The 144,179-nt window shown below is 39.0% G+C and overlaps 2 protein-coding genes across 2 annotated transcripts; one reads left to right on the forward strand and one right to left on the reverse strand.

Moving 5' to 3' along the window:
• Window positions 1–10,854: 10,854 nt before the first annotated feature.
• Window positions 10,855–102,351, forward strand: LOC124788489 (integrin beta-PS-like). The gene is made up of 11 exons (XM_047255758.1): window positions 10,855–10,969; window positions 23,622–23,847; window positions 24,288–24,384; window positions 24,467–24,637; window positions 33,939–34,202; window positions 45,952–46,224; window positions 61,368–61,580; window positions 79,846–79,966; window positions 80,052–80,195; window positions 85,724–85,863; window positions 102,001–102,351. Exons 1-11 carry the CDS (start codon window positions 10,855–10,857, stop codon window positions 102,349–102,351), a joined length of 2,115 nt encoding a protein of 704 aa, XP_047111714.1.
• A 3,140-nt stretch (window positions 102,352–105,491) lies between these two features.
• LOC124788238 (NECAP-like protein CG9132) lies at window positions 105,492–136,296 on the reverse strand. The gene is made up of 5 exons (XM_047255421.1): window positions 136,122–136,296; window positions 135,631–135,836; window positions 135,357–135,547; window positions 120,680–120,963; window positions 105,492–109,665 (listed from the first exon to the last, which is right to left on the reverse strand). Exons 1-5 carry the CDS (start codon window positions 136,205–136,207, stop codon window positions 109,623–109,625), a joined length of 810 nt encoding a protein of 269 aa, XP_047111377.1. The 5' UTR covers window positions 136,208–136,296; the 3' UTR covers window positions 105,492–109,622.
• Between the last annotated feature and the right edge of the window lie 7,883 nt (window positions 136,297–144,179).

The following is a 144,179-nucleotide window of genomic DNA, read 5'->3' on the forward strand; positions in this document are numbered from 1 at the left end:
CTGACATTGTAAGAACAATAAAGAAAAGGAAATTGGCCTGGCTTTGACATGTCCTTATGATGGATAATGGAGAAACAACTAAAAAGGTTTTTGAATGGAGGCCAGCTGGAAGAAGACAGAGAGGAAGACCTTGAAAGTGGTGGATAGATGATGTGGAAGAAGAAATAAAATAAATCAGAATTAGAGGATGGAGGAGAACTGTGCTGGAGAGGGCAGAATGGAGGAAACTTGTTGAAGATACTAAGACCCATACAGGGTTGAAACACCATGAGAAGAAGAAGAAGAAGAAGAAGAAGAAGAAGAGCTTACAGTTTGGACCCTAGTAGAGGACGTTACATGTAAAAATATGTTTGTTGCATTTTACAGACAACAATGTTGTTTTTGCACACACTGAAACTGAACCTTGTTGTGTGTTCTTAGCAATGGTCAATGATTTCTCCAATCTTGAAAGTCTGTTCACATTGATGCAATATGTAGCTCTGTGATGATTCTTCCAAGTCTTTTGAAGAACAGCTGCTCTCTTGGCAATTTCTTTGTGTACTGAAGTCAGTAAGACACAAATGCTGCACACAGAAACTTAAAAGGGTGTCATAGAAAACAACTATTGCCATCAATTAGTGTTTGTTTAGATATATTTGTTACTGATAAAGTAAGTTCTTTCATACCTCCAGACCACTTTTTACGCTAATTACCTATCGTAATGCCATGTATGATAAATTACACTTTTTTTCTTTTTGTGAAGTAATTGATCACAGGAGTGACATCCAAGAAGTTAAAAACAAAGTATTAAATTGCCTACTGGCCAATTTGCTCTGAGGTCTTGACTCGTAGTTCTGTATATTTCTCAGCTGTGTCAATCTCCTTACGAGATGAAGCAGTCACATATCATTAGAAATAAAACAGTCATTAAATGTTGCATTTTAGCCCTTAGTTCACTGGTGAGATCAAGCTGTACCTGCCCTTACATCCACAAATAATGTTTTGTTCTGATGAGCTCTCATGGAAAATTGATTTACAGTCGAACTCAGCTCATTGGAGTTTGTAACTATCTGTGCCATTTGCAGTAAATAGCCATCTAAAACAGCTTTCAGCAGCAAAATTTACTGCAATCACTTAAAAAAACATGGTTTGAGTTATTGGTATCCATAATGAATGACTACAACAGATTAAGTTATACTGAATTTTGGAAAAAAAGAAATACACCTAATTTCGCAAATTCACAGCTTCCCTAAGGTGGCCATCTGCTATGGTGATCAGCGACAGAAAAAAATGAACTTAGGTTTCGTCATGCAGCCAGCGGTTTAATCTACATAATTTTAAATTAATTTTATTTGTTACAGGTCATTATTTATATCGTATAATTCTTAAACGTGTGGGCAGCATTATGTTGATGGTACATGTGGATGTCTCAACTGACATTGTACAGGGGATAGGCAAAATAATGTGAACACCTGTACTTACTTGGGAATGGTTTATTAATAAGGGGTTGGACCCCCATTTGCCCATAATACAGCTGCAATTCTTCTTGGAATACTGGCAAATAATGATTTTATATTCTTCAGTGGAATGTTATACCACTCTTCAATCAGGACCTCTTCTAACTCCTGTAGTGATGAGGGAGGCGGAAACATGCTCCAGAGTCTGCACTCCAATACTGCCCACAAGGGTTCAATAATGTTCAAGTCTGGGGACTGTGTTGGGCAGAGAAGAGGCTGCAGTTCAGTTGCATGCTCCTCGTACCACGATTGTGCTTTCCTGGCTGTGTGAATTGGTGCATTATCATCCTGAAATATGAGATCATTGTTGGGGAATAACATTTGAATCATGGGGTGCACCTGATCAGTTAAAATGATCACATAATCGTTGGCCGTAACATGCCCTTTGAGAGAAATTATGGGATGAACAGAAGACCACACCATCAAACTTCCACTTCCATGCTTAACCGTTGGAAACGAGCAATCAGGATTGTAGGCTTCTTTTCGCATTCTCCAGACATAAACCCAGCCCAATGTTGGAAATATCGGAAGCATTGACTTGTTGGACCATATATGTGTTGCCACTGATCACCCATCCAGAATTTATGTTCCTGACACCACATTTTACACTTCTTTGCATTGATTGTCGTCAGTAAAGGTTTTGGTATAGCAGCTTGTCCATGAATATCCACTGTGTGGAGTTCTTGGCAGTGTCTATAGATACCGGGTCTTAAATACGGCTATTGAACTCTGCAGTCACTTAAGCCACTGTAGTTTAGTGTTGTTTTGACACAATTTGTGTTAGTGTGTTGTTTAGTTTTGATTCACACCCTCTATTACATTTACACGATGATGTCTTTCCATGGTTTATGTAGGCTGTCATGATTGCTGAAACAATTGCTCTTGAAACATTCAATAAGTTGGCTGTTTCGATTACTGATGCTCCAGTTAATCGGGCCCCCACAATCTGTCCTCTGTGTAACTGTATTAAATCTTTCACTGCATGTCGACCTCAGCCTCTGAAAGCAAATACAAAGTGTGCACTACTCATAAGCAACCTGCACTTCTACATAGTCCATACTGAACATGCACAGTCCAGCACAAAATGCGACATGTCGCTTACCTGCATTGTTGACTGTCAAACACAACCATCCCATTACTACCACTGCTCACATTATTTTTCCTACCCCTCTATCTCAAGGGTGCATCACTAGAGCGTATAGAGCGTGGGCAGGGAGGGCAACTGGCCCTTACCCCATACCCTCCTCCTCACAGAAAGTCATTTTCGCAAATTGAATTTGCATCCTGCTCTGAAACATAGGCAGATATATCAATTCTATATCAGTTCGACAAAAGCGAGTACGCACAACGGATATTTGGTAGATACTAATGTGCCTATACCTATTAGTCTGTTTCCCTGCTACTGCTTGCTAATGGTAGCCGTTGCATGCTATTACTATTGAACACTTGCCTGACAGAAGTTGCATTATAGCACAAATGTGGCAACATCATAATAACAAATAACATTTATTAAGAGTGTACGTCCAAATGGTACTTTGATACAATTTGATGCATGGCAGTTGATGTCCTAAGCCTAATACATTATATGTAAATAACTTTGCTGTCTTTTGGCAGTCTATGATATATATCAGATAGTAATGTTGCAGATACTCTTAACAGTCCAAGTTCTCTGTAAATAGCAACTGCTATGTCGAGAGGTAGTTTTCAGAGTACTGTGCTGAGTGGGCTGCAAGCACTAAACAAAATCTTCACCTGAGCCCACACTACATCTGAAACCTAACTGATTCCTCAACAGCCGATCATTGTTTTCAGGTCACTTTACTAAACTATTTTATATCATTTGCTCGAGTACATTTTGAAGTGACAGTGGCCGGCAATATTGCCACATTGTCTTTCATGAATTGAGTGTTGGTGATACTGGTGCTGTAATTATTGTGTTAAATTTGATACTTCATTCATTAAAAGCTGTTGTATAAGTGATGCCGCTAGTTAATCAGAACTTTAGTTTTAATGTGTCTCTTGAAGGGTTAGCATATGTGTGTTTAAGTAAATGAGAATCAAACAGTGGCAGTAGTCAGAGTACTGAGAACAACAACCATTAAGTACCGTACGAGTAGCATTGTAGTACTGGTATCTTTTTGAAAGCCTTAAATATATGTATAAAGCAGTTGTGATGGTATTCATCAATTTAGAGAACAAAAATTGCGATTTGCTGTACTATATTTTACTAACAAGTTCGTTCACTTTATACTTGTGTAGCGAACACTACGTAACTCGATATTCTCTGCTGTGGTGGCAATTAAGTCATTTTTTTTTAATGTAAGAGATATCATATTTCGTGGAGAACATTTAACTAACTGAGTAAGGTCAATTTGTCACATACATGCATCTCTTCCATTTTTAAACCCTCGTCGCCAGTTTTGTGGAGGTTGAGTTGCCACTATTGTTAAGGTAGGCCAAGTTTGTGAGTTCATAAAATGGTTTCTGGTGCAGTACATCTCTAAGATAGTTTCTCCCTGCTACTATTACACATCTATACCTCAAGTTCAGGTAACAAGATAGGAGAGCGAAGGTTCTACAACACTCCAACAAATTAGTAAAAAATTCATACAAATGAGTTAAAAGGTGTACTTATCTTTGTGACTAGTTGAAACATGAAGTCTGCAACACTGCTTGTAATGTAATAGCCAGCTGCTGTTACGGTCGCAGTTTTGAATCCTGCCTTGAGCACGGATATGTGTGATGTCCTTAGGTTCATTAGGTTTAAGTAGTTTCTAAGTCTAGGGGACTGATGACCTCAGATGTTAAGTCCCATAGTGCTTAGAGCCATTTGAACCATTAGTAACATAACAAAGAAAAAGGCCCTGAATGGCTAAGTGCAAATAATCGTAGGTTAACTTCACAGTACATAGCAAATTATATTTACAACAACTATCTGTTCACGTCCAAGAGTTCACTAACGACCTCCTCTGTCTAAGTCATCCCTGGATGATGATCTATAACCAATTGGGCGAGAGCTGCTCTTCTATCTTCCGAGGAGGCTTCTGTCCATTGTCGTCCAGTCATTGGTGGATTGTACTCGGCCAGCAATTGGCCAGGGCAAAGTCGATATCTTCATCCACAGTGCCACCTGTGGTGCTGGTGGAACTTATACCAAGTGGCAAGTCTGTATGGCACTGGCACCATTTCACATCTTTGTGCCTGCGGTGCTTTTTCCCTGGCTGTGTCTTTCTCAGACGACACAACATACAATAAATTATGTATGGGTATTTGACGCCATAAAACTCTAAAAACTTCCATACTGGTATTCACAATGTTTCATTGAGCAGCTATGGTACCACTAAATAATCTTTCTAGTTAAAAACTCATTACCGTGAAGAAGAATGGAAACAGCCATAGGGCAGTGGGAAATGGCCGACAGTATTACAACTGTCTACACTTTTTCTTGTTGACACTGAAAGGCAATCAGTTTTGGATAGAAGTGAAGCTAGCCTTTGGTACTATAGGAATTGTGTGTGTATAGTGCCCCATGATTATGGAGAAAGAGCAGCCATTCATAACACTCAATGCTGAGCTGACAATAACCCAGGGAGAATTAGCATGTGTGTGATCTATGGCGGGCAGTGCAGCAAAGTTAAGAATAGGGTAGATGACTGAATTATGATTAAACCTGCCACATCAGGCAAGAGGTTCAAGAGATGTTGCAAGTGTGCTAGATGTAGTCTAGATGTCTCACACAGCTTCACTGCTCCGGAGATTGTAGATGAAAATTTTCAGACAAGCCAAGCACTTCAGGAACATATAAGGCAGATAAAAAAATACAAGCTAACATTAGTAGTAGGTAGAGGGATAAAAAGACCAAGAAAGTCCTGCTAGTTAGTAATCATGAGAAAGGAATGTCTGAACTAGTACAGAACTCCCTGGGTAATGAACATCAGGAACTAGTATTTTTAAGTCAGATGGAGGGCTCAGCAGTGTCTCCTGTGATTTAGGCTCTCTGAGGAAAGATCTTGATAAAGACCATTTAGTGTTATTAAAGTTGCTGGGAATGCAGAGAGATTGAAAAACATGTCGTAGCAAGCTGAGATTTTTTCTAGTTTTTTATTTAAAATCTGGTGATAGGTTTGGTAGGTGATAGGAGAACCCAGTTACAAGTTTTCCCTTACCGTAGATACTGTCTCTTGTCCAAACAGTGTTGTATGTGGCTTCACTTTCTATCTCGGTGAATGTGAGTTTCTTATCTACTGTGACAAACGCATCACCTCCATTTCCCATTAACTTTTCCTTCTGATTTACTCTTAGATTTACCCAAAAAATCTCATTGCTTTCTCTTTTGCATCTTAGCTAGCTTTCTGTTACTTAGTAATATGTGAGCTCAACTGATTTGTAGACTGCTTCAAAATCTGTGGCTTTGTTTTGATTGCTTCAGTAGTTTTAATCTTTTCATCTATCATAGGGGTCATTTCTTTGGGTGTTACAGTAATACTTAAGGAATTTCTACATGTGTTATTTTCTGGCTTCAGTGGACATTCACTTAAGCTGAAAAAAGACCTGGATGTAATCTGTACACAGTCAGCCTCCTGTGTGTAGCAGTGGAGGGTATTAACAGTGTTTTTGGAAGGTTCTTTACAGTGACAGTATACCATGGATGGTCCCTCTCATTATAAACTATTTTACTACCTACATAGCTTCCCAATGCACTCTTCACCCATTTAAGGGGACCTTTATCTGGATTTATTCATTCACTCATTCAGTTATTCATTCTGTTTATAGATTCCATCCAAAAGGAGAACCTCTAGTGATATGAAATGAATGACAGTCTAGATTAAAAAAGGGAACACCTCTTAAAATTTACTCTGTAAATGGCATTGACAGTAAACTATATGTGGTGTCACCGCCAGACACCACACTTGCTAGGTGGTAGCTTAAATCGGCCGCGATCTATTTAGTACATGTCGGACCCGCGTGTCGTCACTGTGTGATCGCAGACCGAGCGCCACCACAAGGCAGGTCTCGAGATACGATATAGCACTCGCACCAGTTGTACGACGACTTTGCTAGCGACTACACTGATGAAGCCTTTCTCTCATTTGCCGAGAGACAGTTAGAATAGCCTTCAGCTAAGTCCATGGCTATGACCTAGCAAGGCGCCATTAACCGTATCTGAAGATAGTCTTAATTGTGTTATCAACAGCGATGTACCACAACATGGAATAAAGTTAAGTATTTGAGGAGCTGCATACTTTTCTTATTAGAATTCACTACTTATCCTGTTCCAGAATTCACGCCCGTCTGCGTTAGATAGCTTCCATTTAGGCCGCCTCTATCTACAAGGTGTTGGCACATTTACCAACACATCACTATAACTATACTACTTGATAATGTTTGTGCTTCTATGTGCTAAAGGAACCCTAGTAAATTAGCCCAAAACTGCTGCACCCTTCATGTATTAAATAGCTGCTGTTAATCACCTATTGGTAACTTGATATTTCCTTAGTTATTGAGAGGAAGTAGTTACCTACACTGTTGTAACTGTGATAGGAATGGTCGCAGGGTTGCCGCTAACGAAAACGCAGCGGGACTGAACGGGAGCGGCCCGCGAACAAACAAGATGGACGAACAGGAATGGAAGGACAAGCACGATGACAGACAACCAAGCCAAACACCAAGATCAACAACAAAGAATTAAACAATGGGATTACAAGAGATAACCTAACAAAATCAAAACAACGCCCACTCGTAAACGGGAAGTAAGCACACACAACGTAAACACGATGTCTGTAAGCGAGATATCAACCAAACACGAATACCAGACTGCCTCGCTGAGTGAGAGGCAGCCGCCTAAATACATGACAGGGTATGTCACTATTGGCCACTGGGACCATGTGCTCCGCAGAGGCACCCTCATGTTAGACTCGGGGCCAAGAGCTTGCGCAGCCATGGCTTATGGCACAACTGTAGCAGAGACCTCTAGTGGTCATTGAGTTCCATGTCACCTGGCACAGATTTGAAACCCGTGGCACTCTGTACCACATACATCTGCACAACATAGGCTTGTTTACAATACATTACTATTTACCATGTACAATGTACACCTATTATCATATGGATGAGTCAGGAAGAGAGGTAAATGCTTTGAGGGGTGATAGTATTAGTGATCCTTAACAAAAACTGTCACACGGTCATATGTCATATTCCGAATGGTTTCCGAGATAGAAAACATTTAATTTAGATCGTTATTTATTTTCTGTATTATTAAAACACTGTCATTGTTTACGATGTACCACAGAGGTGTAGAGGAAGTTGTGACAAACAATTTGATACAGGACACTTGAGAGCTATCATGTTCGAAAACTGCCTGAAATTGACCAACAAAAACTACCTAAGCTACAGCACACGTGCATCTTGTGAGATTTTCAGTATTCTCATGATCTCTTTGTTCAAACTATTAGTTGTAGAGAAAAATGAATAGGACCTTTTTTTCTAGAAACTTAAATGTAGTTTAATTTTGTATCACAATGTGTTTTCACTGGAGGGTTGAGTTTTTGAGTTATTTAGGAAAAACATACAAAAGTGATATTCAATTAGTTCTATCTTGGAAATAATTTGGAATAAGGTGCATGTCCATATGAAGTTTTTTGTCAGAATCACTGATACTGTCATCCTTCAAAGTGTATATCTTTCCTCCTGACTCATCCTGCATAGCTTTAACTTAGATAATCAGAAAATTTATGGAAGCACTGCCTAATGCAGGCACAAGAAGAATGAAATAAGAAAAAATGTATTGGAATGTGGTGACTGGCGGCAGTTATTTTTTGACATCACCTTTGAATGAATATTAGGCTCTTTTTTCCATAAGCTATGTGGTGTATGTACAATGGGTGGTGTAATTTTTTATTGTGTGTGACAAGTATTTCTTTTGTGCAAATTGACAATGTGTATTGAAAGTAGTAATAAAAGTTTGTATTTACAAAAATATTTTGTATAAAGCAAAAAAAAAAATCAAGAAATATGTGATTTGTTTTTTCTTGCTTCTACAATTTTTCTCTGGCAGTTAACTAGACATTTAGCTCTCATTCTTAAGGAAAAAAATGAACCTGCATCATTGCTCAAAACTCACATTAAACTGTAGGTTTCCTTATGACTGGCTGCTTGGTGTTCTCAGGTGGTATGAAAGCAGAAGCAAATTCATCAGTAGATATAATGCTAAGGTAATAGTAGTAATAATTTACAGCACATTCCATAAATACTTCATAATGACACCAATGAACATCAATCTACACTGTCTGACAAAAATAATGAAGCATCCAGAAGATATGGTTGGCTGTCAAAATAACTTCATACACATACATAACATTGGCAAGTCTGTAAATGATTTGGATTGTAATTCTCTGTGACAGGTAGCGTAACAATCAGACTGTATTATTACTGTTCGTGTTTATTGTTATCAGGCCTAGTAGGCTATGTAAGAGGCATTAATAATGTCAGACATTGAGTGATCACTGTGAAAGACATGGAGATGCAGCATCATCATGTGAAACTTTGTTATTAGCATGTGACAGAGTTTGAAGGATCTCCACTGTGTGTCTCTGTTTAATATCAGAGTAACGGGGTGTCTGGATGTAACAGTGGTTTGGTGCTGGATGGAATGGGAATGTGAGGGCAGGAATACTCATCGTTGAGGTTCTGGTCAACCACATCTGACTATTTCATGGTAGGATTACTGTATTATGTAGCAAGTACATCATAACACTTTCACATCTGCACCTACCATCTGAGAACAAGTAATAGACTCTCTGTAATATTGTGTGTTGTCCTGCACCTTTAGTTGGAAACTAGCTCCAGCTGGACTAGGGAATTACTCCCCCTTGCATAGGCTGCCATTAACCCTAACACTAATGATGGACTGCTAGCTTGTGTTCAGTGATTTATCATGGTTCTGCACTACCAAAGATGACCATTGTCGATGAGTAAGGTCGTGACCTCATTGGAAGTTCCATTCTTCCACTTTTTTGGAGAGACATAGTAGTCATAGTGTGGGGAGCCATCAGGTATGATTGCAGATTGTGGCTGGTACTGATTGAGAACTCCAATAGCACAACATTACGTCATGGACATTCTCTGTCCTCGTGTGGTACGTCTCATGCGACATTACCATGGTGCCATTTTTCAACAGAACACTGCTCATCCACACATGGCATGTGTGTCTATGAACTGTCTGCATGATGATGAGGCAATCCTTTGGTCAGCAATATTCTCAGATCTCTCCTTGATAGAATGTGATCAACCTGGACATCAACTTCATTCCAGTGTCAGTACCTGGGATATTAAGGACCAGGTACAACAGTTGTGGTGTCATCTTGCCTCAGGAGAGGATAAATGGTGTTATGACACTCTTCCCAATTGAATCAGTGCATATACATATAGGCCAGGGATGGTGCAATGTCATACTGATAAGTGGGGGTCACATTGCCAAGTTCTTTGTATGTTTAATTCAATTTTGTAATCTCTGAAATAAAATCACATACCTTACCGGCCCATGAAGTTTCATTACATTTTGTCCTCCCTTTCTGGGTTCTTCACTTTTTTTTCAGGCAGTCTAATCTCCTATATCATTTATAGTTTTTAGCTAACGAGATAGGCCACAAATGAAGCAGTGCTTGACACTGTGAGATGTTATACATCCTTTCACTAGAGCTATTAATTATTACTTCTGTAATGTATTTAGATAAAGATATATAATTCTGGAATACACTGCTCATGCAAGAATATGTCATATTTCTCAGCAACATTTTACTATTTACACATCAGACATGTATGTCAAGCAGCAGTAGATAGTAACATGATATTTGTCTCTTTACAGAATATACAAAGTTTCTTACTTACACATGAATTGTAAGATACTTTTCACTCAGACGTGGGCATGGTTTTTTTCTTAGATTTCATTTATTTGCTAGAATTGTTTGATTTAAAATAGGCCTATTTTCATGTAACAGTAAATACTTACAATGTACTACTTAGGAGTTACAACTCCAGGAAAGTGTTACTTCATATTCAATATGAAATCTATCTCAGTGGGTCAGATTTGCAGTAAATACATTGTATTGTAGTGTAATTTCATTGTACTGTATTTTTTAAGATCCTTATTGCATGTGAAATATGCAAGAAAATCATTATAGTGATGTAACAACTTTTCCTGGTACATTTGAAAATTGAATGTCCTTTTCACTTTCAAGTTTCTCTTTAAGTGCTTTAGTAATTTTGTGTCTAAATATATTCATATATGCATACTACAGTACTGGTTGCACCCTTATAGACGCTCAATGGAACCCACCGATGTTTCAACAGTTCTGTTGGCATGGAGATATGTGCAGATGATTTCATCTTCAACCCACAAAATAAAATTGTAGTAACATCAGGAGAAGTTCTGAGCAGTTTCTCACCACAAAGGATCTCTGCAGAGCTTAGAGCAAGTAAGTGTTAGTTATTATCTGCTTTGAATTGAAAATGATATGTAAAGCTTTGTGACAGTTTCACAGCAGAATGTTATGAAAGGCAATGAATCTTGTTTGTTTTCTTTTACTCAAATTTAATTTCATTGTGAAATAAAGTTCTATTATGCCCTCACTTACAGAATGTAAAGAAAATTACGATGATAGCAACATTAGTTTTCTATGTGTAGTAGTGGTAGTTAAGTTTACTGCCTGACCAAAAAAAGTGAAGCCTCAAGAGTAGTAGGAGAAAACAGATTTGTAGTTCATGGAGTGAGAGAGTATGTGGAGTTATTTCAGTGATTACAAAACTGAGGCATATTCACAAAGAACTTGTGAACATGTGCCCACTTATCAATGTGAGGCTGCACACTCTCTGCCTGGGTGCATGGTCTGATTTGATTGGGAAGTGTGTCACAAAGCCATTGTATCCTCTCATGAGGCAATCTGGCCCACAACTGTTGCAAATGGTCAGTGATATACTGGCACTGGGATGGAGTAGATGTCTGAGCTGGTCACACATGTTCTATCAGAGGCAGATCTGGGCATCTTACCAGCCATGTGAACACCTCAACATCATGCAAGCAGTTCACAGACAAGACACACCATGTGTGTATGAGTATAGCCCTGTCACATGTGAGGTGACACAGGAGGATGGAGGATTTCCGTGAAGGAGCATATGGTTATGCTGTCAGAATTACTTCAATCACTACCAGCCATGACCTCAAGTTATACCCAATGGTTCCCCTCACTACGACACCGGGAGTGGCACCACTGTGTCCGCCCGAAACATTAGAAGAATGTGACCTCTTCCCATGTTGCCACCATACTCATTAATGATGGTTATACAGAGTAGTGCAGAGTCATGATGCACCGCTGCATCAGCAGTCCATGCTTCCCAGTCACAGCAGCACTTCAAATGCGGCCAGTTGTGTTGTGGTGTTGATGGCAATTATGAATGTGATGGTAATTCCCTAGTTCAGTTGCTGCTCGTCCCTGATCAATGGTGTGTGATGATACAGAATGTTGCAAGGAGTCCACTACTTGTTCTTGGATGGCAGGCACAGGTGTGAAGGGGTTATGGTATGCTTGGTGCACAATAGAGTGATCCTCCCTGCAGTGGTTAGATGTGGTTGACTAGAACCCACATTCTGTTTTAGTCCAACATTGAATTTCTGACAAATCCAAATGACGCACAAATCTGAATGTTGCACAAGTTGATCAACTGACCAAATGGACACCTAGAATAAGGCCCCTGTCAGTCTCTGTCAAGTGCTTATAACACAGTCTCACATGAATATGTGGCCTCTTCAACAGCCTTCACAGTGATCACTCAACATGTGATGTCATTCACACACCTTATATACTCTACCAAGCCTGGTGACAATACTAAATGTGAACAAAACTAATGCACTCTAGTGGCCATTCTAGATGTAACAGAGGAGTGCAGTTCTAATCATTTATATACCTGCTAATGATATGTGTTTGTATGAAGCTATATTGACATCCAGACATGTCTTCTGGGTGGCTAACTTATTGTATCAGGCAGTGTATTTTATTTCACATACTGTTGATATGAAACCATCCATGTCAGCATGTGTGAACTAGTGTCCTTTCAGTCTGTCACACTGCTAAATCATCAGTTTGTCAGCGAAGCCTGAATTTGTATATCAGTCAGCTACTTTCTTTTGTTTCTTTTTTCTCTTCTAAAGGTTTTTTTCTAGCTCTTTGTTTCCACATATGTTTATCTTTGACATACCATAGAGTTTACATACTTGTTTGAGGGCTTTTTTCAGCATTGGAAGCACTTCTGGAGCTCACTTTTCATTAAGGTGCTCACTACACATAACACAAAAATGTCTTCATTCATAAACTCTGAATAATAACAGAAATAAGTCTCTCATGACTCCACACACAACAAGACAAAATAATCACACATGTGAGTGGTACAAACTAAAGAACACAGTGAGGGTGAGTCAGCACTGCTCCGCACATATATAGGCAAGAGTCACTGGCAGACATTGCAGTGGAGACTGTGCCATATGCATGCTTCTTACTGTTGGCCTCTAATGGTCGACCCATGCTGCTACAGTTGGCAGTTGACTTAAATACACACAGTTGGCAACACTACTCTAGATGCCCTCAATCACACACACTGGTAGTCGTATACAGGACACTTCTCCCTCATGCAAAGAGGGGGTGTCTATGTGACAGAGGAAATGTCAGAAGCCTGATGAGAGACACATCCATCAGACCCGGAGCGGTGGCAGCAAGTGCCGACGGTGAGGGCGGGATGATGTGCCAGGTGGGCATCAGAGCATAGAGCTGGAATGCACAGAGACATGGGCATGCCTGAGAGTTGTAAGACTACACAGTGCCCGATGACAGCACCAGGGAGGAAGGTGTCATTGCCATCTCTGCACAATCAGCAGCAGGCAGGTCCCAGTGTGGAGGACACAGGGCTGGACCCACCAGTGACAATGGCTGAGGCGATGATGGCAAGGAGGCCGGTGGACGTGGCCTGACCAGAACAGCAGGCTGCAGCAGTGGACCCAAGGCCAGTGATGGACTTGCACCATGAAGCTGGAACTCCAGGATGCCACACATGGAGGAGGCAGCCAATGGGACAATGTTGCCTCCACAGCAGGCAACAGTGGACACGAGGCAGATGGTGGCAGGACGGCCTATGGAGAGGGGGACCACACTCACAACCCAGTAGCTTCTGGTGTCTGATGGGGCCACAACTGATCAAAGTGGCACACCACCAGCCCAATGGGCATATGGACGTCACAACAATGGCGTCCCTGGTGGTGGACAACAGCGGCTGGTATACACTTAGGCCAGTGACCAAACTCACACCGGAAATCCTGGTGCGAAGCAGCTGGACATACGCAACTGTGGCAGGTGTGGTGCAGGCTACAGAGAGTAGAGGAGAGTGCATAGCTGCTGGCTGTGAAGCAACTCAGTTGGGCTCTGCTCCCCCATAGGTGTGAAGCAATAGGTGCTCAGAAAATAGAGAAGGGTGTTGTCTGGTGAAGAATCCACAACAAACTTTTCATTTGGGATGTTCACACAAATCATTCTGCCTTGTCCTTTGATTGAGGGTGGAATGGTGGAGACCTAACATTATGAATACTGTTATGGGAACAAAACAATTTAAATGTGTGAGAAACCAACTGGTGAGGTCCTCCATGGACAACAGCAAAACACTGCCAAAAACCGAGAGGCAATACTAAGGTGAAACTTGGAGGCATACAAAAAACATGAAATTTCTGGAGAGCATAGACTATGGCAAGATCCTCTTTGTCCACCTGACAGTGATGCTGCTGGGCTATAGGGGGAGAGATTCAGAGGCAAAAGCAACAGGTTGTTCAGAGCCGTCAGCATATATGTGCACTAGGACCAAGCAAAGGCCATACTGAGAGTCGTGAGTTACCAAAATTATGTGCTGGTCCAGAGAGAATGCAGCAAAACAAGGGGCTGAGAACAGTATGGATTTCAACATTTGAAAAGCAGTTTTGCAATCTTGGCTCCAACAAAAAAGTACATTCTTGTGTAACAAGGCATGCACATACACTGTGAGCTATGTGACAACATGTTATATTGGCCTGCTGGTACAAGCCATTGTGATGAGGAAAGACAAACAGTACATAGGTGTGGAAATGGTCTCCAAGGATAGCTGCATAGTTGTGTTGATCTATTGTGCTTTCTAGAACAACAAGATCGCCCAGGGAATGCCAGAAATACATTCCCCAGCCCAGAATTGTTGCACGTGTTAGCTTTCAAACATGTAATGCGGTACACGACAGTGGCCATCTGTCCGATGGGCATAAAATGTGAGTCATGTGAAAAGGCACCATGTTTTTACTTAGTGGACAACCAGTTGTGGTACTGGCATGCAATTTCTAGCATTCATCGCCTATGAACAGCAGTGAGTATGGATGCTTGAACCAGGCACCCACTGTGGAGGACCATATCAGCAAAGTTGACCGAATAGTCATTGAGGAGACATTGTCAGTAGCCCCTTGGTTCTTCTGGCTGGTTAATTGCTCAGCAGTTGCAGGTCTATTTTCTCATATGTATCTCCACAGCTGTCATTCCTCCTTGTCATCTATGGCCCATGGTGCAACACAAGTGCCTGGGCACCAGTTTTGAATAGCACCATTTTCATTCATAGTATCCTTTAACCACAGCATCATGCAAATGGTTTACAAACTTAGCAATTTCAGAAATGCTCCAACCCTCAGCCCAAAAGCAAACAGTCATGCCCTTCTGGATGTCAGATAAATTGCTCAGTGATGCTACCTGTTGCCTGTGAGTGGTTATTGCACATTGACATCAAATATAGGCTGTGGTCACATTAATGTGACTGGACCTTGTATTTGTCATTCAAGCTGCCTCTCTTCTAGACTTCTTACCAAATATTCCCTAGGTAGGTTGTAACTGCCTGCATTGCAGCCTAATCCATAGGTCTGTATCCTTTGTTTACCAGTTCAGGAGTTGAGTTTACTATGATTCCTTTCAATACTGACATTGATATGACATGCCATTACTAATTTTTCTCACAGTGTAAGAACAATGTGGGAAGATGTTATCTATGACTGTGTTCCTGTTTTTCTCTGCTCTATTTTAAGTGCAATGTGTGTCTCAAGCAAATCTTTTACTGTCCTCTTTTCCAGAGAGTCAATCAGAAAGTTCATATTGAAGTGACCACATGAAATCAGCTTGGTATTTCACTTAATGATTGGGCTTAGCAGAGTTGCATGCCACTTCTAAGTTTGCTTTTGGTGGTTGAGAGTAAATATCTCTTTATCTGCTTAGCTACTTTTCTTTCAATGAGTCTCATTGAGTTTAGAATTTTTGTAATTGCAAGTTTTGTTGTATGCCAAACTTTTTCTTATCAAGCTTTATCTTGTTTTGCAACTCTTCCCAACATTTTTTTCAGAAAATCGCCCTCATTTCTTGATTCTTCCTAACTTTTGGGTACTAGTACATTTTAGAGAACAGATATTATAAATAATATATCCCTATCCCCCCCCCCCCCCTCATGAACCACGGACCTTGGCGTTGGTGGGGAGGCTTGCGTGCCTCAACGATACAGATAGCCGTACCGTAGGTGCAACCACAACAGAGGGGTATCTGTTGAGAGGCCAGACAAACATGTGGTTCCTGAAGAGAAGCAGCAGCCTTTTCAGTAGTTGCAGGGGCAACAGTCTGGATGATTGACTGATCTGGCCTTGTAACACTAACCAAAATAGCCTTGCTGTTCTGGTACTGCGAACGGCTGAAAGCAAGGGGAAACTACAGCCGTAATTTTTCCCGAGGGCATGCAACTTTACTGTATGATTAAATGATGATGGCGTCCTCTTGGGTAAAATATTCTGGAGGTAAAATAGTCCCCCATTCGGATCTCCGGGCGGGGACTTCTCAAGAGGACATCGTTATCAGGAGAAAGAAAACTGGCGTTCTATGGATCGGAGCATGGAATGTCACATCCCTTAATTGGGCAGGTAGGTTAGAAACTTTAAAAAGGGAAATGGATAGGTTAAAGTTAGATATAGTGGGAATTAGTGAAGTTCGGTGGCAGGAGGAACAAGACTTTTGGTCAGGTGAATACAGGGTTATAAATACAAAATCAAATAGGGGTAATGCAGGAGTAGGTTTAATAATGAATAAAAAAAATAAGAGTACGGGTAAGCTACTACAAACAGCATAGCAAACGCATTATTGTGGCCAAGATAGACACGAAGCCCACACCTACTACAGTAGTACAAGTTTATATGCCAACTGGCTCTGCAGATGATGAAGAAATTGATGAAATGTATGAGGAGATAAAAGAAATTATTCAAATAGTGAAGGGAGACGAAAATTTAATAGTCATGGGTGACTGGAATTCAAGCATAGGAAAAGGGATAGAAGGAAACATAGTAGGTGAATATGGATTGGGGCTAAGAAATGAAAGAGGAAGCCGTCTGGTAGAATTTTGCACAGAGCATAACTTAATTGTAGCTAACACTTGGTTTAAGAATCATGAAAGAAGGTTGTATACATGGAAGAACCCTGGAGATTCTAAAAGGTATCAGATAGATTATATAATGGTAAGACAGAGATTTAGGAACCAGGTTTTAAATTGTAAGACATTTCCAGGGGCAGATGTGGACTCTGACCACAATCTATTGGTTATGAACTGTAGATTAAAACTGAAGAAACTGCAAAAAAGTGGGAATTTAAGGAGATGGGACCTGGATAAACCGAAAGAACCAGAGGTTGTACAGAGTTTCAGGGAGAGCATACAGGAACAACTGACAGGAATGGGGGAAAGAAATACGGTAAAAGAAGAATGGGTAACTTTGAGGGATGAAATAGTGAAGGCAGCAGAGGACCAAATAGGTAAAAAGACGATGGCTAGTAGAAACCCTTGGGTAACAGAAGAAATATTGAATTTAATTGATGAAAGGAGAAAATATAAAAATGCAGTAAATGAAGCAGGCAAAAAGGAATACAAATGTCTCAAAAATGAGATCGACAGGAAGTGCAAAATGGCTAAGCAGGCATGGCTAGAGGACAAATGTAAGGATGTAGAGGCTTATCTCACTAGGGGTAAGATAGATACTGTGTATAGGAAAATTAAAGAGACCTTTGGAGAAAGGAGAACCACTTGCATGAATATCAAGAGGTTTGATGGAAACCCAGTTCTAAGCAAAGAAGGGAAAGCAGAAAGGTGGAAGGAGTATATAGAGGGTCTATACAAGGGCGATGTACTTGACGACAATATGGAAATGGAAGAGGATGTAGATGAAGATGAAATGGGAGATATGATACTGCGTGAAGAGTTTGACAGAGCACTGAAAGACGTGAGTCAAAACAAGGCCCCCGGAGTAGACAACATTCCATTAGAACTATTGACAGCCTTGGGAGAGCCAGTCCTGACAAAACTCTACCATCTGGTGAGCAAGATGTATGAGACAGGTGAAATACCCTCAGACTTCAAGAAGAATATAATTATTCCAATCCCAAAGAAAGCAGGTGTTGACAGATGTGAAAATTACCGAACTATCAGTTTAATACGTCACAGCTGCAAAATACTAACGCAAATTCTTTACAGATGAATGGAAAAACTGATAGAAGCCAACCTTGGGGAAGATCAGTTTGGATTCCGTAGAAATGTTGGAACACGTGAGGCATTATTGACCCTACGACTTTTCTTAGAAGAAAGATTAAGGAAAGGCAAACCTACGTTTCTAGCATTTGTAGACTTAGAGAAAGCGTTTGAAAATGTTGATTGGAATACTCTCTTTCAAATTCTGAAGGTGGCAGGGTTAAAATACAGGGAGCGAAAGGCTATTTACAACTTGTACAGAAAGCAGATGGCAGTTGTAAGAGTTGAGGGGTATGAAAGGGAAGCAGTGGTTGGGAAGGGAGTGAGACAGGGTTGTTGCCTATACCCAATGTTATTCAATCTGTATATTGAGCAAGCAATAAAGGAAACAAAAGAAAAGTTCAGAGTAGGAATTAAAATCCATGGAGAAGAAATAAAAACTTTGAGGTTCGCCGATGATATTGTAATTCTGTCAGAGACAGCAAAGGACTTGGAAGAGCAGTTGAACAGAATGGACAGTATCTTGAAAGGAGGATACAAGATGAAGATCAAAAAAAGCAAAACTAGGATAATGGAATGTAGTCGAATTAAGTTGGTTGATGCTGAGGGAATTAGATTAGAAAATGAGACACTTAAAGTAGTAAAGGAGTTTTGCTATTTGGGGAGCAAAATAACTGATGATGGTCGAAGTAGAGAGGATATAAAAAGTAGACTGGCAATGGCAAGGAAAGCGTTTCTGAAGAAGAAAAATTTGTTAACATCGAGTGTAGATTTAAGTGTCAGGAAGTCGTTTCTGAAAGTATTTGTATGGAGTGTAGCCATGTATGGAAGTGAAACATGGACGATAAATAGTTTAGACACGAAGGGAATAGAAGCTTTTGAAATGTGGTGCTACAGAAGAATGCTGTAGATTAGATAGGTAGACCACATAACTAATGAGGAGGTATTCAATAGAATTGGGGAGAAGAGGAGCTTGTGGCACAACTTGACTAGAAGAAGGGATCGGTTTTATAGGACATGTTCTGAGACATCGAGGGATCACCAATTTAGTATTGGAGGGCAGCGTGGAGGGTAAAAATCGTAGAGGGAGACCAAGAGATGAATACATTAAGCAGATTCAGAAGGATGTAGGCTGCAGTAGGTACTGGGAGATGAAGAAGCTTGCACAGGATAGAGTAGCATGGAGAGCTGCATCAAACCAGTCTCAGGACTAAAGACCACAACAACAACAACATCCCTATACATCTTTTTATTTAAAAGAAAGGTCTTGGTTCAAATTAACAGCTCTTTTCATTGAAACAATAATCAGAGGAGGAATTATACACAAAAATACTTTAGTGCAGAAAAGTGTATTCCAGAGCACACCTAGTCAACAACTTGCCAACAACTACAAAAAGCTACTACAGGTAAAGTACAGTTTGTGTGGGGTACAAATGATTTATTAGTAGCCAAAAATTCTAAATTTTTGATGTTTTCAACAAAGTCAGTCTTTGTACACATTTTTTAAAGTTTCGCATAATGATAGTACTTTGGCACATTCACAGTGCATTAATGGGATCTATGTACATAAGCACTGTAAGCCAATAATATTATGAAAAGATTAGATCGCTACTCACCCTAAAGATGACTACATTGAGTTGCAGACTGACACTACAAAAAGACTGTGACACATTGAGCTTTTAGTCAAAGCCTTCTTCAGAAAGGAAAAGAAAACCTTACACCATTCAGCAAACACATCTCACACACACGACTACTGTCTCCAGCTGTTCCATTCAGAATGCAGCAGTGCAGCATTGGACAGAAGCAATAAACTGGAATGAGGCAGGGAAAGGGCAGTTGTAGCAGGGTACAACTGGGGGAGAAAAGTCACTACTGCCTTGCGGAACATACAGGGACTACACGGTGGCAGGACAAGGCTGACAGGAACAGCAACAGGAGGCAGTGGAGAGAGGCAGGTGGAGGGAGATGGGGAGCAGAAAAAGAGAGGAACAGTAAGGGGAAAAGACTATTGAGTGCATTGGCAGGGAGTTGCACACAATGAGGGTGAGGGAACATGAATTGAAAGGAAAAGATGATTTGAGGAGTGGTGAATGTATTGTAAGGATAACTCCAATCTGTACAGTCCAGAAAAGGTAGCGGTGGAATGGAGGATACCGATGGCCAAGGTTGTGCTGGATGCCATGCCACAGTGTGGTCCACTTTGCTCGGGGCCTTAGTTTGGCAGTGGCCATTCATTCTGGTGGACAGCTGGTTGATAGTCATGCCGATATCAAAAGCTGTACAATGATTGCAGCAGAGCTGGTACATGACATGGCTGCTTTCACAGGTGGAATGAGGGAGGAGGGCATCTCTTGTCATGGGAAATATGCTGCCATCAGTTTGCAGGTCATGATCTAAAGAGAATCTCCAATACACTGGCAGACCAACAACATTAAAGATGTTATATAAGGAATCATTTGTGTTTCACATTGCTACTTACAGCGTGTAGTCTCGAGTGAGGATGGTTACAAGCTGTCAGTTGAGTGATTTTGATGAAGGGCAGTTGACTGATCTGTGCCAGGTAAAAAGGTCACCACTGCAACAGAAGTGGATCAAAGTGACTGAAGAAAGCCCATTAAATGCAATGAGCAGTTTGAAGACACCACTTAATAAGGAGGGAATGAGATGTACTGGAAAATGACAGTTATGCTAAATGTGGATTAATGTTTGAGGCATGTATCACTACCAGTCCAAGAACATAAATGAACATGTGCGTGGTATAGTCAGTTTCTGGGGGAATGGTATTGTGCTAAAATGATGATGATGTTTGGTTTGTGGGGCACTCAACTGCACGGTCATCAGTGCCTGAACAAAGTCCCAATTTTTACTGAGTCCAATCTTTACACAGTACAAACTAGCCACTGTCACGAATAATGATCATGATGATGATGATGATGATGAAATTATGAAATACAAACACCCAGTCCCCAGGCAGAGAAAATCCCCAACTTGGCCAGGAATCAAACCTGAGGCCCTGTGTTCCAGAGGTAGCAATGCTAGCTGCTAGACCACGAGCTGTGGACATTGTGCTGAAATACTGGTTTATCTACTATGCAATGGGCCCTGGCTTCATTTTCAAATTTTGCACATTGTTGAGACACAGCAGGAAGGCATTACATGAATGAACTGGCTTGTGAATTCAGGAGATCTGAATCCTGTAGAACATGTGTAGGTTTCCCATGAGAAACTTGTTAGGTGTGAGATACTATCCTTCAGATGCTACAAGATGCAGAAGTCGTACTTAAGGAAAATAGGGAATCAGACAAATACAAAATTTGGAAATGCCCTGTGGAGAATGAGACCTACTCTTAACCTCTCTCTCTCTCTCTCTCTCTCTCTCTCTCTCTCTCTCTCTCTCTCTCTTCCATGTGGAAGAAACCCTTATGTGTGAGTAGAAACAGAGATACACTAATGTGTCACCATTTTTTTGCATGTGCTTTTGTAACTGCAAGGGAGGCTTTAGCCATGGACAGAAATCTATTCCTCTAATTATACAGTATATTTCACAAAAGGTTTGGTAGTCATGTCAGTGTGCCCAACCTAGAATTTCAGCACAGCTATTTTCATATAGTAATGCTGTATGCCAACCATTGCAACAAAAAACATAAGTATCAAAAATTTTGTGGATTTTCAGAACAGTATCTTAGGTTTAATAACAACTAATTTGAGAACTGGTTTTACCTGTTTATGTGCCAGCCGGCCAAAAGGAGAAAGAAATGTGAGAGAAAACTGATTGATTTGATTGTAAAAGCATAAGGTGAGGTACTGAAGGAATATCTTTGTCATTGTACGCACATCAAAAAAATTTTGTATCATCTCGGTTCCAAGATTCTGGAATCTGTATGGAAAATTGGAATAGAAATCAACATAAACATCATTTCCTCCCTTTTTACTGCTCATGAAAACCACACGTTGTATGTTATACTACCATGCAGTGAGACCTTCAGAGTTGCTGGTCCATATTGCTGTATACACCAGTACCTCTAATACCCAGTAGTACATCCTCTTGCATTGATGCGTACTTGTGGCATACTATCCACAAGTTCATCAAGGCACTGTTCGTCCAGATTGTCTCACTCCTCAACGGCGATTCGGTGTAGATCCCTCATAGTGGTTGGTGGGTCATGTCATCCATAAACAGCCCTATTCAATCTGTCCCAGACATGTTTGATAGATTTCATGTCTGGAGTACATGCTGGCCAATCTAGTCAAGCTATGTTGTTATCATAAAGGAAGTCATTCACAAGTTGTGCATGATGGGGGCATGAATTGTTGTCCATGAAGATGAATGCCTTGCTACCACGCTGCCAATATGGTTGCACTATTGGTTGAAGGATGGCATCCACATATACAGCTGTTACGGCACATTCCATGACCACCAGCAGTGTACATCTGCCCCAAGTAATGCCACACCAAAACAGCAGGAAACCTCTACCTTGCTGCACTCACTGGACAGTGTGTCTAAGGCGTTCAGCCTAACTGGGTTGCCTCCAAACACATCTCTGACAATTGTCTGTTTGAAGGCATATGCAACATTCATCGGTGAAGAGAACATGATGTCAATCCTGAGCCGTGCATTCAGCAAGTTGTTGGGCCCATGTGTACTGAACTGCATGGTGAGGTGGTTGCAAAAGTGGACCTCCCTTGGGCATCAGGAGTGAAGTTGCACATCATGCAGCCTATTGCGCACAGTTTGAGTAGTAACACGACGTCCTGTGGCTGCACGAAAAGCATTATTCAACATGGTGGCATTGCTGTCAGGGTTCCTCTGAGCTGTAATCCATAGGTAGTGGTCTTGGGCAGCCGGAGCGAGGCATGTCATTGGCAGTTCCTGTCTCTCTGTATCTCCTCCACGCCCGAACAACAACACTTTGGTTCACTACGAGGTGCCTGGACACTTACCTTGTTGAGAGCCCTTCCTATCACAAAGTAACAAAGCAGACATGATTGAACCATGGTATTGACCATCTAGGCACGGTTGAACTACAGACAACACAAGCCGTGTACCTCCTTCCTGGTGGAATGACTGGAACTGATTGGCTATTGGACCCCCTCCATGTAATAGGCACTGCTCATGCATGGTTGTTTACATCTTTGGGTGGGTTTAATGACATCTCTGAACAATCAAAGGGACTGTGTCTGTGATACAATATCCACAGTCAACATCTATCATCAGGACTTCTGGGAACTGGGGTGATGTGTGTATATCATGGCAAGAAGAATAAAGTCATGAGCAATTAACTGGGCTACGGTTATTGATATCAATCACCTGCTCATCCTCCATGACCACACACCCTACCACAGCTCATACTGAATGAAATCACTTGTACATTTGTAATTGGTCCAATTTTATGTTAAATCCTCAAGTGCTAGCATTATCAAACCCTGGTTTCTTACAGTGAGAAGTGCAGAAATTAACTTTTGCACTTTATACAGTATGTGTAATGAACAACATCTACAACACTTCTTGCCTCATTTTTATCTTTTACATTGCAGATCAGAAGCATTACATAAATTTTACCTACGAAGTGCAGAATTTGCCACTAGATCTCTATGTACTGATGGATCTGTCTGGCTCAATGACTGATGATAAAGATAAATTATCCAGCCTTCAGCAATCACTAGAAGAATTTATGAACAACATTACATCAGATTACAGAATTGGATTTGGCGCCTTTGTGGATAAACCCACAGCACCATACATCAGGACGCACGAGGACTGGTAAGAATATAGAAGTAGTGTATGAGAAGCTTGGTGAATAGACTGGTATCTAAATGGCAATGATTGTGGCTTGGCTACATCACAAGATTGAAAAACAAGTGGCTGATGGAGAAATCATAGAATTGTAACAGAAAAGTGATATAGAGAAGCTGAGGAAATCTCAAGTGAAACTGACTTGCAGTCTCACAAGTATTTACTGAAATTGGATTGCAACTATTCCAGCCAGGTAATCTTGGAAGCATTTAGTGGTCTCTCTGCCAGAGAGAACCAAAATTCATGAACAGTAGAGGTGTTAGCAATGAGAGATTTGTATTTTATTTCATTTTACTCTTAAGAATAAAGAACAGAAATTTAAATCTTCAATATGTTCTTCATAACATTCAGAATTCCCATTAGCTTTGCATGCACTGCTAAGTGTGTTATTTTTCATTACTTTTAAGGATAAAACATCCATGCAGAAATCGAAGTGTCCCTTGTGATCCAGCTTATGAATTCAGAAACCACTTGAGCCTACAAAAAAATATCACGTTGTTCACTGTAAGTTGTTCTAAACATTTTACTTTCTGTACAGTGTGTAAATAAATCTGCATCTTTACCCATTGTTAAATACATTTTACAGGAAACAGTTCGAAAAGTGAACATGTCTGGGAACTTTGATGCTCCAGAAGGAACTTTAGATGCAGTCCTCCAGGCTGTCACATGCACAGAACGCATCAACTGGCGCAACAACTCTCGCAAGGTGGTGTTGGTAGCCACAGACAATGGATTTCACATAGCTGGTGATGGCAAGGTCTGAAACATGTTTTCATTTTGTGAAAGTTGTTCTTGAGCAGTAATCTGTACTAATGACCATAAAACAAAGGTTCTTCAAGATCTGTTGTGCAAACCAAATAAGTTTTATATTCAACATACAGGTGGCAGGAAGAGAAACACCTACCACAGAAAATAGTGGCTCTTATTCAACTAGCTTTCTAAGCACATAGCAACTAATCAGCTCTGTCAAAGAGCAAATTGGAACTGTGACAAAATAGCATTGGCAGCATAGATAAGTGACAGTTAACAATAATTTATTAAAATAACTTTACTTAAATATGATGATGTTGACTGTCCCTCACAAGGTTGTTAAAATTCAATAACTATGAAACTGGTTTATTCTTGAAACCAGTGAATAATGACTGATTAAACTAGTAAAATATCCAGTCTTGCTCTGCTGGCAGTGAAAGTAGAAGTGTCTGGCACTATCTTCTGATACACGCACACTGCAGGACTTAGCAGGTACTGTGACACTGCAAGAGACTGACAGAGTGGAGCTGTGCACACACTCAACCCTCGCAATAACAAGGCGAGGGGGACTTTACATCCACCTTTTGAAAATATTGCAATCTATTCAGTACTTTACTTTTTAAAATTTTCTAAAAAATATTTACTGTCTTTAATGAAGTCTTCTTCCAGATTCTATGATGGTTTTACATTTTTCGTTTAAGCTTAATCAGAAAATTTGAGTTTAAGGGAGGTGGTCATAATGTCTCTCCTCCTTGTTAGTTGATGTGACTTGCCACAACGGCCTTCTTACTCCACAAATAATAGCATTATGTGACTTTAGAACACATGGACATTATATTTATCTGGGTTGGCAGCAACATTGGTCTCGACAATGATTCATTTTTCTTTGGTTTTTTATTGTTTCCTGTTTACTGACACTTAGTCCAGTGTTAGAAACAACTGGGATTGAAAATCTATTGACAGTCCCTTACTGACAGAGAAATATCGCAGATTTTGGAAGACTCTGCAGATTCTCAAATTGAATTTGATGAAACTGATGACTTAGTGAATGAACCTGAAGAGGAATGTGTTGTGCATGAGGATGTGAGCAGTGATAGAGCACCTACAGACACTGAAGATGAACTCTGGGCACCTGAAACTGGTGCAAGGTTAGTGACAAGTATATTATGAGTACTGGAAAAATTTATAGCTCCAAACCTCCTCACATTAGAAGATGAGTAGCAAAAAACATAGTGACAGAAAGAGAAGGCATAAGAGATGAAGATAAAGTAGGAACAATAAGAGAAACATTCAAAAGCTTTTGTCTCCAGAAATTTTCAACATCATAATAAAGCATACCAATGAAGAGCCCTTGAGGCAGAAAATATCTAAGACAGACAGACTTGAACCCATGGTATATATAGAGCTACTTATTATTATGGGGAAGGAAAGTGGCAGTAAGTCATCTGTTAAAGATTTATGGTCCTACACCTCAGGAAGGTTTGTTTATACCATGAGCCAAACCAGATTCCAGCAGCTTACTGAAATAGTAAGATGTGATGACAGAGAGTTGCAAAGCAACTGCAGGAAATATGATAAGTTTGCTGCAAAATGAGAAGTTTTTGACAAAATGAATGAATTACTGTCAAAATATTAATCTGTTGGAATGCACACTGTTATTGATGAAGTGTTGTCATTGTTCCATGGCAGGTATCCCTTCAAGGTCTTCATGAAGGTAAAACCTGGTATATAAGGTGTACTTACATGCATGCTCACAAACGCTAAAACTAGATATGTTATCAGCATGGAGCCTTATTCTGGAAAAAGAAATGATGATACACAACAATCTAATTCTGCTGCAGCTGTGGTCAAACACCTGGTGGTTCCTACACTTAATTCAGGGCAAAATGTCACCCCAGACAGATATTACACTTCAATTGATTTGGCTGAAGATATATGGAGGAATCACAAGCTAACTCTTGTGGGAATATTACAAACTAATAGGAAACATATACCTCAAGAACTGAAAGACATCTCAAGATGACAATTATGTTCTAGTAAATTTGCTTTCACTGAAACTAGTACTGGGAATATTCCAGTCACAATTGTTTCTTATATATGCTGTGAAAAACCCAAAATAAATCTTCTGTTTGTATCATCTCAACAGTAGGACACTGCAGCTGGTTCACCTACTGACACTAAGAAGAAAACAGTTATAAATTTATATTATAATGAGACTAAAGGTGGCATTCACATGATAGATCAAATGGTGATGAAATATTCAACTAAAAGGGCTACAAGAAGGTGGCCGCTGTCTGTTTTCTATACTCTTGTGGACATAGCAGCGGTGAATAGTTATACACTATTTTTGTTGATCTTCTTGGACTGGAATAAGAAAAAACTTAATAAGCGACAACTTTTTCTTCAAAAACTGGGGCTACAGCTCATGATACCATACATTGAAGAAAGGGCTACAAATATTGCAGGCCTGATAAAGCCTGTAGTTTCAAGTGCAGAGGGTATTCTTGGATGGAAAATCAGGCAGAAATTTGGTGTAAAGGAAGCTCATGGAGGTAAAGGTAGATGTCATTTATGCATTAGGGAAAGCCGTTCAAAAGCAGAAAAGTGCAACAAAGTGAACAAAACAACCACAATCTGCAATAATTGTAAGAGATACACATGTGGTAAACACAGCAAAAAAACTGTTGTAATGTTCCAAGTCTGAGGTAGATTCTGAAGAAAGTGGTGAATAATTCTTCTCACAAAACTATGTTATGTACCTAAGCTATTTGTATGTTACCTCAAGTTTTTGTAATATTTTTAATTATAGTAAAGTGTACTTCAGTAGTACTATGAAGACTTTTACTACAACTCTTTCTCAAGATAATTAGACTCAGTAAACTTAAATGCTGAAGTAAGTGAAAGATATAAAATGAATTTTTTAAAACAGTTTTAAAAGTAATATTCAGGTTCTGGATCCTGATTATGCATCAATAGATCTTTCAAAAGTATGTTATTAATATAATTCAAGAACAATTAATAAACTTTATTTATTTTAAAATTTTTCCTTTATGGTAGGCACAAAGTACCCCCCGCCATCCCCCTTGGTAACAAACATTACTGAAAATGGCTTGGTACATCGAGGATTAAATCTGCAGTTTGAAAATGAATGTTCATTTGCAAACTATTTTATTTTGACTAAAGTTCAGTCTTGATCACACCATTTATGTTTCAATGACATAGGTAACCAGTTTCGGTTATTTTTACATAACCATCATCAGACCCATGGCTCCCTTAGGATGATAGGCGGAGCTCTCCTCAGCTGCTACGAAGTCAACTGTTGACTTCGTAGCAGCTGAGGAGAGCTCTGCCTACCATCCTAAGGGAGCCATGGGTCTGATGATGGTTATGTAAAAATAATCGAAACCGGTTACCTATGTCATTGAAACATAAATGGTGTGATCAAGACTGAACTTTAGTCAAAATATAATAATCTATTGATCACTGTATTCCAAAAATGTTTACCAAAATTGCAAACTATTTGCCCAACGTCAGGTGGAAGCAGGATATAGTCCCTGGTACGTGCGCCCTTTGTGATGTCAGACCATAATTATGTCAGATAGACAGGACTATGAATTATGTATGGCAGACGCATAATATGGTCTGTTATGTACATCTTCTGTGGCATCTGACCAAAATTATGTGAGATCAAGCTGAAGAATGGCCTTACCTTGTGGTTCCCTCGATGTGTATGGCTGCATACTGTATCTACCAAGGGACACAGGAAGATTAATGAAGAAAGACTGTGCCTTAGTGATGTGTTACAGACTGAATAGTAAAAAGGGAAGACAGGAACAATTTATATGCTTGGCACACCAGGATGTGTCTGTTTAATCTGCCTGAGATAATCTTTGTGAGCACACTTGCAGAATTTATTTATCCAGACTATCTACTAAGTTTATGTGACACACAGCAGTCATATCATAGCGAAGGAGGATGTCACAGCAAACACACTCACCAGATGCATTTTCTTCACACAATACTCACTGCTCAATGAAAGTAATATCTTGATCATTGTGAGTGAACCCACTAGCAGTGGGATAACTTCCTGCTTGCAAATGACTCACAGTTTAGCCTGCAGTGTGATTCTGTCCATTTTTTGATCTGAAGTGCCTGTGGAACAGGATACAAAAATCAGCTGGCATTCAGAGAGGGACTGACGTGATGGTGACACACATGAAGTATGTTAGGGCGTGAATGACGTCACATGGTCTGATTTTCTTTCTTTGCACCAGTATCACTTTGAAACATGTCATACTGGTGCCAGGGCATCTTTTAGTACACACTTTATTACCATGTTCAACATTTTGCACACATTTTGTAGGTTCTTTAACTTACGGGCTTCCGAGTACCTTATAATCATGGGAAGGTTCATTGACATTTCATTGTATAAATGTTGACTTAAACTGCATGATTACTTACTCATATCTCAGCATTTATGGATGTTGAATGTCAAGTGACACTTTCAGAATCTACCTCTAGTACCAACATTACTTAACTTTTTTTACACAGTTATCTTCAACTCTCAACTGTCATAGGTCATACATGACTTCATCCAACCACTGCTTCTGGAGTCTGTCAAATTGGCATGTTCCATTAGATCCACTGGCCATCACAGATTCTACTCAAAAGTTTTCAGGCTTGAGAGAGACACATCATCGAGAATGAATTTTCACTCTGCAGCAGAGAGTGCGCTGATTTGAAACTTCCTGGCAGATTAAAACTGTGCGCCAAGCCAGGACTTGAACCTGGGACCTTTTTCTCTCACAGAGCTGTGAGGATGGTCATGAGTCATGCTCAGGGAGCTTTGTTTGTAGAGAACTTGCCCATGAAAGGCAAAGGTCTCAGGTTTGAGTCCCTGTGTGGCACACAGTTTTAATCTGCCAGAAGTTTTATGTCAGTGCACACTCTGCTGCAGGGTGACTATTCATTCTGGAAACAGTCTCACAGGCTCTGGCTAAGCCAAGTCTGAGGTATATCCTTTCTTTCAGAAGTGATAATCCTGCAAGTTTTGCAGGAGAATGTCTGTGAAGCCTGGAATGCAGGAAATGTGGTACTGGCGGAAGTAAAGCTGTCAGAACGGGTTGTGAGTCATGCTTAAGATAGCTTAGTTGGTAGGCCACTTGCCCATGAAAGGCAAAGTTCTCAGATTCAAGTTGCAGTCCAACATACAGTTTTAATCTACCAGGAAGTTTCACATCAGTGTGTTTTCTGCTGCAGAATGAAAATTCTTTCTGGAAACAGTTCTCCAGATTGTGGCTAAGTCTTGTCTCCACAGTCTCCTGTCTTCCAGCAGTGCTAGTCCCACAAGTTTCACAGAACGTCTGTGAAGTTTGGAAGATAGGAGACAAGGTACTGGAGGATGGAGAGCTTTGAGAACAGCTTATGACTTGTGCTTGGGTAGCTCAGTTAATAGAGTACTGGCCTACAAAAGGTAAGGGTGCCAGGTTCAAGTCACATTCTCGCATACAATTTTAAGCTTCCAGACCTGTTAATATAACCTTGGAAAAGAAGTGGCTACATGATAATTTTGCGAGTGACTCATCCCAGCAGGGCAAAGGATATGTATCTATCCCAGACTGTGCATCAATCGTGTGACACTAAAGACACCACAGAGACGAAGCTTACCTATCAGCTTCTCAACAATGACCAGTGGTGTAGCCCCACAACTGGAAGAAATAGGCTGAATGACATTGAGTGATGTCAAATGAATGGATTTGGCCTCAACAGAGTTGCACAATGTGACAGACACCTGCTCATCTGACAAAAATGACGGCGAATGGACTCTTTCATGGTAATATGGGCCTAAAATCAGGTAGCACAACATAAATAAGGGGAAAACAGAGATCAAAACTTAGACCAGCGGGCCTCCAGTTGCTGATATGGAATTGATCTGACACTAAATTTACCTCCTCAATGGAGAAACCAAAAGCGTTAAATGGATCCAACAAGAACATGTCTGTAGTATGGGAATGATCCACTACAAGGAAGGTAAGACAGCGAACAACAGATTTATAAGAGACAGGAGTGTAGCTAACTGACTTCTGTGAAACCTATGTGAGGGGAGGGAAACCCAAGTCCATATATATTTATGTGTTTACTAAAGTCACTGCAACTCCTGTGTCCACTTGCATTTTTAGTGGTTTATTAAATACAAATTGTTAATAAATAATTTGTTCAGGGAGATAGTCACTGTTGAGATACAGTTTATGTCCATCAATACTTCTGCACCCACCATGTTTGAAGAGGAGTTACACACCAATTCAGTGTGGGCTTTCTTTCAACACTTGTTGCAGTGCTTTTTCGTGGACTTCCCTATCTGGTGCTAGATGAAAAATAACATCACATACCATATGATCAGCATAGGATTCATGATGGATAGTATGACAAATTTACAACTTCTCAACCCTTGAAATTCCGCAGCCCAGGCTTTGCAAGATTAGTTTGGGCATTTCCGACAACAGTAAAATTCTACATGCATTGCAATGAGATCTGTTCTGTAACAGTAATAGGTTGAGAGAGGCTTGCACATTTCATCAAATGATAAGCTGGCTGGGTCTTGCAAAGATGCAAGTTGGCACAACAACTGATAAACACATGGCAAAATCCAGGAAAGAAAGAAAGCCCTACACAGGTTTGCATTGTCCATGGGAGGAACCTGAAAATGTGTCTTGTAGGAGTGCCAACTATCAGTCGATTCATCATATGCTGGAAAGGGTGACGGTTGTATTGACAGGAGAGTAACCTTCTGTGAACATGCAGAGGCCACGTGACTGAGAGCAGTGGTGAGAGCCTGTTGTTCCACCAAGCTTGCTTCTGGGCAATGATATGTTGGAGTATTTCTTCCTCCGAGATGTTTGTCAGAAGACCTAGTACTGACACTAACATGCAGAGAAAACATAACCCTTATTCGTCACCAAGTTTTCTACAGCAAGAACAAACACAATTTATGGAACATAGTACTTTATAGAACAACAAGTAAGATACGGGTTGTGCATAGCACTCAACACATTGACTGGGCAACAGTAACATAGGGTACAGAATAGTCTCAGTACTCATTTGCAATCGCTTAAATAATATTGTTTCCTCAGCAGCTCACCAGAGCACACCAGGGGGCCAACTCAAGTGGCCACTATACATGAGCCTGTGAATTGTATGGATGCACGATCTCTGAAAGGGCGTGTGTCAAGAGTGAAGGTACATCAGTTTTAAATGGTAGGTGCTCAAAAACATTTTGGTCTCCACTCTATACAATTAAGAAACCAGAGGTTGCTATGTACTGCTCTGGGCACTCCCATGTATAATGCCATCATTTTCATCTTCTTAGTATTAATTTACAGGCCAGTTTTGCTTTCGTTTTAAGTGCTCTTTGCCTTGCATAGTTGCTGCTTTTTTAAAATCAAAACTTCTCTGTAAATACTCTTTTCACTAAAGTAAATCACTATGCACAAGCATATCTTAAAGGAAGCACAGTAAATATGCATTCTGAGTGCAGTTCAGTAGAGTTTGGAGGCTCCAGTTGTGTACAGAACAATCTTGTTTGAGTAATGTAACTTACCACTCACTTTCCACAGACAATCACTTAAGAACAAATTTAAAGTAAAATTTGTACATATCTAAAGGCAGAAGCACTGAGTTGTCAATAGGTACACAAATAAAAGGTACATATCTTGGGTAGCTTTTCAAATGCACTTCCTTTTTCTAGCTGTATGAAAAACATGCACACAAACACACAGTCGACTGAGCACAATGTAGAGACGTACATGTGCATGTGAGTGACTGTGGGTGTGCTTTTGTGCATGTTTTTCCTACAGCTAGAACACAGAAGTGCATTCCAAAATCTAACCAAACTCTGTACATTTTGTTTGTGTACCTATCGACAATGCAGCACTTCTGCCTTTCAGTCAGTCGACTACTTTAATTCCTAAATAATTTGTAATTTTCAACCAGAACTTTCTGTACATTATCTGTACTTATCTAATTCATTTGCAACTTTGTAATCCTTGTCAGAATTCTCATTTCCAGGCATTCATGTGGTTCACATGATCTAAGGCAGTGAGCTCAACTGCCATGTAGAAAATTGTTCACATTGTATGCATTTTTGATTTGTTAAATTTGTTGGGACACCATCTATTATTTGCAAAACTTTTTAAATCAGACATCACAGTACTATTATCAAACACAATCATTCCAGGATGTTTCACTATGTACACTACGGTATGAGCTCCCCCAAAGAACATCCACAAACAGCTCGATCTTAGAACTCGCTTGTATGATGACGTGCTTGAGTTGAGCAGTATCAAGACAGGCTTCTCTGACCTGTTTTTCACCCTTACAGTCAACATTTTGGTGACAGGTTCATCTGTCAAGGCTATTAGCACCACCCAGGGAGCAATTGTAGCTTAGTAATGCAATGGAGATGGTGAGTATTACTTTCGAGTAAAGTAGAGCCTTCTGGTGAGTAAGATTGGATAGTCTCTTGTTAAGCTTTTAATTAATGTAGGGTTATAAGAATTTATGACTCTTTTGACATTACCTGACTTTATTTTAGTTTCTGAGTTTGCCTAAACTGCATTTAATTTGTTTTATTTGCTTCTGAGTGTAAACTGTCCCTTTCTGATCAAAAATGTATTTGCCTCACTGAGAAGGTAACTGTTGGTCACAAACATGCACTTCCATTATCAGCTCCAGTGTATAACCTGTGAAAGTGATACATAGCACTATGTAGTGCATTGATTTATTTATGGAAATTAGAAATAATATGGATACCACAGGAATATGTCTTGCACTGATTTACTCATGAAAACTGATTAGAATGTTGATAACAGAGCCACACTTGAAAAACATTTATTATGCAATGTAATGGTTTAGTAAACATAAAACACACATTATCTTAGCACAATGAAACATCACATTTGCTGGCTTAGTTGTATTTTCATTTTTAAGAAACATTTTACTGGGAAATGTTTCACTCTAGCACAAATTCTGTTTTCAGTGAATTGTAAAGTCCCAATTTGCAGTTACCTGTTACTGATTTTCTTTTTTTACATACTAAATTGGACCTCCATGCAAATAACACAGAATAATCATAATGTAGACACCAATTACAGTAAGAAAACAAAATAGAATAATAAAACACAGAACTGTGAAAAAATAAAATAAAAAAAAAGAACAACACTAAACATGCAATACAATAATCTATTCATTTTACAAGTTTTAATAGTAGGCAAGATAATGTGTTCAAATTATAACATGATATTTTGTTACAGTTAGGGGGCATCATAATTCCAAATGACGGTGACTGTCATTTAGATAGTGAAGGCTACTATTCTATGTCAGTATCGCAGGACTATCCTTCAATATCTCTAATTACTCAGAGAGTTCAAGAAGAATCTGCTCATGTAATTTTTGCTGTGACAAGCAATAGAATTGAAGTGTATCAAGAACTGGAGAAATTATTACTGGGATCAAGAGTTGAAGTTTTATTGGAGGATTCTTCCAACATAGTTACACTATTGCAAAATCAATACAATGTAAGTAATGACAAATTAATAAGAAATAAAGAAGTCAGTAATATTATTTCATCAGGTCTGTAAACAAAATGTCCATGTCATCATGTGATTCTGTCTTTACAAGTATTTAAGTACAGTTTTGCCGTGTGTCCATTTTGTGTTACTCTTAAACAATTTTAAATATGTATAAATACATTTGTTATGTTTCATCTTAAACTCTACTTTTGGGAAAGAAAAATTAAATTCCATGGAGAAAAGTGTCTAAATACATCACTGTTCATGCTGTGTGTGGTATCAGGCTCTGCACTCAATGTGCAGAAACAATGTATCAGCACCGTAGTCATGTTTTCTGTCAAAATGAGTCAATGTAGAGAACTAAATGAGTTCATACAGATCAGGACTGAAGGTGCCTTTAAATCTGGCCAATCTTTCAGAGGCATTTCTCAGAAATGATGTGTATGCAGACTCACTGTTAGCAGTATTACTATAAAATGCTGAAAGGACAGAAGCACTATATCTGATTGTCACTCTTGTAGTGCAAACACATTGATAGTTTCATGGATAAGAACACATTACTACCACAATTACTACAGAAATGACGCTGAAGAAGTCAGTTTACAGCTACATATGCATGATACGTCAACATTTGTGACTGCTTTAAGCCTATTTACTTGCACTGAAATAGCACAATGACTTAAATTTAATGAAATAGGACATATTAGTCTTTGACATTAATTGTGTTGCTAGTGAAATATTTTTAAACTCTACATCAAAAGTAAACATCTTTGTCTTCTATATTACACATAATAACAGTTGTTAGCTGAAAATTTATCTGCAGATAAGAATGAAATATTCAGAAGATTCTTGTTTCCATTTCATATTGGTTGGCTGCCTGTTACATATTTTATGATCACTGGACAAGTGATTAAAAATATTTGTAGTTATTATTGCAACATACCACAATGTCTCAGCAACAGTCATTTAAGTGATTAAGACTTCATCAACAGTTTAATTTTTCTAAACTAAATATATATCAGGAAGATATAAACATAAAATATCTACTTACATGCTTCAACCGCAATTTTGTAGTCTATGCCAAAATCTTGTCTCCTTAACTCCAAAAATATCAAGAAAACATATGAATCTTATGGAACATGTTCACAGTCTTGTGTCAAAAATTGTAGTTTAAATTGTACAATCTTCCATTTATTACATTCACCAGCAAACTGTCTGTTACATGCAATATATTTTTTACAGTGTCACACACTCTAAGGCTTATTCATTTTCAATTCCAACAACTCATTTTCATTATCTCATTCACTTTCAATTCCAACAACTCATTTTCATTATCTCTTCATAAGCTCAACCAAACAGTGGCGCAATGACAACACACTAAGCGGTACTGCTGTACCAACATTGTGACTGGTCATGTAGGCAGAAAAACAAATAAAATTAAAATGTTGTAGCAACTGACATTTCATGTTACAAGTTTTTGTAATACTTTTCAGTAATTTACAGTTACACTGTATATACAGGATTTTACAATGCTTTTGCACTGTAAAATTCTGTATATACGGTGTAACTGGTGTTAAGTGCAGATATTTCTATTGGTGGCTGAAGACAGTGTAGCGAAAAACATTACATCAGGATTTGCTTCACTTGAAAACTAATTATTATAGCTATTAGGAGTAGCATGCCTTTAGGTTGGAAAAGAACTTCAAGTACATGTGGCAAGGCCAAGACATTAATGCTTATTTTCCCCTGGGCGGGAGGCCAGGTATTGAAGTGTGGACACAAGGATGCAAAATGGGTAATTTATACTAACAAGTGTAGTCCATTTAATGGTGCAGTTACAAACATGCAGAAAGCATCAGGTCACAAAGTTTATGATGTGTTTGTGGGAAGACTATTTGACACAGAGAAAAAACAACCAACATACTGATGTATGTACATATTAAGATACCACATATAAAAATATAAGTAATATCTGCACTTATATCTTCACACCCTGTATGTGTGTGTGTGTGTGTGTGTGTGTGTGTGTGTGTGTGTGTGTGTGTGTGTGTGTGTCCAGTCACAACCACCACCTATGTCTGACATCAGCATCCAGTAACATATTAGCAACAGAGGCTATATAAGACATGTTGCAGGCCATGGAAAACAGTGTAATTGTTGTTGTAACACAGAAATGGTATGATTTAACTGACGTCCAAAAGGACATAATCTTGGCTTTCAGGCCAAGGGTGAAAGCATTTCTGAAATAGTCAAGTTTGTGAACTGTCTGCATGCCACCATGGTTACAGTAGAAGGTGTGTTCAAAAAGTAAAGGTGACTATATTTTTATGAAAAAATATTTATTTATTCAAAATATTCATGTTGTCCCTTTGAAAGTAATCCCCCTCAGATACAGTACACTTGTGTCAACACTTCTTCCAATCCTCGAAGCACTTCTCATAAGCACTTTTTGGTACAGCCTTGAGTACTTCCAGTGATGCACTTTTTATTTCCTCAATCGTTGAGAATCTTCATCCTTTCATACGTCTCTCTAGTTTTGGGAACAGGAAAAAGTTGCAGGGAGCCAAATCCTGTGAGTATGGTGGCTGAGGCATGATTGTCATGTTGTCTTTGGCCAAAAAATCTCTCACAAACAACAATAAATCAGCAGGTGGATTGTCATGATGCAAAAGCCATGAATTGTTTTTCTACAATTCCTGACGTTTTTTGCATATTGCTTGTTGCAAACAGTGCATACCATCAAGGTAAGACTCCTTATTAACTGTACAACCTTGAGGCAAAAATTCATGATGCCATGGTAAAACAGTGAGCAAAACTTTGACATTTGATCGAACTTAGCGTGCTTTTTTCGGTCCTGGCTCTCTGAGATGCTTCCTTTGGGACAACTAGCCTTTGGTTTCGACATCATAGCTTTAAACCCATGTTTTGTCACCAGTCATGACACTTTTGAACAAATGAGGATCATCACTGATGTCATTCAAGAGCTCCTGAGCAATGTTCATTCTACGGTTCGTCTGATCTAAATTGAGAAGTTTTGGAACAAATCTGATACATGGCTCATGCCTAAAACATCCAAAAAAATTGCATGACAAAAGCTGACCAATTTATCAACATCCTCAGCAACTTCTCTTATAGTAATCCGACAATTTTCCAAAACAATTTTCTTTACAGTTTCAAAGTTATCATCTGTTGTTGATGTGGTGGGGCGTCTTGAGCAAGGTTCATCATTGGCATCTTCTCAGACATGTTAGAAGAGCTTGTACCACTTGTCAACATATTTTTTTCCTTAGAGCAGACTCACCATACACCACTGTCAACATTTCAAGTGTTTTAGAGCACTTGATTCCATTTTTCACACAAAATTTGATGCAAATGCTTAGCTCCATTTTTATAATATTTGAAAATCACTGAGCACACTAAAACATATCTAACCTTTCTATCTGTCAAAAACAAACAAAGTATGCTGTACACTTGAAACTGTGAAAAAAAAAAGATTGATAATAGAATGTACATTGCCTGTGCAATTTAAAAAGTCACCTTACTTTTAGAACATCCCTCCTATACAGTGCATGGTAAAACGGCGCTATCCAAAACTGGCACCGAGGCAACTGCAGTGCACCATGGATCATAGAAGACAGGTGGCCTGTTCAGATGAATCATTTTTATGTTCCATCAGACCGATGCCATTGGTGTGTACAGCATGAAACATCTGACAATAAAAACTATACATGAATTATGTTTTCACTGCATTCCCTGGGTAATCTTATGATTTTGGAAGGCACAGTGGATCAACACAAATATGCAGCTATCCTTGGGAGTCATGCCCATCCCTGCATGCAGTCTGTTTCTCTCCAGCTTGATGGCAACTATCAGTAGAACATTGGCACATGTCACACATCTTGCAGAGTACATGTGTGGTTCAAAGAACACCAGGATGAGTTTGCCGTACTCCCGTAGCCACTAAATGCCCCATATTAAAACCCAATCAAGATTCTGTGGGACCACCTTGATCGGGCTGTTCGTGTCATAGATCCTCACATGAGAAACCTGGAGCAGCTGGCCATGGCACTGGACTCAGCATGGCTCCACATCCCTGACTGTACTTCCCAGAAATCACTGACCCCTTCCTACACATCTTGTAATGGTCCACCGCAAAAGTTGGTTTTCAGGCTTTTGACAGGTGTTAATATTAATTGACAGGATAGTATATACTAATGGAAAAAAATTGCAACACCAAAAAATAATTAATCAAGAGTAATTAAACTTTGGGAATATGTTTGTCTAGGTAACATTTTTAAATGGTTAACATTGCAAAATCACCGGTTAATGTAAGTAAGAGATAAACCATTGCCAAAGTGAAATGGTCATACATTAATAACCAGTGCAACTGCCAGAATGTTGGCTGCAAGATTGTAATGACGCATGCATTGTGTTGTTATACTGATGCCAGATGTGAGTTTGTGGGATGGAGTTCCAGGCCCGTTGCACTTAAAAGTCAATACAAGGACGGTTAATGCTGTTTGTAGATGACACTGGAGTCATCATCCAATGATGCAGCATATGTGCTTGACTGGAGACAGATTTGGTGATGAGTTGGCCAAGGTAATATGTTGACACTGTGTAGAGCATTTTGGGTTACAACAATAGCATGTGGGTGAGCATTATCCTGTTGGAAAACACCCCTGGAATGCTATTCAGGAATGGCAGCAGAACAGGTTGAATCACCAGATTGACATACAGATTTTCTATAAGGATTCTGCTGTCATACACAATCACACCCCAGACCGTAACTTCAGGTGTAGGTGCAGTGTGTCTAACATGCAGAGAGGTTGGTTGTAGGCCCTCAACTGACCTCCTCCTAATCAACACACGACCATTATTGGCACTGAGGCAGAACCACCTTTAATCAGAAAATACAACAGATCTCCACCCTGCCTTCCAATGTGCTCTTGCTTTATGGCACTGAATTCGGAAATAGCAGTGGTTTGGGGTCAATGGGATGCACGCTACAGGGCATGTGGCTCATAGCTGTCCTTGAAGTAACCAATTTGTAACAGAATGAGATTTTCACTCTGCAGTGGAGTGTGCGCTGATATGAAACTTCCTGGCAAATTAAAACTATGTGCCAGACCGAGACTCGAACTTGGGACCTTTGCCTTTTGTGGGCAAGTGCTCTACCAACTGAGCTACCCAAGCATGACTCACACCCCGTCCTCACAGCTTTACTTCTGCCAGTACCTCGTCACCTACCTTCCAAACTTTACAGAAGCTCTCCTGCAAACCTTACAGAACTAGCACTCCTGAAAGAAAGGATATTGCAGAGACATGGCTTAGCCAGGACGTTTCATATCAGCGCACACTCCACTGCAGAATGAAAATCTCATTCTGAAAACATCCCCTAGGCTGTGGCTAAGCCATGTCTCTGCAGTATCCTTTCTTTCAGGAGTGCTAGTTCTGCAAGGTTTGCAGGAGATCTTCTGTAAAGTTTGGAAGGTAGGAGATGAGGTACTGGCAGAAGTAAAACTGTGAGGACGGGGCGTGAGTCATGCTTGGGTAGCTCAGTTGGTAGAGCACTTGCCCGCGAAAGGCAAAGGTCCCAAGTTCGAGTCTCGGTCCTGCACACAGTTTTAATCTGCCAGGAAGTCTCATATCAGTGCATACTCCGCTGCAGAATAAAATCTCATTCTGGTAACATCCCCCAGGCTGTGGCTAAGCCATGTCTCCGCAATATCCTTTCTTTCAGGAGTGCTAGTTCTTCAAGGTTCGCAGGAGAGCTTCTGTAAAGTTTGGAAGGTAGGAGACAAGGTACTGGGAGAAGTAAAGCTGTGAGAACACGGTGTGAGTCGTGCTTGGGTAGCTCCGTTGGTAGAGTACTTGCCCACAAAAGACAAAGGTCCTGAGTTCGAGTCTCGGTCTGGCACACAGTTTTAATCTGCCAGGAAGTTTCAATTTGTAACACTTTGTTGTGTCACTCTGGTGCCAACTGCTGCTCAAATTGCTGCTGCTGCTGCAGATGCAGTATAGTGCGCCAGAGCCATTTGCTGAACATGGTGGTCTTTCTTCTTTGTAGTACCATGTAGCTGCTCAGACTCTGGTCTTCTTCCAAGCATACTTTCTCTTGACACTGCTGCCAGCAATCATGTACAATGTCTACATTCCTGCCAAGTCTTTCTGCAGTATCACAGAAAGAACATCCAGCTTCTCGTAGTCCTATTACATGGCCTCATTCAAACTCAGTGAAGTGTTGATGATGGCAGCTGTGTCACCTTGAAGGGATTCTTGACTAACATCACCTCACTATGTCCAATATTAGAGGTAACTACCACTCACAACTGTTACAGCATGTATTTAAAGTAGTCTCATAGTGACACTACTAGTGCCACTCTTATGCAACCAGCATGAAATTTTGATAGGCAACATCTTTCGTAGAGACACCTAACAACTTTTGTTTATGTCTCACAACTCCTTTGTATTGCTATCTTTTATCTGTCAGTGTGTGTGTGTGTGTCTGTGTGTGTGTGTGTGTATGTGTGTGTGTGTGTGTGTGTGTGTGTGTGTGTGCATGTGTGTGTGTGTGTGTGTGTGTGTGTGTGTGTGTACATGTGCTTTGACCATTGTTGCAGTGTGTGTGTGTGTGTGTGTGTGTGTGTGTGTGTGTGTGTGTGTGTGTGTGTGTGTGTACATGTGCTTTGACCATTGTTGCTAACATAATTGCATATTTCTATATAATATGATGTGTCCCATACTGAGTGATGCACGCTATTAACTAATGAATGTGCCCAGGTAGGTAGCAAGAGAACAATGAAACATTATTAGTCTTCTGTACAAATATAGTAACAGTTTCTTAGAAGGTACAAGCCATCTTCATTATGCTAGCTGTAGTAATTGGCATTGCACTGGTCTGTCCTAGTAGGGTGTCACTAATGTACCTAGGAATGTTCATATGTGGATATAGTCCATGGTTGATTCACTCACTATGACTTGGCGGTTTGAAAACAGCATGGAACACAGCAGGCTCCAATTGGAGTGCCTCTGGCATGGCCAGCATAAGGCTTGAAGTGTACTGCATGCTTGGTGTAGGAATTATAATTGAGGAACCACTTGGTGTGGTGGACATTAAGCATAGAGAAGCATGAACTGTGAACTCCTGGTGTTGATTCCTTGAGAGTGAGCAGGTGACATTCCATAAAGCTGTTTAGTGGAAAGGTACTGTTAAACTTTGGTGATGGCACATGACTTATGGAACCTGCACTGCATACAGTGAGTGTATCACCACCGGGTACCATTGAGTCTGCCGCACTTGTATCCCACACGATTGCATTGCTGGCATAATGGACAGGCAGCAACCTACAATGCACCACTGTTGGTTGGTGGCTGGGCTGTAAGGACTGCCAAGGGAACATCATAATATATGATTTTTTGAATAAAATTATAGAATCTATAACTGCAATAAATTATAGTATAAACTGTCATAAAATGACATATACACATTAGAAATACGAAAACTAGGAAAGTTTTTCACACTAATCTGCCTTGTCAAGTGCATCTACTACTGAGAACTGTAGTGTGAAAAAATTTAATTAGATTGGCAGAACAACGACCATCTAATGACAAATTCAGTATCTCATTCCTCAGAAATCTTTAATGATATTAGAAAGAACTCTGCTTACAGCAGGTAAAATTGTTGTTTATTTAAACCCAAGTGGTTTCATAACTTCAAGCTGCATCATCAGGTGAAACTATGTGGTAGAAAGGAAAGTATGGTGTCACCACATTTTGTGGATATTAAAATTAGTAAAGGACTGTCTAAAATATACTCACAGCATTGAAAGATAATATCCATATCCATTGCTCCTAGCCAAAATTTTCTATTCAGAGAATATCATCAGTACTATGGAGAGTGAAAGGTAATGAAGATGTGTCCCATTCTTTAAAATTTTCCTGCATCTACAAAGAGAAAAGAAAATATTTTATAGTGAGCAGCTGCTAAATTTTTTTAAAGAAAAAGAGGCCAGATGGCAATAAAGAATTGTCACTGCTAACATGATTAATCGTGACACCTGTGTGAAAAGAATCAGGTAGCAGTGTCTTACCAGCGTGTTTCCTTCCACATAGAAACTTGAGGTTGCCATGACTAATCATGTTAGCAGTGACAATTCTTTATTGCCAGTCTGGCCTCTTTCTTTTTTAAAAAAATTAGCATCTGCTCACTATAAAATATTTCCTTTTTTCTTTTTAGACGCATGCAAATTTTAAAGAATAAGGCACATCTTATTTTGCTTTTTACCATGTAGGTTCACCTGATGATGTGGCTTGAAGCTGCAAAACCGATCATGTTTTAATAAACAACAATTTTACCAGTTGTAAGCAGAGTTCTTCATAATATCATGGCTTTCAGCAGCTGTGGTTGCCTGGAATATAATATAGTTTGGAATCTTTAATGACTGTTGGGCACCATAATTATATTACAGGACAGCTCCCCTCCCATCTCCCAGAATTCCATACAACATGTTGTAATTTGTATTTGTAAGTGTCATTCTGCTAGCATCCTGATGTGGTTGCAGTACTATTATAGAAAAAAAAAGAAAATGAACATAATTTTCAAGAAGTCATTATATAAGAAATGATGTGAATTGAAAGTTCATTACAATACTCTTACATATAAATTAATACTAAGCTGCTGAATATTGTCTTCCACAACTGACACAGCTACATTTGATTTGATAGTCCTTTGCAAGTTTGATCCATAAGTTTCATCTTCTTAGACATACGTTGCTTTCATTTCCTTATTTTTCGAATTTCTTCCAACAGTTCAACATCATATTAGGACAAATGTTAGCTAGCACAGTATCACAGATGTAAAAAATATTCTTAATCTTCAAATGACATACACAGGACAGTGTAACTAAATGTTTACAGTAGTTTTGAGGTTTCAAAATTGAATGTCATTTATAATTAACGCATCTTTTTTCGATAGTGTGAACAGTACAATTTTCATATACATCACCCAAATAGAAGTTCTACTTCAGCCATATAATTGCTTAAGCTATTGCTTAAGTAATAGTATTATACACAGCCTCTAGACAACAGTGACTGTGTGTGGGTGAGAGAGTTTTATATATATATATATATATATATATATATATATATATATATATATATATATGTGTGTGTGTGTGTGTGTGTGTGTGTGTGTGTGTGTGTGTGTGTGTTCATCTGTCATCTGATTGTGTCAAAAAGCTGAGTAATACTCATCAGTCTACTTTTAAACAAGCCTGTCTCACCTATGTGGTGAACAGCAATCTATCCTAATTCATGTTGTTGTCATTATGTCACTCCAGATTTTCCATTGTTTGTAATATAATAAAAAATAATCCTACTCACTACATAAAGGAGGCATTAAGTGCCAGACAGGTACACTGAAAAAAGGCTTCAATGCTTTTTAGCTGTCAGACTAAGTCCTTTATCAGATGTAAACAAGACACACACACATATCTCTCTCTCTCTCACACACACAGACACACACACAAACACAAACACAAACACAAACACAAACACACACACACACACACACACACACACACACACACACAGAGCCACGCATGGCTAATGTTGTCTCAAGGAGACAGACTAAGTATGACAATAGGCCTGAAGATTAATTAGTTTTGTTTAAATGTAATCACCTTGCCTATCTCCTTTCTTATTATGAACTTCTCACTTTCTTGTTCAAACAGAGGATGTACCCTTGTTATTTACATTGCTCTTGTCTTCAGCCTGAAGACTGATTTGTAGCAGCCCTTCACATCAATTTATGCTATGAAAGCCTCTACATCTCTGTGTAGCTGTTACAATCTGCATCCATTTTAACCTGTGTACTGTTATCATACCTTGATCTCTCTCTACAATTCTTATATTCTTCCCCCCACCCCCCACCCCCTCCACCCCCACCTTCACACACACACACACACACACACACACACACACACACACACACACACACACACGTGTGCCCACTTCCCGCCATTACCAAATTGGCTACCTTGATGCCTCAGGATGGGTCCTATCAAATAATCCTTTCTTTCAGTCAAGCTGTACCACAGATTTCTTTTTTTGTTGATTTGCTTCAGTACTTCTTCATTAGCTGTTTGCTCTACCCCCCAATTTTCTGCAGTGCTTTATAGCACCACATTTCAAAAGCTTCTATTCTCTTCTTGTCTGAACTGTTTATCATCCATGGCTCACTTCCATACATGGCCACACCCATCTCTAACACAACTGCAATATTACTGACAAACCTCCAGGTTTAGTTTCTTTCCCATTAACTTTAATTCTCTTTCCCAATATCTCCTCGGTTTCCTTTATTGCTTGGTAAATGTAGAGGCTGAGTATAATCAAGGATAGGCTGCAGTACTGTCTTACTACTTTCTCAATTACTGATTCCCTTTCACATCCTTCAACACTGTATTTTTTGAATTTAGAAGTGTGTATTCTGGTCAGAACTGTCAAAATCTTTCTCTTCATAATTTGTGTCAGTATTCTGCAACTGTTATTTTAAACTCGTGGTTCTGTAATGTTTGCTCTGGCGAGTACCTGCCTTCTTTGAAATTGGTACTACTACATTCTTTTTGCAGTATTTCCCATCTCAAATATTTTACATATTGAGGAGAATAGTTTTGTCATGAGTGGCTCTCCCACAGATCTCAATAGTTCTGAGGGAGTGTCATTGACTCTAGGTGCCTACTATTGACTTAGGTTTTTCTCTGCTTTGTCAGATTCTTCTCGCAGTATCTCATATCTTCCCTCTCATCTTCATCTACTTCCCGTTCCCATAATATTGTCTTCAGCTTTTTTACCTTGTATAGCCCTGCTATATATTTCTTTTCCCTTTTAGCCTTTCCCCATTTGCTTAGCACTTACTTAGCACATGAGCTCTTAATATTCATAAAAGTGCTTCTGTTTTCTCCAAAGATTTCTTTAATTTTCTTCTATGTGGCATATCTATTTCCTATCGTCACACATGCTTCTACAGTTCTGCATTTCACTTCTAACCATTCCTGCTTTGCCATTTTACACTTTGCCTCTAGCCATTCTTGCTTTTCAATTTTGGACTTTCTGCCAATCTCATTTTTTAGATATCTGTGTTGCCTCTTGCTTGCCTTATTTTCTGCAAGTTTATGTTTCCTTCTTTTATCAGTTAAATTCAATACCTCATGTTTTGTCAAAGGATTTCTACTGGGCTATGTCTTTTGACCTATTTGATCCTCTGATCCCCTAAATGTTTCATCTCTCGAAATTACCAATTCATTTTCTAATCTGTTCTTTTCCTCTGTTTCACTCAATTGTTGCCTAATGCTTCATTTAAAACTGTCATCTACCTCTTGTTCTACCAATTTATCAACCTTCCTCCTCCTGATTTCCTATATTACTGTAGTTTCTTCAGTGTTCTATTGATTCTTCAACAAACTGATGTACTATCAGTATGGCAATAGGAGACTAGAAAAGACTAATAATGACACTATCTGAATTATACATTATGAAAACAGGCAGGTAAAAATGCATTGGAGTTTGTTTGAGAAACTGAACACTGTATTCTGAAGTAAATTCCCGATATGTCTTAAACAGAAAGCCTACAACCAGTTTATAGTAGCAAGTAGCAACTATGTCAAAGATGACAGACATTCTCAATAAGATATTTACTAGATAACAAATAAATTAACTTATTTTTCAGTAACAATGATATTTCCATCAATTTTAGGAAATTTCTGCATCTGTTGAACTGAAAGATGATGCAGAATATGTATCTGTAACATACTACCCCAAAGGACCAGATGGAAGTGTGTCAGAAGGTAATAAAATATCAATGCTGAAGAGTGGTGATATAATCAATGTGACAGCAGAAATTATTGTGAAAGACCCACCAAATATGAATGATTTAATGTGGAAAGAAAATTTTCATATAATGGCAGTTGGTATAAGGGACAGCATTGCAGTGGATTTACAAGTGTTCACTGACTGTCCTTGCAGTAAGGTAAGTGTGACTATAAATTCTTATCGTACAGTTTTATATGCAGTGGAATAGAGTTTACATATCATGCTAGAGGAGCACATCAAGAAATTTATAACATAGTAGATAACATAGTTGGAAACAACAAGTCCATCAGTACATAACCACAAGACCATACTTAGGATCTGATTAGAAGATGGCAACTCATGTTAGTTTCATGGTGAATGATGAAATAGTTTTGACATCTCACAACAAATGCCTCTGGGTGCATTTGCTACTAGTTAGTAACAACTACACGTTCAAGTTTTCTTTTAAGTGATGCTGAACTGATATGTATTTTTGTTTGTGGGGCAGAATGCAACCCCAGATTACAAAGGTGCTTTTATCCAGAGGATGAGGAAAAGCATGGGAGGGAGGGGGGGAGGGGCAGCTGCCTTCCTCTGGCTCTCACTGAGTTATGTCCTTTTGGCCATAATCTATTATCGCTTAATCCATTTATAGAATGGTCTTTTGCAAAGATTATTAGTATCACTTCATAATTTACATGAATTGTGGTAAAAAGCTAGAAACTTGAAAATATATGTTTCATTTTTAAACAGAAAGTGATGGATCATAATGCTGTATAATAATAGTACCACTTCATAAGTGAAAAGAACAGGCAGAATGGACCATTGAACTGTCTTCCAGACATTTTTATATAACTGTGCTATAGGATTACAAAAAACATGCACTGTGGCTGTACATGTAACAATAAATCATTCATAACTGGTTGGTTGGTTGTGGGGAAGGGAACAAACGGCGAGGTCACCAGTCCCATCAGATTTGGAAGGATGGGGAAGGAATTTGGCCATATACTTTCAAAGGAACTGTCCCAGCATTTGCCTGAAGCAATTTAGGGAAGTAATGGAAAATCTAAATCAGGATGGCCGGACGCATGTTTGAACCATTGTCCTCCCAAGTGCTGAGTCCAATGGGCTAGCCACTTTGCAACCTACTCTGTCATTCATAATTAATCATTAAAATGTTGGGAACATAGATAATATCAATGTGATATCTAAAGTAACCAAGCTCATCAGTTTTTAAGACTGCAGGAAGCTACCTTTCCAGTGTTTTCCATCACTTTGTTTAAACATCATGAGCACTAGCTTAGTAGAGAATTTGTAATCAACCATTAAAAAAATTCAATGAAATTATAATGGTTTACCATTCATATTGCTTTTTCTTTCAGTGGCCCTTCTGGAAACAAGAGGGTTTGTGGCCTCCAGTATATTGTTTCTGGAAAACAAATGTTGATGGATAATTTCCCAAATGAAATGGAAAATAACCACAATGCAGCCATAAAAATGGTTAATGATTAGTCTCTCATCTTTCAAAGTTATCTAAACTGCCTGAAGAATCAAAGAGCATTACATATTTATTTCTGTAATAGACAAAGTCGAGTCATTTTGTAAGCCAAATCAGTCATTTTAATGTTTGCCACAGCATACAAATGGAATTGCAATCCTTGTAAACCTGCCAGATATATTGATAGATCAGTTGATGCAATTATAGATATATGCAGTGAGATCACTAGGTGTGGTGCAGAGTGGCACATGTGCTGACACCAGGCCAGGTTGATAAACAATAGAAGTAGATTTAAGGACTGCTGCAGACCATCTCAGTGTCAGTTGTCTCAGTTCGCTGATGAGTTCTATGTGCTCTCCAGTGAACTTATTTATCTCAACTTTGCAGTACTTGGCTATTTTCTGGACATTTGGACTTGAATATTTGGCTTGCACACAAATACGTTTATTTTCCTAACATGGTGCTGTCTCCATGTGAATGCAGGTCATGCATTCCATGAGTTAACTAATGGTGTGTGCATGCATTGACACAATGATACACTTTTGAATGGTTCCCAACTGGACTGACTTACCAGACTGACTTACAGTGTTCTCCAGCACTAACATTTTAGTTATTCAGGAATATGCAGTGTATCTAAATAACACCCAACAGGTATCTGTCTCCAAAAGTCCTCATTTCTCTTTAGTTCAAAAAGAATCAGGATCTGTTATATACTGTGGTTTATCTGTACTTCATTGGTGTTCAAAGACCTTCTGTTGAAGAAATAGAAGGCACACAATAGTTGGAGTTAGGGTTATTTGGAACTACAGTCCACTGTGTCTCAGAATAGGACTTACCAGGCCACTTTGCTGAGTGTTACAACCAAGATGGACAAGCAGTTTTCTTAGCTTTGGACACAACAGCTTAATCAATAGCACAAACTCATCCAGAAGCTGACAACTCCACCATGGTTATAATAGTACCTGGCAGTCCAGGCTTTCCAGCCTTTTAATGTAGCTCAAGAGGGCTGGGAAGTGTTTAGCACTTCATTTACAGGTCAGTGACATGAAGTGCCCTGAGAGACAGTGAAATTTTTTATTATGTACAAACCCACAGGCTTATAATCCTGTGCAAAAACTGGACCCTTTGTTTGAACTATCAATACTGCCCTTACCCACTATTAACTAACTTTTAAGTGAACATTTTGCAACAAAAATGTATATGATGGCTACTCACTTAAGAGTTCCTCCAACATTGTAAGGCAACATCAGACAGTTACATATAATGGCTCGTGGACCTTGCAGGACCTGAGTAGAAAATGAAAGTTTGTGTGTTCCTGCAAAAATGGTATGAAGAAAAATTAATATGTGAAGTACTGGTCATATTAGCAAAAGTTTTTGCGGTAGCATTAAGACAGTGATATCACTTCTTTAGCTGACGTTTTGCTTATTGCCTGGGCTCTCAAGATTTCACAAGCAGTTCAGGCTATCTTTTCCACAGAATATGATATATCAAAACTGTCATCTTAAATGGCAAATGCGACATGATCTAGTGCAAAATGCAAATGTCTCATGCAGTCCGGGTAGAAATGAAGCAGCCCTGCTTGACTGGTCAGGCAACAAGCACTGCATCATGACAGTTTTTGCACTCAGTCTCAGCAACATTTTTTGTGGACAGCCCAGTTGTCCTGATGGCTTTTCTTTACATGCTATATATAATTTCCTACATAAAAATGATGTCTATTAACGATGTTTTTGTCAGGATCACATAACAGTGTTTGTCAGAGCTGACCAAGTCATCATCAGTCAAGTGCGACGGTGAAAATAAACTTCACAAATTCAGTGGCGGGACAGTGCCACCTTACTCTGTTAGCAATGGTTTATCATATTCCAATTTTATTCCTTTTTTATGTGGGGAACTCAGTCTAAATTATTAATCAGCCTATGTGTCTCTGATTGGGGTCTCCAGCCTTAAAACAAGTAGCAGCTAAGCTGTTGAGTTATGTTCATCCTGAATTTCTGATACTAGGCTGGGTAGTTGTGGAATTAATGTAAAAGCAAGTTATCAGAATCCTTCTTTGTAGTGGCAGAACCCTCGGCAGAAAAATAGTTTTGGCTTCAATACATATATAGTTTCTGGGTTTTCTATCCAACATTTGTAGATGTGGATCCTTTGTGTCTCAAATATGCCCCCTTATTTTCTACAGGCTTTAATTTTTCTGCCCACTTTGCACTAAAACAGTCGGTAATGGTAAAATTTTTCAGAACCCAGCCAATATCTTTGGCCTTTCAGGATGAAGTCAGAGTAGAACTTATCGCTTAGAGTAGTTATAAGTGCTGTCCCAGATTCCTTATAGCAGTTGGGCATCACCTTTTACTTATTGTTCACACAGCAGGTGGTGCATTATTCTTTGTGGGCGATTATCCACTCATGTCCCCTTCCACATCCTAATGATTTATTTTCAAATTTGGCAGGGGTCAGTATTACTCTAAGATTCAGCTTTCAGAATATTATTTTCAACTGTATTTGAATGAGGCTTCTAAAGCTATTCTAGTGTTAGATACTCCTTATGACCTCCATTAATATAACAGGTAACCTTTCGGCATTCCAAGTGCACCAGCAATCTTCCTGAAGTTTCTAGAACAAACTATTGCCAACATTCCATAATGTCTCTGTTATCTGGGTAATATATTAGGTTGATACTTAAGATCATAGAATTTTTGTTTTGCATGTTGGTATCACGGTTGATATAGGTATATTTCTCAATTGTCATTTTTTATTTTTAGTTCACTTTTGCTATTTGAGTTTCCATTTTGTCATTCGGAGATAGTCAGTGGAGATGTGGACACTAGAAAATGGAAAAACAAGTGTAAAAATCAGAAAATTTCCAACATATTCTGCTGTTTGAGTTTAGTCGAGGGGTGGCAACAGTGGAGCCACTGGAATCATTTGTGTCGTTTGCAAGGATATTGTCATTAGACAGAGCATGGCAAGAAAATGGTCTTTTCATTCTGAGGAGGATCATTTTGACATTAATGACCCTCCATGTTCAGGAAGACCTTTGGGGTTTGATGACGATTGTTTAAATGCATTAATCCATAATGATCCACATCAGTGTATTCGAGAACTAGTAAAAGTGATTAACTGTGATCATTCCACCAACCATGCCTATCCTTTATTGTTACTGATGACAAGAAATGGTGCTTTTTGGTGAACATAAGGAAAAGAAAGGAATGGTTGAGCCAAAAAAAAAAGCAACTACCTGTACAAAGACACGTGTGCCACCCACCCATATTCTGCTACACTGACAAAAAACACTATACAGGAGTTGGGTTGGGAAATCATTCTGCACCCACATTATTCACCTAATCATGTGCCCCCAAGTATTTTTTTTTTTAATCAAACAAACTTCAAGGAACTTCTTTCCAGATGAAAATGCACTCCAAACATGGCTCAATGAGTTCTTTGCCTCAAAACCACGTGATTTCTACAGTCACAGAATTGAAAAGTTACCCCAATGTTGGTAGACTGTTGCAAATAGTGAAGGAGAATATATTATTAATGACTAAAGCCTCTGTTATGTGCATCTGTTGTCTTCATTAAACTTACGGAAAAATGCTATGAACTTATGCACCACCCTAATAGTAGTGACAAGAAAAAGCCAAGAGGAGTGTATATTGAATCTCCAGCAAATATTTTCAGTTCTTTTGAAAGGCAGGTTTAAGTGCTATTTATCAAAATGCTCCTTCTTTCAGCATTCTATTAATTGTGCAGGATATGACATTAGCCTGGATTGCCTTGAATCAAAGTCGGAGAATGTGGTAGGTATCTCCCATATACCATTACCAAAATATTAAAGGATTTGCTAGTTTTTATGTGTGAGGTTACATATATGCCCAATGTATTCCCCCAAAATTGTGATGATAGCCCATGCATTGAATTAACTGTGTAGGAAAGTGATCCCTTCCCAGTGGTCCACAGATTGTCAACAAGCATTTGTAAGCTGAAGCAATGTCTCAAAACTGCTCCATGCATAACCTTATATCAGCCGCATTTTCCAACTGTCAGTCACTGATGTATCACCATACATCGCAGGGGCCATCCTGTTGCATACGTACCCACATAGTTTGGAACAGCCTTTCACATTCATTTCTAAGATGTTGACCACACCCCAACAAAAACTATTCACAGATAGAGAAGGAGGAATTGGCACTTACTTTTGATATCCAGAAGTTCTGTATGGTAAAAAATGTCATATGGTCTCAGAGAATAGGTCATTGTTGTCCATATTTGGCCGAACGTCAGAGTTTCATGAGTGGATATCTCAGGGGTTACAATGGTGGGTACTTTTCTTATCAAATAACCAGTATTCAATTAATTATCATATATCAGCTTAGCACACAAATGCTAATGTGCTGTCAGGATTCCCTTTGAATCTGGATCATTAATTTGATAAGGAGGAGACTGTCTGGTTCCAGACTGATTCACAGTAAGAACAGTAGTTTCCAATCACTTCCAGAGATTCTGGATCAGCCACACATAAGGATCCACTATTCACCAATCATACAAATTGGCTGACTGCAAGCACTTCCTTCAGCAGCCTTTGTGGAATTTAGCTCTTGTTTCTTTTCTATGACAACAGGCCCTTACTCTTTCCAAATGCATCCTGTTGCTAAAACATGATGACTGCCAGGGTTGAGTAGGTGACTCAGGAGGTTCTGCACTCGGTATGTTGCAACTCCTGCAACACTTCCACTGGGACATTTCCAGAATGAAGAATATTATCTAACAATATGTGTATTGATCAAACAATGGAAAATCCAGGATGGAATGTAAAAATTTTAAGAAAAGGAAAGTTGCTATGTACTATATAGCAGAGATACTGAGTTGCAAGGAGACACAACAAAAAGACTGTCACTGTAATAGACCTAGATGCAAGACCTGTCCCATACATCTTCCCTCCACCATGTACTCCTGTCCAGTCACAAACATCACCTATCCCATGAAAAGCAGGGCTACCTGTGAAATCAGTCATTTGATCTACAAGCTAAGCTGCAACCACTCTGCTGCATTCTATGTGGGCATGACAACCAACAAGCTGTCTGTCTGGATTAATGACCACCAATAAACTGTGGCCAAGAAACAGGTGGACCACCCTGTTGCTGAGCACACTGCCCAACATGACATCCTTCATTTCAATGACTGCATTACAGCCTGTGCCATATGGATCCTTCCCACCAACACCAGCTTCTCTTAATTGCACAGTTGGGGACTTTCCCTGCAATATATCCTGTGTTCCCCTAACCCTCCTGGCCTCAAATTTCATTAGTCTTTGTTCTCACCCATCCACCCTGTTCCCTGTTCCCATTCCAGCACTACAAGCTCTCATTCCACCATCACCTACAGTCGTTTTATACTACTGGCCATTAAAATTGCTACACCACAAAGATGACATGCTACAGACATGAAATTTAACTGAAAGGAAGAAGATGCTGTGATATGCAAATGATTAGCTTTTCAGAGCATTCACACAAGGTTGGCACTGGTGGCAACACCTACAACATGCTGACATGAGGAAGGTTTCCAAGCAATTTCTCATACACAAACAGCAGTTGACAGGCATTGCCTGGTGAAACGTTGTTGTGATGCCTCGTGTAAGGAGGAGAAATGTGTACCATCACAATTCCGACTTTGATAAAGGTCAGATTGTAGCCTATCACAATTGTGGTTTATCGTATCGCGACATTGCTGCTTGCGTTGGTCAAGATCCAATGACTGTTAGCAGAATATGGAATCTGTGGGTTCAGGAGGGTAATCGGAACGCCGTACTGGATCCCAATGGCCTCTTATCGCTAGCAGTCAAGGTGACAGGCATCATGGCTGTAACAGATCATGCAGCCACGTCTCGATCCCTGAGTCAACATATGGGGACATTTGCACGACAACAACCATCTGCACGAACAGTTCGATGACGTTTGCAGCAGCATGGACTATCAGCTCAGAGACCATGACTGTGGTTACCCTTGACGCTGCATCACAGACAAGAGCGCCTGCAATGGTGTACTCAACGACGAATTTGGGTGCACGAATGGCAAAATATCATTTTTTCGGATGAATCCAGGTTCTGTTTGCAGCATCATGATGGTCGCATCCGTGTTTGGCAACATCGCGGTGAATGCACATTGGAAGTGTGTATTCATCATCACCATACTGGTGTATCACCTGGCATGATGGTATGGGGTGCCACTGTTTACACGTCTCAGTCACCTCTTGTTCTCATTGACGGCACTTTGAACAGTGGACATTACATTTCAGATGTGTTACAACCCGTAGCTCTGCCCTTCATGCAATCCCTGCGAAGCCCTACATTTCAGCAGGATAATGCACAACCGCATGTTGCAGGTCCTGTACAGGCCTTTCTGGATACAGAAAATGTTTGACTGCTACCCTGACCAGCACATTCTCCAGATTTCTCACCAATTGAAAACATCTGGTCAATGGTGTACACGCCATCCAAGCTCTGTTTGACTCAATGCCCAGGCATATCAAGGCCTTTATTACAGCCAGACGTGGTTGTTCTGGGTACTGATTTCTCAGGATCTATGCACCCAAATTGCGCGAAAATGTAATCACATGTCAGTTCTAGTGTAATATATCTGTCCAATGAATACCTGTTTATCATCTGCATTTCTTCTTGGTGTAGCAATTTTAATGGCCAGTAGTGTACTTCTCTCCTTTTCCAATTCCCCCTCCCCCCCAGCTCTCCCCTGCCCTCCGTCCAATCTCCCAACTGCACACAGCTGCTCTACTCTCTCTCCACCTCATCCCTGTGCACTCCCCAGCAGAACTTCACTGTCCCACACCTTACTATCCCACCCCCTCCCCACCCCAGCCTCCTCCTTACCCCCACACAGTCGCCACTCCCATCATGCGCTGGTGCTGCTTCTCATAGTGTGGCTTCAGTTGCCAGAGACTGCAGTAATGTGTGTGTGAGTTGCATTGTGTGTGTGTGCGCGCGTGTGTGTGTGTGTGAGTGTGAGTGTGTGGCTGAAAGCTAATTTGTGACATTCTTTTTGTTGTGCCTATCTGTAACTCAGCATCTCCACTATATGGTGAGTAGCAACTTTCCTTTTCGTAATATGTATATTGGCCAAATATAGATGAGGACATTGTGTGAGTGGCTCAAAAATGTCAGGGTTGTCAGTCACAGCACTCGGCACCAAACCTATCAGCCATACCCTATGCCTATCCAGCTTTAGGATCAGATGCATGTAGATTTTGTAGGCCCATTCCATGGAGCCATCTGGTTGATTTTGATAGATAAATATTATCATCTACATCTACATCCACACTCCATAAGCCACATGACGGTGTGTGGCGGATGGTACCCTGAGTACCTTTATCGGTTCTCCCTTCTCTTCCAGTCTCGTATTGTTCTTGGAAAGAAACATTGTCGGTATGCTTCTGTGTGGGCTCTAATCTCTCTGATTTTATCCTCATGGTCTCTTCGCAAGATATACATAGGAGGGAGCAATATACTGCTTGACTCTTCAGTGAAGGTATGTTCTCGAAACTTCAACAAAAGCCCGTACCGAGCTACTGAGCATCTCTCCTGCAGAGTCTTCCACTGGAGTTTATCTATCATCTCCGTAATGTTTTCGCAATTACTGAATGATCCTGTAACAAAGCGCGCTGCTTTCCGTTGGATCTTCTCTATCTCTTCTATCAACCCTATCTGGTACGAATCCCACACTGCTGAGCAGTATTCAAGCAGTGGGTGAACAAGCGTACTGTAACGTACTTCCTTTGTTTTCAGATTGCATTTCCTTAGGATTCTTCCAATGAATCTCAGTCTGGCATCTGCTTTACCAACAATCAACTTTATATGATCATTCCATTTTACATCACTCGTAATGCATACTCCCAGATAATTTATGGAATTAACTGCTTCCAGTTGCTGACCTGCTGTTTTGTAGCTAAATGATAAGGGATCTATCTTTCTATGTATTCACAGCACATTACACTTGTCTACATTGAGATTGAATTGCCATTCCCTGCACCATGCGTCAATTCGCTGCAGATCATCCTGCATTTCAGTACAATTTTCCGCTGTTACAACCTCTCGATATACCACAGTATCATCCGCAAAAAGCCTCAGTGAACTTCCGATGTCATCCACAAGGTCATTTATGTATATTGTGAATAGCAACAGTCCTACGACACTCCCCTGCGCCACACCTGAAATCACTCTTACTTCGGAACACTTCTCTCCATTGAGAATGACATGCTGTGTTCTGCTATCTAGGAACTCCTCAATCCAATCACAAAATTAGTCTGATAGTCCATATGCTATTACTTTGTTCATTAAACAGCTGTGGGGAACTGTATCGAACGCCTTGTGGAAGTCAAGAAACACGGCATCTACGTGTGAATCTGTGTCTATGGCCCTCTGAGTCTCGTGGACGAATAGCGCAAGCTGGGTTTCACACAACCGTCTTTTTCGAAACCCATGCTGATTCCTACAGAGTAGATTTCTAGTCTCCAGAAAAGTCATTATACTCGAACCTAATACGTATTCCAAAATTCTACAACTGATCGATGTTAGAGATATAGGTCTATAGTTCTGCACATCTGTTTGACATCCCTTCTTGAAAACGGGGATGGCCTGTGCCCTTTTCCAATCCTTTGTAACGCTACGCTCTTCTAGAGACCTACGGTACACCGCTGCAAGAAGGGGCACAAGTTCCTTCGCGTACTCTGTGTAAAATTGAACTGGTATCCCATCAGGTCCAGCGGACTTTCCTCTTTTGAGCGATTTTAATTGTTTCTCTATCCCTCTGTCGTCTATTTCAATATCTACCATTTTGTCATCTGTGTGACAATCTAGAGAAGGAACTACAGTGCAGTCTTCCTCTGTGAAACAGCTTTGGAAAAAGACATTTAGTATTTTGGCCTCTAGTCTGTCATCCTCTGTTTCAGTACCATTTTGGTTACAGAGTGTCTGGACATTTTGTTTTGATTCACCTACCGCTTTGACATAAGACCAAAATTTCTTAGGATTTTCTGCCAAGTCAGTACACAGAACTTTACTTTCAAATTCATTGAACACCTCTCGCATAGCCCTCCTCACACTACATTTCGCTTCACGTAATTTTTGTTTGTATGCAAGGCTTTGGCTATGTTTATGTTTTCTATGAAGTTCCCTTTGCTTCCGCAGCAGTTTTCTAACTCAGTTGTTGTACCACGGTGGCTCTTTTCCATCTCTTACGATCTTGCTTGGCACATACTCATCTAATGCATATTGTACGATGGTTTTGAACTTTGTCCACTGATCCTCAACACTATCTGTACTTGAGACAAAACTTTTGTGTTGAGCCATCAGGTACTCTGTAATCTGCTTTTTGTCACTTTTGCTAAACAGAAAAATCTTCCTACCTTTTTTAATATTTCTATTTACGGCTGAAATCATCGATGCAGTAACTGCTTTGTGATCGCTGATTTCCTGTTCTGCATTAACTGTTTCAAATAGTTCGGGTCTGTTTGTCACCAGAAGGTCCAATACGTAATTGCCACGAGTCGGTTCTCTGTTTAACTGCTCAAGGTAGTTTTCAGATAAAGCACTTAAAAAAATTTCACTGGATTCTTTGTCCCTGCCACCAGTTATGAACGTTTGAGTTTCCCAGTCTATATCCGGCAAATTAAAATATCCACCCAGAACTATAACATGGTGGGGAAATCTACTCGAAATATTTTCCAAACTATCCTTCAGGTGCTCAGCCACAACAGCTGCTGAGCCAGGGGGCCTATAGAGAAATCCATGTTGGAGCCTGCTTTAACCATGACCTTCACCCAAATTATTTCACATTTCGGATCTCCGTCAATTTCCTTCGATACTATTGCACTTCTTATCGCTATAAACACGCCTCCCCCTTCACTGTCCAGCCTCTCTCTGAGGTATACATTCCAATCTGAGTTGAGGATTTCATTACTGTTTATGTCTGGTTTCAGCCAACTTTCTCTCCCTAGTACTATATAGGCATTGTGACCGTTTATTAATGAGAGCAGTTCTGGGATCATTTCCTATATGTAATAAAAATGCAATAGACTATGATGGAAAATACTACTAAGGCCCTTGCAATTACTTTTTCTAATGAAGGAGCTCCATAATCTCTTTTCACAAATAATGGACTGCAGTTTACTCCCATGGGATTTTAACGGTTTTGCACCCACAATGGAATAAGCACGCTACCACATCTCCATTTTACCCTGCATGTAATGACATCGTAGAATGTTTAGTGATAATGTTTAAGATGCGGATGGAAAAATTTTGATGTCCACTCCTATCTATACTGTACTTATGTCCTTTTTATCCTTAAACTGGGCAATGCCATTCTAAGATCAAAACCCAGCAGACCTTTAAGATGGGTGCTCGCATCTTTCCTTGCCTGATTTGGTACAGCTTCATCATCACAAGAAGAAGAAGAAGAAGAAGGGGTATGCACGTTTGGACATATGCCTAGCTGTATATGTGGTTCCATCTACACTCAGCAAGGCTGCCAGCTGGTCTTGGTGAACACAGTTAAGATGTCTTATGGACTGGTGGTATAACCAGCTCTGTTTGCAACATTCAGGGCAAACTTTGGATTTGCCACACCAATGGGGACAGCCCATGTTGCCCACTCCTAGGACAGACTAAAGCAGGCACATGGACTATAGCCAACATCCCGGGATGCAGATGCCAAGCATTTATGATTCTCCAACTGCCATCCATGACTCCTAAGAATCTGGACCTTGATGACATCACAGGAGGGCCTAAATCTGTGCCCGGTCTGATGTCAGACCCACAGCCCTCTCTGGAACCAGCACCAAGGTGTGGTCTCACCTACCATTACCTCCTGCATCTCTGATGTCAGATCCAGGAACTGTTCCTCAGCCACCAGCAGGATCAACAGCCACACTCTGGCCTCTGCAGCAAGCCATGTTCATCTCATTCTCCCCCACTACAGCTCGGATGATTCTGGCCCTATGGCCCAACTCAAGGTGGGAGGAATCTTGTAATCCCACATCCATATCGATGGATCAGTTGATATAATTGTGCATGCGTAGAGTGAGGCCACTAGGGTGCCATAGAGCAATACATCCACTGGTGCCGAGTCACATGGGTAAAGGACAGTGGCAAACATAAGTACTGCCATGGCCTGTATTGGCCACATTTGGCTCAGTTCACTGATGTGTAACACATGCTCTCTGGTGGACTTATTTACATGGCCCTTGTGATATTTGATTATGTTATAGACACTGATTTGGACTTTGTTATTCTCTCCTTTGACATCTGGCTTGCACATGGACATGTCTATTTTTCTAATATATGATGATTCTCCATTTGACCGCAGATTGTGCTGTCTGTAAGAGAATTGACACTTTATGCATGCATCGAGAGAGCTATTTGTATTTGAATGCTTCTGTGTTGGACAAATGTATAGTGTTCTCCAGTATTAAAATTTGATTTATTCAGTAGATCTCCATATTATTTTAATGACTAAGAGGTATTCACCTCCAGAAGTCTTTGTTTCTGTTTAGTTCAAGAAGAGTTAGGATCTACTATATTCTGTGATTTATCTATACTTAATCAGCATAGCACCTGTGTTGTTGAAGAAGCAGACTTGCAACACTAGGTTTTATGAAAGATAAAGAATACTATGCCCACCATTCTAGTCTACTTTTCAATATTTTATTGCTTGGGAAGGTACACAAAACATACCAGAGTAACAAGTAATAGGTGTGCCGTTGTAAGCATCCTTCTTAAGCACATCCCAATAAAAGTAACTGAATATTGCAAAATTGTCACAGAAGTATCAATTCAGAAATTTCTGATCACCAACACAACTGCAGTTGATTCAGAGAGAAATGAGAGCTACAGAAATGTCAGTGGGAAAATGGATGAAACAGTCTGGTATTACCTCATGTGCAGACTAGACAAGATGCTTTGCCCCGTGTAGGCAACTAAGGCACTGCCGATAGTGAAAGCAAAGTTCTCTGAATGAAGATCCTCATCATTTCTGGTACATCCTCAAAATGAGAAGTGTGTAGCTGAGATACCACATTGACAACATAGATACAATGAAGGAAAAAGAACCAAAACAGCAACAGATTTTGTTGATCATTTTCTGAGCTCCCATAACAGGTATCACAAAACTTGTGGTGTTTTATGACCTCCCTAGGGTATGTATTTGTGTTGGTGCTGATGGGTTAAGGAAATATTAAAATGCTACAGAATTACTGCTATCGAAAGGACAAGTCACGTGATAAAACACCTAATCCCCACAATAGGTGGGACTCTCGCATCCTGAAGTCTGAGTGACATACCCCACTGTTCTAACCTTCCCCAACCCATCCCTCTTTCCTCTCCAATGAATGAGCTAATAGTTCTGAAAGTTGGGCTATATTTTGGTATTTCATGTGTTTTGAAATGATTGCAATTTCGACATGTTTATTTTCAAGCACTGTGGGATGTTGTAACTCACTCAATAATATAATGTGTGGTAATGTGTGGTGTTGTGAATTTATATGCTGTTCCATATACCATACACATTAGAAAACTTATGTGATCCAGATTTCTCCCAGGTAACTCTGACAGAATAATTTATGATACACTATTTAAACTAATCCTTATTCACTTAAAACTTCACAGATACATTCAAAATTTTCAAACTGACATCTGCGATAAAATATTATCTTTCAGATTAAATGTACAGAAACATAAATTCCTATATCTGCATACTATATAAAGTAAGCAGCAACAAATTTCATTATTAACTGATTATAGGACCAACTACAAAACTATATACAGGTTTCTGTGCCTTTACAACTACTACTCTGTCATTAAAGGTATCCAGGTGTTTGCACTACAGCCCAGGAGGAAACAAACTACAGATATTCTACTGTAGATGTATTTATTCTTTCACATATACTCTCTGACCCTTTCCAGCTAAGAGCCTTGGGTATGTCATATTTTTCTGGAAGCAAAAATTTTGTTGAATGTAAACTTATGCCTTATAAATTTCTGGCAGGGGTTTGATGCTTTAAATTACATGAGGAATTATTTACAATGAATATAAAGAATATGTACAGTAAGTACTAGATCCCATACAAAAAAAAGTATAGTAGTGGATCCACAAAAATGCGCTTTTAATATCTTAGGTTTATGTAGCTTCCTAGTAATTGCTCATGCTATGTGTGCATTTTTTTCTTGTAGATCTGTTTTATATTGTCTTCAAAGAGCATACGTTATCCTTTTATTTCCTTTAATATGTTATGTATATTATAGAACAAAACCTGCCAACTTGATTAGGAATACTCACTGACAGTTTGAGCAGGTCATCCCTTATACATTAATTCTGATACTCTTATGTTGTATGTTAGTGCAAGTACTTGTTGTACTGACACAATGGTGTCTCTCCACGAATGGCTCTTCAAGAGAAAATGATCAGCCGAAGAATTTCCTTAAACTTATAATGAAAGTATTGGTTAATGCTTTTTTTAAAAAAAATACATGAAACACTATTGTTTGTGATGTGCTTTTACATCCATTTCTAAAACTTATTTCCAATCATTTATAATGCTTTACCATTTTTCACTCTTCATATGTTAAAGGGCAGTAAAATCTTTTTTTTTTTTTTTTCCTTTTGTACGTTATGGCTAATTCTGTGGTATCTAGCAACACTAAAAATTCTTTCTTGTTTATTAATTTGAACCTACTTGTTGAATGATGTTATACCAAACTGTAAGTATTAACATATTTGTTGAATGAAACCTACAAAAAGTGATTTTCATTTTACCTTCAGGAAAAGAAGCCTAATGCCTCTGAATGCAATGAAATGGGAACTCTCGTATGTGGGAACTGTGCATGCAATTCAGGTAGATTTGGAGAAAGGTGTGAATGCAATGGTACAGATATTTTAGATGATGAAGAAGTTTGTCGTAGCAGCAACTCCTCTGAAATTTGTTCAGGACGAGGACGATGCATTTGTGGAAAGTGTTACTGTGAAGAAAAAGAGGTAATGGTCTTTCATGTACACCAAACGCTGTAAAATGTCTGTAACATAACGTTTATGCCAGTAACATATTTGACAATAATAACTCCAACAACAAATCACTGATATCTCAAATTTAATAGTTTAAACTATAATGGGTGCCATTCAGGATATCATTTAAATTTCTTTTAGTGACACACTTCATAAAAGAAGTACTTGTTCCAAAGGTTGGTTTGAACTATACAGTGGCTTACTAGACATGTCCTTTTTTATGTGGTATGCTCTTGCCTCCCAACAACATGAAAACTGATTCACCCAATCAGTTGTATAGGAATTTGCAATTTAATATGTACTCCAAACCATGATTCTTTTTCCATATATAAGGCATTGCCAATGGTGAACAAACTCCAACTGTCAGAAATATGTTAGATGTAGAGTACTGAAAATAATGTTGTGATTGAAGTGGAGGGAAGTGTATTAACATATATTAATATAAGGGGCAGGGAAATGAGACATTGGGAAAAAGTTAGTAAACTGTTTATTATTAAAAAAAGTAACCTTTATGATCATAACTACATTTATCCCACTGTGAGACAAGACTGTCAGTGCCTTCATGGAAAAACGTTTGCAGTTGCTTATGCAACCATAATTATCTGAAGCAAATTGACAGCCATGAATGTCTTTCTTCACAGCTCCAAAAATACGGAAATCACATGGGGAGAGATTGCAACTCTATGGAAGATGTTAAGGGGTTCCCAGTGAAACTTCTGCAAAGTAGTCAAAACAATTTTGACAACATGTATGGCATGAGGAAAGACATTTGTGCTCATCGATTTGCTTCAGACAAAGAGGTGCATGCTTGGGTACAATCGTCATTCAACAGGCAACTGCAAACATTTTTTCATGAAGGCACTGACCATCTTGTCTCACAGTGGGGTAAATTTATTAACAGCTATAGTGATTTCACATAATAAATGGTTTACTTAGTTTTTCTGTCTGTCTTGTTTTCAATTGACTGCAACTTATAAAAATCAATCATCCTATTATCTAGAGGTCAGCAAGTAATCATACAAACAAATAGACAATGTGACCAGATAGTTATTTACCTGGAGTTTCCATTGTTTAATAGATAAAGTGATACTTTTTTAAATCAATTGATATATTTCACATCTTAATGAGGTTTCATTTCATTACCCTCATTGGTGAATAAAAATAATTAAGTTGTTGACAGTATTAACAAGCAATAAAAAGCTTGAAACCTAAAATGTCAGCAGGATTAGATGAGGTGCCACAGTCTTATTGTAAGCAAGTCTGCTCCACAGATTGCAAGGCCCTTGCCATACATAGCCAACTTATCATTTAGTGAAGTGCAGCTTTGGGGTAGTATATCTGTGCCTTGGCACCACTACTATGGCAGAGAAAGAAAGAGAAATGTAGAGGAACTGCACATAAAACATTGTTCCTGAGTATGTGTTCCATGAGTTGTGCAGCACGTGCTCTCATGATAGTTTTCTTAAGCTTAGAGCCAACTCCAGAGTGACCTGTTTACTCTTGTAAGTGCTGTGTATAGAGGCTAGAGCATCTGTCTACAGTGTTCCTATGGAAGAGGAAGAGCTAAGATTGCTCAGATGCAGAGCTTGTGTTCTATTCTGTTAGAGAACAGTAATGCACAGAACCTACAAAAGCATAATTCTGCCATCTACTGACAATGGTAGAATACATCTTAGGCTGAGCCTTCCTTTAATGCAGTGTTGTCATCTTGCTGCAAGTTAATGATAATGCATTTGGAATCACAAACTAATGCTTAATTATATGGAACACAGAAATAATACACTTAAACTTTCTTATGAATAAAAATATATGGTTTTGAATATAATTATGCCATTAGATTTTGAAACTAAGAGGCTCCATTTCAATATTTGTGTGTTTCACAGCAGTATGGTTATTGGTACAGAACAAAAAACTAACATATTCACCATGTGTTGTGCCTATGCCATCTAGGTTACACTGGTTGAGTACAAAACCACAGTCAAGTATTCATGTTTGTGTAATATAGTTCAGTCCAAAGATGTACTTCATTGTGAGGTCAGGTAATGAAAACAGTATAGATGTGTGTAGAGTGTTTTCTTTAAGTGAAAATTCAGTTGCATGTGGAAGTTACAAACAAGAACGAGGGAAACGAGTCACTAAAAATTCAACTGAGTAACAGGATTCTCAGTGAAAAAATTCAGCTAAAAATACCAGGTAGGCCACTCCTTAATCTGCAGCAGCAAACAAAAAATTGATGCTATAATTCAGTTCAGAAATTTACCAAAAGAATAAATGAATTTGTGGCTGTGAGGAAAATGTTGCTGTTTTATGTTCTTCTTGCATATTGTTTGTGGTAGATTTTCATTGGTGTAAGACTGGAATAGCTGATATTGTGCATATATGATCTAAAATGAAAGTGCATGAAATGTTAAATTTTGTGACATGTGAACAATGTCCTGAGTCTTTCATTTCTAGGCAAAATGAAAATTCAGCAGAAATCAGATTCCCCGTATAAGTAAATGATTAACAGCTACAATAAACAATAAGGGCATTTTTTCCTGAACTATTTCAGTTTTGTGTGGAATTGGATAAAGATCCTCAGTCAAGCATTAGTACTCAAAGGCATTTCTAAAAAATGGTTCAAATGGCTCTGAGAACTATGGGACTTGATATCTGAGGTCATCAGTCCCCCAGACTTAGAACTACTTAAACCTAACTAACCTAAGAACATCACACACATCATGCCCAAGACAGAATTCAAACCTGCGGCCATAGCACCAGTGCAGTTCCGGACTGAAGTGCCTAGAACAGCTCGGGCACAACCGCTGGCAAAGCCATTTCTAAAACTCCAGAATGAACTACTGTGATACATGTTGATGGTGTACAGCAAGGAAATTCATAAGGAAATAAAACATGCAGATAATGGAATAATCATTGATGTAACCACAGATGTATCTTGTGAATTTAAATTGATTAGTGTTTTGCAATAAATTGTTAATTGAAAACCCATAAAAGGTATTGGAACTCTGTTTGACCCAGAAAGAATGCTCTTACTACCTCAGAACATATTCTGAAAGAAATTGAACTTTTAATTGGTGATGACTGAACGAAACTAATGGCTCAGAGTTATGATGGTGCAAATGTTATGTATGGCAAGTCAAATTGGGTGCAGAAATTAATAAAAGACAAATATCCTAATGCAAACTGTATCCACTGCAATGCAGACCAGTTCAACCTTGTAATGTCTGTGGCAGCCTCTATTAACTGCAAGGCCAGCATCTTTTTTGCACATATTTCAGGTATTCTTCTTTTAAAATTTGTCACGGAGATCACTGCTTATTTACAAAAGCTTGGCCCATATGTCCATCACAAGATGGAATTATCATTCACATGTAGCAAAAGATGTTTATGATAACAGGCAAGACCATATTTATTATTGTCTCGGAAGTCATTGAAACAAGTAAGAGCATAAAAATGTCATCTACTATTGACAAACCTGATTCATACAAATATAGACTGCAAGATGAGGGCTTCATTTTCTGTCTATAGTTTTTACATAACATAACACCTCATGCAGACATAATCAGTTTTAAAACATACATAACTGAACCAATTAAAGCAAAACAACAAATTTATAACTTTGAAATGGTAATGCAAAACATCAGAGATAACATTGACTCCATTGAAAACGGTGAAACAATGCCTGCCAAGAGACCACGGGCTGCTGATGATTATAAAAATGGATATGCGTTAGAGGTGTGCAGTGCCATCCTTTCTGAAATACAATTACATTTCCAGTTCACTGGATACCTCATTACAACCAATTTTTTGATGTAAATCAGTCTGACAAATAGACAGCAAACTTTCTAGACAAATACCTTGAGATTTGAAGCAGAAGTTAGCAAAAGGACACTACAGAGCAATGCAATTTACCAGTGTGTGTTGGGCTTAGTCTAGGGAATGGAGGTGCCAATGAAGTGTAAGGAAGTGCTATACAACACATGCTTTACATCCATACTGGCATATGCATTGTAGACCAGGACAATGACAAGAAGAGAGGAGAGTAGAATCCAAGCCAGTAAAATAAAACACCTAAGAAGTATGAGAAGAGAGAAAGTGAGAAATGAAGACTTTAGGAACAAAATTTGCAGTAGAGAAGCTGAATGAGAGAACTGAGAAGAACAGGTTAAAATTATTTTGACATGTAAAGAGAATGAAAGATTACCAAAATGAATGATGGAGGCCAAGTTTGAGAGCAAGAGGGAGGCCCAGAGTAAGATGGATTGACTCAATAAAGATCAGTCTAAGAAGGAATCTGGGCTGGAACAAAACTGTTCTAGATGAAGAAAGGTGGAAAGACAGGGGAAAGTGGAAAAGTACCACAGATGTCCCAACCCAGCCTGATTCTGGATAAAGGGGAAACAAAGGTGAAGATGAAATACCTTGAGGTTATGCACACACATTCATTTCTGGAGAAAAGAAAGTTGAAGGAAGACCTTCAAATTTTCTGTGTTAGGCCTGCATTGAAAGAAATTTCCAGTACAGTACTGTCTATAATGACCGCCTCGTCTCCTCCTCCTCCAGTACAATTCCACTTCTTTTACTGATTCTAGAGGTTGTGCGTAAACTGATAATCATGATACCTATCTCAACATCATTAGCTGAGTCGTACTTTTCAGTGCTCAAGAGGATGAAAATATTTCTACAACACACTATGAAAGAAGAACATCTGAGTCCCATAGGGGTACTATCTTGTGAAAAATCATTCATGTGAAAAACTGAAATTTTCAAGTAAAAATAAAAAAAAAAAGATTGATTTATTTGCCCACGAAAGGATTTTCAGTACCATTCCTACTAATTATTGCAAAGCTTGTCTCCCAAATTCATGAAGCTGCTGCTTTTGGTGATTACAATGCCTTTAGTTTTAAATGTTGGTGAGGGTAATATGAGCACACAAGTACATGCATTTGCGTGTACGAGAGAGATTTTTTGTAGTTGCTGTTACATTTTATTTTCAATGCATACATGAGAAAAAGAAACAACTTCTTTCTCCCTCTCCCCCCCCCCCCCCCCCCCCCGGCCTGCTCTCTCTCTCTCTCTCTCTCTCTCCATTTGTGAAACTGTATACACATGCTTCCCAACACAGTCTCCCAGAATATATGGAACACTTATTATGCATAAGAAGAGCACCATTGTAGTAACCATTTATTTGTGTTTCTCATACATTTTGTTTCTTTGATCCAGTATATTATGAAATATAGTAATTATTGCCGAGATTGTCTCATATGTTCGATGCTACCACATGAAGTTGCTAAACATATTATTTTTGGCACTGCCGACAGCAGCCCTCAGTGCTTGCCACTGATTGCCTGAGAAGCTGAATGTCTCTAAAGTGAATTTGTTATTTAAAAGTGACAACAAGTACAAACCAATAATCAGTATAGCTTCTAGGCAGATGTATACACAGAAAGAACAGTACTGTGTTGCACTCAACAAATAATCAAAAGACCAGGGAAAGAAACAATAGCATAGTAGAAGTAAACTTAGATTTCTCCAAAGCATTAGATACTGTCAATCATGATACCCTTTTACAAAAATTGAAAGTGTTATGTATTCGTGCAGCAGTAAGAAAGTTGTTTGAATCATACCTACAAAACCGAACACAGCTCATAGGACTGATGTCACCTCACTCCAACCATATAATCCATTCAAAAAGAACCACAAGGTAGTATTCTAAGTCACAAATTATTTCTTGTCTATATAAATTACATTCACACCTCGAATAGTGCAGCCAGTGTCATACTATTTGCTGATAGTACTGGAGTGCAAGCAATTGCTGAATACAACTACTGATCAAGTTCTTAAGTATGTTCACTTTTGTCTGAATGCAAACAGCTTGACATTAAATGTAAATAAAACAAATTACATGAAATTTGGGAAAATAAGTCGAAGGTATCTGGTATTGGGGTACAAAACCATAGCAGAGTAACATCTGTAAAATTGCTGAGGATTCATTTTAATGAAAACTTAAGTTTTAATGATTGTGCAATAAAACTTGCACACAAACTCAGTTCATCATGTTTTGCTCTTAGAAGTATGGCAAACATTTGTACCTCACAGGGTGCCACAATGGAATATTTTGGCTGTTTTCAGTCTTTTGCAACTTACAGAGTAACATTTTAGGACTCCACCACTTGCCACCTAAAACAATTTTTTTCCTTCCAGAAGAAGACCCAAATAAATATTTCATAGTCATCCACAGAGACAGGGCAGACCCATGTTGTCCTTACAATGTATTTTATATGTTGGGGTCCAACTTGCATGTTTTCAGACAAGTGCTGACTCTCATAGCCACAATATCCAAAATAGCACAGTACTCCATACTCAGCACATAAAAAAAACACACACACACAAAAAAAGGCACGTGGCCCATATTGGCATTAAACTTTACAACAAGCAGCCAATCAACATAAGTCAATTAGATGATAGAATTAAATTTAATGCATAGTTTTAAAAAAATTCTATGCTAACAATGATTTTACTTGGTAGGTGACTATGTTGGACTATAATATTTTTCTGACCAATTTTTTTAGTAAAGCAGAACCAAAAATATTGTATTTTGCCTATATACTTTTTCATTATATTTGCATATCTAATGAACAGCTGTTGTCTGGTGTAAAATTTTATTGGATCATTGTCGTGTGTAGAAGGATTTGCTGGTTAGAGAGGACAAAAGTAAAGGCCTGTGAAAAACAGACTATACAAAATAACATAAGAATATATTTATATGAATTTATCTTACTATACATTTTGTGACTCTGTATTGCTTTGTTTGTATTATTTTATCTACATATTGGTATGTTTCCCTTCCTTGAAATGATTTCACACAAATTTACAGTACATTTGAACAACATCCATACAATATTTATTGTCTCTGTATGGATAAATAAAATAAATAAATAAAGTATTTGTAATCTAATAAATAATTTTTTAGATAGATTACCTGATAATAAGTAATTTTTCTGGAATTCTCGTATTTATAACTTATGTATAACTATAGCCTTTAAATGATATTTATAGCTGAATACAAAATTTGTGTTAGTTTGAAAATCCACATCAAATTATATTTATTTGCAGGGTGTTAGTGGTGCCTATTGTGAATGTGATGACTTTTCCTGTGAGGTGGTTAATGGTAAGATATGTTCAGGCCATGGCAGTTGTAAATGTGGTACATGCATTTGTGTGTTGCCATGGACAGGAAAAGCATGCCAGTGTTACAATGACTCTGAGTTATGCAAATCACCAATAACTGGAAAAGAATGTTCAGGCAATGGTCACTGTGAGTGTGGCAAATGTGTGTGTAAGACCACAGATGGACTTCCATATTCGGGAGATTTTTGTGAAAAGGATCCCGTAAGTATGAGGAAGGATGGCAAATATATTTGGTGCTAATGTTAATGTTACTGTATGTGTTCATAGCCACTGCTCAAATTATTAATCATCTTGCTGGGGTTGGAAGCTCATGTCGCCAATTTTCCATGTTTGCAAGTTTTTTTTTTAGTTTTTTTTTCTTTAATTTTTTTAAATGTACATTCTCCAAAACACAATTCCTGTTTCCTTTTTTATTCTTTACTCAAAAATGTTTCCACACCTGTGTATCATCTTCAGTGATTCTTGTTTTACATCTGAAATAGCATTAATTTTTAAGTTAATGCAGTTTCGGAAATAAAAAAAATCTACTGAAATGGCACATAGGTTGTGATGAAGCAATCTGGGATATTTTTTACTTCCCCTCTTGTTTTTCCATCTGTTTCCTTAAAATTCATTTTTTTCAATTTTAACTAATTAGCATTAACATACGTGAATATAATCTGCATTGTCATAAAAGAGATAGTTGGCCCTCACTTTTAAAGAATATTACACCAGATCTAATTTGTGATTAGTTTTAGGCATGTGATTGACTTTCTAATTAATTTCAACCATCCCTAGTTAGTATCTTTTGTTACAGGGTGAAATCAATGATTGTTTTGTAACTTAAATTCTATTGTTGACTTATAAACAAATATAAATTCTGTACTAATTATAAACATTTGGGGGAACAACTGATAGTAATCTTAAAGGATCTATTTGGCTCTATATGAAAACATGTTACCATAGCCAGCCCTTAACTAATTCCAAAGTAATTAACAGTTTTGTCAAAAGTATTGTTTGTGTAACCATATATGTTAATTTCATGATTTAAACAAATAATTCGGCCTAACTCTTGTAGTTGAAGAAACTGTTAAAAATATGCAATTTTTCAATATATTCAGTTAATTTAATGAGTTAAGTTTTAATTGCAATTTCTGTAAATTTAACTTTAAACAATGTGTAGTTTCGGTACCTATTATTGTGATGATATGTAAGGGTCTGATTTTTGGTCATGAGACAGTCAGTCCACAGCCGAGTTTCAGATGAGGAACCTGTGTTGGTTAGAATGACAACAATGCATCAATTTAACAGTGAAATAAGTGTTACACCAGTAGGCCATGTGCTAAAGCAATGACAGTGACTGTTCAATTTATTTGAAAGACTGTGTGCTTAGGCTTTTACTGCTCGTAGATGTTCAACTGTAAACTATTGTAGCAGTATGTGGATGTTCACCTGAAAACTATTAATGAGGCTTATGGAAACTTTAAACAATAGTGCACTGGCCGTATATTAAATGTGTATATTGGGGGTTGTGAAAAATGAAAGTAAGCTGCTGTGAAACACAACAGTGCCTCTGTCGGCTACATCATTTACAGTAGACAGTGGTTGTACTTACACCCCTAATTTTTCAGCCAGTACATCGACACCGGGAACAGCCTATGAAATCAACAAAATATGCGAACCGCTGCAAGGTGTCAAAGCATGTTTTGTTGAAGAATACATAAATGAAAAACATTATATTTAGCTTAAGATGGTGTGTTTAAAAACCTGAAGCTGGAATTATCACTGTTAAAATCTATTGCTGTACTGGTACTTGCTGATTGATATAACCACTTTTGTTTTATTTTATAGAATTTATTTTTAAATAGAAAGATAATGGTCAACATAAGACTCTTAATATTATCGAATAGCATATAGTTACAAAAGTTACACTTCTTAAATAACTTAGAGTATAAAAACTGTAAATGAAAGTGACCTGATTATCAACTGCATGTCATAGTTATGATAACTGGTATTTTATCACTGAAATTTGAAGAGATATTATATTACACCAACTACACACGTCAACAGCAATATGGATATTTATTATTCCTGTAAAAACTAATACTTCATTTTCTGACATAACTGTGCTTAAAGATATGATGTGTACAGGGGAATAAAATACATGCAACTTCTCCCATGCAGACAGGCCACCAGCAACATCTGGGGTCAACATTCATCCTGCTCCCTCTAGAACACCCAGGTGTTGTGAAACATCAAGAAACCTTGGTCACAGTATAGAAAAGTAAAGATGTCAACACTGGCAAAGAAAAGGTTACAAACTTAATACAGGATAAACAAAAATTAAATGTAGGCCTTGGAACATTGTCTCACTTTATGTCCTCCAGTGCTGCGGTAGTGTTGAGTGAGGCACTAAATGTGAATGAGCTTGACACAGTAGTACTCCAAGACATAAGGCAACCAGGAGAGGAAGTGGACAAACAGAAAAACCAAGTAACTCATTCTGCAACAGAGACAGAGATGGAAAAGAACTAACATCAAGTTGGATCATAGTGCCCAGTAGAATAAGGGCCAGAATCTTGGACATTAGAACACTAAATGAGGAAATCTATATGAGACTTGAAGGAAAGCTCAAAAATAAGGATGGTATCTCATTATGCAGCAACAGACAACAAGTATGAGAATGGTAGTTTCTATACCACCACTGAATCAATAAACAAAAGAACATCTTTGAATAAAACTCAAATCTTTTTCTGGAAATTAAATGTGTAAGTAAGTTGTGAAGATTTAAGAAGGCCTTGCTTTGGACCCTACAGTCTTCATGGCAACTCAAATGGTAATGGAATGAATGCGATTAATAATTCTAGTTACGGTCAAGAATCTGAGGGTAGGCAGCACCTACTTCACATAGAAAAACACTTATAAAATTACCTAACAATGGAAAATCCAGGATGGAATGGAACAATATTATGAAAAGTATAGTTGCTACTCACTATGTAGTGGAGGCACTGTATCACAGACAGGCACAACAAAAAGACAGTCACAAAATGAGTTTTCAGCCAAGAAGTCCTTTGTCAAGAATAAACACACACACACACACACACACAGTCGTGTGTGTGTGTGTGTGTGTGTGTGTGTGTGTGTGTGTGTGTGTGTGTGTGTGTGTGTGTTTACTCTTGGCTGAAAGCTCATTTTGTGACAGTGTGTCTGTTGTACCATCTGTGACTCAGCATCCCCACTGTATGGTGACTGGTAACTATCCTTTTCATAATATTGTTATAAAATTACCTAGTAATCATGTGGCCAAACAACTCAAACCTAAATCACTTCCTGGTAGCTACCATACATAAAAGCAGAGTAGAATAAGAATATGAGGTGCAGCAGATATGAGGTGTAGTAGTAGGTTCAAATTATTTTCTGCCATCGGCACATCCAGAAGAATGGACCAATGGACTGAAGAATAAGAATACTGGATTTAATGCAAATGTTGATTTGTTGGATGAGAACGCCATTAAACAATGATTCTCAGTAAAAATCCACAATATTTTTGCTATGTAATGACTGGAATATGTGGGAAGAGGATATAACAGACTTGTGATCATACCTCAAGGAAGGAATCCTGGGAATAAGTAGTAAGCTATTAAAGCCATCAAGAAGTGAACAGAAGTCTTGAAGTTGGTCAGATGCAGAGAAGCTGTCAGAATGATGAAATAAACGAAATAGAAATAGCTTACCAGCACAGGAGGTAAAAAAAGTGAAGGAATCAATATGACACAGCTGTTAGGTATGAAAGAGGAAGACCAAGCAGACAAAGAGAAACTCCCTCGAGCAATAAAACAAGAGGAGCTGACGAAGGTAGGACAACTGGGGACATAAGAAACTTCTTCAAAATTGCCATGAACTTCAAGAAATTGTACAGTGCAAAAACTGAATTGTTTCAAGACAAAACTGGAATGCTCAAAGTACATGAAAAAGGTACTTCAAGGTTGTAAAAAATATTTCAGTAACCTGTGGAATACTAAGACAACCACCACAACTCCCAGAAAAGAAAAGAGGAGTAAATTCAGAAAAAAGTTGGTAAGGGATGAAGTTGAACCAACACTGAAGGAAATTATGAAAGTTTCGAAGAAAATGAAAAATGGAAAGACACCAGAAATTGACTGTAAGCAGACAGAGGTTGTAAAAGAAGGTGGAATATGAATGCTTGAAAAGTACATAAATGTGAAATAATTTGGGTGAAGGTCACAGTTAAAGTAGGCTCAAACATGGTAACTGGATGTCTCTACAGGCCCCCTGGCTCAGCAGCTGTTGTGACAGAGCACCTGAAGGAAAATTTGGAAAATATTTTGAGTAGATTTCTCAACCATGTTATAGTTCTGGGTGGAGATTTTAATTTGCCGGATATGGACTGGGAGACTCAACGTTTATAATGGGTGGCAGGGACAAAGAATCCAGTGAAATCTTTTTAAGTGCATTATCTGAAAACTACCTTGAGCAGTTAAACAGAGAACTGACTCGTGCGATAACATATTACACCTTTTAGTGACAAACAGACCCGAAATATTTGAAACAGTTAATGCAGAACAGGGAATTAGCTATCATAAAGCGGTTACTGCAGTGATGATTTCAGCCATAAACAGAAACATTAAAAAAAGCAGGAAGATGTTCCTGTTTAGCAAAAGTGACAAAAAGCAGATTTCAGAGTACTTGATGACTCAACACAAAAGTTTTGTCTCAAGTACAGATAGTGTTGAGGATCAGTGGACAAAGTTCAAAACTATCATACAATATGCGTTAGATGACTATGTGCCAAGCAAGATCGTAAAAGATGGAAAAGAGCACGCATGGTACAACAACTGAGTTAGAACACTGCTGCAGAAGCAAAGGGAACTTCACAGCAAACATAAACATAGCCATAGCCCTGCAGAAAACAAAAATTTCACAAAGCAAAATGTAATGTGAGTGGAGCTATGCAAGAGGCGTTCAATGAATTTGAAAGTAAAGTTCTATGTACTGACTTGGCAGAAAATCCTAAGAAATTCTGGTCTTATGTCAAAGCGGTAGGTGAACCAAAACAAAATGTCCAGAGGCTCTGTGACCAAAATGGTACTGAAACAGAGGATGACAGGCTAAAGGCCGAAATACTAAATGTCTTTTTCCAAAGCTGTTTCACAGAGCAAGACTGCACTGTAGTTCCCTCTCTAGATTGTCGCACAGATGACAAAATGGTAGATATCAAAATAGATGACAGAGGGATAGAGAAACAATTAAAATTACTCAATAGAGGTAAGGCCACTGGACCTGATGGGATACCAGTTTGATTTTACACAGAGTACGTGAAGGAACTTGAGCCCCCCCCCTTCTTGCAGCAGTGTATCGTAGGTCTCCAGAAGAGCATAGCGTTCCAAAGGATTGAAAAAGGGCACAGGTCATCCCCGTTTTTAAGAAGGGACGTCGAACAGATGTACAGAACTATAGACATATATCTCTAACATCGATCACTTGTAGAATTTTGGAACACGTATTATGTTTGAGTACAATGACTTTTCTGGAGACTAGAAATCTACTCTGTAGGAATCAGCATAGGTTTCAAAAAAGACGATCGTGTGAAACCCAGCTCACACTATTCGTCCACAAGACTCAGAGGGCCATAGACACGGGTTTCCATGTAGATGCCGTGTTTCTTGACTTCCGCAAGGTGATCGATACAGTTCCCCACAGTCGTCTAATGAACAAAGTAAGAGCATATGGACTATCAGACCAGTTGTGTGATTGGATTGAAGAGTTCCTAGATAACAGAACGCAGCATGTCATTCTCAATGGAGAGAAGTCTTCCGAAGTAAGAGTAATTTCAGGTGTGCCGCAGGGGAGTGTCGTACGACCGTTGATATTTGCATTATATATAAATGACCTTGTGGATAACATCGGAAGTTCACTGAGGCTTTTTGCAGATGATGCTGTGGTATATCGAGAGGTTGTAACAATGGAAAATTGTACTGAAATGCAGGAGGATCTGCAAAGAATTGACGCATAGTGCAGGGAATGGCAATTCAATCTCAATGTAGACAAGGGTAATGTGCTGCGAATACATAGAAAGAAAGATCCTTTATCATTTAGCTACAATATAGCAGGTCAGCAACTGGAAGCAGTTAATTCCATAAATTATCTGGGAGTAGGCATTAGGAGTGATTTAAAATGGAATGATCATATAAAATTGATCGTCAGCAAAGCAGATGCCAGACTGAGATTCATTGGAAGAATCCTAAAGAAATGCAATCTGAAAACAAAGGCAGTAGGTTACAGTACACTTGTTCGCCCACTGCTTGAATACTGCTCACCAGTGTGGGATCTATACGAGATAGGGTTGATAGAGGAGATAGAGAAGATCCAATGGAGAGCAGCGCGCTTTGTTACAGGATAATTTGGTAATTGCGAAAGCGTTATGGAGATGATAGATAAACTCCAGTGGAAGACTTTGCAGGAGAGACGCTCAGTAACTCGGTACAGGCTTTTGTTGAAGTTTTGAGAACATACCTTCACCGAGGAGTCAAACAGTATATTGCTCCCTCCTACATATATCTCTCAAAGAGACCATGAGGATAAAATCAGAGAGATTAGAGCCCACACAGAGGCATACCGACAATGTTTCTTTCCAAGAACAATACAAGACTGGAATAGAAGGGAGAACCGATAGAGGTACTGAAAATACCCTCTGCCACACACCACCAGGTGGCTTGCAGAGTATGGATGTAGATGTAGATGTAGATTGATAATTTGTATATGGAGAATGGGAAAAAATCCTAGTGGATGGAAAATATTGGTCATATGAACAATCCTCAAGAAAGCATCAGATGCACTAATTACAGAGTAATTGCACTTCTCAGTCTGGCTTATAACATGTCAAGCTTACTAATATTGAAAAAAAAAGAAAAAAACACTCTTAGTTTCCAGTAAATGAGTTTTGAAGATGTAGGTCTGCAGCTACATACTATAAGTCAAAAATCTGTGAAAAAGATGGAAAAATGAAAGAGTTACACATTGTTTCTTGATGACTTTCAAAGTGTATATCATAATATTAGAAGCAAACAGTTTGGAAAAAAATGGTGTGTGCTAAAGTAAAGTGAAGCTTATCCAGCTGATGTGGGTGTGTAGGTCTATAGGTGATGGTAAATGGTGAAATGTCTGACAGACTCAGCGTACATTCAGGAAACCAACAAGATGACAGGCTTTCTCTCCTCCTGTTTGATCTGATGCCAGAAAGAGCTTTGAAGGAGTGACAAACTTGGGTATGAGCATTTGACTAGGCTGAACATAACTATTTGAATCTATGGTGGTGTTGGTTTACTTATAGGCCAGGGTGATCATAAAATGTTACTAAGAAAACTACAAAATTGTAGTGTCCAAACCATAACCATTCCACGGACAAAATCATACCTTCACAATAGAAAACAGAAGATCACATTAGCAAGTGATACCAAAGGAATAAAACTTTAATTAAATTTAGTGCACTGGTAGCAACAATGGCTTTATCCCAATTAGGCAGCTAGTCAGACTGTGTTTGGATGACATACTGGTACGTAATTCCATGGTGCTTCAAGTTTATGGCAGAGTTCATCAGTCATAGTGGCTGGTTACAGGTGATGTGCCACTTTTACACCATCCCATTACCAGGTTATTTTCAACTGATGATATATCTGGAGCATATGCTGGATAGGGAAATGGTCATCCTCTGTATCAAGTTAAGTCAGCACAGCACAGCTCTTGCATTATCTTGTTGAAAGATAATATTAAGGAGACTCTGAAAATAGCCACTGGCCTTAACTCGTCAGAAATGTAAAACCAGCTGTGCAATTACCATATGCAAATCAGAGATGATCCTATTGTGTGGCACACTATACCATCATGCTAGGTGCTGGGTCCATATGATGAGAACAAATGCAGTCCAGCAATGTTCAGTCTCATAGAGACCTCCACACAAGGTAACCTCATGCTGTATGCACAACCATGACTCATCTGGAAAGATTATGTGGTACCACTTCTGCACCCCACAGTACTGTTGGGCACTCCTCTTCTGTCATACCTCTTTCTGCTCCCATGTCAAGGGAACCTGCAACAAGTTCATAATGGTCACAGTCCCTGGGGCTCCAGACATCTCCTGATTGAAGATACAGGATGTGGCTGTAAAACTCAGCATGACTACATCAACAGTCCTCTCAGGCACCATTCATGTGGGTTGCTGGGATCCAGCTTAGTGTTGAGTATGGCTTCTTGAACCCATTGATTCCATATCTACATGACAGTTTGCGAGATGCTGTCCAATGGGAAGAACCCATTGATTCCACATCTATATGACAGTTTGCGAGATGCTGTCCAATGGGAGCAGCAATATAGCAGAACAATAAACTGCAGTCCCTGCCACTGTTGAAGTCTGACTCATGCTGCTAAATGTTCTTATTGTTATATGAGGCCTACTACTATCTTGTCACAAACAACAAACATGCAAATGCAGTTTACAAACGAGAAACATGCTACAGATAGTAGGTAGATTATCTTTTTCCTGAATATTTTGTGCAGTTGTGCTGAAACACTAATCATGTGTATATCCAAGCATTTAGTATATTTCATGCAACTTTGACATTATTGTATGTTGTCTTTAAAGGTATTGCAATTTTACTGGGAAGCAGTGTACAAAAATGATGTACAAAAGACTCTGGAGAACTCATCAAAAACTGTGATTTTTGCTGATGGTACTATACAGGGGTCTTTCTCATTTTCCTTCACAGGTTTGGCATGTTATTCTGAATTCAGCAATGTTGTGGTACAAGGTGGCCAGATGCCCTTCTTGTTGCCACTTCTTAACCCACAGGATGGAATTTGTGTATGCTATCTGTCTGCATCTAGTGTTATCCCATGTGAAATGTGAGAACGTTTTCTAAATGTTTACAATTATGGGACATTGTTGCCCGCCCAGCATTCACCTAGATAGATGTGGAAAACTGGATGATACTAATATAGCGATAAAGGGGCCAAACACATCCATAACAGGCACACCCAGGAAAATGTTAAAAAATTTATAACAAATTGAGATGGCACCTACACACGGATGAGGCAACTAACAAGCACTTAGAAATCACTCTTAGTTATTTGACCTGTAGACAAAATTGTTAGCATATGGTGTATTTTTTTAAGCAATGCTGTCATTTGGTGTAATCAGAAGTGTGCAGTAAGACAGTTATGAACATCACACAGAAGCCCCTTCAGGGACTCTTAAATTTTTGCTTGTATACCAGTACATTAACTCCATGATAGTACTAGTCATCAGTAATAATACTAAATTTTGTATGAGGTGTGAAATTCATTAGTAGAAAAATTTCTGCCAGCAGATATTTGGTGGAAACAGAAAACCCCCAGACATTTCAAAAGCAAGGTAAAAGAGCGCCTTATTTGCCATTCCTTCTATGACTTACTAGAATTTACTAGAATATTTGATCTCAGGGGATGTAAATTCTGTTAAGATAAATGCTCATATGAAACATATTTTAACTTAACCAGTATACAGTAGCTAACAGTGGCATCTCATAATAAATATGAAGTAATACATGAAAGGAGCAGCTGAGTAGTGTAAGAAGTGAAACAGTAGATTTTTTTTTAAGAATAATTGATTTGCTTCTAACATAAATTTGTAAATGAAACTAGAATTAAATTCCATGTTAGTAGATGAGCACTACTAATAAATGGCTGTTAATATATTTCACAATGTAACCTGTAGTGACTGATTCTGCCATTTATGATATAACTTGACTCATTCTACCTCCCTGACGTCTCTCTTTTATAACAGATTTATGGGAGATGATGTGTAAATAAGTGATTGAATCCACAAGAGGTGTGACATCCATATTTACCAAGGTTGCAGGCAAGGGACTTTTGATATGTAAAGAGTGGTGTTTGTGCAAATGGAAGTATCATTGGTGACAGGTAGCTTTGATAATCACAGACATTTATATTGAACTGCCTGGATGGTCATGGTCAACAAAGGAAGGCAACTGGTTGAAATGAGGTGGACCAGATGAATCAGATTTCACGATGGGTGTTGCGTTGCTGAAAGAAAAATCTGAGGTTGTTGTCCTTATTACAGGTCTACACTGAGATGACAAAAGTCATGGGACACCTACTAATATCATGTCGAACCTCCTTTTGCCAAGATTAATAAAGCAGCTCGACAGATGGACTCAGCAAGTTTTTGGAAGTTCCCTGCGCCTCTATAGTTGTCCATAATTGCGGCAATGTTCCAGTGCAGAATTTTGTGCACGAACTGACATCTCAATTATGTACCATAAATGTGTGATGGGATCTGGGTGACTAGACTGCAAATGTTAAGTGAAGGTCATCGCCACTGCATTGTCCAAGTTGAGAGATAATGTCCAAAATTAGGTATTCCTGGCACACTCTTGACAGTGTGGATCTCAGAATATTGAATTCCCTGATGATTTCTGAAATAGAATGTCCCATGCGTCTAGCTCCAACTACTAATCCACATTCAGAGTCTGTTAATTCCAACTGTGCAGCCATACTCGTATCAGAAAGCTTCTCACAGGAACCACCTGAGTCCAAATGACAGCTCCGTCAATGCACAGCTCTTTTATATCTTGTGTACATGATACCACCACCATCTGTAGATGTGCGTATTGCTATCCCATTGATTTTGTCACTCAGTGTATATCAAAAGGATGTTTAGAATTACACAAATGTAGCTTTGCAGTGTTGGTAGGAGCTGTAAGAAAATAAGATTCATCAGCCGTCTTTAGTTCGTCATTCCAGTTATAGTCTCAAGAGACAATTAATTGTTGATATTTAAATAATGGCAGGTATTAAGACTAAAACAGGAGCTACACTAGCTTTTGGTCTAATCCAGGATGTATTATGTTAACTTATACATTAGAAACGTTATTGTAACTTTTTTTATCCTTGTAATATGAAAATAAGCATTCATGCAGTAGATCTGCTCATGTATCAGAATACTTGTAGACTGCTCTAAAAATAGGTTATTATCATCAAACATATATTTCAGGTTAGTGGTTCCAAATGTGATACTCTAAGGGATTGTGTTAAATGCATGGTTGACAATGAAGTAGTCAAGGATCAGTGTGTAAACTGCAACTTCACTTTCACACTGACAGAGAGTGTTGAAGGTATCACAATTTCCATATTTTAAACTAAAATACAGACTTAAAATATCTATTGTCACTCACAATCTACTGTTTGTGTGTATTTCAGTCAATGAAGAAAAGAATGAGGTCCAGTGCTTCATAGAAGGTGAATGCAAACGTTCATTTGTGTACTACACAAATGAAATTAATGGAGAAGTAGTGGTACGAGCATCAAGGAATGAAATCTGTCCTCAGAGGGCCAACATAGCTTGTATGTACTGATCTCCACAACTTTAAAATTGCTCATTATTTCAATTATCTGACTGTTATCATGTGGAATAGTAGCTATGTAGATTTTTATTTCAACATGAAGTATGTCAGTGTGTGCAGCTTATATATCTACAAAATTGTATACACTGCTGTTAGGCATCCACATCTCCTCACAGGACATGAAAGTCTGAGGATTGCCCACTTTGTAAAACAGGATAAGCAGTGACCTGTGATAGATCTGACAACAGAGTTCAGTGATACTGTGGGCAGAAATGTTTTGGAGCACAATATCCAGTGCACATTGTTGAAAATGGTGCTGCACAGCAGATATGTAAATGTAAAATGTGATTTATTAATCTCATTACATACATTGTACAAATCATATGATGTGTTGTACAGGAGACACATCAAGTTTAGCAAAAATATAATGTATAATGATTTACAGAAATTCTTTTTACACTATTTTAATAATAATGCCAATAAATACAACACTACAATATTTACTATAAATTAACAGTTTACGAAGTTCCTTTGTTGTACACAGACAACACTGCAATATTAGCTATAGATTTTTATTGTTCAGTGTCAGACTGTCTTCCATGAATTCTTCAATGGTGTAGTAACACTTCTCTATTAAAATAATTTGGAGTAAACTTTTCGGCAAACCAAGGTCCACTGTTAATATGTTTCTACCTTTTGATTTGTTATATACTTTTAGCCCCATGTACAGTGGTGTCTGAGCATAAAGCTTTAAGTGATGTAAACGAAATTTGAAGTTTTTCTTGTGACTAGTACCATAGCTATGTGTTTCCAAATTGACCCAGTGCCATGATCAGTGACAACTGCAGTGACTATGAGGTCTTTGAGATTGGGCTGTGGATCAATGGAAATGTGTCATTTGGTCAAATGAATCACAATTCTTGCTAACCCAGGTTGATGGTCCTGTTGAGTATGCCAATACACTAGCACAGTGTCTGTATTTGACAGTGTCTGTAAAGTTCGATGCAATTTTTCTTTCAGACATGCATGCATGCATTGCAAAGCCAAGACAACCTGATGAGAAAATGAAATAAGTATCTCTCTGTGCAGGAATCACATAATTGTGTGAACATTACGGGAAGCAGACACTGAGATATATGGAAATTTGGGCCTGTTTGTGAAGCACGCCCAGATAGGGTTGGGTTGTTTGGGGCAGGAGACCAGACAGCGAGGTCATCGGTCTCATAAGATTAGGGAAAGATGGGGAAGGAAGTCAGCCATGCCTGTTCAAAGGAACCATCCCAGCATTTGCTTTGAGCAATTTAGGGAGATCACGGAAAACCTAAATCAGGATGGCCAGACGCAGGATTGAACCATCATACTCCCAAATGTAAGTCCAGTGTGCTAGCCACTGCACCACCTCACTCGGTCATGCTCAGGTAGCTGAAGCAGGTGATCACTCATGTAAATCAGGAAGCCTGGGTTTGAGTGCCAGTCCAGCACAAATTTTCATTTGTTTTCAGTAAATTGTATAGCTGTTGTGGTACCGTGAATACATCTAATGATTTAATATGGCTATCAATCATCAACACTGTCTGTTCCTTTGGATACACATGCATTTCTGAAGAAACAATGCATCAAACTTTACTGACACTGCCAAATACAGACACTGCACTAAAATATTTCATATAAACCTTTCATTGATCTTCATCTGTATTATTGTTAGGTCAATTTTTAGGTCATTTTTTGTAATTTGGAGTTCTCTTGTATCTTCCTGTAATCCATTTAATTTTGGTGTTACTACTCCACAGTTGTTCTATTATTCTCTTACTAACTCCATTTTCCGGTGTTCTGATCAAACGTCCAAAGAATGACGTGTGTGTCTTCCTGACAGTGTTTATTACTGGTTTTATTTTTTTGCACACTGTCTCATTTGAAGCTAGTCTCCTATGGCTATTTACTTGATATTGTTTACTTAGGTATGTCCTAATTAATCTTCTTTTTATCTTCACTATTCTTTCAATTTCTGCTATATTAGCTATTTTGAAGATGGTTTCAGCTGCATATGTTATTTCTGGCTTTGTGACTCTTTTATAATGTTTTAATTTTGTGTATGTGTTTTTGGTAATGTAATTTGCTTTGGGAATTATATGGTATGGTGTGGTAGCCCACCATACCATACACATAAAGAAGGTTTTGATTTGGAATTGCAATGGTTTGGTTCAAAAATATGGGTGTCAAAAGAGAGCATTGCAGCAATGGACTTCTAATGGGATTCAGTGAAACTGTTGGGAGCTGAGTGCTGAACTGGTCAAGACTGGCCAGAATGTTATAGAATATTCCAGAAGGTTTGAAAATGTTCAGTTACATTATAGAATCTTCCACAATGTTTGAGAATGTTCTAGAATGTCCAGGCTTTTGAAAATGTTCTCAGATGTCCCATTATCCTGTTGTGGTGAGGATATGTTTCAGTGCAGAAGGGGTGATGGTGAGACATCTGTGTCAGTATATTTTTAGAAATTGATTAGTTGTATCAAGGAAAAGTGACAGTGATACACACCACCATGTTACATGCCACAATTGGTAGACCTCTAGCACCAAAAGGTTGCAAGTTGCATCAGGGAAATTGGAAATCAGATGAGTAATATTTATGATACATAATAAATCAACCAACACTGAGAACAGAATGAAACAATTTAGAGGTGTTACTTTTCAGCACAATCTCGTACATAATCAGATAACTTGTAGAATGAGTGGCTGATAAAGAAAACTGTTAATTTTGATTTGAATTTACAGAGATCACCAATTTCCTAGTTTGCCATATAGAGCTTGTTGAGGTCCTTAATACAAGAACATGGAAACCCATCCGAACTCTGGGCATGGCAGCAAAGTCTATGTGAAAATTGTTTCTCTGTATTTTATGTGGTTACGTAAACAACAGTTCAAATGATTTTTCTTTTATTTCTATTATTAACTGTTATTTACAGTAAGAAGCATCTTCTGGGAGGTAATTGTTGTAATTCTGAGGTTGTTAAAGAGAGCTCTGCAAGATGTACACAACATTTTTACTGCTGAATTTTGTTGAATGAATACTCCCATTACTTTAGCTGCAACACCCCATAAGATATTTCTGTAAGTCAACAGGATGTCAAAATATGCAAAATAACAAAACACCCCAGTCTTCAGTACAACATACTGAGACATACCTAAGAGTGTAAAATGTATCCAGGTGAGGTTCTTCATTATTTTTAGATGTTAAATGAACACATAGTGTCTGTTCTTTTGGACACGACTGAGAGAACATGCACCATACATTTACATAACTGATTTGCCTCAACTGATCATGAATTGACCACTTTCAGTGCAGATGCTCAATCACGTTCAATCTCCTGTGAGAATCTCAAACTAGTGAGCATGGAGGACAAGGACAGAGACAGTGGCTAGGTGGTACTCGGTGAAAGTGTGGGTCAGCTGAGAGGGGTGCTGAAATAGTCTGTGCAATTGCAATAAACAGTGTCAGGATGGCACAGCAGATAACACAAGTGCCTAGTAGGCAGGAGATCAAGGTTCAAGTCCTGGGCCGGCACATATCGTCACTCATTGCCACTAATTCCACATGAAGTCCCGATGCAGCTGACACCAATTATTCCTTCCCTTTCCTTTCTTCCCCCTCCATCTTCAATTTATATAATGTGTTCCACAAGAACAGACACCATGCATTCACATAACTGATTCACCTTGATGGGCCATGAATCCACCACCTTCAGTGCGGATGCACAATTACATTCAATGTCGAAAGGGAATCTCAAAGCAGCGAACATGGAGGACATGGTCGGGGACCCAGGATTTGTTGCTTACTAGGCCGTTCCATTAACCACTGCACTATATGGACACAGTATTTATCACAACTGTGCAGACTATCTCGCCACGCCTTTCAGCTGACATACACACCCACTGAGGTGGCACTCGGTGGGTGCGTAGGTCAGCTGAAAGGCGTGGCGAGATAGTTTGCACAGTTGCGATAAATACTGTGTCCATATAGCGCAGTGGTTAATGGAACGGCCTAGTAAGCAACAAATCCTGGGTTCAAGCCCCAGTCTGGTGCACATTTCACACATCACAACTGATGCTGCATAAAGTTCTGATGCAGCTGACATCAATAATTCCTTCCCTGTCCTTTCCCTTCTCCCCCTTCCACCTTCCATTTACATAAAAGTTTCAGGTGTGTTAGCTCTATCTATCCTGCTGGTCCCCTAAAGAATTCTGCAAATGGTGGTTTATTTTTGAAATAGCAGGCTACTTTTATTTGTTTGGAACTATTTAATGTGAAACTTTGTAAAAGAAAGGCTTAAACCATTGGCTGTGAACCATTTGCAGGTCTGTACAGTTACTGTATGGTCTGTCTGCTATGGTTGAATTTAAGCCCCTGATTAGTATGCTAATGTCATCACTGAACATGAACAGTAATTTAGTCATTGTGAAGTTCATTAATGTTGGCTAGGAACAAAAGGTTAGTATGTTAATGTCACCACTGAACATGAACAGTAATATAGTCATTGAGAAATTCATTTATGTTGGCTAGGAACAAAAGGGCTTCACTACAAAACTTTCTGGACTCCACATTTCAATTGTCCGCATTCTTAGTTTAGTTTTATTCATGTTATACAATTTCTCACTAGTACTTTTTGCTGCCCATCATTGACATACAACTGCATCCATGTAGATGTGTCTATCCACTACTTGACACATCCTTTAAATGGTGAGTCACGATCTACATTCATCCCATTGTTTATATTCCGCCCAGGATTTTCCATTATCTTATTAAACTTTAACAGCTGTTGGACTTCCACTCATTGGGAATGTGATTGGAAAATGAGGTGATGAAGAAACAATGGAGTTTATACCACCAATATAACTGTTGTTAAAGACAAGTTATCACAGCTGGATAAAGTTGGAAGAGAAAAAGAATCATGGCCTTGTTGAATGAATCATTTTGATGTGAAGCCTGCTTCTCTCCCCAGTGCCTCATAGAATGCGGACAAGTTACACAGCAGAAGGTGATCGATCCATCAGCTGGGACGCTAAGCTCGTTACCCCAGCTGATGTTATACAAGGGGAGTAGGCCATGTTTCCACCCTTTCTCTTCTACCCGCTGTTACCATTGAAAATTCCACTACACACTACACACAACCATCACAGTCACCAAAAATAATAGTTACAGTTGAGATGCAGCTCTCACAATTCACCAAGGAAAGTTTCTCACTGGGTTGTGGGTAATGAACACTTTTCTGATTTAGATTGTTGCACTTTATATCTAAAAATTCCATAATACTGTACTTTATTATAGCACAGGAATGTAATGTAAGAATGTATGTTATATTTACAGCTCAAAAAAATGAAATTAGAGCTGTTTTTTAAATAGTGTATTATACATTTGATATTGTATCAGTTAATAGATTTTTTAACATTTACCTACGTGCCACATGTAAGCATACAATTTGAAATGGTTATTTCATTAAGACTGTGACAGTATTATTTTTAATTTTGCAGTCATATCTGGAATTTTTCTTGGAGCAGCTCTCCTGCTGGGAATCATATGTCTCATTATATGGAAGTTGCTGACCAACTATTATGATCAAGTGCAGTATGCAAAATTCGAAGAAGAAGCAAAAAGAGCCAGAATGAATGCAGTAAGCTATTTATGAGTTTTATATTTCAATTTTCTAATGTATTAGAAATATGTATCCCTAAGCATTCATGGAAAAGTAAAATAAGACTACTTACCAATGGTACTATAATTCCATTGACATATATGGAAGGTGGCTGAATTTCAAGTTTTTAGAAACATCATCCCTTTCTTCAACAGCTAGAAATAGAGGAGGATAAACAGAAGGGACTGAACTTTCTCCCTATTCTATATAGAAAAGACATTTACTTAACCACTTATTATTAAGTTGGTGCTTAAGTTTGTAACATTTTTGTTTTGCATGTTGGTGGTATTCTGGTTGGTATAGATTTATTTATTGATCATCATTTTCTATTTGTATTTCACTGTTGCTATTTGAGTTTAATATTGTCATTTGAAGACAGTGAGTGGAGCTGTGGATGCTAGAAAATGGTATGCCAAGTGGAGAAATCAAAACAGTTCTGACATACTCTTTTGTTTAAGTTCAATATAGGGGTGACAGCAGTGGAGTCAGCCAGAAACATTTGCACCATGTATGAGGATAATGCCACTGGATAGAGCACAGCAAAAGACATTAGTGATTCAGCACATTCAGGAAGAACTTAAAGTCTTTGACGAAGATTGTTAAAATGCATTAAGCCACAATGACCCACATCAGTGTACTCAAGAACTGGCAAATGTGATAAACTGTGATCATCCCACAATCATGTGACGTTTGCATCCAATGGGGAAGGTTTAAAAATTGAATGTTTAGGTACCGCATGCTTGAAGCCAAAATCACATGTGCATCTCTGCTTGCTCGTTATCAATTGGCTCATGGGCAACACTGACCATTCCTGTCCTGTACCATTGCTGGTGATGAAATATGATGTATTTATGCTAACATAAGGAATATAAAGAAATGGCTAAGGCAAAACAAAGCAGAAACCCCCCCCCTTACGAAGACCTGTGTGCATCCACAAAAGATATTGTTGTGCATGGTGTACTATGAACTGCTTCCCCAAGGTGTAACCATCACTACTGACATTCATTGTCAACATCTGAGATATCTTGCAGACACTGTCCAAGAACAATGACAAAGAGGACTGTGTGAAGCTACGCTACTCCATGATAGTGCCCACCCCCACAAAAAATATTGTACAGGAATTGGGTTGGGAAGTCACTCCGCACCCACTTTATTCACCTGGGCCTGCAGCCTCTGATTTTCATCTTTTCCACTCTCTATCAAACAGTCCTCAAGGAACTTCCTTTCTGAAAAAAAAATTCACTCCAAAGTTGGCATGACATGCTCTTTGCTTCAGGACCCCGTGCTTTCTACAGTCACCGAATCAAAAATTTATCCCACCATTGGCAGAATCTTGTATGAAGGAGAATATTCTATTGATGACAAAAGTCTCTGTTATGTATACTTGTTCTGTTCATTAAAATTATGGAAAGCCACTATAAACTTATGCACCAACACAGTATATTGACTCCCCCTACCCAATCAAACACACATAATGCCAGCTGACAAAGGATCAGTTTTCTGACACTCAGTTCTTATCTCTGTAACTGCTTGTCTTTGGCATCCTTTTATAATCTGTTGTGTCCTAGCTACCTTTCTTCAGCATTTGAATGAATGAGATTTTCTCTGGAACAGTATTTCCTTTCATAGAGAAGATTCACTTCTTATTATATTTTCTTCTTTAATCCAACAATTGATTGCTTCTGTCTGAAGTTTCATTGGCCTTTTCCATTTATTACTTTTGTCAAAGTTCTATGCTAGCTATATCTGAGCATTTATTTTTGTTTGATTTTGTTCTTCGTTGTACTTTTTTACAGTTACAGTAGAAGGCAAGAGTTACCTTGTTGTAAAGAACAAATCTGCCTTAGAACATGATACACTATGATGGCAGATACAGATATGAGCAGAAGTTCCAAGGCATTTCTGTTTATATCTGTATCTGCCATCATGGTGTATCAGTGGAATTATTTTGTTTCAGCTTACATTCTTACTTTTGCAGCTCTGCTTCCAGTATTGTGGTAATCAAATATTCTGGAATGTTAACTAGCTCTTTAACAATAAGTAAAGCCATTAATAACCTTGATGGCTGGTGTGAATAGAGCAATGCTTTACAAACAATTATAATATTGGCTACCTTCCTCTGCCCTGGGAACCAACTTAATCATCAAGTTACTGGAGAGGACGTAAGACTTAACACTGAATCTGAAACAAAGTGTACCTTGGCAGCGGTGATTGCAAGTCAAGAAACAGGAAAAGATAGAGAACCAAGTAGGGATTAAATGCCAAACCTTTGCACCTGTAACACTGAGCATTTACATCATTTATCAATAAATCAACGGAACTGCATTAGTTAACAATTTTATCAATAAGCAATTCCCAATCTGTGTCAAATTTCTTGGCTGTTCAGAGTGCAACATTACTTTGTTTCATTCTCTGATTACACATAGTATGTCTTGTCACAGAGAAGGAACTTCAGGGATGTGGAACACGTCAAGAAGTACATCACCAGAGAGAATCTTGTCTAGTGTCTCACCATAACTGAGGTTGCTTGAAAGACCAGGATTAATAATTTGTCATGGGACAAGTAGTGTCAAATGTAATGATAACTTTGACAACATTTCTTCTTCTTGCTCTTCCTCCTCCCTCTCTCTCTTTTCCTTCTAAAGTTTTTCTATAAAAAGTCTTAGTTATGTTTTCAGAGTTTCACCAGGAAGCTTTCTGAATTCAAAGCTTTCCTCCAGACAGAACATAATAAGAATTGTTTCCAGCAACTGAGTATATGACCTCTGTTACAAACTGAAAATAAGTACAGTGTATTCAGTATTGTTACTACATATCTTTTATTTTTTAACTGTTTTTCTATAGAATTAGTGAAGAATGTGAGTAGCTGAAAATTTTCATTGTGACCGTATTAACTGAATTATAGCTTGTTTGGTGTCCCTGTTCTGTAAGACCTTTGTTTGCAGATGGAGAGTCCTCTCTACAAACCAGCAACATCAACCTACAGGAACCCACTGTACCATAAGCAGGCTGACAGTTAACTTACTCTACGGACTTTCAAGTTCACTGATCAAGAACCTGGAAAAAATATTGTGAATTTAAAATGCTTTGAAACCTCTTTTAAATAAAATCTATTGAATCTTTAAAGATGTCTGCTTGTGTCTGTATATGTGTGGATGGATATGTGTGTGTGCGAGTGTATACCCGTCCTTTTTTCCCCCTAAGGTAAGTCTTTCCGCTCCCGGGATTGGAATGACTCCTTACCCTCTCCCTTAAAACCCACTTCCTTTCATCTTTCCCTCTCCTTCCCTCTTTCCTGATGAGGCAACAGTTTGTTGCGAAAGCTTGAATTTTGTGTGTATGTTTGTGGTTGTTTGTGTGTCTGTCGACCTGCCAGCACTTTCATTTGGTAAGTAAAATCATCTTTGTTTTTTGAATAAGTATGCAACATACATTTGTGGATAACACAACATGGCAGTATTGAGATACATACTTTTAGCCATGTTCGATATTTTTTCTGTAAATGTGATGTATGCTTTTCATGTACAGTTATCGTAAGCTTGCAGAAAATACAATGTATACTGGTTTGTATTGTGTATAACAAAATTTTTCGAAACAAAATGTCATCCATTGTTTGTTTTATAAAGTTTTCTGTGTATCTGCTATTGGCCATTTTCGACTGTAGGGCCATTATCTACATTTTCAGCTACATCTACATGTCTTCTCTGCAATTCACATGTAAGTGACTGACAGAGGTGACTGAGCAACTTTCCACTGAGCAACTTTCCACTATTTCTCTACCATTCTACTCTCAGACAGTGTGTGGGAATAGCAATCACTTAAATCTTTCCGTGCAAGCTCTGATTTTTTGTATTTTGTTATGACAATCATTTCCCCAAAAGTGTGTGGGAAAAGCAAACACTTAAATCTTTCTGTGCGAGCTCTGATTTTTCGTATTTATTTATGACAATCATTTCCCCATAAGTAGATGGTGTCAACAAAATACTGGCATTGAAGATTGAATGTACAGATATCCCTATGCATTATGCTGCAACAGATGTTGCACAGAGATATTCTATATGTTTCTTGATGACTCTACAGCTGAAATTGGCCAATAGCAAATAAAAGGAAAAATTTAATAGCCTATAATGGACAATATTTTCTTTGGAAAAATATATTGAGCCAGTGGACTTGAGTAAAAACAAGATCATCTTACTAAAAGTTGTATAAGTATCTCAAATCTCCTGATTCAGCTTTTAAAACTACACTTTGCCCTTTTTCTTGCACCTAAACTGCAGGAGTGTTAATTATTATGAATATTCATCTGTAAACCTAATATAAATTGATAGTATTCATGGAAATAAAATCTTTTTGTACAAAAAACATATTGGATACAGCCATTTTCCACCTCTTTCTCTCCATCATCAACTTCACTAACTTTTTATTTTTATCCATGCCCACTTCAGTTATATTTATAGGTACATGAACTGTAATTTACTCTGTTTTATCTCTCACTGTCCTACATCTTCCATGGCACCCATGCTATTTCCTGCTCCTGCATGCATCTTAACTTCATGCACCTACCTTCACAGGCACATGAATGAGTTACGTATGGTCCTTTCTCTGCTGCCCCTCACCCTCTTAGCCCTCTTCCCTTCCTACTCCTCTGTTTCATCATTTTGAGAAATTTAGCCCTAATGTTATTTATTTTTTTACTAGATGGTTCCCACAATAAGCACATGTTTTTCAGAATTTAATCCAAAAACTGAACAAAGACATAAATTTTTCAGTGTTTTAAGGAAAACTACAGATTTGTGTTTAGCACTCCAAAGAAGATAGAGCAATAAAATAAAAGACTCCTCAAAACTTTCCAGTAAGAAACGCCTGATGACTGGGTTATAGGTACCATTCACATAAATAGAAAAAACCATGCTACAACTCAACTGAACTTGCTTTTTGAACTGGAAATTAGTTCAGTGAGTGCTGTAACAGCATTCAATGGCATGACGAAGAAACATATATGTTGTAAAGATCTCATACTGCATAAACAGGAAAAACAAATAACCAAAGCATTTTCGAAAAACTGAGATGCAGCTTGGATTACAATCAAACAGTGTATCAGTGGACAAATGTGATAAGATATTAACTGTATGTTTGAAAAATATTATCCTTTTTTTCACACAGCAGATATGTTTACTAAATCCCTGTTATTTACAAAGGACATGGGAGTGGGAGGGGCATGGGAGAGGGGGGCTATAAATTTCTGAATTCCAAGTGACACTTATTCCTGTAATTTTAGAGAAACTCACCAAGAATGAACAAAATCAGGTAACCAGTCTGCAGAGGAAGGCCTTGTGACTATGAGGTATGGAGAAGATATGTCATTTGTAGCAAGAAAAACAAGCAGAAGGAACCATAGTATTGCTGTCAATAAAGCTATGTGTTGTTATCTACATCCTTACTCTGCAAACTATGGCAGAGGGTACTTCCCTTTGTACTATATATTAGGGTTTCTTCCCATTCCCTTCAACCTTGGAGTGCAGGATGAATGACTGCTTAAATGCCTTTGCACACTATCTGCCCACAAAGTTCCAAGACTGAGATCATTCAGGCCTGTAAGTGACATCAGCACAGTAACTGCGGTGGCAGCTTGGACTAACATGGTCGCAGATTCGAATCCTGCCTCGGGCATGGGTGTGTGTGATGTCCTTAGGTTAGTTAGGTTTAAGCAGTTCTAAGTTCTAGGGGACTGATGACCTCAACATGGCCACAGTGCCTCAACATTGTTGTGTCACAAATCGCTATGGAGCAACATTCCTAAATCAAGAGTTCAGTACATTCTCTGAAATGATTTGAAGAGAAAAGTGTGTGCACATTGTAGTGCACACCTTGAGTTTGAACAAAAACTATGATGGAAGGACACCTACCACAACCTCATTGAAAAACAAAATGTGGGCAACTCTTTTCTGGAAACAATCATGATGCATGGCAAGGCTTGATGTTATCAGTACAAACCTAGAGCAGAAACACAGAGTGCAGAGATTCACATGATGGAACAAAGCATTGATGTTATTTGAGCAAATGCGATGTGCAAGGTGAACATTCCAAAGGACTTCTCTACGAGTTCCATATTGTTTTATGAACATTCTATGCATCATACTCTAGTGACAGGAGACTATGTAGAACACCCGAAACATTAAAACTACCATCTAAACTTTTCTCTATTTTTATTAATCTAGTCTCAAAACCTTTTGGACTGACAAGCTTAATTTTGTCCCCCCAGAAGTGCTCTCTAGGAGATAAAATTCATTTGTGCCAGCACTTTTTTCCGATTTTTTGAATAATTTTGGACATGGAATTTTTGCCCCTCCACTGTTAGTCTCTTCCAGCCCCCTACGGGTATGACATGTATGGGATTGCAGTGTATTCCAACATCCCTCACTTAATACTGGTTCTCGAAACTTTGTGAGCTTTTGTAGGATAGTTGCTATACATCTAAAAGCATTTCCATGACATTCACTCCTGGGTCAAACAAACCTGTCATCACTCATGCTGCATTTCTTCATTTATGTTCTACATAATGTGTTATCCCTGTCTGGTATGGGTCCCACAAATGTGCAATATTCTAGGATAGGTCACATGAGTGTTTAGTAAGCAATCTCGTTTTTAGGACATCTACTTTTCCCCAGTACTCTATTAATGAGCTTACGTAAGTCTGACACATGCTCTACTGTATGCAATCATTCCCTGCTGTAACCCATATATTGTGGTGTCTAGCTGCTACTATGACCGACTGATTGCAATTATTACTTGTTGACATGGGATACCGTGTTTTGGCATTTCTTAACATTTAAAGCAAGTCACACATTTTTGCACCACTTTATAATCTCAGTCCTGGATCTACGATATTTCCAAACCACAGCAAAAACTTGGTAGTGGAAGCCCCCCCTTGAGCATTTGAGATAGAATGTGAAAATGGAAAAAAAATATTTTTTTCAAAAATATGTTCATTTTGCAGCGCACATTTTTATGAAGAGGTTGATGTATAAAACATATATGTTTGAGAAACTGTAAGACATGTTATTCGGTCTTAAGTGTGCCGAAGTGCAGTCCCACTCCTCTTCACTCATCGTTCTTCTGTCGCATGTCACTGTATTTCACTCAATGGAATTCAAATATGTATATTTTGTAATGGAAGTCATCAAACCTATATTCAGGACAGTAGAAATTAAAATGTCCTGTGGTGCCTCTCCTGCTCCCAGTCTGCCGATTTGACATCCTGCCCGCTGTAAAAAAATTCACAATTAATTATGGATGGGATTATTTGTGACCAGGAGAATAAGAACTCTTCAGTAAATTTGCACTCTTTACTGCCTATTAGCTAATAACTTTCTCCTTTGTGTGATATAAAATTAAATAAGGAAACATAAAACCAGTAAAGACAAGAGACAAGCAAGACAGTATTGTTTGCACAAACAAAGTTGGCCCCCGGCGCGTTGGCTGATGGGAGCGACAGTAAATGGGAAATTCCTTTACGGTCTCTCCCCTTAGCCACTGCGTCGAGTGTCAATTTTGTTTGCATGTGTAGTACACATTTCTTCAATCCTCAAGTCCCAGCATTCTTTTCTCTTTAATCCTGCTACAGCTTTACACGGAACGTTTTCCTTTCTGCAAAAGAATCTATTACCTCATCAGTCTTCGTCAAATGTTTTGCTACATGAAAAATCAAAATGTCATTGTCTGATACTGAAAAATCTGTTAATAAGCATAGTACCCAAGACTGGTGTGGTTTCTCAATTTGATTACATCTGATTTGTCACTGTCTGCTACATAAAACAAAACAGGCCTTTCTAATGCTGCAGCAGTTGTAACACACGCCAAATAAGCAAGCCTGTTTTGGCGCAAATGGTCATTTTTATGTACCTCAATTACATGATAACAAGACCAAACATAATTCATGATGTACCAATATCAAATGCCTTTTAGGCCTACTACTACAAGCAAAAAGTTTTATGTTACAAAATAGTTTCACATTTCATTCCTATGCTCCAGTTTCTCAAGCACAGGATGGGAAAGTAGTAGTACAAAATTTTTATATAAATTTGGAATCGTCATATTCTTCCTTATAATTTATGTGATGTCCCCATTTCTTCTCCTTCCTCGTTCTAGCAAACAGTCATGCCATCTCTAATTCTGTACCTATTCCTGCCATTGTCAAAATATATTCTCAGGTTAACGGGTTAGTGTAGTGATATGGTAAAAATTTTCTATCAAACTTTTATTTTCTTGGATACACTGTTATTCCTGTTAGTCGTCTATTTCCATTCTGGTAATCTGAGTCCATGGATTTTGCTAATAATTATAACAATACTGATCATGCTCACACCCAATCAATCACACAGACAGATAGCAATTGGCATTCACTCATTTGAATTTGTTCAGCTCAGCTTCTATAGCCCCATCCCCTTTTGTCTGCGGGAAAGTTTTTTATTTCTAGATGTGACAGGGATTTCCCTGGCACAGACATCATGTACACTAAGCACACATTCAAAAATCAGCTTATGATTCGTTCAGAAAATAACTTAGAAAGTGTTCCAAAATGTTAAAAAACCAGTTGGAATGTGTTTCAAAATCATATGAATGATCGACACATCAACATGCACTGGATGCTAGGCGCTTTGTGAAACAACATTTTCTTCTTCAAGAATATAAATTTGGCACCCCCCCCCCCCCCCCTCCGAAATTGTTGCCTGGGACAGATACTCCTGTTTGCACCCCCCCCCCTCCCCCCCACATCTGGGCCTGTTCAATCTTATCAAAATCTGACTGTATATTTGTGCCATGTGCCATTTTTCCTGATACTGCTTCACGGTGGACAACTGCATGATCTGCAAAAAGTCTGCCATTAATGTTATTGCCATGCCATTAGTAAACAATATGAACAGCTATGGTGTGACTACAATTCCCTCAAAGTACTTCTGTCAATGACGTCCAAACTCTCAGCCTAGTCACAAACTTTGTTTCATATTCCTTTACTGTCAATTCTATACCGTTCACCAGCCATGGCTGAACAGGCAATGTCATATGTAGTACCAGAATGGTAGATGCTCTTACCATAGCACAAAAAAGGCAAACGTCCTACACAGATTTAGGGATGTAAAAGAAGGGAACTAGCTTTCCAAGTTGTCTGTCAGCTTCAAGGGCATTTAAATTGAAAAATCTTGACATATTCGGAGTTTCTTAGTCAAGTAGAGTAACATGATATATGTCATATCATATAAAATGACACACGCCATCATGTCATCCAACATGACATTTGTCATGTTTTGCAATATTACACAATGTGTCATTACACTTTCAGACGCATGCACCCCCACTCTGGAACACTTCCTATTATAGACGCACCCCCACCCTAGTTACTTCCTGTTGTAGATGCATTCCACTTTCTAGAAGCCCATATATTTGTATCTATTTGTCCTTACACCCCTCAGGGTACATTTAACAGGGGATGGATTTGGGGGAGAAATGTTCTCCTCAGGGAAGAAAAATCAGGCTATCCCAGAAATCAAAAAATTGTTTTATTCTGGTTTGGTACATGCATTGTTTTGCACATTCAAATATTTTCCATTGATTTTCAGGCACTGGTAAATAAAATCTTTGTTAAACAACAAAACGATAATCAACTTTAATAACCAGTTTTTTTTGTTTTTTTTTTTTTTTTTTTTTTTTTTTTTTTTTTTTTTTTTTTTTTTTTTTTTTTTTAATTATATCCAAATGCAATGCTTAAAATGAAATGCATATCTATGTAACAGTTTCATGTGCAGATACATGGTTTTTAGCATGTAAAGCTCGAACGATGAAACATTTTTGAAAATGCATCTTATAATTGGCGTTGGAATAAACTTTTAACATCATTTGTTTCATTTTGAACCATCTCAGAAAGTCCAATTCGCGTAAAACCCAATTTTATGTGAATTTTATGCATAGATTTCTATCACTATATCCTGGCAATGGATAAGGCTTTCACAAAACAACAGGGCTACCATTAATTACATTTATTTGTCAACCTTCTTACAAAATTTGATCTGATTTGCACAATACTGAAACAGAGAAATAAGCACATGTAAAAACTCATAGAAAATGTGTTTTTTGCACTAAAAATGGGAATAAAGCTAGATTTTTGTAAGCAAGTTTTTAATTCTTTTTCCATAATAACGCATTTTTTTAAAATTTATTTGATGCACTTTAAACCACTTCCGCACATTCAATTCATGTAACAATTTTCACATGCTACATTTAGCTCGACATCACAGTATGTCAACAACGTTTATAAATTAGTGGATGAAAAAATTTGTTTCGACTTTAACCATTTATCTACTTTCTTGCAAAGCTTGAAACAATTCGAACACATTTAAGGTACAGAAGTGGCGTGCTTCAAAAACCTCCCAGAGAAATATGATTTTTCCACATAAAATCCAAATGAAGCAAGATTATTTCCAAACGGTTAAAATTCTGTTTTCGTCTTAGACTGAGCTTCGATACACTGGTGGGCCAAATTTGAACCATCAGTCTCGCACCAGTCCAGAGCTGTATAAGGCTGACTGCTACTCCACGTAAAATCTGAACAAGGATGACTGTTCATGTAAAATCTGAATGGTGCACATACAAGTGGTGCCATTTGCTACATTAATTTCAGCCCAGTTAAAATCTTTTGCAAACGAATTAATCAGTTGTACAATTTGCCTGGGCGCCAGCTCCTGTCCTTGTTCAAACCTTGCTTCATATACTGAAACACAGCTACATTAAGACAGATTTTTGAATGGCTATACAAAAGGCAGGTCTGGGCTAAAGCTAAAACTTTTCGCCCCGTGTCCCTAGCTCAAGTAGGAACCGAGCACCAGCATTCTTCCAAACTGCGATTCAGCACGTGTCCTTTTCAAGCGCTTCCGCGCTGTAACAATTGTTTCATTAGTAAGTGCTGGGATATTACTGTGTTAGATGATTCTCAGAAGACAAGAAATGCCGCATCTACCTGATTGCTTTGATCCATGGCTTTCAGGATATCATGCAAGATAACCAAGGATAGGGCATAACCCATGTTGGTTGATATGGAAGAGGTCATTCTGTTCGAGCGTATATTCTAAGATTTGACTGCATACGGATGTCAGTGTTACTGGAGGACTTCTGCTACCCTTCTTCCAGATGTGTTTGATGTATGCTTTGTTCCAACAACTGGACACAGTAGTTCAAGGGATTTTCTGTATACTGTGGTTAGAGGGGATAAATAAGTGACGAATTCTGTATAAAATCTGACAGGGATTCTACTGGCTTCTGTGTAAATTTAGCACCTACTGCTATTTCGCAGCACTGCTGACACAAATATTTATATCATTCAGCTTCACAGTAATGTAACAGACTGAGACAGTACTTCTGAACCTCCCTTTGTAAAGAAATGTTTGAAAACTGGGTTCGCCATTTCTGTTTTTGGTTTGCTACCCTCACTTCCACCTCCTGTGTCAGCTATATGTGTCATGATACAAACTTACCATCTCTATCCGTCTGCTTTAGACTGGCAATGGCAAGGAAAGCATTTCTGAAGAAGAGAAATTTGCTGACATCGAGTATAGATTTAAGTGTCAGGAAATCGTTACTGAAAGTATTTGTATGGAGTGTAGCCATGTATGGAAGTGAAACATGGACGATAAATAGTTTGGACAAGAAGAGAATAGAAGCTTACAAAATGTGGTGCTACAGAAGAATGCTGAAGATTAGATGGGTAGGTATTGAATAGAATTGGGGACAAGAGGACTTTGTGGCACAACTTGACAAGAAGAAGGGACCGGTTGGTAGGACATGTTCTGAGGCATCAGGGGATCACAAATTTAGCATTGGAGGGCAGCGTGGGGGATAAAAATCGTAGAGGGAGACCAAGAGATGAATATACCAAGCATATTCAGAAGGATGTAGGTTGCAGTAAGTACTGGGAGATGAAGAAGCTTGCACAGGATAGAGTAGCATGGAGAGCTGCATCAAACCAGTCTCAGGACTGAAGACCATAACAACAACAACATCCCTCTGCTTTTTTTCCACCAGTTGCTGTTCCCTTAGTAGTTTTGTTACAATCGTTGTATCCATGCTGGATCCCTCCCATCTATTTCTCTAAACTGAGCTGCAGTTTCTCTACATTTTTTCCCTCTTTCCGCACCCATAACTGGCTCATATTCACTGATACTAGATTCAATGTGGACATCCTCAAAAAGGTTAGGTCTATTTGTTGCCACTGGTTCCAACAAACCGTACATCTGCACAACAAGGTTTATCCCAAAATTTTGTGCCCAAAAGTAGAGAGACATGTTGCATTCATGGGGTATTAATGTAGTTTTTCTTTTCTTTACCAAACAGAACCTCGAGGTTCCATTAAGCAGTAACTCTACTCTCTGCCATGCCTACCTCTTTAATCTTGAACATATGCATGTACTTTGACCACTGTTGTATGGTAGGAGGAAGTATTTGTTGTGGCAATTTTTTTTTCTTTTTTTTTTCAGTTGCTCTTTGACTTTGGAGATCCCACTTTTCAACTGTGTAGTTAAGTATGTAACGGACTGTAGTGTGGAACAACATGGTTCAACATCAAATTTTTCAACAGGATGCAGGCATTACTATGACACAGATTTCAAAATCATGGTTGTTTGTCACGCAAAAGCAACAAACAATTGTTTGACTTCAAAGAAGTATGGAGCCACAGAGGCCAATGTTTAGAGGTTGTAAAAGAAGAAAGGACATATACAAAATGTGAAGCCAACTAGGAAAGCTTTCAGTGGCCCATGTAGTGGATATTTCGAAAATATTGAAGTGGAAGTAATAGCATTTATTGTGAGAAATGTAAAGAAAGAATGCCATTTCCCACAATATTTTATGAAATAAAGAATGTGAATTAGCATAGGAACATGGTGTCCAATATAAAGCCAGCTCTTGGTATGTATAAGGATTATGCAGCACCAAGGGGATGTACTGTGGTGTCAAACATTGCGTGCTCAGTGTCTTCCAGCATCATGCGTAGAGAAATTGGTCGAGTATCAGCGACATGTCATAACACTGAGAAAGAAACATGCCTGTATCTTCAGGCAAATCGGAAACACTGACGAGATCTCTGTTTACATCGATGTGCTATCAACTACAACAGTTGAAGAGAAAGGTGTCAAAAGTTATCGGTATGCACTATGGGGAATGAGAAATCATGAATCACCATGATGTTGTGTGTGCTTGCTGAAGGTAACTTTTTGCCATCTGGTATCATATTTTTTGATCCATACAATCTGGAGCAGAAGGCCAGGTGCTCTCCTACAGAATAGTGCAAAGTTGATGCCCTCAAGAGGCACCTAATACCAGCAGTGATAGCAGAAATCCTGAAATGAAACAAAGATCTTGTCAGTCTAAAAGGCACAACTTCACAACCACAAATGTGGGATATGGTGGTGAATAACACATTTAAAGACCATCTGAGGAAGCTGTACCAAAACTGTTTACTTCAAGGTCGTCAAGCCCTGATCCCTACTGCATATGTGATGAAAACTTCAGTATCTCTAATTGTGGAATGAATTTAGACTACTTGAACATGCATATTCAGTGCACCAATTGTGAACAGTTTTAAGGGGTGCTGTGTAACAAAGCATTGGGTGTGAAGGTGGTCTACTATGTGAAGAACTGCAAGATAATTATGACAATGGCGTTCCAGAGAGGAGGACTAAGTGGCATCTGTATCTGACTGTGGGAGATCTTTACCCGATTTTATTTTTTGTACCGGTACTTTCATTGTCTACTTCACTTACGTGTACAAAGGTAACCATTTATAAATTTTCAAAATAAACCAAATGTGTGCCTAAGTGCTTTTTATGTAATCCCTTGTTTTTAACAATGGGAAGTCATCTCGCATTTGGATTCACCTTGAATTCAGAGATACCTGGTGTTTGCATCGTAACTGGTATTCTAAACCATCCATTCTTAATAGTTTTCAGAGTATTATACAGCATGTCTTGGCATGACCATCACTTTAAAAAACTGTAATCATCCTAATCAATTCTTGGATTTTTGTCTTCTGTAATAATGACAGCCTAATTGGGAACATGCACACTGGCAAGCTGGGGTTTTCTAAGTTTTCGGTTACATCTGGGGGTGAGTTGCGATCAACAGAAGGACCTGATTATAAATGTTCACCCTCAATACTGGGTCTAGCCAACTCAAGAAAACAGCTTCAGTTTTCTGTCTCACTGGATTTGAATTTTTTTTAATGCAAGTAATGAATACCATCTCCATTTTCCAGTTAACCTATCCTTTTCATAAGCTCTTATATTTACTACACAAATATCACTGCAGTCAGTTTCAGGTTTTAGCCAGCCTCCTATTATGTGCGTTCCACAGCTTTTTATGGGCACTTCAAACTCTGTGACTTTGTTTAGTATGCTTCAGTTGACAACCGGGAGTTTAATAATCTCATCTGTGAGAGGCATTTCTTTCGGTCTTACACCAACACAAATGCATCTTGCACAGCTATCATTATATGGAATGGATGGAGAGACACATCACCTAAAACCCCTTGAGAGCACCAAAATACAGTCAGCTAACTTGCTAGCAGCCTCCGATGCGTAATACAGTAAAAACTCGATTAACCATCACTCTTTAAACCGTCAGTTTCTGTTAACCGTCACTGCTGTAACAGCATAATAATACTGTAATAACAGAATGCTCTAAGGTGCAGTGACGCGTTCACTTTGTTTATTTACTCTATTTTAGTGGGAAGTGAATGTACCCGCCCGCCGTAGAATGGTACATAAAATATGACCTTCAGTTGACGTGCTAACACATCTCCCCCTTTTCTTGTCTTTGTCTCACTTGTGAGTCAACGATCACCACTGGATCGGTTTCCAGTTGTGGCGAGAAGACAGTAATTGTTGCAGTGTATCTAGCGGGCTGTGCCGTGTTACGTGTTTTCCACTTGAATAAGCTTTATTGACTAATATTTTACACTACCGTATTTAGTGCAGATGTGTGAGATACAGTGACTTGATAAAATGTCTGAAAAACATAAACGTGTAGTTTTAGGACTTAATCAAAAACTTGAAATTATAAAACGCTTAAGAAAGGGCGAAACTGCGACAAGTGTAGCGCTGATTTATGATATTGGATAACAACAGTTAACGATATAATACGTGATGCTGATAAAATAGAACAACATGTGTCAACAATGCAGAGCATGGATGGAGATATGTGAACAAGAAAGACAATGAAACCTGCAAAATATGATGAATTGCACACTGCAATGTACCGATGGTTTATACAAGCAAGAAGTCAGGGGATTCCACTTTCAGGGCCTATAATAATGGCCAAGGCTGTTGAAATGAACAACATACTTGATGGTGACTCGTCTTTTAAAGCAAGTATCGGATGGCTCGACAAGTTTAAATTTCGTCACGGCATTCACCAACTTGATATCAGTGGAGAAAAACTCAGCACGGATAGCTCTGTAATTGCCGAGTTCCAGGAACAATTTAAAGAAAAAATGGCTGAATTGAATCTTGTTAGGGAGCAAGTTTACAATTGTGATGAAACTGGGCTTCATTGGAAGGCTTTACCACAAAAGACATTAGCATCACTCTCTGAAAAAGCTGCTCCAGGCTTCAAAGTACAGAAAGATCGCATCACTGCTATGGTTTGCGCAAATGCGACCGGCAATCATAGGCTACCCCTACTTGTGATTGAGAAATCAAGACAACCTCGTGCATTCAAGAATTTGAATTTGAATGCTCTCCCTGCACAATACTATGCCAAGAAAAGTGCTTGGATGGATCAATCAATTTTTTCTGACTGGTTTCACAAACAATTTGTACCTCAAGTTAGAGCACATTTGGCGGAAAAACGTTGCCACAGAAAGAGCTATTGCTATTAGACAATGCCCCAACGTACCCTACCTGTGAAATGAAAAGTGATGACTGCAACATAACATGTCTCTTCCTTCCAGCAAACACAACTTCACTTATACAGCCCGTGGATCAGGGAATCATCGAAAACATGAAACGTCGTTATAGAAAAATATTTATCGAAAGTTTGCTCTCATCTCATGAATCAACATCTGTAAAACAGTTTTGGAGGTCTTACAGTATTAAAGATGCCATTTTCAATGTTGCCAGTGCATGGAGTGATTTGTCAGTGTCAAATCTCAAGAACGGCTGGAATAAACTTTGGCCTCAACCTAGAGGTGAAGAATCGGAGAAACCCGAGTGTGTGACAGTTGACGAGATGGTCAATTTGTGCAATAATTTACAAATCAGCAAAAATTTGACGTCAGAAGAAGTATCAGAGTGGTTAGAGTGTGACAAAGTGGACGGGGGTTTTCAAATTTTGAGTGATGATGAAATTGTTGCCAGCGTAAGTGCCACCAAAGAAGAAGAAGAAGAAGAAGGGGCTGATGAAGACGAGTGTTCAAACCATTAAGAAAAACAAACTCTTAGCCACTCAGAGGCCGAAACAATGCTGTCCAAGTGTATAGAATGGTTTGAAAGTCAAGAAGAGGCTAATGCAACACAGGCACGACTGCTCCGAAAAATACAAAATATTGCCACGGTGAAATCTCGAACATCAAAAAGGCAGAAGAAATTGACTGACTATTTCCAAGCTAGATAAACTATTTCACCTGTAAGTTTATAGTACAGTACAGTACTGAACATCACGTATTTTGCAACTTTTGTAGCTACTGTACGGATGTTTTTATCATGTAATAAATAGTTTTATTTGCTATTACAATTGTGTTTAATTTGTTTTCACTCCGAAATATTATTATATTACTGTGAGAGTGATATGTGTCTATACTTAAAGTAACTGATTGAGGTTATGTTTTGGAGGAATACAGTGTTTTTGTTATACGTCTATTTGCTCAACCGTCACGACCACGGTCCCGAAGATGACGGTTCATCGAGTTTCCACTGTACACCCAACTTTTACAGCGATATGACACAATTCTAGGAAGTCACAGCCTCGCTTGTCAGAGAACCTTCAAAGTATCAACTTCCACTCCTCTCACAACCAGGCTACACATTGTGAGCATCATTGAAATTCTATAAGCAGGGCTGGTGTTCTCATGCCTCCCAGCCAATTGCTGGAATGATCCAATTATTTACCTTGGAATCTAGATGACAGAGATTCTTTCTAACATGTGCTACAACCTGAACCTCTTTATATCCTGTTCCTTCATGGACAGCCAGAAGATACAATTCAACATCTTGAATAAAGCCTCATGCGTTCGCAGTGTGTGTGTACATGATCTTCCTTTCCCTTGCTATCGTTTTCCCAGTTGTTGTTGTTATTCACTGTATATTTAAACTTTCAGTGTTTCACACTCCCGTACCCTTTTGTGTTTGATCTCCCTGACACAGTAGGCTTTCCTATTGCTCAAATGGTCCCACTGGCTCTGTTTCAATTTCCTTTGGAGACAGTGGGAAGGGGGATCAGTTTAGTATTGACACTTGCCTCTACTGAACCGAATCCCTATACGTAATGGAATATGAGTGTCAGTGACTCACGAAGCACAGCTGCTTATCTACAACAACTAACACATCCCATACCCAAGAATAGCATTCACAGTGGGTCTGCATTCTGACTGGTGAAATGAATTTTGAATCAGAAAACAGCTAGGACTTAACTTGAAATTAAGCTCGAATCTTTTTTTAATTCCAAGATCTTGACACTACAAGAATTACAACTTCCCATTTCAAACTGAACATATAATGACTGAGACAGTAATTTGTTTTGTGACAAGAGAAAAACCTGGCTTCCTTGAAGCTATTCAGAAGTTTCTGCCTGGAACTTTTGTTTTGTTGAGGTTATGCTAATAAAAAGTGAAATTTTATGAAAAACGGAGATAACAGACACTGCTGCTGAAAGGGGAAACTAGAACACAACATCAGAGTTGTAATGTGCACACACAATATTACATCACAGCATTTTACAGTCATGAACTATTAAACTCTTTCCAAGAACAAACTGGTCATTAAGTGGAAAAAGGTGGAAGAGCACATAAGTACTTACTGCAATTATAGGAAAAAAAATTACCAAACAGGATATTGCTCCATAAGTTTAAAAAATATGCAACTGTAGATCACAACTATTGACTCACAACAAAGTATGTTACGCCTAAATATTGGAAGCTTCTGGAAATCCCCAAAACTGTGCTTTTAATCACATAAATATACACTAAAATTAGGGTAATGATTGTATATCACTCCAAAAATTGGTAAATAGCACTACTTGCAACTGACTATGTATTGTGAGTTTTACGTAACACTCAATGTTTAATTTATCTTGACACAATCTTTTGATACAATCAATGAGGTATAATTGGGGAGTGGTGGGTGTAAAAGAATTTATCAACATAGCCTTTTTCTTTACTGTAAAGTATTTTAAAAACGAATTAACAAATACACAAAAATTATTATTTAGCGTAGCAGAAACAATAAATTAGGAAATGGCTAGCCCTGCTGTGACTGAGGTGCCACATACCACATACAGATGACACACTGCTGGCAGGAACTTAACAGTGAACATGTTCCATTAACCCAGTTCTCAAAGTAGTCATATTTGTCAACAAAAAATCTGATAGATCCAAAAAATCTGATGTTCTGAATTATCTGTCCAGGCAGTTTTCATACAATTGTGTCAGAGCAAGTTTTGTCTCATTTTTCATTTATGTAACAGAAATTTCTCCAAAAATTTCAGATTGCTCGTTACCTCAACCATTACAGTAGAATAGAGAAACAAGTGTATGTTTATTGAACTAAGGTTCTCTTTGAAGTTTTCACTTGTTTCTGCTGATGTGTCACATGGCTAGTAAAAGGATGGCCAACTTTTAGACTACTACTGACAATCTAACTGTAGGAGTGCTTTTCAGTTTCCGCACTCTCTTCAAATTCTTAACAACTTCTGGTTTTCAAAGCTTTTCCTAGAACAAGACAATTGATAATAGTACCACAATCATGAACACCAGACTGAACAAGGAGATAAATAAATATGTGCCAGGACAGAACAACCAACATCAAGAGGACTGACAATTCAAAGTAATTCAAAGTAATTCATACTTGCTAGCAGAAGCTCCAGAAAAAAACTGACTTCATGATTATACTTCATTTTTCCATTCAAAGTCAGATATTAAAATCAAGAAATATTTATTTTCAGCCTTGCTGGATGATTACTTAACTGACATTCGGTCTCATCATTAGGAAGACAATTAGGAAATGTTCTTAATATCTCAGTGAAAACCAGCACCCGTTGCCCATGCCTTTTAGAATAAGGGTCATAGTTTGGAAACAGGTATGGTGAATTTCCGCTAAATGTGTACACAGTTTAAAACTACTACTTGGTCTGTAAAAATCTATATCTATACCATTTTGAAGAACACATACTCAGGTACTGAACATACATTCAAATGAGGAGGAGGAGGAAGAGGAGGAGCGGCAGTGGTGGTGGCAGCAGCAGCAGCTGCTGATGGCAGTGTTGCTGCTGTTGTTAATAATAATAATAATAATAATAATAATAATAATAATAATAATAATAAAATAACAAACAAATATCTGTTTATTTTTGCAGTGAGGCTTATTTTTTGAGGGTACATTAAGTAATCATATATTAAAATGACAGTACAAATCAAAATTTTTTATCATTTATAATAAACAAAACCTTTAATTCTTTCAAATGATTGTAAACTTGTGTTGCATATGACTGAACCACTGATTTACACAGAATAAGTTGTTCATTTATTTAATTATAGCTGCAAGACTCAACGCAACAGGAAAATAATTTTATTCTTGAACTCATAACCATCACACATTTATTAATTCAGATTGACAAGCTTTACATGCAAACACATACATACCTGTTATAGGCCATCAATGTTAAAATGACTGATACACAGTATATTATCAAATGTATTTAAAACACTTGTGAACACATAATTACAAAGCAGTTCGTTTACATGATTAAATATCAGTGACTAGACATAAGTGCAGCACTTTTCACATTTAGTATGGAATGTGAGTTGAGATTTGAAAAGAAAATCTGTTATTAAAAAAGACAACTTTTGCCCCAGTAAGGAGTGCTTGATACATAACCAATCATAGGAAACATACAATGGTACCATCAAATACATTCAAAGTAATTGGGAGAATAGAAAATAAAAATGGGGGAAGAAGAACCTCTTCCTGCGAAACACGTGACTGTACTGGTTATTTGCTACTGCTTGATAACATAGTTCTCAATATATAGCAAAATTTAAGTAACTCTTTAGAAAACGTACATTTTTGTAGCAGTCACACAAAAACTAGGCCACCGCCACAGTATACAAGCACTAGATATAGGTATAAGAATTCACAGGAACTGAACCAACAAAGACAATACCTACAAAGAAATAAATTACCTAATCTTCAGCTCTTAGTCAAGGTATGTATCAAAAAACTGTAGTAACAACAATGTTTCCAGAAACAAACTCAGTCTATTAAGAGATATAGAACGTGTCCACCAGAAACAATAATTATAAATTATAGTACAATTATTATTTTAAACATTGAAAAACATTACTCCTATCTCCACGCATCCACACTGCAGGCACATACACAAAAATGATAATTACATACCAATGCATCCCTCATTGTACTCACAGGACAAAGCAATTCAGTCACACAAGTAAATTACTAGTTCTGCAGACAACGGAGGTAACTAAGAGTCCCATTTATGTTCAGTATCCTAACCACTAAACTTCATTTTGTTCTAATCTGTACAATAAGGCATGAAGGACACCACTGTTTTTTGTAGACAGTAACAACAACCAAAATGAGAGTCAAGACCTGACAGACTAAGACATCTTGGAGCATGGTGAGGAAGATTCGCCATGTGCGAGATCCATTTTAATGTTTGACTTGTCTTTTCATATACAAAAAATTTAATCACCAAATTATAGGGATGATTTTGAAATATCAACTCCTGCCACACTGCACAAAATGCAAAAATATAGGGGGTAAAATGCAAAAAAAATATAGGGGTTAAAACAGACAGTTCTGCCTCTCATCTGTGCCCAAGAGTATGCTATCTTCAATTACAAGTACTGTTAGGGCAAACATGCACACAGATGTTACATGCTCCAAGGCAAAGATAGACCTAAGTAACACTAAACCAATGATTATTACTTCCACTGACTAGCACCAGAGGAAAGTAAAAGGAGGAGTTCCTTGCAAAGCAATACAGCCAATCATTTTAATAGCATTACTAGCAAAATGTCACCTTATCACAAAATCAACAGAATTGTGCCCCAAATATGAGTACTTCACATTGTCCCCTAGTACTGCAAGGAAATGTCTGGCTGTTACAACAAAAACAGAAAGTGAGAGAATCATTCGTTAACATTTCAGCCCATTTGACTCAGATTTCAGAACCATAGAGATTATAGCTGACATACTGATATTGGGGGTGAAGTTGCTGGTCACAGTAATATTTTCTTGTATAGCCAAGAAGATCTATTCTTACCCCTGCATTGCGAGGACATATGGATTGTAAAAAGAGATTTTAATACCACTGCAGACTATCTGGTAGACATACATGGACTGCATTACACTGTTTCCAGTGAAACTTAGGAGATGTAACTAATCATAAAATCTACCATACCAGAGTAGCTTTTTCTTGAACAAATTTCCCAAGCTGTAGGTAAATTAAATCTGCAACTTGTCAAATAATCACCAGTTCTAGTTGTTCTTCCTGCCAACAGCATAAATCTTACTTCAATGTACCCATGCATTACTTGTCTGCTAGCACCTGCCTGTTTTGTATCTTTGAACTTTTCTCGTCATTCATTTTTGCAGCTTCCGCTGTCACCACTTGAAAGGCAAACCACCCGACGCATCAGAACTGGTATTCATACATTACGACTTCAATACTGATCTCTGAAACCCACCTGTACAATACAATTCTTAAGTAAATATCTCCCCTATTTTTCATTTTAGGAACCCTTAATCCAATGCATCACTGTGTGAGACTTCCAATTTCATGGAGCAATTGCTGCAATCAAAAGTGTGCAGTGAAGATACCTGATTGGAACAACAGTATTTTGTTATTGTGGTCACCCCAGTTATTTGACCCTATGGTAAACCTCCGCTGGTAACTACATCACAAGATGTCAGTAATGTAAATATTTGACAAGAACAACAGTGTGACATAAGATATGACTTAGTTAAAACTAATGTTTTACATTACAAAGCTTCAATGATTAATATTGTAACATTTTATAATAATATTTTCAAGTTGACATCTAGTATGATATTGTACAGGATGATGTGAAAATGTTTTTGTAATATGAAATCAATATTGTCAAGTAATCTTTATCCTGTTACACTTGTAAGTAGCGTGTACATTTTCAAAATCAGGTGAAAGCCTATTGTGCAAACATAATAATTTTTAAACAATCAAAGTTGAAGCAGTAATTTTGTAGCATGTCACCCAGTGTTAGAAAAATCAATTGATACTGTCAGCAATGTCAAAATGATTATTATTTCACCACTGGTTCAGTTGTTAAACAAAGAATACAAATTCTACAGCAAAGCAATAACAACAGCACCATTTTAAAGATATTTATGTTTTACAAGAATTGACAGAAAACTAGTGTGTGCTCATGAACACACAATAGGCTTTCATTTTTGATCTCTTCTGGGTACAATGGTGGTTAAATATATATTGAAGATTGTAATCAGACAATTATCACTGTTTCAAAATTTCAGTGCTTGCTTCATTAATGCAGATCTCCAGTTCTTGTACGAATAATTTATAAAGCAAGTCAATATCTAAAAGTCTGAAAATAATTTTCTGGAGTATACTTTATTATATAATATTACGCCAAAGTAATAATGTAGATGCAGACAAAGGTGTTTAAAAATGATGAAAACTTAAATTATTGTATTTTGTATTCGATAACAAATGTGTGCACTGAGCATATTTCAGATACAGTAACGATCTTAGCCAACAGGGGAGCAAAAACAAAAGATTCACATAATCTTTTTTAGCAGTAATCATAATAGATACTTCACCAAATGCCTGCACCGTACTGCTAGAATTTAGCAGAAATGGAAGAAAGCAAGAAGCACTGACATGATTTTTCCATTTTATCCTTCAAGTTTTCTGTTTTGAATATGATTACTCTCTGCAGAAACAATAAACTGACGCTAAAATATAAACTGAAGCTATATAACTATTAGTTTTTCATGTGTGATCTTTATTAACAATTTTACCCCTTGATATTTAACTGCCAACTGTAATAAAGTAACTCAACTATCAATTATTTTTCAAAAATTTCCACAGTTTAGCGTAACAGCCATATTGATTGTATAACCATAAATTTTCTACTCATGTGAGACAGCAACACTATAATTTTTATGTACGTATGTGTGTATATACACAGGTAAATATATATCTCTCTAAACATACAAAACTGAATTTTAACACATAAAATATAATTTAATTTTTTCAATAGGTTTTCAACTTTATAACAATTCTTCCTGTAATTTTATTAACACTGTATCAGATTATATTTCATCTGTGTGATAGATTCCCTTCACAATATTACACTAAGATAGCTATTTTTAGCTATAAATTATCCTAATCATGTTTATTTTAAGTTATGAATGAACCACGATCCATTCAACATCAAGCTGCTGTTTCTCTGAAGGCAGATCTTCTCAAAATTGGACCCAATTGGAATTTGCACTGGACTGGGAAGGACTGAAAAAAATTCCACATTTTTTTCAGTGAAATACTTTAGCATAATAAATATGTTGTTCTGTACATATACATAACAAACTATTCCTGTAAGTAAACAAAACAAAGCATGCCAATATATCATCTTATAAGCCCCCCCCGTTTCATCCATGGAACACACTAGCTTGCTGCATTTCCAAGACAGACACAATACTAACCAATCAAATGTGCATAAATGTGAGACCATTAAAGGTAACTAAGGAGTCTTCATACTCATTTTTCAAGTAAAGTGTAAGTGGGAGCACTTATGTAATTTGCATTGAAATTTTACATTTATCAGTCAGGTGTGAGGCCAGAATCATTTCATTTTTTATAGACCATAATTTCTTTGGTTTTGTGACAAATCTTTTGATACAATTCTACCGTGTTAGTCAGTGAAGGCTTTAACACTGCTCTACAGACAGCCAAATAAAATTCATTTCAGAGTATCCCTATCTTAGCTCTATGCTGCACAATAGCAGTAGGTGTTTCTTTATAGAGGTGATAATGTTTTTATCAATAACAAGTAAGCTAACAGTGCAAGTTTTACATTTTTCTGAGTAAAGAAGGTCACTGGGGTTCTATGGCTAGTAAGTTATTGAATGTATGGCAGATTAAAGGACCAAACTACAAGGTCATCAGTCCCTCATTCAACGCGTAATTCCACAGCAAACAGTGTTCCCAATCTGAAGCAAATACTGCCTATTTGGTGTTATATGGCGTACAGAAAATAGTGGGGCAGGGACATCCAGCACATTAACAATCTTAAGAGTTAAAAGTAATCACAGGAATTAGTGAGAAGATCAGAGGCTGATGTGCAGTGGGGCACAACTGGTGGAGAGAGTCACTCTTCACAAAACTCTGTATCCTTGACGCGAGCATACTGAGAGGAAAGGCCAGTCGGCCCTCCCTCTGCCATCTCTCTGCCACTCACTCACTCCCACCCTCCCTCCCACGTTTTCTGTGTCCCTGCCCCTGACCCTGGCCTTCCACCAGCAGGGAATACAAGGTTAAGAAATCCTTAAGACTGTGTTTGTCAGACTGCTGTAAGGATAGGACACACTGCAAGGATGTGAGCTATGTCAGTGAAGCATTGCAGTTTCAATGGGTAAGGAGGAGAGGTTGTCTCATTGCACAAGACAAAACTGTCAGACAGGTGTCACTAATATGAAGCTCGAATAAGGCTCTTTCCAGAACAAAAGGAAGGAGCAATCCAACACTGTTGTGGCCTCCTTCATGATGTGTAGTTTGTTCCAAATGTGATGGGTCACAAGTCTCACATATGCTCACAAATTAATGCCCAGTATCCCTACTATTAATGCTGCCCACATGGTCACTTCATCGATCAGCTACCTCATTCCCTGGTAGTTCCACATGACTTGGATCTACATAAAAACACATGAGCAAGCAGTAAAGCTGAGATTGTAAAGGAGGCTGTGGATAGTGGTCTTTACCTGTTGGTGAGGGTAGCATCAGTCAATAGCCTGCAGACTATTCACGGAGTCACTGCATACCAAAAATCAGCTGCCAGTTTTCATCTTGATGAGTTCGGCCGTGAAGGTGTACGGGGATCTGGTAAACTGTTGCACATGGCCTTCAGTGTGTGTGGAAGCTTATCAAGTCTTTGCTGCACTTTTAGAGCTATCACTATCAATCACTGCAGCACTTTGGTGTTCGTCGAGAACTCAGAAGAAGCTACGTCAGGAAATAGGCTCTCAGAATAGGTCAAAAGTCAAAATGGATGTGTGGTCTTGCTTAACACCAGGGTGGACCTACTCCAGGTTAATTATCAGAGGAATTTGTTCACCTGGGAGGAAAAAATAATCACACAATTCAAATGGCTCGCAAATTGGCAGAAGCAGTTGCATAATTGGAATAGCAATTGGTAGTGTTGAAACTGCACAAGTAGGAACTTATATTCTGCCAAAAGACTGAAAAAGGGACTTGTATACACGGTGCCAGTACGCAGCCTTACTCCACAATGAAGAATTGGATCTACCCGTCACAAAGACGATGGCGTTGTCAAACCATGTATCCGACATCTGTTGCCTAGAAGCAATAAGACCAATGCCTTATTGTGGTGTGGCACAAGCTGTATGGCTAAAAAATTAGAGCTTAATGCTTTTCTGTGAAACATATTTTAAACTAGCTGGAAAGTGGTCCATGGTGCACAGATCATCATGCACAGAGAACTGTATCAAGTTAACAAGAATGGGTGTAGAAATTACAAGATCAATGATCATGAACATGCTGTCAGCTGCACTAAAATGGATAGATGTTACTGTACCTCCTGTGGTTCCTGTCTCCTCTGCAGAAAGTACAAAATATGTCATTTCCCATCCATTTGACTGCAAGTAGCATGTCAATGGTGGATCTAGATGTCATACGGCGAGTGATGGTACTCCTTAGGGAAACTGCAGGAAGGGACAGAATAGGACACCATGTGCACAGCATGTATGCCTGAGGGCCTCATCAACATGTCATCTGGGATCTGAGGGCATTCTTGGGTCACTCCAGTGACTGGCAGAGATGGCTGAGAAGACCAGCCTTGTTTATGGAATTTCAAAGCAGCTCACAATTTGCAGCATTGTCCCCAGAACTGACCGTGGCCCTTTGGTTCTGAGTGAAGTGGAAGGACTGAAACACACATTTGAAAGTTCTGTGACAAGCTAAGCTGCAACTTCCTGGACTTGCACCATAGGGTTTAGAACTGTAGGGTGCTCCTAATTAGGTCAGGTGTGCACTACACATCAGATGCTGCTACTCAGATAGCTGACTGAGTGTGGGATGCACACAAGAGGTTTTTAAGATTAGGCGACACTCCATCCAATCCAGATAACGACAGCTATAGGAAACAGAGAAGTATCGGTGTAAGATCGAAAGAAATGCCTCCAACAAGTGAGAGTATTAAAATCTTAATAGTTAACTGCTGAAGCATTCGCAATAAGGTGCCAGAGTTTGAAGATCACTTAATACAAGGTGCAAAAAGCTGGTTGAAACCTGAAAGTGGTAGTGAGATTTTAGGGGGAAAATTTAAGCGTTTATCGAAAGTACAGGCAAATCCACTGAGGTAGAAACTGGAACTGCATGTGAGAGTGTATGGACAAGACTCAGGATCAGGGTTGGGCCTAAAATGCTAATGGTATCCTCCTATTGCCCACCTGACTCATCTCCTGATGTAACCAAAAACTTTTAGAGAAAATCTCCGTTCACTTATAGGTAAGTTCCCAATCATACTGTGATCATCTGTGGAAACTTTAATCATACAATGATTAATTGGGAAAATTGCAGTTTTGTTCATGGTGGGGGTGTGGTAAGATATCCTGTGGAAGTTTACTAAATGCCTTCTACGAAAACTACATAGAACAGATAGGAACTCAACTCAAGATGGATCTAATTGCAACAAAAAAGACATGTCCTCTTTGAGGATGTCCACACCGAAACTGATATCAGTGACCATGATGCAGCTTGTGCATCAATGATTACCAAAGTACAAAGGAAAACTAAAACAAGCAGAAAGACGTAAGTTCAGTAAACTAGATAAAAAATCAGTATTGTCATATCTTAATGAGGAACTTGAAACATTCAGCACAGGGCAGAAGCATGTAGAGGAACTCTGGCTCAAGTTTGAAAGAATAATTGACCATGCACAGGATTGACATGTACCCAGCAGAACAGTTCATAATCGGAGGGAACCTCCATGGTATACAGCCACTGTAAAGAAACTTCTAAAGAAACAGAGATTACTACATAGTAGGGCTATAGATAGATAGACGCTGGATAAAATTCATTTGGCTATCAAAAAAGCAATGCATGTTGCCTTCAATGACTACTGCAGCAGAATATTGTCAAGTGATCTTTCACAGAACCCAAAGAAATTCTGGTCATATGTAGAGGCTGTTAGCGGCTCCAAAATTAGTGTCCAGTCCTTAACAAATGAGACAGGAACTAAAATTGAGGCTAGCGAAGCAAAAGCTGAAATGCCTAACTCCATTTTCAAATGGAGCCAAGCAAATTTCCCCAATTTAATCCTCACACCACCAAAAAGACGAATGAAATAACTATTAGAGTCAGTGGTGTTTGGAAACGGCTGAAATCATTCAAATTGAACAAAGCTCCAGGGGCCGATGTAGTCCCTGTCAAATTCTATTATGAAAATGCGGCTGAGCTAGCCCCTCTTCCAACTGTAATCCATCATAAACCCCTCTGTCAAAAAGCCATGCCCAGGTGTTGGAAAAACGCATAGATCATATCTACCTACAAGGACAGTAGAAATGATCCACAAAACTATAATCCAATATTCTTGACATCAATTGGTTGCAGAATCTTAGAACATATTATGAGCTCAAATATAATGAGATATCTTTAACAGAATGACCTCTTCAATGCCAACCTGCCAGGATTTCAAAAACATCGATCATGTGAAACCCAGCTGGCACTTTTCTCACGACATAATGAAAGCTTTGGATCATGACAACCAGGTATGTGCTCTATTTCTTGATTTGAAAAGCATTCGACTCAGTACTGCACCTACACTTATTGCCAAAAGTACAATCATATGGAGTATCAAGTGAAACTTTTAACTGGATTGAGGACTTCGTGGTACACAGGACACAGCACATTTTCTTGGATGGACAGTCATTGTCAGATGTAAAAGCAACTTCAGGTGTGTCCCAGGGAAGTGTGTTGGGACCCTTGCTATCCACGTTGTATATTAATGACCTAGCGGACAATATTAACAGTAAAATAAGGCTTTTTGCAGATGATGCAGTTATTTATAACGAAGTAATATTTGAGAGAAGTTGCATAAATATTCAGTCAGATGTTGATAAGATGTCAACATGGCACAGAGACTGACAACTTGCTCTAAACGTTCAGAAATGTAAAATTGTGCACGTTACAAAAAAGGAAGTAGTAACCTACTACTACAATATCAATGAGTCACTGCTGGAATCGGCTGACTCATACAAATACCAGGGTGTAACACTTTACAGGGGTATGAAATGGAATGGTTACATAGGTTCACTCATGGGTAAAGCAGGTGCCAGACTTTGGTTATTGGTAGGATACCGGGGTAATGTAATCACTCTACAAAGGAGATTGCCAAGACTGCTTACATATCACTTGTGTGACCAGTTCTAGAACACTGCGCAAGTGCATGAAGCCCATACCACATAGGACTAACAGGGTATACTGAATGTATATAGATAAGGGCACCACAAATAGTCACAGGTTTGTTTAATCTGTTGGAGAGTGTCACAGGGAACTGAACTGGAAGACACTTGAAGATAGATGTAAACTAACCAAGAAATTCTATTGACAAAGTTTCAAAAACCGGCCTTAAATGATTACTCTACAAACATACTAAAACCATATGTGCATCCCTCACATCGGGATCATGGAGATAAGATTAGAATAATTACTGCATGCACAGAGGCATTCAAACAATCATTCTTCCCATGCTCCATACACTAATGGAACAGGAAGAAACCCTAATAACTGATACAATGGGACATACCTATTTCCATGCACCTCATGGTGGTTTGCAGAGTGTAAATGTAAATGTAGACCATCCATAGACACTCATTACTATGAATGTCTGTGCATAGAGAACCCTCCTATAGTCTCTCAGGGGTGGCAGAGAATTTGCAGTAGGAATGATAACTTTTGAGGGTAAGGTACTGCTTTCAAGAGAACCACATTTATTGTAGGGCTACACAGACTGCCAAGTAGAGTGACAATAGCTGTTGCAGTTCAGAGAGGTTGCAATAATATGCAATATAGTTCCACAAAATGATTGTACTGTGGGTGTTGTAGTAGAGGGGAGGAGACAGACAGGTTATGCCCCACAATCATCATTTGGCACCTGTTAATATCTACAATGTCTACAAACTTTGGTTAAGAACCAGGTGAGGAGGGAGGGGTCCAGCATAACAGTAACACCAGATTCACCTTCATATGTAAGTTGTTCCACTTTTTTTTTCTTTTGCATCTTTTTAAGATGTTTAGTGCTGAAGGTGTTTATTCATTTTAAGATCAGGTAAAGGGGAAGAACAGACAGACCTCTAATTCACAATGCTCAGCTCCTTCAGTTACTGGTAGTTGTAGGGACATGACCCTGTACAATTCTGGGAAGAGGCTTTCCCAGAGTGTATCCTTCTATTGGGAGACACCAGAGGAGTGTGCTACTTCTCCAGCTGATGCTGGTGGACTGAGGAGCCATGTACGAGTGTGCTGATGGCTTGGGTTCATCTGAGCAAGTGTTGCAAAGCCAGCTATTCTGACAGTGTGAAGGTATTTACACTACTTTATAATGTTGATGTGCAACGATCGATTTAGTGTCTTATATCCTGAAATGTTACACTAGTTTTTGTTAATTGTGTACATTGGTGAGTAAGTGGCATTCACCCTGGCAGTTAAGGAAGGTTGGAGTGCGTCCATAAAGTATTCTATTGCGTTGGGCGTGTCAACAGTTACCATGGATGGGCTCATGAGATAACCGGAATGTTGTGCGGCAAATGAAAAGGCGTTGAAACACTCTGTTATTAGTAATAGATACGGCCTGACAACGCAATGGTAGTCCATCCATAATATTTACTTTGTTTTGGAAATGTGATACTAAAATGATAGTTACATGAACAAGGGAGCATTTGTTCTGTCTTTTGGCTCTTTATAAATATGGAGGCGAAAATGTAACTCCCCTCCCATTCCATGTTAGTATCTAATTCCTTGTCCAATTGCAGAATCAAGTCATGGTGGAAAATTATCCCCTGCACTATGTTTGAGATTTATGTAAGGGATAATAGTAACAACCAACAGACACACACACACACACACACACACACAAAAAGTAAATTTCACAACTGAACAGTCCTCTGCTTCAGTCAGGAGAAAGATGCTCTGCATCTTATCTGATGCTGCTACCTCTCCAAATTTATCCTCAATGTCTGTTGGAACAAATGGGTCTGTTTTTGCTACGTACAAACTAGGTACTGTAGAGAATATTTACCTCTATTCCAATGCTGCTGTTGTTTCTCCCACTGCGGAGCCAAATGCAAGAATGCTGTAGTGCTGAAATAGCACCATAATCACCTAATTACCCTTTCTATGAGGAGACTACTAGGGCTTCATGGCCATCAGCTTGAAAGAGAGTATTCCATTTCACTGCAGATTATCTGCCAGGGTGTCACCCATTTCAACTGAAAGTTGCTGTTTATGAGTTTCATAACAGCCACCTGGCACAGCATCTGAGCCGGAAGGAAGGTAAATGTTACATGGTTTAACATGGAGAGTTTGCAGCTTTGGCAATGACAGTTCTTCCCTCTCCTCATCTTCTCTATCATTCTCATGAATGACTAACTACCTGTTGGTGATTTCCCAGTAGCAGAAATCAAGATTGTCACGCAAAGATGATTACTAACGTGCCACACTGGGTGCCCTTCCTGGTGCAGTTCATACATCAAAAGGATGATGAATGCCTATAGGCTTGATCACCAGTGCCCTTGGTAAATATGAATGTGAACGTGAGTTTTCTATTTACTGATCAAAGAGGTATTTCCTTACAAATAATGATACTGTGGATGTGTATTGTAGAAATATATTAACAGGTTTTTGACAATGTCATACTTAGATGGGCATGAATGGCTGCCCCTCTGCGTAAGACCTGTGGGGAGAGCAAACACCTACCAAATGTCAAACTGACCCATTTAGTACTGTCTCAAGTTAAGAAAGTATTTTCGGCAACCCAGCCTAAAACAAACACAAATTTACTATTTAAGTAATTAGAACAATTCATAATTTAAAATAAGACATATATTAAAATAAAAAACAAAATGTGTGTGTGTGTGTGTGTGTGTGTGTGTGTGTGTGTGTGTGTGTGTGTGAGAGAGAGAGAGAGAGAGAGAGAGAGAGAGAGAGAGAGAGAGAGAGACCATGCATGCTTAAGCATTATGTTCCACCACTCAAAATTATGGCAGTCTTATAAAATAATACTGCGTAAAATGAAGTTAGTTGGATAAAAGCACTAAAGCTTTCTCGAGACACATGAGGCTAGCTAACCATCAATATAAAAAATGGAAAGGAGCCAGCAACACAGTCATTGAACACTGCTCTCTAACACAGATTCCTCACAAAACTTTAAAACCCATGCTACAGTCGTCCAATTACCACTTAAAATAAAGGGGATACCTACAGCCACAATATTCAATGCTCGCTGATCAGCATACAAAAAATATTTAGTTACAGTATCACACCTATAACATTAACATCAGATGCATTACATTCTGGAGGATCCTAACACACAGGAACAGGTTACATGGGTCAATGGGTAATGCTATCCACAGAGGTCAGGTGAGCTAAGCTAAAATGATCCGCTTGACTTGATGGAAGTGCGCCACTGTTTAGTAGTCTGTTTAACTGTCCAAAGTTTATTTTCACTCATTTCCAACCACTCTCTTTCCCTTATGTCCATGACACTGGAGATTCTCTGACTGATTAAGTTTTAAGGCAGGGGTGTCCAAACCCATGGACTGCATGCAACTCAAAGCAATTATTAAAGCGGCCCAAGAAGTGAGAATATATCACACGAACAGAAAAAAATTATCCATAAAATTCCATTTATGTTAATTGAAAATTGGATGACAAATTGAATATATTCAATTTGAAAGTCACACTACATGATGCTATTCTCTCACTGGTCCATTCCCTTCCCCCCTCCCCCAGCGGTTGTTGTTAGTGCTAAGTAGAATATATTAATTTTAATACAAAAATACTTTTCATTGTCTTCTTCTTCTTCTTCTTCTTCTTCTTCTTCTTCTGGTGCAGTCCAGATAAGCTAAAAGGTTGGACATCCCTGCTTTAAAGGCATGTCACATGCTTAGGAGTGATAGCAGTGACTCACTAGCTTTGACATGGACGCTGGGGGTAGGGCTTGTTCTGTAAGCCACTGTTTGCAGTCTGGTGTGTGCATGGTGTTTTGTGTCCAAGATCTTTCAGTACAGAGGTGACGCTGACCCATAAATTGTATACTCAACCGTCTAGATGGGAGTGGACAAACTTACAAAATTATTGTAGACTAGATCTGTCTGCAACTCAGACCTTCCTACTGAAGTATTTTAAAATGCCTAAATCTTTATTAAAGTGCTCATACTTTTAAGCTCCTGCAAGTGTAGGAGCCATGCGAGTCTTTAACAAAATATGAGGCTCTGATACCTGACTGATTAAACTGGAGAATGATGCCATTAAAACCTGCCTTACGCGTACAAGCTTACAACCTCTAGTACCTTAAACATAACTACCTATTTGTTTACGCAAGACAGCAGGGGGAGCAGGAGGAGGAGTACATCATAAAATAGTCAAGAAGTCTTCACTGGACTGTTCGGTGAGTCAGGTATGTTATTCATAGCATCAGTGGTGCCTCCCACACAGCTATCTCCACAAGAGCCAAGTTGTGTAGGGTACAATGATACTTCCTGAACCCACACTGGAAGTGACTAACTAGTTTCTTCCTCTCTAACAACCAAATTAGACAACAAATTACCGTCTCTGACACATGCACAAGCACGCACGTGCACGCACCGGCCCCCCCCCCTCTCTCTCTCTCTCTCTCTCTCTCTCTCTCTCTCTCTCTCTCTCTTTCTCTCTCTCTCTCACACACACACACACACACACACACACACACACATTCCACCACCCATGTATTGTGGGTTACTTAGCTAAGTATATGTTCACTGAGCATATTGCCCAAAAGAATTATTACATCACTTTTTCTTTGAGGTGGGTAAACCTTACCCACATGGTAGAACTGTGCTGAAATAGTTCCCTCATTGAGTGCCGCAGACATGACTAGTTACTACAGTTCTGTGCCTTTTGGGGAAACTGGAGCCTTCAGTTTCTTCACCATGGCTTTGCTTGTTAGTATATCGTTTGGGAAATTAGCCATCCCATTATCCTCATTTTATTTGTGCTGCAAGCTGAATGTTTTTCATGGCTTTTGTGTACTCCTTTAATAAAAATATCTCATTTATTCTGATTTTGTGATGGGGCTGATTAATGAGATGCTGCATTCTGAGCAGCAATTCAAACAGTCACCATCTTAATTTCAGTGTTTCAGACACTTGCTGTATCAGTGAGCAGCCAAATATCGGTGCACGCAACAGAACTCAGGAAAGAAACATCTGAAGCCGCGAGGTGCAAGGGCCTGCCGCAGAATAGAAAACATCAGCAAGCAGAAGTCTAGCAAGAAATCACTGACTGATGGCAGACAGTACACAAGGACAAGGACAAGACCAAAGCAACAAACAATTAAGTGCAAAGTGGAAACCTTTGTCACAATGATGTCCGAGAATAGTAACCATCAATATCAGATGCGAGTACAGAACTGACTGACCATTCACTGGGCGGCTGTATTTATATCGGCCGCAAGGAACACTACTAGCCAGCGTATTCACACGGCGGGACAGGTGGCGTGCTCACGCTGTGGCGAGATTGTCCTCTAAACAGCCATCTCGGTCCATTACTTGCAGTGGGCATTCAACTTTTGTGGAGCCGTATACCAGAAAGCTAATGTGCTTTATTTGTTGAATATTTTATCTATACTTGTGTATTCTGAAAATATGTAGTTTCAGTAATACCGTGCATTACAGATGTCTCCAAAATGCCATTCTTTTTGTATAGTTTGTTGTGCTACTGTGACAGGAAATCCGATAACCATACGTAAATATGGTACTTAACACAGCTTAGACTTGCAGAACAGAAACGGAAGTACTGCAAAGGTCCCACATCTGCCGATCACATTCACACAGAAAGAGTTGTGAGACCTCTGGGGGCACTTTGGAAGAAGTGCAGATTCACTCTAGCACAACAAAGGGGAAATGTTCAGGGCAAATGACATGTATTACCACAAATTTTATCTGCTTACTCACCCAATTATCTACTTTAAGCTTTTGACCATAAGTACCTTCAAATTCACTCATTAGAATCTTCAAAATCAGTAGCTTACCTTGGTTGTGTTGTACCTGCTGCAGCAAATTCACCCCAGTTAGCTTCTGGGGGTGTTGCACCATGAGATGATGAAACAGGCAAATCACACAGAAGATCATTTCCAGCAGTAGGTCTCGGCTGATGAGATGGAGAAGAAACAGGCGTCACTCGTGACGCATTTGCCGGAGCTCCTGGTGGTGGCCCAATTTTAACTCCACCAGGAGGAGGTGGGAGGATACCTGTGCTGTTGCCACCAACACCACGAGGCTTTGGCCTACTTGATACTTCAGTTCCATCTTTCTTCTGAACAGAGAGAGAAAATGCATTCTCAGAACTAGTTTGGTAATGTCTGACAAATTACATTTATTAGATGAAAAAAATCTAATCACCAAGCAGCAGCAGGAGAACACACACACAAAAAGGTTTAACTTTTACAAGCTTTCGGAGCCAGTGGCTCCTTCTGGCAGAAAAGTTGAAGGGGAAGGAAGAGGGGTGACAGAAAAGGATTGGAGAGGTTTCGGAAAGACTCTTTCCTTCTCAACGCTTTCGGTAGGTCTCCCCTGACTCAGGGTTCTGGGTGACTTTTCTGAACTGTAGCCCTTTTCTTAAACCTCTCCGGTCCTTTTCCTTCAACCCTCATCTTTCCCCTTCAACTCTTCTCCAGACGAAGTATCCACTGGCTCTGAAAGCTTGATAAAGTTAAACCTGTGTGTGTGTGTGTGTGTGTGTGTGTGTGTGTGTGTGTGTGTGTGTGTGTGTGTGTGTGTGTGTGTGCGCGCGCGCGCGCGCGCGCGCGCGCGCGCGCTCGCGCGTGCGTTTTCTCCTGCCACCACACGGTGAGTACTTTTTTTATCTATCCATTTACATTATATTGTTAACAATTGATTATTTTGATTGTTAAATTACATTTATTGCCATATGAATAGCAATTATGCTAGAATTTAATCCCAGTAATGGGTAACATAGGCAATGCATACTCATTTCTGCATAACATTATTATTGAGTGTAGTAACAAGATATGTGGGCTGAAAGAGAACTGATATTCATATGGGCAATGAAGCACATCTGAAAACTGTGAAACTTAAATATAGAATTCAATATCTAAATAGGTTATACTGCAAGTCATTAACATTTTTTCTATCTTGATTTCCCAAAGATGTACAGACTCAACACCAAGCTTCCAATGTTGTGCCGCCATACTAGCAGGGGGCTGTTTGAGGTGGGGTGGGGGTGGAGGGAGGGGGGGTTGCTTGGCGTCTCTCAATAATGACTTTTCTTTCCTCTCTACTATAGTGTAATTCCAACTTTTCAATATTGATATAATTTGTAAGGACTAATATCAAGTAATTAACACACTCTGAAATACTGAGTATTTTAAATTTTGTTGTTTATAAACCTCAATAAAACTGAATTCCAATGTTAGGTTAAAAATACAAAAATCCCTGTGATCTTACAAAATTCCTGAAATTCCCTGAAATTTTCCAGATTTTTCAGGTAAAATGTAATTCCTTGAGAATTCCAGGCTTTCGAAAAGAATCACCACCCCACACCAGTCAATTCTGTAGTGTATACTAATAAAAAATACATCCATGTCAAATCATAAATATGAGAGGCAGAAAAATTTAAGAAACAGAAGTAGGCTGGAGGGATCTAAATCCATATGGAGCATCTTCTGATATCTATTCAAACAAACAAGGCTGATAGTTTTTATATTAACGATGACGATTGTATGTTTAAATGGACTATACTACTCTGTCATCAGTCCGTCCCTTTCAAGAGAGAAACATATATGAAGGTAAAAAACGAGAAAATTGGGGACTTGGCATTTCCAACAATTTAAGCAAGTCAAAGAGTTGGAAATGGGCACGATAATAGTTGCAACATGATACGTAAAAGAAAATAGAGATAACTTATGCAGTAGCTTGCACATGAGGGTCTAAAGGAACAACGAGGTGGGGGAGAGGGGAGAAAGTAACCTGCAGACACATAGAGGATACCCATTACAGGAGAGGTGGCGGGAACGTGGCTCTTCCCCCACAACCACTGCTAACAGTTAAAGTGGAACAGTATTATAGTTTAGTGTAAAAATCACTCTCCCTTAGGAAATATAACACTCTAGTAGTGACTGTCTCATCATCCACAAGCATCCGAGGTAGTAAGGTAGGCAACTTGAGGGAGTGCCACAGATTGGCCAGCATGGCGCACTCAACAAGAACATGTGCCATCATCAGTAGATTACCGCAGATGCAGTGAGAAGGATCCTCCAGACACAGAAGGAACTTGTGGGTGAGTCTTACGTTACCAATGCATAGTCAGCACAACAGAATAGCATCTTTCCAAGAGGCTTGGAAAGATGTATGTCACACATTAGTGAACCCTTTACTAGCTCTCAACTTGTTTTGAGTCATAGTAGCCTGCCATTCCAATTCCCAGGGCATCAAAATATTGCATCAAAGTTGTGATTGTAAGCTGGTAGCCAGCGTTCTGACATCAAGTTGATCTCCTATAGTTGCATCTTTAGCTACATGGTGCTTATGTGGCTCAGTGTCTTTCCAGAGCTGTAGACGTCAAGGAGGAGGTCCTGGACGTTGGCGACCACAAGATTTTTGGAATAGCACAGGAATATGCCTTTTAAGCAGCTCACAGAATCACTATAGATCATTGTGGCCAGGGATTTGACATACTGCAAAGCCTGATGTGGCAACCAACTCTGCAGTATATACATTGAGAGAGAATGCTTCTCATGCCACCTTGCAGAATAATCGTACCTCCACGACGACAGGTGTCAGAAGGGTACAATCAGCATCCTTCTTGGGGCCACAAAAGAGGTCCATCCATATCACAGGACAGGGGACAGACCACAGGGAGTGTCGAGAGAGAGCTCTATGAAGACAGACTAAAAGAGGCTGTTTGAGGTCCTTCAGTAGGGTATAGAGTCAGAACCCAGCTGGTCTTCCCAGTTTTGGGTGATGCGCGAACAATCTTGACTGTTAGTTGTGGAAGACAGTTGAGTGACATGGGTCAGTGGGCATCCGACAGATTGGAACTGTGTAATTTGCCTGAAGCTGCTGTCATCTAGCCCACAGTGGTGGGTCACAGACTTCCAAGAGGAGGCTGTCAGCAGGGCTCATACGGAAGGCCCCCATTGCCAATTGCACACCAGTGTGGTGAACAGGGTCCAGCAAGCCTGGTATGGATGGTGCTGCCAACCGATAGGCCAAGCGGTAAAATCAGTACTTTGTAAAATCTCAGATGAACTATGCAAACTGACCCCCCACAAGAGGTTACTAAGAAATCAGAGAGCATTTAGCTTCTTCATACAAGTTGCATTGAGCCAGAGGACATGCGACAGCCAAGTTAGCTTGTTGTCAAATAAAATACCTAAGTAACGAAAAGCTTCCATCACAAAGTAACTGGTCACTGAGATAAATTCCTGTATGTGGGTAAGCAGTCCGTAGTCTTCAAAAATGCACAACTTGTCATTTTGCAGGAGGAAACAGACAACTGTGATTCATGGCTCAATCATGTACTCTCCAGACAGCTCCCTAAAGTTGGCGCTCAGTGGAGCACAGTGATGCACAGGTGTAGCAAAGGCAAAAATCATGCACATACGGCAATGGAGAGAAACTGTGGGGCCCCACTGCATTTATGATACCATTGATGCTAATACCAAACAGCGCTATGCTGAGGATCGATCCCTGAGGGACTCGAGTTTCCAGTACATACTGGTTGCTGATAGTCAAAAAAGTCAGAGACAGGAAATTCTGGATAAAAATGGGTCAACTGCCCCAGAAACCCCCTCATGAAGTGCAGATAAGATATGATGTCACCAAGTGGTATTGTATGCCTTCTGTAGGTCAAAGAAAACAACAATCAGGTGTTGGCAATCTGTGAAAGCATTGCACAATGCAGTTTCCAGATGAACCAGATCTATGGTGGACTGGAAAATCTGAAAGCCACTTTGCAATTGTGATATATGCCCTCCCGCTTCATGGCACGAACAAAGAAGGTAGTTGACCATTCATTTGATTAGCTTATTCAGCCCATTTGTGAGAGAGACTGGCTGTTAGTTAGTTAAAATATGTGGGTCCTTCCCCAGTTTCAGGACAGGAATAATAATAGCTTCCCACCACTGAAATGGAAATTCTCCTTCCCACCAAATATGATTAACAAGCCCAAGAATACATTTCATGCTACAAGCATGAAGATGTTCGAGCATTTGGTTGTGGATTTTCTCGGATCAAGAAGCCGCATCTCGACACACTGCCCAAGTGCTGCGAGGCTCCCATTCACTAAAAGGAGCACTGTATGACAGAGCGCCATGGGCATGGAAGGATAGCATGTGGCATTCAATATGATATTTCTGGGTCAGAAAATGAGGATGGTAATTACTGCAAGCAGACATTTCAGCAAAATGTGATGTAACACATTCAGCAAGTACCACAGGATCAGAGAAGATGTTACCACTGACATGGATGCCACAAATGTAGTGGAGTTTAGCCTATGCTTGGGATGATTGAGTGTGGGATCGCATAGACGATGCATATTGCTCCCAAGATTCCTGCTTTCTTTTCTTCATTAAAAACTGCACTCTCGCCCAGAGTCTCTTGAATACTATTAAATTATCCACAAAGGGATGGCATGTGTGCCATTGAAGTACCCTGCAGCACTCCCTGATAACTGTGGCTGTATCTTGAGACCCCTACGGCACCGGCAGCCATCAAGAGGATCCAGAGGAGTAGGGTATCGTTTCTGCTACAGCATGAATAACACTGTCAATAGTATCCTGTACCACTTTGTCAATACCTGTCGCACAACTGGCTGCAAAAGTGGCTGTAGAGGAGGAAGACTGCCAGCCAGCTTTCTGAAGTGGCCAACGTGGAGCATGCTCCAGATATACAAGAGTGGAGAGGGAGAGAATGAAAGGAAAATGGTTGCTGTTACAAAGATCACCATGGACACACCACTGAATCAGTTTTAAGACACTCAGGCTCCAAACTGTAAGATCAATAATTGAGTATGTACCATGGGCCGCACTGAAATGTGTTGCAGCTCCAGTGCTGAGTAGGCAGACATCCAACCCTGACAGGAGGTGTTCTAGTACTCAGCCTCTGCGATATAGTGTTGCAGTGCCACAAAGAATTATGAGCGTTAAAGTCTCCCAATAACAGGAAGGGAGGAGGTAGCTGTTCCACTAACTGTAACAGCTTGTGACACTGGAATGATCCAATTGGGGGTAGATAAGCATTAAATATTTTAATCCGAACTGACAGGTAGACACTAATGGCCAAAGTATCTAGTGCAGCGGTAAGTGGCACCTCCTCATTGGAAGTACCAGAGTGTATAAGGGTACAGAGCCCACCAGACACTTTCTTGACTTGAACATGATTGGTACAGTAGGATTTGTAGTTTCTCAGAGGAGGGATGTGTGTTGCTGTGAACGGTGTTTCCTGAAGTGCTATGCCAACAATGGAGTAAGTAGCCATTAAATGAGGAAGTTCAGTCAGGTGGCAATAGTACCCGTTACAGTTCCACTGAAGGAGCACTGGCATTGATATTAGATTTGAGAAAGTGGCAAACGGAAAAGATGGGTGCAATTATTTCGCTGCCAGGTCGCAGTCCACCTAATTGTGTGATCCGATGTCAGTGTGCATGGGCTCGACTGCTACAGGGATGTGGACCAGAACATTTGAGGCATCAGAAAGTAGTTTATCATTGTGCTTATCGTTCTCATCCCTGTGAGACATCGATTTCTGTGAATATTTCCCCTTTTTATCTTCCAGGAGCGAAGAGGACCATAATTTCCCTCAGCCTGCAGCCCATGGCTGCTGGTCCTTGTCTTGAGATGTAGCAACTTGAGAGGTGTCATTCCTGATGAGGCCAGATGATGACAAGGCATCTTTGGCCTCAAGGCATCTTTGGCCTCACCAATGGTGTGGGAACCACTGGTGCTACAGGTGTAGGGTACGAGGGAACTGACATTCCCCCTCCATCAACTGTAGGGCAAGCCCCGGAATACGACCATGTCCAGGAGAGGCCATGTGAGACCTTACTGCGTGGGTATGAACTGTGAGACAACAGTCTTAAAATTTGAGACTGTATCAGTCGGATGCAGTCTTTCAAACTTTTTCTTCTCATCTTCATAAGACAGGCAGTCAGGCATTTTATACTCTTTAATTTTCTTTTCCCTTTTGAACACTGAGCATCACAGTGAATGAGGAGGATCCAGTTCTGGACATATAGGAGGCTGGTCACAAGCGCTGTCCTCATGGGATGCCCATCCACATGCCTTACAGATAGCCATATCAGAAAAGCGGGAGGATATGTATCCATACCTTAGGCACCTAAAACATCTCATTGGAGGAGGAAAGTAAGGCCTGACAATACACCTATGGACCATGCATGACCATAATCTTCTCAGGCAAAATGTTGCCTTTGAAGGCTATGTCAAAAGCTCCAGTATCAACTCAATTATCCTTGGGTCCCCTCCGGATGTAGTGCACAAAATGGACTCCACACCATGCCAGATTAGTAAGCAGCTCTTCATCAGTTTGTAGTGTTAGGTCCCAATGGAGGATGTTTTTGTTGTTGTTGTTGTGGTCTTCAGTCCTGAGACTGGTTTGATGCAGCTCTCCATGTTACTCTATCCTGTGCAAGCTGCTTCATCTCCCAGTACCTACTGCAACCTACATCCTTCTGAATCTGCTTAGTGTATTCATCTCTTGGTCTCCCTCTACGATTTTTACCCTCCACGCTGCCCTCGAATGCTAAATTTGTGATCCCTTGATGCCTCAAAACATGTCCTACCAACCGATCCCTTCTTCTAGGCAAGTTGTGTCACAAACTTCTCTTCTCCCCAATCCTATTCAATACCTCCTCATTAGTTATGTGATCTACCCACCTTATCTTCAGCATTCTTCTGTAGCACCACATTTCGAAAGCTTCTATTCTCTTCTTGTCCATACTAGTTATCGTCCATGTTTCACTTCCATACATGGCTACACTCCATACAAATACTTCCAGTAACGATTTCCTGACACTTAAATCTATACTCGATGTTAACAAATTTCTCTTCTTCAGAAACGCTTTCCTTGCCATTGCCAGTCTACATTTTATATCCTCTCTACTTCGACCATTATCAGTTATTTTACTCCCTAAATAGCAAAACTCCTTTACTACTTTAAGTGTCTCATTTCCTAATCTAATTCCCTCAGCATCACCCGATTTAATTTGACTACATTCCATTATCCTCGTTTTGCTTTTGTTGATGTTCATCTTATATCCCACTTTCAAGACACTGTCCATTCCGTTCAACTGCTCTTCCAAGTCCTTTGCTGTCTCTGACAGAATTACAATGTCATCGGCGAACCTCAAAGTTTTTACTTCTTCTCCATGAATTTTAATACCTACTCCGAATTTTTCTTTTGTTTCCTTCACTGCTTGCTCAATATACAGATTGAATAACATCGGGGAGAGGCTACAACCCTGTCTCACTCCTTTCCCAACCACTGCTTCCCTTTCATGCCCCTCGACTCTTATAACTGCCATCTGGTTTCTGTACAAATTGTAAATAGCCTTTCGCTCCCTGTATTTTAACCCTGCCACCTTTAGAATGTGAAAGAGAGTATTCCAGTCAACATTGTTGAAAGCTTTCTCCAAGTCTACAAATGCTAGAAACGTAGGTTCACCTTTTCTTAATCTTTCTTCTAAGATAAGTCGTAAGGTTAGTATTGCCTCACGTGTTCCAACATTTCTACGGAATCCAAACTGATCTTCCCCGAGGTCCGCTTCTACCAGTTTTTCCATTCGTCTGTAAAGAATTTGCATTAGTATTTTGCAGCTGAGACTTATTAAACTGATAGTTCGGTAATTTTCCTTACCTAACTCACATCTTGAGGTATGGTCAGAGGGGGAAATGCCATAGGAACATGAACTCTGTATTAAAATCGCTGTCCATTAACTGCTGAGATGACCGTTTTGGCATGGCCACCATTAAATTTGATCTGTTTCATTGCAGATCATCAGCACCAATGCCACTCACTCCGCTCAGAGGCTCTCCCGGTGGGCACCACACTGCCAAATCAAAGGCCCCCTGGCACAGCAGCCATAGCCTGGAGTCCTGGTACCCCAAAAATGGAGATAGGTACCTACTCCTTCACTGACATGGGGAACTACAGCTCAGGCATCGGTACTGTGATCCCTGCATTGTCAGGTGGCTACCACCAAGAGGATACTACATGACAACCCCACCACGACAGACTGGCTACTGCAATGGATCTCGGGTGCAAAAATTGATCTATCTGATTGGTAGGTGCAAAAGATAACAGTGCACAGTGGAGCATTAATGCATCACAGTAAAGCGTCCTTTCCCAAACAGTCCGCACTTCAGTAAAAATGGGAAAGTAGAGGTCAAACACAAAATGGGGACCAGAATTTAAAAAGCCAAAAAACATAAGGGGGGAAAAGCATTAAAAAAGTAAAAAGAGCAAAAACGTAGAGAAGTACAATGAACAGTCAAAATACAAAGGTAAAAATGTGACCAAATAGAGAGACTCCTATTAATCACCTCTTACAACTGGCAAGGAATGGCCACTGGTCTACTCTAGCCCCTGACACTAAAGGGTAAGTTTTTATATTTACTCATATATTTATTATATTTATGATGGTACATCCATGTTTCGTCATCTGCGACAATATTGTAGATGTCTTGGACTGCCCTTTATCATATTTTTCAAGCATAAAATGATACCAATTGATTTTTATTTTCTTTCTTTCTTTTTTTGGCTGTTGTTAGGGACTGTGGTACTCAATGGTCTGCACTGCAGTTGATGCAACATTTGGGTCCCTTTCACGTCACAAAATGTGAGACAAGGAATATCTTGAATCATTTTGTTCACAGTCTTAATGTTTTATTGGGTCACTGCCATTGATGGGTTACAGACAAGTTTCATCTTCAAGAGACTCTTGACCTCTTGAAATTTCACGAAACCAATCTCCTATGCTGGCCCCAGAAGACCCAGATTCACTAAAAACGCATTGCAGAAAACAGTCACATTCTTCTGTATTTAACTCCTTCTTGTAGTCATAATACATCACTGAACAAAAATCATGGCACAAGAGACTCATCTTGCACGTTGTTGTCAGGCTCAGGACTGCCTGCATCCTCACCCACCATTTGCAATACAGTTTGAAATCCAGTGAAGAAACCCCATTGTAATCAGACTTCCAGTTTAAGAGCTGCTGGAGAACTTCAGCACAGCCCACACATACACTTATGTCTATATTCTGCAAACCACTGAAGTGCATGGCAGATTACACATACCACTATACCAGTTATTATGGTTTCTTCCTGTTCCATTCTTGTACAGAAAATGGAAGAATTACTGAATGATGCTGTGTGTGCTGTACTTAACCTTGTCCTCAAGGTCCCTATGTGAGCAATAAGTAGGGAGTTGTATCATATTCCTAGAGTTCTCATTAATCCAGTTCTTGAAACTTTTTAGGTGGGCTTTCTCAGGATCTCTATCTCTCTCTAGGGCGCAAAAACAACTGGGATCACACGCACCCAAGTCAAAACTATAGAACATGAAGACAGAGAGGAGTCCCAATTGACGTAAGAGAAGACAGCTAATAACAGGGACGTGGAGAAAGGGCTAAAAAAAGACACCATACAGAAACGGATGTCCAAAACTAAAAATTAAATGGCCTTTGCCATATTGCTGTGGCAGATAAAAAGTAAGACGCGGTCGACAGCCCGCTTATCATTTGCTAAAACGGCCAATAACTGAGTCGCCAAAACCAAACGGGAACGCAAAAGGTTAAAAAATGGACTTTCCATCAGGAAGTGACTGACACTTAAAACTTGAGTGCAATGTGTACAAAGTGGTGGGGTAGCGCCACTTAGCAAATGACGATGGCTAAAAAGGCAGTACCCAATACTCTGCTGAGTTAAAATAACCTCCTCCTGGCAGGAGGGCCAAGAAGAAGTCGTCCAAGCCACTGGGAGAGGCTTAATAAGCCAGAGCTTATTCCTGTGAAGATAGGACCATTAGCGATGCCAAAGGGACACCACCTCCTGACAGACGGCAACACAGAGATCATCAGAGGGAATATAGGTACTCGCAGGCTGAGGCAGGAGGACTGCAGCTTTGGCAGCAGCGTCAGCAACCTCGTCTCCTGGCAGTCCAACATGACCAGGAACCTACAGGAACATCAGACTGGCTCCACCAAGAGTGAGCAGATGAAAGTTTTCCTGGACTCACTATACTAAGGGAAGGGCGGTGTACAGTGCACATAGACTTTGTAGGGTGCTGAGTGAGTCCGAGCATAGCACACAATTGAAAAGGCTGTGTCACCGGATGTACTCCATGGCCTGATACAAGGCGAAGAGCTCGGCTGTAAATACTGAGGAATGTGCTGGAAGCTGATATCAAAAGACACGGGTGCCAATGACAAAGGCACACCCGACCCCACGGTCAGTATGAGAGCCATCAGTGTACACACAGGTACTATCGCGAAGTTCCATGTGAAGGTCATGAAACTTAAGGCGATAGACCGAGGCTGGAGTAGTGTCCTTAAAAAGGGAATGAAGGCCAAAGTTAGCATGGGCTGCTTCATGAAGCCAAGGTGGTGAAGGGTTCACGCACAATGGGAAAGCTGCAGGTAGTGTCAAGTTAAGCTGCCGCAGCAAGTGCTGAAAGCGGACTCCGAGAGGTAACAGAGAAGGAGGACAAGCCCCATACAGATAATCAAAGGAATCATCAAAAACGGAGGCATAGGATGGGTGGCCATGCATGGCAGACAAACGGCATGCATACCTGCTGAGGAGAAAGCCACGGCAGTAGGACAGTGGTAGTCCAGCAGCTTCAGCGTACAGACTCTCAATTGGGCTGGTGTAAAAGTCACCCACGGCCAAACGGATGTCACGATGGTGGATAGTGTTGAGACAGTGTAAGAGGGATGGGCGTGTACCGCATAAACATAGCAGGATTTTCCTCTGCTACACTCAATTTCAGTTCCTGTCTCATTCACTACGGACTGGACACTACTTTAGTGCCACTAGCAGCCTTTACATGCGACCAAAATTTCTTTGGGTTTCGTGAAAGATCATTTGACAATAGGCTGCAATGGTAGTCACTGAAGGTCTCATGCAACACTCTCTCAACAGCCAAACATGTTCCATTGTGCATATCTCTACCTATAGCCCCATGCTTTGTTTTACACCTATTATGTAGTAATCTGTTTCTTTAGAAGTTTCTTCACAGTGACTGTACACCATGGAGGGTCCCTTCCCATCATGCAGGGCCAACTATTCTTTTAAACTTGAGCTGTAGTTTGTCTACGTGCTCCTGTTCTGTGCTGAAAGTTTCAAGTTCATCATACATTTCTGGTTTCATTGACATTCCAGCATCTTATTGCACTTTGATTAGGTCACTAAATCATCCAATATTAACCCCACAGAAAATGTCCGAAGCTATCTGGAACAGTGGATGAAACATAGGAATCAATATCCCTGCAGCTTGACAGTGCTAAGGATCCCGTCAACTGGTTTCAGCTGGATATGGCATACCTGAAGAAACTTGTGGATTCTCTTCATCATCATATTGAGTCTTCTATCAATGCTAGATGTACTGTTACATAGCTTAGTATGTCGTCTCCCAGGGTTGACCTTTTTTTGCCAGTGTTCTTACTCTAGTTACAAACTACTATGTAATTTTACTACTGATTTCTCTGTAGGACATATTTCTGAAACATAATTATGTGATGTATTGCTGAAATAAAATTCAGTCACAAAACTGAAACAGTAGTGATACCTCAGGGCACAGAAACAGTAATGTCAGATACATGTGATCTTGCAAGGAAGAATATGAGAAAAGCTGCATTATACTTCTAATTTGAATGCTACTAAGAAGAGTATTTCCGACCACGTAATACCTCATATGTACACCAGATTTGAAAAATTAGATAAAAAATTTAAAAAATCTTGTCATAAAAACTCCAGCTCACACAGAGGTTTATCAGTTATCTTTCTTCCTGTGAACCAGTCACAACTGGACCAGGAAAAATGAGGAGTGATAGTGGCTAGACAAAGTACATTCCACCTCACACTATAAAGTGGCTCATTGAGTAAAGATGTAGATTCCATAAGATAAGGAAAGACTGATAGGCAATGTAATGGAAGGTTAGAAGATGACATTCGAAAAAATGTAAGAACAGTATGGATACAATGGTGTGCTTTTGACGGTTCAGCCAAGTTGTCAAATCTACATGTCCAGCAGTGGATGTCAAATGACCGATGATTAGTACAACTACCTTTCCTTTGTAACTTATTTAGTAAAACATTTCTATTTCAACTATGTACTAACTCACCTCATCCGAATCACTGTTATGATGTTTCAATACCATGCAGGAATTAATCTCACTTCATTCTGACTCTCAGTGCTTACAACTGTAATATAACGACTTCAAAGAGCTTGTATGAAGAGAGAAGAACAGAATGAGTATGAATCAAATATTTTCTTCCCTCAATAAATGCAGTACACTACAGGTGGCTCTGACAATGTCCTTTGTTTTGGTGGCTTCTCTTCTGCTGCTGCACGCAATGTGCTGTATAGATCAACACAAAGATTCAGTCTTAACAACAAGCCACAGCAGCTTTCTGGATGAAATTGCCCATTCAGCAATTTAGTGTGCACCAGAATGATGCCAGCCGTGGTGGCCGTGCGGTTCTAGGCACTTCAGTCCGGAACCGCATGACCGCTACGGTCGCAGGTTCGAATCCTGCCTCGGGCATGGATGTGTGTGATGTCCTTAGGTTAGTTAGGTTTAAGTAGTTCGAAGTTCTAGGGGACTGATGACCACAGATGTTAAGTCCCATAGTGCTCAGAGCCATTTGAACCATTTTGAACCAGAATGAGCTTTTGATGCAGATTAAAACCAAATAAAACAGACTCAAAACTTCATGAATATATAATGACCCCTGTATGGTTAATGATATAATTTCAATAAAATGGGAAAATTGGAGACGAATGCCAGAGGCTGAAGCCACGAGGCACTATTCAACATTACAAAATCAGTCCAAGAAATTTTACACAAGAAAGAGCAGACAATGTAGGATGTGAAAACTTATTTCAACATAGGCCTATTCACTGATTCAGTGAAGAGATTCACAGTATTTTCAGTTTGATGGAGAATTTGTTACTGTGAAAGCCCTGTCGATTAATCATGTTTCTCAATATTATATTGTATCTTAATAACATAGATGTAGCAACTTCCCTAGCAACATATTAACTGCAAGTTCTTTCTGCATAGATATTTGTTTGCACAAAATAACTTCCGGTCTGAGAGGCCACGGTTTATGAATTAAAACATTGCCTGATTATTATCTCCCAAATACGGGAGACCCCTTTGAGGTAAAAAGCAACTAACTAATGATAGTTGCGTGGAATATCAAATAACCGAACACAATTATACTATATTGTGAAGAAAGATCACCATATAGATGAAAATGTAGAATTTCGCCAACACTGACACTGAAGAGCATGTGATAACAACACAACAGAATAAAGCATTCTCTATTGAATACATGGACGTCTGTCAAATTTTAACGTCCCACTGAAAACTGTGCAGCAGCTTTACCAGGCTGGATTGGGGAAGTGATGGCTCACAGCTTTGCTACCAGTATTGTGGACCCAAATAGTTGGTGCAGTCAACCTGTCCAATCAAGGCTTAGCTACAAGTCTGTTAAGGTTCAGACGAAAGATTTCTCGGAAGTTCACGATGGATAAAATTCACTGTTACAGAGAATCAGAAACTAATGTTTAATGGGAGTTAGGAGCACATCACAAGCATTTCAGATAAACTAACATTTGGACAGCTGTCCATACCCATAATTCTTGAGGGAGCAAAAAAAAATTGCACCCAAAAGCAAAGCCACTGCACACGCAGATGTAGTTGACCATAGGGAAGATGTGGAAACGACTAGTCAATTTCATCTTGAGGAAATGGTTGTGGCTGTCAGTTACAAATAAGGCTACTATGGCATATGACATATTGGAAATTCCAAGATTGTTTATCATAACTAGCCACATTGTATGGAAGGAACAACTTACAAGGTTTAAAAGCAAGTTTCCTAGAATAAATTTCTTACATATACTATTACACTTATCAGCCATTAGTGATTCACATCTTTAAAATATGTTCTCAATCAAAAGTGACTTCCCATGTTTCAATATTAATGTTTTCTACTTTTGCAGTGGGTCACATACTTGTTTCCAAAATGGCATTCACAAAATTTCCACCGTTTTCACAATATGTAACTTGTTTACAGTACAGTTAAGGAAAAAAAATGATCAAACTACGATCTGTCAAGCATTGTGCGCGACACCAGTAGGAACAGACAAGTACAGTTAATAATTCTTTTAGCCATAAACAAGATAAAAAGACCCAGATGTGCAATTTCTCTCTATATGCAGCATACATTTAGTGTGTACTGTACTGACATAAAAAGAAATTAAACTGTTCCCACAAATATCTACAGTGACAACACTTGAAATTTTATGAATTCAAATAGTGTATTGTGGGACTTTACTGATCAGACTAACAACAGCAAATAGGCCTATTCAACATGTATTGAATTAATTTTGGGTAGTTTCTTCACTCAAGGCATTAATCTTACAACAATGCTTCTAACTCACAGTTATTTTCATGTTTATTTTTATTGTTTCCCCCTCCTTGAAGCGAAGGTCTAATTCTTGTTTTGGATCTTCTTTCTCCTTCTCAATTTCTTCTGATTTTTTGAGCCATTTGAAATGATCCTGTAGAGCAACATTCATATCAAAGCTGTCAGATCTGTCACTAAATCCGAGTCCGATAAAAGCTGCCCTTCCTGTGCAAAAGGAAAAATCAGTTACAGTACTTCCAAACGCAAATAAATACTGCTAATAAAAGAATATTAATTTCGTAACCTACCGCTGTCATCTTGAATTCTAATGACAAAGTAGCGTGAAGAATCTGAAACAGCCTCTATTGCAATTCCAGGATAAGCATCAATGGGGCATTTTGCGAATAATTCGCCTGTATTTTTATCTTCCAGCTTCAAAATACAATCATTTCCTTTCGACACCAATCTCATACGACCTGTCCATTGAGGCTCATTTAGATTCCAGTCAGCTGCCCTAGATGAATAAAGTATGTTAAGGTGTTGCGAAGCAAATCATACCATACATGTAATAAATATTTTACTACTAATTTCAACAACAATAAATCTATAGCTTGTCTGTCAATTCCATTAAGTTTGATCCTTACACATGCAATTCCATAATATTAAACATAACGAATATCAAAACTACAGTAAGTTTTCTCTAGTTTATCCATTTTCAACTGACACAGCTACGAACAGCTCACAAAGAATTTTGTGAATGATTTTAAGAGATGCGCATTAATCATAACATACAGTTTACCTGTAACCTCTATTTGTTGTCCTTGGAGGCAACTTATACACAAAAACTTCTGACTTAACTAACAATACGCTTTCGTATGTATCCATTATATACAGACTTTCCAACACATACACACTACTTCGTATCACTGACGAAGCTTCATAGCTCGCACAGGCGTATCGGAATTTTCAAATATCTTTGCTTATGACGTTGATCTGTCAGACGCGTTTCTCCCAAAGATTACCAAAGCAAAGGGAAGGAAGGAGTGAAAGAAGCTATACTAAATTACTGCGCGAAAGATAATTACATGAATAACTCCACGTGGATCTGTTGTATACTAGTACTATATTGACCTCTAACTTCTCATTTTCCTCCACTGATAAAGGAAAATACGTCTTTTATTTATTTTCTTGCAACAGAAGCAGGGCAGTACAGTACTGCATATAAGCCTAACCAATTGAGCCAAGCACATTTCCGTTGGGAACCGGTGTTTCATTATCTGGGATTCTCCATCTGTAACCACAAGAACCAATCACAAGGAAGCAGGTTCTGCTGGTAGTAATCAACAATGCTGTACGGAAGTTGCTCCCTGTCTCGTCGTAAACTAGTAATAGTATTAGTAGAGTTGTATACACTAATACATGTTGTGGTCTTCAGTTTTAAGACTGGTTTGATGCAGCTCTCTGTGCTAGTCTGTATGTAATATAGTACAAATTAGAAGTAAATAAAGAAGACTTCAACTTATGATTGTTTTTAAATAATTAGCGATAATGTATGCGGCACTACCAAACGATCCATCACCGTTGTTTAGCCACATTTCACCAGAATATATTATAATGTTTCAGAAATAATTTGCAGCATTTGTATTCTGTTTAGCAATCAGAAGATGCTTCCATTATGTCTACCACTCGCAATAGCATTAGAGGATATGTGCTTCCATAACAATTTGGCATTAATCCATAACTCACGAGGTGTTGTCTCTCAGACCACACCAAAAATTTTCGAACACGCTCTCCAAGGTAAAATGCGGCAGAGTGCTTCTATATCTCACCTATACTCCTTAAATCGACAACTCAACAATGTTTTATTGTGGGTTCCATTGCCTCCTTTGTTTGTCACTGACATGTATTGGGGTCTCCCAACTGCACCTCGTGAATCGTAAACTACATTCTTATTTTCTAAGTATTGCACAAAATGTATTTGTGGGGGTGTGTCAATTTTAACAGTCCTAAGTTTGATGAAATTGTTAGTTGTGATATAGATAAAGAAAGAGACGAAGGAATCAAAGTTTTTGCAATAGCAAGTGATCAGTTCTACTGACAAACAGAAGTATGATTCAAAGGAAGAACTCCTGGACAATTGTGTTGGGCACCTTCCTGTTTCTCCAATAAAATACTTGAAGTTTTAGTTAATATCAAATGCGTTTTGAGCTGTGACAAAGGAAAATGTAGATGCCAGCAGTGAATATCAGTTTTGGAGATTTTCTTTTTGTCGTATCTTGTAGAGTTCTTATGTAGAAGTTTAGGCCCTGGAATTTAGTTGTATGTGAGAAATTCTTGTCACAAAGACACTATAATTTTGAGAATATAAAATTCAGTTCTCTAAGAGTTTCTTGGTTTGCAATATTGAAAAAACTGCATGAAAGTATGTGAATTTGTATGATAAAAACTATTCAATGCAATAAAATAAATGATGAATATTTAAGCAACACTGAAATAACTGTAAGAATAGATCTTATATTTAACTTAAAATTTTTTTAAAATGAATTGTCCCCCAACTCTCAGATTAAACATAGGGGTCCCAGAGACCACACCTCACAGTATACATTACAGAAAAGTCACCTGGTAAGTTAATGTTAAAACAGTTTGCAAAGGAAAGGCTCCTTGTACTTAGTTTATTTGTATTTATTTTATTTATAAGGTCGAAATTCAATGAAATGTCTGCAACAGAACTGTCATGCAGAAATCTTATGCACAGTAGATCAATCATCAAATTATGTAATTAATCAATTTAGTGTGTCCAAAATTATTTCTGTATGATACACGCCAACCAGAGTACAAAGATTGAGGCCAAAGATTTGGGCTCCAGTGCGGAAGTGCCGGACCTAAAAAAGGCGGTGCACACTGACATTCCGCTGTGGCAGCAGAATATCAACAGTCGTCTTGCGGAGCTGGAAAACAGCTTGCTGCACGGCGACACACAGGCGTGTGTCAAACAAGGCGTAAACCTGGTAGGAAATATGCGCGAGTCAAAATCAAACAGGCATTACCTTATTTCCCATAATTACAGACAAATGTTTACTTATATATTTTGTATTATTACATAAATAATGAGCGCTAAACAAAATACAGAAAAGTACAGTACATTCTTGCATAATGTTGTAAAATATAGTTCAAAATGTTAGAAGAATAATATCCTAGGACAATCATTCAGCCAAAACTGCTTCAGAAAAAATATTATAGATATTTTTGGCTGCATACAATATATGTAACATGATACTAATATCTAGTTACTAGCTATTAACAAAACACATATGAAAGTGGTCTCGTAAAGCATAAACGGAACTACACGATCTCTTTTTTAATCTTTGTGAATCCGAAAATGTATTAGCTGAGTGGTTTTGAATGTGCTCCTCTTGTTGATAGGTATATAGCCTGCATTACTTAGAAGGACGTTATGTAGACAGCATTCTGCTTTGATGACAACTTCTTTAGCATCAATTTGTAAGTCTGCTGGTCGTAAAAAATTCGCCACCTCTGAATGAGAATTCTGAAAGCATTTACCAGCTTATGCTATGCCCTCCATAGATAGTTTTTTATAAAACGATCTCCCAAGCCTGCTATTTGGGAAAAGGGCACATTAAATAAACCTGCAATTTAAACCCTTCAACATCTATTAACACATGGGGCACACAGGAGCTTGCACCCGTCAACAACTTCAAAGGCAGAATACATTTTCCTATATAAATCAGCGGAAAATGCAGAATTTTCAAAAATAGCTCATCACTGTGTCTGTCACAGCCCCCCACATTGACAACTAAAAAAGTTGTAACCGTGATTAGTGAGTGTAAACAAGGCAATTCAAAAAAGGGTTTTTGAGCAAACAATAACTTGAATTACTCTTTTTAGGACATTTATCCATACATGTTTCCCACAATTCCTTGAAACTAATCTCAACTTTCTTCAGGTGGGTGGGGTAAATACAGTGGCTGTAAAACATTGTTTAGTTGTTGACATACGTTTTACAAAATGGTTCAAATGGCTCTGAGCCCTATGGGACTTAACATCTGAGGCCATCAGTCCCCTAGAACTTAGAACTACTTAAATCTAACTAACCTAAGGACATCACACACATCCATGGCCGAGGCAGGATTCGAACCTGCGACTGTAGCAGTCGCGCGGTTCCGGACTCAAGCACCTAGAACCGTTCAGCTACCATGGCCGGCTCATACATTTTACACTGTGCTGGAGGTATTTGTTCTTCATACACAATAGGAGAGAGCATCTCTTTGGTGTGAATCACAAGTAGTCAAATATCTCAAATGAGATATACCTTCTATAAACTACTATTAATTACATCACTGTAAATAAATACAGCAATTGATCTATATTTTGATTGATAGGTGAAGCTGCAAAGGGAATGTGGAAAAACTAAAGAGACCCCTGTAGTAAACACCCAAAGCTTGTAAGAGGAAGTACATGTTCAGAAATAAATACCAGGATTAGCCATCGACTGGCACTCGGAAATTCTTTGCGACACACTTTCCCATCAAACAACATCGTCTAATGTCGAAGTTATGGCAGAGTTACTGCCTCATGACACAGAGTGCGAGGATGACACATCCAGTCCTTCCGAAGTGCAAAACATATGACAATAAAGTTGAAGCGAAAGGACATAAACCAAGTCTTAGCTGCAGTTTTAAGTTATCTACAGGACAAGGAATTTAAGAAGACACCAAAGCTCAACCATGTAGATAGTTTTCTTTCTGAGCTATGCACATACTTTTAAAACGTTTCCATCTCATACACAAATGATTTTAAAAATGAAATTTTCTCAGTTCTTTGGAGAGGCAGAACTCTACCCATTAGATAAGACATCAAGGGTACAATCTCCTGTGACCACTGCGTCAGAGCGCTCAGTCCACAGGAACACTGTTGCTGAAATATCTAATGATATGAACTTTGTATGTGTACCTTTAGAACTTTCATCAGTGAGACAATTGTATGAGTTAGCACAACGTCATTTTAATTGAATGAGCTGGCAGCAGAAAAAGAAATAATTGTATTTGAACAATTGACAGGAGTTATGATTTGTTGGCTGCTTTTGTGTAATACTCACATTAAATTTTTCATTAATAATTTATTTTATTATTTAGTCATAGACTCATTCTGCAACATTGTGAGCGAAAAGTATTGCTCATCTTTTCCACTCGCTGTCGAAATTTTTATATTTGAGTGTTGGCTCTTATCCCAGCAGCAGTTCTCACTGAATCAGCCAAAAGGAAAGATGTTTAGTTAGAGCCTGGATACACATAATGTGTTATTTGTTTTGAAATGTGATAGTATGAATGACAGGTTTTTATTGTTGTGGCTGAATTTTATTTGCAGTTCATAGTATTAACTGCAATTGTGATACATAGCTGTAAGTGATATGTCTCATAGACTTAAAACATGTAGTTACAAAAACAATAGCTGAAATGATAAAATTAATGAAAAGATAATGTGCTAACCTTAAAAAAACTGACAGTCTTTCCTGCTACCCAATCGGCTTCCTCCATTTTGTTGCAATTTTTGCAGTACCTGATTCAATAAGGTTGTAAAATGTTTATGTTCAGTGGGTGAAGAGCTTCGGTTGGTGGGGCAAGATTACTGGTGAAAAAAGGATTTAAATAATAATAATAATATCAATAAATTTAAACTTGGTTTCAACAAAAAATTATCTCTTCTATTTTCTCCTTGTTTTCTTTGCAATTATGCTACTAAGATCTGGAACAAGGGATTGGCTGACATCAATTTTTATGTTCAAATGTGTTTGAATTCCTAAAGGACCAAACTGCTTAGGTCATCAGTCCGCAGACACATTACTTAAACCAACTTATGTTAAGAACAACACACATACCCATGTCCAAGGGAGAACTCGAACCTCTAGCAGGAGGGGCCACACAATCCGTGACACGACACCTCAAACCACGCAGCCACTCCATATGGCAGCAATTTTTACAGCTTTTTAAAATTAGAATCATAAATACTTGAATGCAATCTAGCTTTCATGCAAGACAACACAGAAAAAAAATCTTTCAGATATGCATATCGAACCGAACATAAAAATTATCTTTGGCAATTCTCCATGCAGGTCAGAAAATTCTTCTTTCTACAAATTCTGGTAGAATTCGAGCAAACTTATGGTTCTGGAAAATAAATCCTTTCGGTGATCATTGGTCTGCAACTTGATTAGTTCAAAATATAAGTCAGGAGGTGCACTTCCAATTGCTATCGAAAAGGGCCTTACAAATACATCAAGTACTGGCTAAAAATGAGTACTTTCCTGTAACAAAGACAAAAACAAATGTTAATAATTTGGAAGTAATGTATAAAGTTGCTTTGAAGAACTAAATGGCGATATGTTTTAATAAGTAGGTACTGTGTTCTATTGTTTTGAATGTAATGGTACACTCCTACCTGTAACAAAATCGACTTTATTTTACTGTTAGTAATATATGAGTACATTACCTAGAATTGTTCACTAAACTCATTTTCAAAGGATTGTAGCACCTTGAGTACTTTTCAAAGTGCTCTCCCTCCCACAGAGACGTTATCAAACAAAACTGTAGTTCCATTTTGAATAAACTAATATTAAAAAAAGATGTTATATTAAAGGTAAAATTTATATATCGCTTACCTAGCTTAGGGAAATGTTGTGTACTTCTCTCTGGAAGGTTGTTTTTGAAGAGATGAAGTTTAAATTGGAATACTTTTACTTTGACAACCATATTGTTGATGAGTTTTTTTATTTCTGTAGTTTCAACTTCGACAATTTAGGATGTCTGCTAAAAATCCTAAAAACCGGTTTCTCATTCAAGGTGATGTAAAAGTGGCTCTGGACATCCTTTGTCTCCCAAAGCTGAGCCACTAAATGACATAGTCGATAAACTCGGGATATCACATTTCCTTTGCTCAACCACTGTACCTCAGCATGTTAGAGGATATCTGGACACCCCTCTTCGAATGAAAGGAAAAATACTTTAAACTCATAATGTATGAGCCTGTGAGAACGAATATAATTGATAATATGCATCACTACAACTTTTGCACAAAGGGTAATTTGATGTGCACAACAATGAACAAAAATAAATGTTACACTTTTCCTTCAAAAGGCCAACAAACCCCTCATTGATGGTGTCAGCAGTGTGGCAATGGGGTTTCTGGGACAGTTGTAATTTATTCAAGATGGTGGACCCTCACTCTCTGGGAAGTCCCCAGCCCATCAGAGGGTCCTCTCACCTTCCCCTGTGAGAAATCCCCAGTCCTCCTCACCCTTTGTAGTGGGACGAAATTAAGCGTCACCCATCCACCAATGTCAGCCCAGTTTGCAGGTGACTATAAGTTTAGTTTAGTTTTGTTTATGTATTTTTCTTAATATTTGTAATAGCTGTGAATTATCTAAAAGTTTTGTATTTTTTTATGTGTTTCATGTACGGAGAGGGCGGCGCAACGAACGGAGACAGCATCTTCGTTGCCGCGACCAGAGAGGAAATTGCTGGCCGCTATACGTCGCGGGTCGACAGCCAAGGAGCAACAGAAGATCCTGGAACCGAGTTGTTGCGTCGTGCTTCTAAAAATTAAAAATGAAATTTTGTACTCTTTTTGTACAACAATGACGTCATATAGAGCGTAATCTTATTGAAAAGTCAGTCATTGTTTGTCAACGGTCAAGTTCACATCTGTATGTGTAGGAAGCTAATAAAATAGTGTATGCTACTAAAGTTGAAACACGTGTTCTGAGGATTTATTTATGAAGAATTATGTGAACGGATTAATAATATATTTGACAAGATTATTGATTCTGACAGCGTTCATCGAAACTTTGAATCTCAAAAGTTTATTTAATGTGTGATTCTGATATCGATTAGATCAAGATAACGTGTGTCAATATAATTTCTGAGGAGAAACAAACGAAATTTAAATCGAAAAAGTTTATGAAAACCAATTGGCCCAAGTGAGGTAATTCTTTGCATGCGTCTCAACTGATGTTTTACAGTTTCGTTCAAGAACCATTCTATGACAATTTAAAAAGAATATAAATCATTTTGAAGTGGGTTGTAACTGACGTAGGTGACGAAGTCTGCACATGGTCATATATCAAACGAAATTCGGTTATAAAAAACTTACGTCGTTACACTACACCGTGGCGACCTTAGAAACAGGACTTGTGTGCAACTAAGGCACACAGGTACGAAACAAAACATCAAGAGTCCTTCGGAAGTCAACGTGAGTTTTCGTGGAGCCTTCACCAGCCAGCGGCGACTTCGTGGGTGTGGGCATCTGACGGAGCGCAGTCAAGCAGTACGGTCACGCAGTTGTTCCACAAGAAGGCCCATCTGTTGGGCAGCAGCTGAATGCTGCAAACCCCGACAACCTTTTTTCTCCCTAAACTAATAGGCCCAGTACGTCAGCTGCGGGGCGTTCCTCCGGCTGGTATTAGAGGTGTTGTTGAGGGCTTCGCCTGTCTACGGCGGTGCCGGGCGTGGTTGCAGCCAGTGACGTTTCCGGTGTTCGACTCAGCGTCCTGCCGGTTGCGGAAGCGGGGTCGCAGCATCTCAGCGGCTGCATCGATGGCTGTTACATCTGCAGCCCATAGCAGCACACTGATCATCGAGAACTACAAATTACAGTATTAAGTGTCCGGTGAGTTTGTTTCAAGTTGGAAGTGGAGTGTTGCATATAGGGAGTGTGCTTTTATAGGATTGTTGATTACAAGTCTGCGTGTGTAAATAGTTAATATCTTACAATAATGTCGGGAAGTGAAATGTCAGACGAAGAGCAATCTATGTCCGATAGGAGCATGAGATCCCTTTTTAGG

The sequence above is a fragment of the Schistocerca piceifrons genome, chromosome 3 (assembly GCF_021461385.2).
Source record: "Schistocerca piceifrons isolate TAMUIC-IGC-003096 chromosome 3, iqSchPice1.1, whole genome shotgun sequence".
In the NCBI taxonomy this organism is placed as follows: Eukaryota; Metazoa; Arthropoda; class Insecta; order Orthoptera; family Acrididae; genus Schistocerca; species Schistocerca piceifrons.

Excerpts from the sequence above, each read along its gene's own strand:
- LOC124788238 (XM_047255421.1), bottom strand. The coding sequence starts at position 136,207 with ATGGATACATACGAAAGCGTATTGTTAGTTAAGTCAGAAGTTTTTGTG. Across the intron at positions 135,837-136,121 it reads ACAACAAATAGAGGTTACAG|GGCAGCTGACTGGAATCTAA; the intron begins GTAAACTGTATG and ends TTATTCATCTAG. Across the intron at positions 135,548-135,630 it reads TAGAATTCAAGATGACAGCG|GAAGGGCAGCTTTTATCGGA; the intron begins GTAGGTTACGAA and ends CCTTTTGCACAG.
- LOC124788489 (XM_047255758.1), top strand. The coding sequence starts at position 10,855 with ATGGAGATATGTGCAGATGATTTCATCTTCAACCCACAAAATAAAATT. Across the intron at positions 34,203-45,951 it reads TATTGCAAAATCAATACAAT|GAAATTTCTGCATCTGTTGA; the intron begins GTAAGTAATGAC and ends CATCAATTTTAG. Across the intron at positions 46,225-61,367 it reads CTGACTGTCCTTGCAGTAAG|GAAAAGAAGCCTAATGCCTC; the intron begins GTAAGTGTGACT and ends TTTTACCTTCAG.